Below are 139,414 nucleotides of genomic sequence, written 5' to 3' on the forward strand. Positions count from 1 at the left end.
GTGTCTGTCCTGCTCTAGGACAGGAGAGGAGTCTCAGCTTCTTAAACGTGCGCTGTTCACTTGTACAGTGGTGCCTGCCACCTTGGGACATTCTGCAGCAGCTGTGGACACCCCCGGCTCTGCCTGCTGACCCTCCATTGGTGTTTCTGGCAGGCAGGGACTCGCTTCCTCACTTGGCACAGTGCCATTTTTCTACCCAGCTAAGATGTCATTCACACCTGATGTCACCTGGGCAGGTGGTGAACCCCAAGCTTTGCAGTGGAGGCTGTGGGACCAGGCTTGGGCCATGGGATCTGCGAACATGAGTCGACGGCACACACACCACTTTCTGCCTGAGCACAGGAGGAGAAAGGCCTCCTTCCCTGTCCCTCTGCCAGGGAAGTGGCCTTGATGCAGGGTTGGGACAACCGCAGGCCACTTCCCTGTGGGTCCCTGGAGAGCAAGGATGGGTTCCAGGGGCCAAGCCACAGAGAACAAGGGCTGGATCCCTGGCTGGGGCCCGCCAGGCCAGCTCCTGCACAGCAGCCTCTGTCCAAGAGAAACGAGCTTCCAGGTGAGCTAGGCCGTGGTCACTCTGGCCTGCGGAACAGCGTCGGAGCCTGGTCCTGGTTCCTCACACAGTGCAATGAGTGTTTTCATGTAAATCTCATTTTCCTGGAACGAGCTGCTGATCCTTCAGGTGCTCAGTGCACATGCCCCTGCTGAACTCTCCCACTGTCACAAGGGGGCACCTGGGGCAGCAGGGCCGCTGGCTTCGGGTCCTTCCTAAAGATGCCCTGATGCCCGCTGCTCCCACATGCTGGCCGAGACAGAGCAGCTGCCAGGGCGCCCAGCAGCGCTGGCCCTCCTGCTCCTGGCTCCCCCTTCCTCCACCTCCACTCTCGGCACAGCGGTGCTCGTCCCGAGGAGGCTCCCTGCCTGTCCCCGGGCCTCTCCCTGCCCTCTGATGGACAGCACGGCTGGCTTCAGGCTCCAGGTGGGACGTTCTCCCCCTGAAACACGGGCATTGCCCACCTCCTTGCCTCGTCCTTCCTGCTCCCTGGAGGCGCTGGCTCTGGGCTGGCCTTGGTCTCTGCCCTCCACGGCGTGGGGGTCTGAGCCCCTCGGCCGAGTCCTCCTGGCCGACTCTGCGCTGTCCCCCGCGCCTGCTTTCTGTTCTCCCTGATGCCAACGGTCTTCAGCTTTCCCCTGGCTTCTCGTTTGGACTGCCATTGCTCAGTGTCCAGGACTCCGACCTCTGCAGTCCTCGCACGGCTTCTCTTCCTGTGGCCACAGCCTCTTTGTGATCTTTCTAAACACCTGAGAGTCTTTCCTGTGTCCTTCACCCCCAGTCCCTCTCCCCTGTTCTGGGTCCTTCTGGCTCGTCTTATGGAGGGTGGGAACTGTGACCTGAGCCGTTGCCCGGCTTGCAGGGCCTCAGCCCCCTGAGTGTGCACTGTCTTTCCTCAGGACGTTCAGGATGGTTCGGCCCACCCACTTTCACAGACAGGAAACTGAGTGGCTTGTGCAAGGTCACAGAGGTCACATCCCAGGTCACCTAGTTCCAGAGCCTATGATGTAAAGGCTGTAGTGCCACTAAGGTGTGGCTGGGCTCACGGCACTGGGCTCCAGGGGGGGAACTTTTACATACGTGCTCACCCTCAAGCCACCTCCAGGAACAAGGTGACAATCGCCTTCAGCCCAGAAGTGCCTTTGGCCCGCCAGGCTCTTCCAAAGGCCAGCATCACTCTGGCTTCCGTCGCTAAGCCAGCTCTGCTGCTCCTACCAGAGGGGCTGGAGTCGTGTGTTTGCAGTGGTAATGTCCTCACTCACCGTCACCTGTGACACTCGCCGCTGCGTGTGTCGACAAGGTTTTGTTCTGTGCTGTGTAGACTTCCACATGTGGATGCGCCCGCTTGCTCACCTGCTCTGCTGCTGATTGCCACCTGGCCTGCCGTCAGATCTCACCACGGAGCTCATGTCTCGTGTGACCTAACCTCACTGTCACTAGGTGGGAGCCCAGGAGTGCATACGGGGTGTGCAGGCGCTCAGCTTTAGCAGATAACACCAAACAGCTTTCCAAAGAGGCCCAGGCTCCCTTCGCAGCGTCGGGACCTCTGTAGGCCCCATGACCCGCAATCTTGGGGTGGGGGTGGTGTCATGGTCTCTGGTTGTGGGAGTCTTCCCCATGTGTAACGACACTGAGCTTTTCAGATTCTGACTGGTCATTTGGAACCCTCTTTGAGGAAAAACAGTTCAAGTGTTCGGCCTGCTCGAAAACCTGAGTCATTAGCATTTTTCTTATTGCTTTGCAAGTGCTCTTTATATATGCTGGACATTGTTGCTACATGGAACAGAAATCTGTGAGTCTCTGGACCCCAGCCAGCGGCTAGGTGTGCAGGACTGGTGGGTGGGGCATGCTGGGTACAGGGCAGCCTGGCTGAGCCACCGAGCTGTGTGGGGTGGGAGAGAGCAGAGCCATCCTGGAAGGGGCAGCTAGCATGCACAGGTGTCAGGTTCCGCGAGAGAGAAGGCAGGCAGGGCAAGAACAAGCCTGGGCCTGGGTGGGCCCCATGAAACCTCCTAAGCCTCAGCTTCCAGGCTCCAGGGGAGGGTTGTGACAGAGCCTGTGGCAGGTGCCCCCTGGCTCTGTGTGGCAGCTGGCTGTGCCGCGCTTCTCATGGGCGCTTGCTTCTCTTCCGTGTGCTCCCCACAGCGCTGGCTCCACGCGCAGGGGAGAAGCGCCTTGGGTGGAATCTTCTCGGAGTCTCATCTGAAAATAGATCCTCAATTTCACAGACAATTAGGGGCTTTCCCTGGAACCCATGAAGCCTCACCCAGCGCCAAACCCAGGGGTGGTCTTTCTAAGTGTCTGATGCCAGTGTCCCAGTGTCACGGCTGCACCTGAGAGGCCAGGACTCCTCCATGGGGCGGGAGCCCAGGACCACAGGGCAGCGGCCGCGCCAGGGGACCAGACCACCTGTGCACGAATCTGTCCTCACTGCCAGTGGCTTCCCACGGGTGAGAGGGCCAGTGCCCTGGGCGAGCTTGCCATGGTGCCACTGTGGCCTGCCTGGCCCACACCCAGCTCCGGTGCCATCGGCCAGGACCTGCTGTCAGCAGCCTGTTTCCAATGCCACCACCTGGGAACTGTGGGGACGAGCCACAGCCAAGCCTCAGAGTCGCACCAGCATGCTGCCTACGTGTGCTGGCTCTGCTCTGCCAGCTGCCCATGTGCCTCCACCTTCTCTGGTGCCTCCGCCGGGCACCATGGGGCTGCGGCAGCCTGTTCCCGCCTGTGGCACCCGCGGCTCTGCTGCCTCACACTCCCTCCAGGGTCCTCTCAGGATGCTGGGCAGGGCGTGGGACCTCCCCCAGGAGTCCAGCCACAGCCAGCCCCAGCTCTGCAGACCTGGGCCAGGGCTCTCCTCTGCAGGGTGCTCCAGGGCCAGGGCAGCAACACAGGGCAGGACGGCCTGGAGGACGCCTGAGGGCCCCTCCCGGTTGCAGTCCTGCCCGAGGGGCCGGACTCCAGGCTCCGAGGACACAGCAGTCTGCCCTGGGCTGCCATGAGAAGCTGCAGCCGGTGGCCGGCGTCATGGCCAGGGACTGCCAAGGCCAGGGAGTGAGGCCGGAGGCCAGGAAACACAGCCCCTAGGTGGAGCCATGCACAGCCTGTGGGTTCCCCTGCCTCAGACGGAGACAGGCAGGCCCTGCGCTGTGTGCCCTCCCCCCCCATCCACTCAGAGCCACACCCCACGCTGCGGCCTGCTGGCCCTGGCCACGGGCCTGCTCACCTGGGACTCGGAGGAGGGAGGCTGGTGCTGTTGTCCACGTATGAGACGGACCACAGAGGTGACTTCAGAAGACTCTTCTCCACAAGATTTAGAAGGAAAGGTTCCCAGTAAATCATGAGTTAACCAGAAAATCCAAGACTCACGTGCTTATCTACTGCACTTTTGATATCCCCAAATAATTTTAGTTAGCTTCATTGTGGGATCTGGCACGTGTGGACATCATTTTCCATGTAAAGACCCCAGATGGCAGGTGCAGGTGAGGACCGGCTCCCGCGTGGTCTGGGCTCATGGTATCAGAAGGCAGCATCTGGGCCATTGCAGAGGGGCCCACCCTGACCCTCACCCAGGGAGAACCATGGCTGGGAAGTGCGGTCAGCAGCAAAGCATGGTTCTAGCTCCCCACGTCACCCCCACCCCATGCCCGGCGACCCCACGGACTGGCTTCTGCTGCAACAACCTTCCGACCTCCTTTCCTGTCACCTCGCCTGCCCTGCCTTGGGGACCAGGCACCAGGTGACACCCTCTCACGGCTAGCTCTCTGTTGTCACTAGCCCCTCAATCATTCCTCTGCGGCCCTTGGAGGTTGCCTGGTCGACCCTGGGTGCAGGCCTCCTGGACTACCTCTCTGGGCTCTATGCCAGCCTGGGAAAGGGGGCCCTGCCGGCCAGGCCAGTGCTGCTGCCAGCAGGCCCGGGGGAGGCCACTGAGTGGCTCCTACAGAGGTGAAGCCCCTCTGTGGACCTGTTCCACCAGGTGCCTGCTGTCTTGGCCTGGGGCAGCGGGCCAGGCCCCCGGAATCCCGCTGGGACCCACCCCAGGAAGGAGTGCCCCTCCCTGCTCACACTCTGCACCCCTGGCCTGGGGCCCCGCCGGAGCCGTGCCAAGCCTGGACCAAGAAGGAGCACGCTGCCCTCCCCTGCCCTGAGCTTTGGCAGCAAAGACAAAAAGGAAGGGCAGGGAGGGCTCAAGGTCACCAGCCTCACGGTGACCTGCTGGGTCTGAGGTGGCTGAGTGGCCAGTGTGGCGCCTCTCAGCTGGTCCAGGGAAACCTGGCTCGGGAGGCTGAGCTGGGCTTGCGTGGACACAGTCTGCTCTGACCCGCACTCTCCACTGTCCCAGCAGTTAGGAAGGGGAGCAGGGAGGGCTCCCACACGCGGGCACCTCCAAGGACTGCCCCAGGATTGAGCTAGAGGCCACGAGGAGCCACGAGGAGCCACGAGGAGCAGGCGGTACGGGCTCCACCAGGCAGGAGCCCTTCAGTGCAGAGGCGGTGACCCGCCAAGGCCAGCCCGCCTCCACGGGAGCCCCGAGAGCATCAGCATGCGCCAGCCACCGGAATCCAGAAGTCAGAGCGCCACGCAGGGCTTCTGCCCAGGTCTCTCCTTCCTCGGCCTCGCAGCCACGTGGTGCAGACACACGCAGCCCCCTGACCTCGGCTGGGAAGAAATGGCCTCGGCTGGTGTGGAACGACATCTGGGGCCGAGGAGGCCCACCTGCAGATCCGTCTCTTTGTTTCCTGTGCTGGGCACCACAAGCAGGGGGTCACGCCCCGGGGGGCCCACAGCTTCGCCTGGCTGTGCTGGCCTCCAAGGGCACATGGGCAGGGCTGGCCTCCACGGGGAGGAGGTGCATCCAGGAGAGCTGGGGAGGCCTGTGTCACTCTCTCCATGTCCCACGCAGAACTCAAACCCTGAGCCTCGGGCAGCATAGCCCAGGGCCTTGCTTCCGTGACCTGGTGGGGCTGACCAGCTGGTTGCTGAGGGACTGTGCTCAGGAGTGCCTGCCCTGAGAAAACGCTGCGGCCAGGCGGCCAGGGCCTCACAGGCCTGGCCCTGGGCACGGCTTCTCCCCAGCACTTAAGGTGTGCATGCTCTTGAGACCCGTGGTCCTTGTCAGCAGCAGCACTGGACGTCCACTGCCAGAGGTCAAAACACGGGTGGGCAGACTGTGCAGCCACGGATGGACCCAAGGAGGGCAAAGGAGAGGGGTGGCCCCGGGTACCGGCCCTAGTCTCCCCTTCCCAGACTGGACTCCACAGAGGCGAGGGCGTCAGACACGCATCGAGCCCCTCGCCAGCTGAGAGGAGACGCGTGCACCGTCCGCTCCCCACGGCTGGCTTGCTGCATGGAGGACAGGGCTTCGGACGGCCTTCCTTCCCAGGACAGCGCTTGCTCCCACTCAGTAATGCTCGGCCGACGGTCTAGGAGACACCGCCCTCCACCCGGAAGGCCAGAACTGGTGTGGTCTGCTGGGATTCGGGTCTCCCTGGGAAGACCGGTCAGGCTGGGCCGGCCCCGAGGATGACCCTGTTCTCCTGGCTGGGCAGGTGCAGGGAGAGATGAGTCAGGAGGTGGCCACGCATGAGTCAGCCAGGCCACACCCAGTATGGCGCTGCCTTGGGGGCTGAAGCGCCTCCCTGCAGCCCTCTGTGGATGCTCGGCCCCAAACAGCACGAGGCTGACACTCGGTTCACCCCGTTCCTTGGCCTCTGGCCAGCCTCGCCACCGCTCCTGCGCCCCTTCCCAGTCTGCAGCCTCTCCCTCCGTCCAGGCCAGGGGCCCTCTCAGAGCGGCACCTCCCGGCTCGGGGAGGGCGGGGCTCCCAGACGGGGCGCCAGCACCGCTCAGGTACCGCGAGTGGGAGCCACGGCCCACCTCCCCCTGGGTCAGTCACCGCACTGCTTCTCGAGGCCTGCTGTCCGCGGGGAGGTGCCTGGCGCGGCCTGACCACTCACACTGGAGGCGGAGGTGCAGGCCAGGGGTGCTGGGGGAGGACGCAACCTGGTGGACCTGAGCTTACTGCCCAGCCCAGGGAACGGGGCCCTGGGAAGATGGGTCAGTCTGGGCCAGCCCCAAGGATGACCCTGTTCGCATGGTGCGTGAGCACAGCCCCATCCTCCCTGGGCCTTCTCTGGGTCCTGTGTGGCCCAGAGGTAGGCAGGACAGGTCTGCCCAGGTCTGGGCACGCGGTGGGCCACATCCTACAGGCAAAGCGCACCAGAGGGTCACAGCCACCCACAGAGCCTGTGGAGCCACTCTGCCGTCCTGTGGCTGTCCGGCCCTCAGGCAGTTGCTGACAAGCCTCACAGGTCCTCCCTCCTGCTGAGAGCCCACCACTCGGTCCACTCAGCTGACCACAAGTAGACCCCTCAGCCTGGGCACCGTGTCCTCACACGCCTGAGGCTGGCCACCCTCTGGCTGTCCTTGTTCTGCAGCCCCTCCCCCTGCACCGGCACCATCCAGATGCTCCGACGACGATGGCTCCCTGGGCCCTTCTGCAGCAGCCACCCTCCGTGGCCTCCAAGGTGATCTGTGTGAGTCCCCAGGTGTCCAACTCAGCAGGCCGTCCACAGACACGGGGCCTGGGCGGCTGAGTCCTAAATGACAGGAGAGCTCTCAACCCTGCAGACAGAGATGTCTCCGGTGGCATTTAGGAAAGCTGCCCTTGGACGATTTCTGTGAGAGCCACTCTGAGTGGCCAGCTTGATTGGATTAAGAGAGGCCCAGGATTGACGGGATCATGGGTGTTGATGAGGTGTGTCTAGGAATGAAGGCTCTCCCTAAGCACGGACAGCACCGTCCACTAGGCCAGTCCATTTGCTAGACTCCTCCATGGGACTCTGAAGGGTGTCAGCAGCACAGGCCGGCAGAGCCTGCGGGGCAGCGGGACAGGGCCTCCAGCACTGGCTGGGCCTCGCCTTGCAGACGGGCTGTTGGGATGCAAGGCCGGGCAGCATGGCTCAGGCCTCTTAGATCTGACTGAGAGCAGAGGATGAAGAGGGGACCATCCCCCTGCCAGACGCCAGGAAAAGGGTCCCACTGGGGGCTTCAGGGGGATATTTGTTAGCCCTTAAGCTCTTTCCTGAGTTTTCCTGACGGGGTCCTCAGTGAGACCAAGTTCCCATCAAGTTATTCAGAAGGGCCTCCCTTCCGAGATGCGAAGCAGGCTGGGTGCTGGGACAAGGACCTGGCCCCACCGGCACCTCGAGGACCGAGGGCTGCCGGGGACAGGGAGCCAACTTCTCCTGGAGGGGTGGTTTCAGCCGCAGCAGCCAGGGACCTGCAGGACAAACCCAGCCTCACGTGGGCCCACACAAAGGGTGACAGGCGAGTCACGGTCTGAGAGGCCCCAAGACGTGTATTAGGCGCTGAGGGGGACAAGGGTGACCTCGGCGCGGCCTTGCTCTGCCTTTGCAGGGGTTTGGAATGTGGCTGCAGACGTCCTGATTGTGTGGAGAGCCCCGCTGTCTCAGGCCGACCTTGCGCAGCCCCAGCTGCATTTCCAGAAGGTGTCCCTGCTGTCCCAGCGTGCCCAGGCCTGAGGGCTCCTGACAAGCCTTCCCCAGAGCTCAGTACAGGCCTAGCAACGGCAACAGGGCCTTTCTGAACAACCTGTGCCCTCGCTCCCGGGGCTGGGTGGGCAGAGGGCATGTGGCTGAGGTGGGCCACCAGCCAGGCCCAGGGTGCCCAGAAGCCCACGGCTTGGCCCTAGCTACACCTTGGGTACCACCAGGAGGGATAGAGACAGCTGGTCCGACCCACAGCCAGGTGGCAAGAGGAATGTTCCGAGGACAGCAAATGGCTCTGAAGCGCAAGGTGGTGTCCTCCGCCCTCCCACCAGTTCTGCAGGGAGCAGGGTCAGCAAGGCCCTGTCCAGCCAACTGGAGGCCAGCAGGGGAGATGTGTTTGGCATGACACCTGGGCGATGCCCTGTGAGCCCCCAGGGAAGTCTCCTCTCCTCAGAAAAGGGAGTGTCCTGGGATCCCACCGCAGTCCCCTCGAGGGACAGTGGACAGAGCTGCAGGGCGGACGGTCCCTGCAGCTGAGCGAGCTGCGTGCTGCAGAGACGCCACCTCAGTGTCCACCCAGTGGCTCCACTTTCCACCCTCACCCACGGTCAGCCCCAGAGGAGGTGGGCCTGCAGCTCTGAGGCAGGACTTCAGCCCTTTTTATTCCATGAAAACAACCCTGGACGCGGGCTTGCAGGCTCAGTGAAGTTCTTTCCTCATCTGTGAACCTCCGTGAAACCACAGGGTGGCTGTGGTGACAGAGCCCAGCGTCCCCACCCTCCCCAGAAAGGGTCCCAGAAGAGGGGCTGCTCAGGTTGGACCCTGGTGCTAGGCAGGGCCCAGGGCCTTGCCCAACTCGAGTGCCTGGGCTCCACCTCCACTCTGTGCGGTGGGTCCTGCCCTGGACGTCCACTGGGAAGGGGCTGTGGCTGGACACCAGGCCCTGCCCCTCGGGCTTGCTCCACACCCCGCCTTCTGCATCTCTGTCCCGTAAAGCTGCAGTGGTCCTTCTCTCACTTTGGATGTCCACAGCACGAGGTGAAGGATGTTCCCCTGGGCTCTGTTGGTGCAGCCTGGAGGCCGGTTTCCACGCTGGGCAGAGGCCAGCAGGCGGTGCTTGGAGAGAGGAGAGCGCACGCTTTCTCAGAGGGAGAGGAGCCGTATGGGGCCACCACTGGGAGCCACAGGAAGTGCCGAGTCTGACCGTGGCACAACGGTGGTGTGGCTGGAGTCTGGAACAGCAGAACGGCCCTGCTCTGTGCTGAGGTCACCAGAGCCCGGGAGGGCCGCACCAGCGGGGTGTCCGGAGCTGCAGCCCTCTTCCTTGAGGCCAGCAGGCCCCTGCTCTGCTTCCCAGGCTCCAGGGACCCTGAGTGCCAGCGACCTGGGAGCTGGAGTCACCTGGGAAAGACACTCCTGGCCTGAGTGGGCCTGTCCAGCATGAAGCACAGCAGAGGCAGGAGGGTGGACACAGAGGGTGTGGGAAGCCATCTCTGCTTAGGGTGGCTGGATGGAAAGGCTTGGGCCTGACAGCCTCCTGTGAGGCAGCTGCTGCTGTGCTGCTCACTACAGCCCTCACGGGGCCTTGGGGCGGCGGCAGCAGGGCGAGGAGAGGGTCTCCCAGGGCCTGGAGCTAGCGAGGGACTGCCTGCCTCACATCCAGCATCAGTATCCTGGCCTCAGGGCGAGGCCCACAGGGAGGTGAGACGCAGCTGAGTCCGGACGTGAGGCCCGTTCAGACGCCCAGCCCCCTGTGCGCCGGCTCACCAGCACCGCGCTGTCGATGGGCTGCGCCACTGTGGAGTCACATTCCAGACCCTTCCCAGCCACTGTAGGTACCAGTGTGTAACCCAGAAAGCTTGGAGCACTGAAGGGGCTCTAGCTGGAAGGACACCCCAACACCTGAAGGGCTACGTGACCTTCAGTTTGATCTCTCCAGTCCTTCCCTCCTGCTGCTGAACCCTTAGCCTGGTCTCATGTCCCATGTCCACAGTGACCAAGTTGCCCAGAGACACACCCCTGTTACCAGTCCCCCGACCCTCAACCTGCTGTCCTTGCCCCAGTGCCTGCCTCTCAGGAGGCCGCCAGAGCCATCCCAATTAGACCCCAGGGCAGAGGCAGGTGCAGGCAGAGGTGGCCACACTGTGGGGACACAGGGCTCTGCTCTGACTCCCAGACCACCTGTCACCAACAGCTAGGATGGGGAAGAGGTGCCAGGAGGCCTGACAGAATGGGGGGGTTCGGGGCGGCAAGGGACACAGATGGCCTGAACCCGCAACTGCCCATGAGGATCCCTGTACAGACAGCCACCAATGGTGGGTGGATGGATGGGTGGGTGAATGGATGGATGGAGGATGAGGGGGTCATGGATGGATACATGGATGGTGGGTAGGTTGACAGATGGATGGATGGACAGATGGATGGATGGATGGAGGGATGAGGGGGTCATGGATGGATACATGGATGGTGGGTAGGTTGACGGATGGGTGGACAGATGGATGGATGGAGGGATGAGGGGGTCATGGATGGATACATGGATGGTGGGTAGATTGACGGATGGATGGATGGATGGAGGGATGAGGGGGTCATGGATGGATACATGGATGGTGGGTAGGTTGACGGATGGGTGGACAGATGGATGGATGGATGGATGGAGGGATGAGGGGGTCATGGATGGATACATGGATGGTGGGTAGGTTGACGGATGGATGGATGGACAGATGGATGGATGGAGGGATGAGGGGGTCATGGATGAGCAAGTGGGTGGTTGGATAGATGAAGGGATGATAGATGATAGGTGGTAGATAAAGGGACAGCAGGTTCAGTCTCAAGGTATCAGACAACAAGAAAGTCCTAGAGTCTGCATATTTTTTAATATTTATTTTTAGTTGGACACAATACCTTCATTTTATTTATTTATTTTTATGTGGTGCTGAGGATCAAACCCAGGGCTTCACACATGCTAGGCAAGCGCTCTACTGCTGAGCCACAGCCCCTGCCCAAGTCTGCATGTTAACACGGTCCCCCTAGACCTCAGTAACTTCATCTGCAGGTGGGGCTTGACCTGCCTTGTGTCCTCACAGGGCAGCTTTGAGGGTCACGTGGAATAGAGCACATTTGAACAGCACTTGGAAAGCTGCAGTTGAAGTCCACGCATGAACTGTTATCATCCAGGTGAAGTGGGGTCCAATTCAGTAAAGAGCCTGGATTAGAGACTATTTTTAATTTTTTTATTCCTTTGAGCATGTTGTGGTAAGAGCTAATTGCTAATAGCATATTTTCATGTTGAAGTCCTGCTGGGCCTACTCCAATGAATAGGAAAAAAATCCCATAAGTAGCAGCGTTATTTGCATCCAGACAATGAGTGTTCCTAAAGTCTTCAACCCCATTCCCATAGAGTGGCTCTGGCACTCCTGCTTTAAGTGATTAAATTGCTTGGCAAACCCTTTTCCTGCTGGGAAGCCTCAGGTAAGCTTGAACCCCGCCAACCATCACTAGTGTCCGGTCATTACAGATCCCAAATTGAGGTATCTAGTCAGTCAGCTCCAGGCACACAGAAAAGCAAACGTCCGTGAAGTCAATGGTCTTCATTTGGGCTGTAGAGACATGCAGAAGCTCGCGGGTGGCCCCGGGGTCCGGGCAGCAGGGCTGTGATGGAGCCCTCTCTTCTGGAGCAGTGGCCTGACCTTGGAGAGGCAGCGGCCAGCGGCCAGGCCTGCGTTGTGGTGTTCTGAGGGCGTGGGCCGGACGCTGGAGCAGCTGAGCGGTTGGACCAGGGTGGAGAGCGCCTCTTCATCTTGGGCCACGTGACAGAGGACACCTGGGCCACGTGGGCGGCTCCCACAGCGCCTGGACAGACATTCGCGTCACTCTTCTTGCCTTTTCAGAAACGGTGGAAACCCTTGGCTCTTCCCCAGCCCTCCTTTGTTTCTCCTCCAGGTAAAGAGCCTGTTTGGCAGCGAGAGCTATTTCTCAGCCTCTGTTTGATGCTCCCCTTCCGATTAAAGCTATATGAGGCCCCGAGGCACATCAGTGATCACGCCACTCTCTTGGCCAGACCTGAGGTGGTTATGTGAATAGCTTTATTGTTACAGGACCTGAAATGCAGGGCGGAGGAGACTGACGGCTGCACTGACGAGTGGCCTCCCAAGGAAGCCTTGGATAGCAAACGTCAGAATCCCTGTTTCCAGCCAAGATGAACTAACAGGGGCCAGAGCTACTCTCCACTAAAACAACTAAGAAGTTTAAAACGTACGAGACACATGTTAGACATTAGACTGCAGGCACCTAAAGACAGCAGGCCCTGGGGGAGGCTCAGTTTACGGCCTGCAGCAGGTTCTGGGCCCTGGTGAGGGAGGAGGCACAGGCGGAGCCCAGAGTCCGCAGAGGTGGAGATGGGGCCAAGGCTCTAGGGCAGACTGCTAGAGAGCAGGGGCTGCACAGAGGGAGCACTGAAGTCTGCAGAGGGCTTCCCTCCAATGTGCAGCTGAGGCTGGGTGGACAAAATCAGGAGAGGGAGCCTGGGTCCAGGGAGGTGCCACCTGAGAGCACAGGGAGGAGCAGCCCTTGACCTCACCGGGGCCCAGGAATAGTGCCCAGCCCAGCACCAGGCCAGGAGGCCCACACAGCATCAGGTAGTCTGCTGCAATAGTGGGAAGCCCAGCCCAAGAGTGGGAGCTGCTCCGGGCCGACCCAACAAAGCCTGGAAGACTTTGGAAGGCACGGAAGGGCCAACCATTTCCCAAGTGGCTTACCATGCCCCGAAAAGAGCTCATGCACATTTATGAGGGGATCCAGGGAAGTAAAACCCACCTAATGACACCTACTCAGAATTCAGCGGGTGTTCAGAGAAGCAAACCAGTGTGGAGAAAGAGCAACCCTGCAAGACCTGATGGGAGTGAGACGGCAGTAGAACCAGCAAGTGTGGCCCGTGAACCATCAGAAGCAACGCCGTGCCAGGTAGGTAGAAACCCAGACCCACCTTGTAAAGGTGCAGCAGGGGGATCACGCGGAAAAAGACACATGTGCCCCGAGACTGCACTGGGGACCACCCCAAATGACAACAGGGAGTCCGGGAAGCAGAACAGCAGTGAGCTGTGGGCGCCACGGAAACGCTGCTGCATTGCAGTCTTAAATGTGACAGCTAAAATATCTCCAGTTTATGGGAACGAGAGACCCCCAGATCCGCCAGGCTCCATGAACTTCCAGGCAGCTGGAGAAAACACGCTGTCTATAGAGAACACAGTCTGACAGCAGCCTGCTCACAAGACCAGAGCACAGAGCACAGAGCACAAGACCCCGGAGCAGCGGCCTCAAGCACCCAGAGAGAGCAAGGGAACAGAGAATTCTGAGGCCAGAAAGGAGCGCCTTCCCAGAACCAGGGTGAGGAAGTGCTGGGGAAGGGTGTTGGCCAGATCATATCGGTCCGTGGCATACACGCTACACGAACAGAAGCACAGAAGCGCAAGCCCCATCAGCACGCGCAGTGGTGGGTTGCTGAGAGCCGGAATGACGCATGGCATTTTGCCAGAAGGGAGTGGTTGAGAGGTGAGCCACTGAGCCACTGAGATGATGATGGTCATGTTAAGCTGCGTATTCAACTGTATATTAGACTCCTGCTGTCCGCCTGGGGGGGGCGCTACTTTGGAGTTCTCGCGTTGGTTGGGGAAGTTCCGGAGGGATTTCCGGAAGAGGGATTTCCGGTTGGTGGTTCCTGGAAGGGCCGCATGGGTGGCGTTCGCAGTGGGTGGCCGCGCTCATAAGAGGCAGAGTCGGGGAGTATCCCTCGCTTCAATCCCCAGTGCCAATGTAAATAAGTAAATGAATAAATAAAAAAATCCTATTTGGGAGGCAGAGAAGATGTGACTGTATTAAAAAAGTAAGACGAGACTACATGCCCAGAAAAGCCTACTTGTACATGAAGATGTAAAAAGATTCACAGTTTAAACAGGAATAGACATACATGCAAACACCAATCAAAAGACGATTTAACGGCTTTCCTTGTAACTCAGCGGTAGAACGCTTGCCTAGCACGTGTGAGGCCCTGGCTTCCATCCTCGGCACCACATAAAAATAAATAAATAAAATAAAGATATTTTATTTATCCATCTACAAAAACAAACAAAAAAAAAATTAAAAAGATGAATTAGTAGTACATTGGGTAGATCTTAGAGCCCAAGCATTACCAGGAGGGTAACTGACGGTAATGAAGGCCAACAAGGGTGGAGTGCCATCACAGGAAGTAAGCTGATGAACTGCAAGAAGACATGAATCCACAGTAACAGGGAGCAGCGCCTCTCAGCTGTGATGTGACCGGCAGAGCGGCAGCCCACCTGGGGCACGGACACGGGCTTCCCAGCACGCCCACAGAAGGTGCTCAGGAGCATTTGCAGGACAGCCCACGTTCTGCACCATAAAACAACACTCAGGAACCGTGTTCTGGCTGAGATGTTCTGGCTTAGATGAGGTGTCCCCAGAGGCTCCTGTGTGGGACAGTGCAGGAAGGTTCCGAGGACAAACGATCCGTTGTAGAGTCTTGACCCCATGTGAATCAACCCCTGATGGTGGAGCTGCGTGGTCACTGAGGAGGTGGGGTGTGGCTGGAGGGGGTGGCTGCTGGGGGCCAGGCTGTTAGAATAGGTATATACTGTGTATCTGGAGAGTGGAGACTCCCTGTGTGCTCCCTGGTCACCATGTGGGCTGCTTCCCTGCACCACACTCTTCTGCATGGCCTCCTGCCTCACCTGGGGCCCTGAGGCATGGAGCCTGCGGAAACCTGAGCCCCTGACTAAACCTGTCTCCTCCCCAGTGGTTCTGTCGGGCCTTTAGTCACAGCAGGGAACAGCTGATGAAGACGCAGGGAGTCAGTCAAGACCCCCAGGCACTGGGAAACCTACACACTTCCAGTGGCTGAAGAACCAAGTGGACCTTAGCAGGACTTTGAATTTCATGAGGTGAAAACCTGACAGCGTCAGTGGGACACCGGGTAAAGCAATGTCACCAGAAGCCACAGGACCAGGCCTGGTGGGAAGAAGCTTCAGGCTGAGGGCTCAACTGCCAACTAGTTCTTTGTTTTGTTTTGCTCTGTCCTGGGGATCGAATGCAGGGTGCTTGGCCACTGAGCCACACCCCAGCCCTTTTCTGTATTTTATTGACAGACAGGGTCTCCCTGAGTTCTTAGCGCCTGGCTAAATGACTGAGCCTGGCTTGGAACTCACCATCCTCCTGCCTCAGCCTGCCACGCCACTGGGATTACAGGCCTGTGCCACCACGCCCGTCCCCCAGCCCTTTATATACTTCATTTTGAGGCAGGGTCACTTAGGTGCCCAGGCTGGCCTGGAACTTGTGGTTCTCCTGCCTCAGCCTCCCGGACGGGCCCTTGACACATGAGCACCAGGGTGCCTGGCTTGGCCTCCATCTCAAGCATTAGGGAACCCAGGAATGAAGAAAGGGTACCCGTGAGCCAGGGACTGTCCATGGGGTCAGAAGGTGAGCCACAAAGGTGGTGAAGCTTCCCCAGGTCGGTCTGTGGAGCCCGTGAGCCCGAGTGAAAGGAGGCCACTGCTCCGGATTCCACCCACCAGACAGCAAAAGGGCCTCAGACTCTCGGCCTCAGGTGACGTGAACAGGTTCCTTAGAGTCAGGATGACAGACAAGCCACCCGTGACGTGGAACGACCCGCTGAAGAACTGGAATCTCCCCATGGCCTGGCCCAGTGGCCCACGCCTGTCGTCCCAGCAGCTCGGGAGGCTGAGGCCGGAGGATCTGAGTTCACAGCCAGCTCAGCAACTTAGTGAGACCCTGCCTCTAATAAAATATTTTAAAAAGGGCTGCGTGTGGCCCAGTGGTAAAGTGCCCTGGGTTCAAAACACAGAGTGAGACCCCAGGTGAGGCCCAGCCAGCACCAGGCAGGCCCTTCTTGGGGTCCTCTGGCTCCACCCTGTCCCTCTTCTCCACGCAGCTATCCCAGTGCCCTGCTTTGAAGCAGACCATCCTAGCTCCTCACCCTGCACTGGTTCGTGGGATTCAGCTCACCACCACCACTACCCTGTTCCTAACTGTCATCCACGTGAGCGACTGATTCTCTCGACAGCTTTCCCTGCTCCCTGGCAGCTATTTACAGACATGCCCCCTGGTCATTTAAATCATATTAAAAATTTAAAATTATCATTATTATTTGGTGGGGATGAACCCAGGGGACTTCTGCCACTGAGCTACATCCCAGCCTTTTTTATTTTTTCTTTCGAGACCACGTTTTCCTAAGTTGGCCTCAAACGTGCCATCCTTCCTGCTCCAGCCTCCCGAGTGCTGGGGTTGAGGGCGTGCCACACCGTGCCTGGTTTCCTGTGGCCAGCGCATGGCCCTGCTCTGCCTCTAGCCCCATCCTTTCCACAGCCCTCAGGCCCACAGGGCCCAGCCTGTTGCCTTTCAGTCACCTCCTGCCACACGACACACACCACAGAAGTTATTAAAACAAGAGCACTTTTTCTGCAGTTGGGGTAGAGCTTGGCAGGCACAGCTGGTCCCTGCTGTCCTCGGTGTCAGCTGGGGATGACTGTAGGCTGAGGTAGAAACCCGGATTTCACCGACTGCGGTGCAGTCCCTCCCTCCCTCTCTCCTGCCTGTGCTCGTGGGGCTGGTGCAGCCTGGGCCCTCAGCAGGCCCTCGCCAGCACCTCCGCACGAGCCTCCGCACATGGCCTTGGCTTCCTCACAGCATGGCCTCCAGGTTCCAAGGGACCGCCCTCCAGAGCATGTGGAAGCTGTCCTGCATTTCCAACCTTGTTCCAGCCCTGTCACTTCCACCCCCTGTCTTCAGTGGCACCAAGTCTACCCAAGTGGAGAGCAAAGATGTGGACCTGCAGGAACCAGAGAGAAAGAAAAACCCGCTGAGACCAGAAAGGAAAATTGGCAGGAGACTAGAGGAAGACCCAGTGGGGACCAGAGAGGAGGTCCTGCTGGGGACCAGAAAGATTTACCCAGAAAACAGAGAGAAGACAAACTGGGAGACCAGAGAGGAGAGCCTGCTGAGAGACTGCAGAGGAGAACAAGCCAAAAGACAAAAGATGAAGGCCTGGGACCAGGGGGAAATATGTGCCAGGAGGTGAGAGAGGAGCCCCATCCTGGGGCTCCCTGCTGGCCTAGAGGGTGGGAAAGCTCAGCTGGCCCCTGACGCTCCATTCCGGACGGGGCTGTGAGGTTCCTGCAGTGCTTACTTCCAGCAGTGTCGGGGGGCCTGGCAGCGGGTGCCTCTGCCTGCTCTGGGTGCTGGGGACCTCTCTAGCATGATCAGTCTGCAGACCCCTCAGCAGGGCGGCGGAGCTTCTGCGCCTGGTAAAGCTCTGAAGGCCACACGTTCTTTCAGAAGATGTGCTGGGGAGGCCCTGGCGCCCACCCGCTCGGTGGATGGCTGGACGCTCTGCATGGGCACGGGTGAGAGTGCAGCTGGCAGGTGGCTCGCCAGGCACCAGGGAGCCACCTCAGCTCCAGGGGAGTGTGTGTGGCCCAAGCCTCGCCCAGGATGTTTCTCTGAACACAAATACTTGGCATCAGCACGAGTCCCTTCTCCACCTGGCCGGGGCAAGCACTGCGCATCTCTGTTGAGGGCTCCTGCAAACTCTACCCTGCCTTGCCGCCGACTTCCAGCAGGCTTCCTTCACAAGCATTAGGAAGAAGGGGAACAACCCGACGGCAAGGCGTGCTTCCTTCTGCTTCAGTGAGCACACAGCAGCTGCTTCCCCAGCAAAGCCCATCTCAGGAAACTTCCCACGAGTGCCACAGAGAACCAAGTAGAATTTTCCATGAGCAATGAATCACTCTCAGACTGAGATTGTCCAGCAAAAAATACCACTTTATTGGATCCGTTTTCTAACTACAAGGAGAGCAGACACAGATCTCAAACGTTTCCTTTCACATGACAGCCTACTACGAAACAGCTCATGCAACTGCGGTGCGCCAGATACAGGGTCAGCAGCGGGCTGCGGGGGGCGAGTGCCGTGCTCCAGGCTGCGGTCAGCTCCTCACGGCCTCCCAGGGCAGACATGGCTTCCGAAGCTGTTTCTCTGCGGGTTGGAAGAGGCAGGACGGCCTTGAAGATGGACATAGAGATGGTGCCTGGCGAGCCTGCACCCTGATCTCCACCCCTGGTCAGTTCGGGTCTACTCCACAAGGGGGCGACGACTGCTAAGGCACAGGGACGGATGGCCCTGCTTCCGTCAACGTGCTCTTTGGTTGAGAGGAGGTCACTGCCAGGACCTGCTAACTGTAGTGATGCAGCAGGGGGGCCCCAGGCAGCCGACTGCAGCTGCGACTGATCTGAAGACAGCCTGCATGTGGCCGCTTTGAAAACGCTGCTGTGGGTAACTTTTCCTAGAAGCAGAGACTATAAGGCTTCTGTGAATGACAAGTCTGTAATTGACAAATATGTTACACTCCCTTCGTAATGGTATTTACAACGACTTTCTGACTTTGCCACGTGGTAACCTGCCGGTGTCTGAATGCACCTCTCTGGGGCTCTAAGGTGCTCTAACTGTGTGAGACGAGAAAATGCCACGTGTGCTGGGCGGCAGACCCAATGGAAGGTGCTGGAAGGTGGGTCTGGACTCTCGGGTGCATTCTCCAAAACAGACGCTGCTTATTCCAATGTGGAGGCCCTGCCAGCCCACACTGGCCACCCTGTCTGTCACTTACCAAGAACACATAAGCATATGGCGGTCTATGTACAGGCATGCAGACGCAGACCCGCCCCGGACAGACGGTGTCTTTTTTGTCCAATACTCTACCTTGAGCCATTCAGCCTCTTTGTGCTTTCTTCAAAACCATATTAGAAATTACGACCCCAGCATGCTCCTATTAAAATCCTACGAGTTAGTCACACAGAGCAGAGACGTGCAGGGCTGAGGCAGCAGGGGGGACACAGCCCAGGAGACGCTGGAGGAAGCGGGGAGCCGTGGGGGGCTGGGTTTCCCTCACAGCCCAGCTGGCCAGACCCCTAACACACAAAGGATGAAGCCTCATAGCAAGTGTTTTCGCTCCTACAAATACTCGTGGGAGCAAATCCAACGCTCAACTCCACGACACCACGTGGTCTGATTAGACAAGGCACTTCCAGTGCTGAGGTCCGGGGCTGGCCTCCTGCCGCCCACAGTTCTCCTGGAGGGCTTTCCCCGCAGGAGGCCCGCAGCCCCTGATAGAGCTCGTTGTTGAGCACGCAGCGCAGTCAGTCGTCAGCCCCTTGTGTCAGAAGTCAGAGTCTGAGTGGCACCAGCCGCGTCAGGCCCCTGCTCAGGAGCCTGCGCGGGAGCTCGGCTGTCGGGGTGGCGCCGACCCCACTGCTGCTGCCAGCTCCCCGCAGTCTAGGAGTGAGGCTCCGTGCCGGAGAGGTCGTTGCGTATGATTTCATTTACTGAAAGAAACAGAGAGAAGAAGGGTAAGGGAAGGAGATGCCACAGTTGGCCCACACAGGGGGACTCCAGATGCTCTCTGCCTCTCACCGCACGTGCACTGGAGAGAGGCCTCTCCCTCCCCTTCCCTGCCTGGCCCTGGGTCCTGAGGTTGTCCTGCCTGGCCCTGGGGTCCTGAGGTTGACCTGCCTGGCCCTGGGGTCCTGAGGTTGTCCTGCCTGGCCCTGGGGTCCTGAGGTTGACCTGCCGGGTCCTGGGGTCCTGAGGTTGACCTGCCTGGCCCTGGGGTCCTGAGGTTGACCTGCCTGGCCCTGGGGTCCTGAGGTTGTCCTGCCTGGCCCTGGGGTCCTGAGGTTGACCTGCCTGGCCCTGGGGTCCTGAGGTTGACCTGCCTGGCCCTGGGGTCCTGAGGTTGTCCTGCCTGGCCCTGGGGTCCTGAGGTTGTCCTGCCTGGCCCTGGGGTCCTGAGGTTGTCCTGCCTGGCCCTGGGGTCCTGAGGTTGACCTGCCGGGTCCTGGGGTCCTGAGGTTGACCTGCCTGGCCCTGGGGTCCTGAGGTTGACCTGCCTGGCCCTGGGGTCCTGAGGTTGTCCTGCCTGGCCCTGGGGTCCTGAGGTTGACCTGCCTGGCCCTGGGGTCCTGAGGTTGTCCTGCCTGGCCCTGGGGTCCTGAGGTTGACCTGCCGGGTCCTGGGGTCCTGAGGTTGACCTGCCTGGCCCTGGGGTCCTGAGGTTGTCCTGCCTGGTCCTGAGGTTGTCCTGCCTGGCCCTGGGGTCCTGAGGTTGTCCTGCCTGGCCCTGGGGTCCTGAGGTTGTCCTGCCTGGCCTGGTGGGTGGCTCTCAGCCTTGTCCTGACACCTGCACAGTGCTTTGGAAAGGCTCTGAGTGGCAGTGCTGCCTCAGGGCCCTGGCACAGGGGCCAACCTGCCTAGGTGCAGAGCGACTCCTCTGTCCAGGAGCCAACACAAGAGTCCCCCCAGAGCGCGCCCTTGGCCAAGAGAGCAGGGTTGTCTTTGAAGCCAGGCTGCTCCTTCATGTCTGTTTCCTATAGATGGTCAGCTACAGTGTCCCCGAAGGCCAGCAATGGCCACGGTCAGTGTGTGATTTTTGGCAAATGGGCAGGAAATGAGAGAAGCTGGCAAGGCCGTGGCCAGGGGGCTGCACAACCCCCCTCTCTCCCCCACCTCCCTTGCTGGCCACCTGATCTGCACTGAGATAGGGACCGTCCTCTGGCAGGCTGTCACCAGCCTTTCCTGGCGGCGTTTGGAGGTGGGGGGCCTGCACTGACGTCACGGAACTGCCCGGGTTTCCCTTCGCCACAGGCTGGAGGCCTGCACCCAGATAAACCCTCGCGCTGTCAGGGGCCCCGGCCTGTCTGAGGGCAGCTTCCTGGAGCCACCAGCGGGCGAGAATTTCATCACCTCCCTTCCCCAAGCTCCCTTTCAACACCCCACTGCTCCTAAGAACAACAATAACAGAAGGCAGTTGGGAACCAGGAACTGTGTCATGGGAACTGATAAGAGGGGGGACCTGGCTGCACACACCACGGCTCCGAGGCCTGTCTCCCTGCTCCTTCCATGGCCCTGTCCCGGAGCTTGCTGGAGCGGGCAGGCCTGGCCCTGCCTGGAGGTGCAGGAGGGGCCCTGGGGCACAGGACGCCTGCCGTACTCTGGAGAGCTCGGCCCGACGAGGCAGAGCTCAGGAGCAGGGCCAGGGCTCACAAGCTGGGCACAGAGCAGCCTTCAGGACCCGGGCAGCTCCTTAGCCACTGGCGCTTTCCCTGACACTCGGGTGTGTGGGTGTAGGTCCTGTGGCCCTGTGGGTACCGGCAGAGGCTCCTGGCAGGCAGGACGCGGTCTCTTGGGTACAGTGGGCCGCAGGTCTGTTGGAGCCCAAGGTTTTACTTTTGGTCATCCTTGGCCCGTTGGCTGTGCTGGGCACCAAGCCGGGCTGGGGCAGCTGGACATGTGGCAGGGCTGTGGAGCGGGAGAGCTTAGCGCCCCTCCTCGCTCACCCGGTCACCTTTATGGAAAGAGCCGCACGTCTGACTTGTGCTCTGCCCCGGCGCGGCAACACCAGGGGCCAGCTGCCGGGGAAGAGCACAGCCCCAGGGCCTTCGGGGTCCTTTCTAGGGAGGTGTGCCAGCACCACACAAGGCAGCACCCCACTCAGTACAGGTGCACGCTCCTGGGCGAGGTAGGGTATGCGCTGGGGAGAAGGGGGGGACTGTGGGGCGTGGCATCCAGGACTGGACGACGGGCCCACCCCGTGCACCCGGCTCTGGCCCAAGGACTCCAGGCAGGGTAGAGGCCGGACAGACACCTTGCCCCTGGGCTCCTGCACCGGGGACCCTCCCAGGGTTGCAAGTGGGACAGTGTCACAGAGATGTAAAATGCCATGATGGGGAGATGAGCTGCCCACCGCGAGGCCGAAGACCATGGGGTTGAGGTACCTGCAGCTAGACCCCATGGAAGGAGAAGTGAGACCATCCAGGTGCCCACACAGGGACAGCCTCAAGGAGAAGGAGGAGTGGGCCAGGGACCCACTACCAGGGGCACGGGCTAGAGGAGCTCTGAGGACAGGAGGGAGGACCGAGGAGTCCCAGACGGGGAGGAGGGAGGTGAGAGGAGGAACACGGAGGGTGCTGTTGGGGTCTTAAAGGTGACCCTGGCCCAGCAGGGGTGGGAGTGTGGGGCAGCGAGGCATGGCAGGAGTGTGAGGAAGGACCACGGAGTACCCCTGGAGGTCCCAGGGGGTCTCGGGGGCGCCGGGGGCCGCAGGAGGCGTGACAGGACCTGAGGAATCCAGGGCAAGGAGTGGAGGGGTGTGAAACTCCAGGGGGCGTCTTGGCATGGCGGAGGGAGACCATGGGCCAGCAGCTGGGAGTCTCCTGCTTGTCAGGAGAAAGGGGAAGAGCCAGGGAGTGCGCTTTCCCTGCTGCCCTCGGAGGCACCTGGGCCACAGAGGGAGACCCAGGGTGGGCTGGGGAGACGCTGGGCTTCTCCAGCCACCAGGGGCCCTGGCTGGAGGCCAAGGTGGGCCGGGGGGCCTCTGCTTTGTAGTGGTGGGTGCCCTCACAGAGCGCCGGAGGGCTCGAGGCCGTTGGCGGGTTCAGCAGTGTGACCAGCGCCCCAGCAGCTGCGGGCAGTACCACTCTCCAGCAGCACCAGCAGACGTCCTGGGCGTGCACACAGGGAGTCCGCAGCCCCCAGCTGTGCAAGACCTCCCCAGGTCCCCCAGGGCCTGGTGGGCGGCCGGCGGGGAGCGTGCTGCGCTGGAGCAGGGTGGCAGTACCTCTGCCACGGTCCAGAGAGGGTGTCAGGGCCGTGCCCACTCTGGGACGGGCACCCCAGGCTGCCAGGCTGGGCACAGGACCCCAGCCGGCTCCCCTTCCCGCCGGCTCTCCATGAGGTCATGGTTTCACCCTGGGGCCCGCATTGCCCGGGGCTGCCACTGGGCCCTGGTGGCTTCCTCTCCAGGCGTCCGCCCACGGTTCCCACAGCGCTCTCTCCACTGATAATTTCCACCCTCTTATTCAGCTTTTCCACCGACACGAAGGCTGCTCTTTATAGAGGTGTTTTGAACTGCAGGTGACATGTGACCCTCACGACCCGCCTGAAAGAGGAACTCTGCTCGCTCACTTAGACGTCCTCCACAGGATGTGGCCAACTGTTAGACCACAGCACAGCTTATTAAGAAGGGTTTTTTCCCTTAGATTCAATTTTTTCTCTAAATTGCTCCCGAGGTGGAAAGTATTGCTTTTCTCTAACGTGTGTGTGGCAGTGAGAATCCCTGTCACAGCCAGGCCGCACACGGCTGCGTGTGTCCTGTCTCCTCCCTGCACACGCCCACACCCCCAGCACACACCTGGACGGGGGCTGGGAAGTCAGTGCTGGGTTCGGGGCCTGCAGGGACGGGTGTCCACGCACAGCCAGGGGGCATGGAGGTGGGGTCGTCCTAGGTGCAGTACCCAGGCTTTCGCCCAGTCTCCCCTTCTAGTGCCTGGAGGAAAAGCTGAGAGAGAAGCCGGGGCAGCGGACACCCCCGGCGCCCCCCAGGTTCCGCTCGCGGCTTGCACATGACCACACCGAGAACCTCACCCATGAAAGGAACCCGTGGTCTGGAGACTGGCGCACGTCCTGCCCCCGCCCCTCGCGCTCAGCAAGGCTCACACACATTCCCAACCTTTGGTTTCTGAAGGTGACTGAGGATATCAAGCCAAATTTTACGGAATGAGCAAACTTCTTACTTGCCCAGCGTCTGGGCTGAGCCTCTTGAGGGCTCCCAGTCGGGCACTGGGAGGGCAGACGCGGCCCTGCATGCAAAGCAGCAGACCCCTCGCCCTCTCCAACCTGCGCTGGCCAGGCGGACAGCCTGCTGTTGCTGAGCAGCAAGAAGCAGGCCACCCAGGGAGGATGGGAAGAGGGACCACCACAAGACGGGGAGCACGTCCGAGTGGGCATCGGCAGAGAAGGCCCCGGGCCTTCAGCGCCAGAGCTACCCAGTGCTGCTGGGGTTTTGTTCTGTTTTGTTTTTCTGTTTTTGTCCTGGGGACGGAACCCACTGGTTCTGAACCACTGAGCCACATTGGAGAAGGGTCTTCTTACTGGAGAAGCGTCTCCCTAAGTTGCCCAGCTGGCCTGGAGCTGGGACCCTCCTGGACTTTCGCCCAGCTGGGCCAGGCGCCCAAGGCTCGAGAGGGACGGATCCTGAGGGCTCAGGGGCTCTTGCCACACAGAGGCATGGACAGGCCTCGGGTCCCCAGGAGGCCCACACTCCAGCTGAGACCCACTGAGACCCAGTGCCCAGGACAGTGCCAGACCAGGGCTGCTCCTGTGACCTTTGCCTCTCCACACCACTGGCCGGCCTGACCACTCGGACCCAGTCTTCAAGTAAGAGTAGCAGCAGCCCCACCTCCTGGGCACTGACAGGGCTGGTGCCGCTCCTGCCGCTGCAGCTGACCGAGTGGGCTGTGGGCAGTGCTCAGGCTAAGGCAGAGGCTCCTGCCTGGACCTGCAGCTCCCATCCAGGAGAGGCCGCTCTCCATTCGAGGTCACTGAGGAGGTCCCCATGCATGGAGCAGAGAGGGCAGCCTGGGGAGGGGCCCACGAGGAGGTGAGGGCCTGTGGGTTTTCTAAATATAGCTTATAGGCCGCCAGGCCGGGAGGGTCCTCTGTGGCCTCCCATTAGTGCTTGGGACTGGGGACAGTGGGACTCCGCGGAAGCCTGCGGCCCGCAGGAGCTGCTCTTCCTGTGGGTGCCTGGCCCACTGCGCGAAAGTCCCGGCCCGAGCACTTTTGGGCGAGCGTTCAGTTCACCTGTTGTCGTAAAAGAAAGGGGAGCCCAGGTAGCTGGCAGAAGCCACAGGGTTCGAAGGGAAAGGGAAGCATAGCTGAGCCGCACGGCCAAGGTCCCCAGGGGCCAAGGTCCCCATGGCTGAGGTCCCTCATGGCCAAGGCCCCACATGGCTGAAGTCTCCCGTGGCCGAGGCCCCACCTGATGAGGCCCCCGACATCCAAGGTCCCATATGGCCAAGGCCACCCCCATCCAAGCCAAGGCCCTGCACAGCCAAGACTCCCCACGCCTCGGTCCCACACGGCCAAGGCCCTGCCTGTGGCCCACACTGGCCACAGGGCAGCTCTGTGGCCCCTGCCTACGGCAGTCTGCAGATGTCCCCGGTGCAGAGGAGAACCCCCTGTGGGGAGAGCGTGCAGAGAGTGATTCGGGTCAACAGCAGCCTCCTCTCTGCCGGTCATCAGATACAGCCCATGGTGTCCACAGCCAACAGCGGAAAAAGGTGGTTTGACGCAGCAGAGCCGCCTCTGCCTGGCCCCCCACGTGCCTGTGGAGTCCACCTGCCCCTGCCCCTCAGTGGGACCTCCGAGGGTAGGCGGTGCCTTGCGAGGTCAGAGGTCAGCTGAGCGGTACCTATGCTGCCGGTAGGGCCAGCCTCAGGCTTGGAGAGCCGCCGCCAGGAGAGGCCGCAATCTTCCTGGTGGCTTTCCCTGCTTCTTAGAAACCGGATTTGGGCTTAAAGAATAAGAAATCTGGTCCAGCAATGCCACCCTGGACACCTGGCTCAAGCCCACATTAAAAAAGTGTAATTAACACGGATAAGGACCTTCTTTGCAAAAAAAAAAAAAAAAAAAAAAAGCTGTGTTAGTTCTCAAATAAACATCCTGACGCAGAGGAAGGTCCCCCTCCCTCAGTGACACTGGCTCCAGCTTGGAGCTCAGACGACTGTATGTGTCCCTGCTCGGGGCAGGCCGGGCCCAGAGGACACAGCTGCGCCCGGTGGACACAGCCACACCTGTGCTTCTCCCAGGACGTCCTCGCCACTATCCTGTCCTCCACGAAGCTGACTGCAAAGGACAAGACTGTGCGTGTCACCTCCGACAGGGACACCGGTGCTCGGCCACACTCTGCCCAGGCAGACGGGCAGCAGCAGGGCACACCTGCCAGCTCTTCACCATGGACAGGAAGACGAACATCCCCACAGACCTCAAGTTGTCAAGGACAGTTTTATTTTTAAGAGAAACCAAAATAACTTTTCAGAGAGCAAAACAAAACAGGAAGAGCATGCTTTTCCATTCCTATAAAATATAATTACAAACACTGAAACTACCTGCTCGCCTTCCCAGCTCAAGTCAGAATTGAGCCCTGAGTGGCAGCCCTCGGGGACGAGCAGACCCAGATGCTGCAGGCTGGCCCCTGTTCTGAGATCCTGCTCCAGGGCAGCGTCCAGGTCCGTCTGCTGAGCAAAGCTGCCCAGTGTCCAGAACCCTGGAACAGGGCCTTTGGTGGTCTCCTCGGGCAGCGATGCCCTGTGGAGCGGCGGGCGGGACCTCCGCCCCTCCCAGGGCACCTGTGTGACACAGGCCTTTCAGCTCCCATTGCTCTGCACTGAGACTTGGGTCACTCTTAGTTAAGGTCCAATAGTGGATCTGAGTTAAGAACATAGAAACATCGTGATCAAAGCCAAAGATTAGAGATCAGAAGACAGGAAGAGGAGGAGAAGCTGTGCCCGCCACGGGCCTGTCTGGCCTGAGGCAGGGAGGGTGCAGGGCCTCCTGTTCCCGGAGAAGAGACAGCCCTTAGGAGGAGGGTGCTCTGTCCTGCCCCTGGCCCCCGGCAGTGCGCGTGCTGATCCTGCACACCTGGGAGTGGCCCCTGCTCCCGAGGGCGCGCCCGGCCCCTGAGGCAGGCCGGGGCCCAGGGTGCTCACGAGGGCCCAAAGCCTCGTGGACCTGAAGATGCAGACTTGAGGTCCCCGGGACTTTTCAGAAGCTGTGGAGGCCTCGGAAACAGCACGGCCCCTCAGCCTTCGTGGGGCGGCTCGTCCAGGCTAGAGTCCCCGCCTGTCCAGCCTTTGCCTATTCTTAATCTTTCAATCATCACCGGCCAGCGCCAGGGGCCTGCTATTTTTAGAAGGAGAGAAGGGGACAGTAAGGGACTTAGTGACAGCAAGTCACAGCTTTAAGAAAGCGCGCCCCTCCTCAGGTAGGCTGGCCCTGAGGAGCGAGACGCAGAAGCTTCCCATTTTGAGAGCTGCTTCCCTATTTAGCCCCAAAACTCCAGGGCGTACAAACCCCGTGTGGAAACCTGAGCGAGGCAGGGTGCGGCGGCCACGTGGCCCTGTCCTGTGACGCAGGCCGTGCTCATCCTCCAGATGCCCTTGAGCAAGTGCTGGCCCAGGCCATCGCCTCCATCAGCACGGTTCCAGGGCGCTCTCCCACGTTAGGAAACTGACGGGACCAACACAAGTAAAACATAAAGATATTAAAAGCCCTTTTTAGCTGCCCTAAAATCCAGGGACCTGGAGAAGAGGAGGGGACGGGCGGGTACTTTGGCCTCCTCCTGCTGCTCAGCTAGGGGCACGCAGAGTCCTCTGCCTGCCCAGCAAGTGGTGCAGCACTAGCTGTAGAAGCACCAACAAAGCCAGGTGGAGTGGCCACGCCTGTCGGGAGGCTGAGGCCCGAGGATGGCAAGTTTCAGGGCAGCCTCAGCTACTCAGCAAGACCCTGTCTCAAACCATGAAAGGGACTGGGCTGTGGCTCAGTGGTGGGCATCCTGGGTGGGCTCCCCACTACTGTAAGAAGAAAGGGAAGGAGCAGAAACGTCACCAACAGGTTACCGCCCCATTGAAGGGTGGATCGCAGAGGCCATGGGCCAGGGTCCTGCAGGGCCCCTGCTGTGCCCAGGCTACCCCTGGTGGGCAGTGCCAGCCCCCTTAGAAGATGCGGCCGTGAGGAGGCAAGGGAGGCCGTCCCTGCTGCACGTCCACGGGCCTGGCCAAGTTGTGCTGAGCTCACGAGAGGGAAGGGCCTGGGGTGTGCACCTCCGAGGTGCCGAGGGGGACGTGGGGCTTGGCGCTCGAACACCTCAGCCACCAGCCCCAGAGGTGGCTGCGAGGCGGGGTGCCTGTGAGCACGGGGGCCACCCCCACTCCACCAATGCATGGCAGGAATGCACCCTTAGAGGCCAAGGTCACTTCAGAGCAGGCGCCCGGACCCAGGGACAGAGAGGCTGCTGGCTGGCACACGGCGCATCCAGGACACCACACCCCGACCATGCTCAGCCTTCACAGCGCCCGTGCCCCATGGCCCAGGGACCAGGCTACGTGTCTCTGGGGCTTGGTGGCTGAGGTGTTCGAGCACCTGTTCAGATGCCTGGATCCCACCGGACCTGCTGCCTAAGAACACTCCAACATGTTCCCAGCTGCTCGGTAGCCACCCGGGGTCTGAGGAGCCCAGGAATGGGAGGAGGAGGCAGCAGAACACGGGCCTCAGCGTCCCTGAAGACCCCTCCAGGTCCCCTCTATGTGCGTATCTCAGACACCCGTCAATCTTCAGTAAGAAGTGGTGCCCTTGCTCTGTACCTAGGGGTAGAGTCACGTGGTTGTCAGGGAACAGGTCACACACCCAGGAAAGGGGAGCACCCCAGGGAGGTCCTGAGGGAGGGAGCACCATAGGGAGGTCCTGAGGGAGGGAGCACCATAGGGAGGTCCTGAGGGAGGGGAGCACCACAGGGAGGTCCTGAGGGAGGGAGCACTATAGGGAGGTCCTGAGGGAGGGAGCACCACAGGGAGGTCCTGAGGGAGGGGGAGCACTCACAGGCAGTCCTGAGGAACAGGGATCACCATAGGGAGGTCCTGAGGGAGGGGAGCACCATAGGGAGGTCCTGAGGGAGGGGGAGCACCATAGGGAGGTCCTGAGGGAGGGAGCACCATAGGGAGGTCCTGAGGGAGGGAGCACCATAGGGAGGTCCTGAGGGAGGGAGCACCATAGGGAGGTCCTGAGGGAGAGGGAGCACCCACGGTAAGGTCCTGAGGGGGGAGCACCATAGGGAGGTCCTGAGGGAGGGAGCACCATAGGGAGGTCCTGAGGGAGGGAGCACCACAGGGAGGTCCTGAGGGAGGGGGAGCACTCACAGGCAGTCCTGAGGAACAGGGATCACCATAGGGAGGTCCTGAGGGAGGGGAGCACCATAGGGAGGTCCTGAGGGAGGGGGAGCACCATAGGGAGGTCCTGAGAAAGGGGAGCACCATAGGGATGTCCTGGGGGAGGGGGAGCATCATAGGGAGGTCCTGAGGGAGGGGGGGCACCATAGGGAGGTCCTGAGGCACGGGGAGCACCCACGGTAAGGTCCTGAGGGGGGAGCACCATAGGGAGGTCCTGAGGGAGGGGAGCACCATAGTGAGGTCCTGAGGGAGGGGGAGCACCATAGGGAGGTCCTGGGGGAGGGGGAGCACCATAGGGAGGGCCTGAGAAAGGGGAGCACCATAGGGAGGTCCTGAGGAATGGGGAGCACCTATGGGGCATGTCCTGAGGGACAGGGAGCACCATAGGGAGGTCCTGAGGGAGGGGGAGCACCATAGGGAGGTCCTGAGGGAAGGGGAGCACCATAGGGAGGTCCTGAGGCACAGGGGAGCACCCATGGTAAGGTCCTGGGGGAGGGGGAGCACCATAGGGAGGGCCTGAGAAAGGGGAGCACCACAGGGAGGTCCTGAGAGGGGAGCACCATAGGGAGGTCCTGAGGCACAGGGGAGCACCCATGGTAAGGTCCTGAGGGAGAGGGGAGCACCATAGTGAGGTCCTGAGGGAGGGGGAGCACCACAGGGAGGTCCTGAGGGAGGGGGAGCACCATAGGGAGGTCCTGAGGGAGGGGGGAGCACCACAGGGAGGTCCTGAGGGAAGGGGAGCACCATAGGGAGGTCCTGAGGCACAGGGGAGCACCCACGGTAAGGTCCTGAGGGAGGGGGAGCACCATAGGGAGGTCCTGGGAGAGGGGGAGCATCACAGGGAGGTCCTGAGGGAGGGGGAGCACCATAGGGAGGTCCTGAGGGAGGGGGAGCACCATAGGGAGGTCCTGAGGCACAGGGGAGCACCCACGGTAAGGTCCTGAGGGAGGGGGAGCACCATAGGGAGGTCCTGGGAGAGGGGGAGCATCACAGGGAGGGCCTGAGGGAGGGGGAGCACCATAGGGAGGTCCTGAGGGGGGAGCACCACAGGGAGGTCCTGAGGGAGAGGGGCGCACCACAGGGAGGTCCTGAGGGATGGGGAGCACCTATGGGGCAAGTCCTGAGGGACAGGGACACCATGGGCAGGTCCTGAGGAACTCACTAGTGTGGGCACTGAGATGCCCTCCACAGGCCGAGCTGCCCTCGGGAGGAGCGAGCTGTGACCTCCATGCGGGACCCACAGCAGGGCCTGGGAACCAGCATCATGCCGCGGTCCCCAGCCTGGGCCACTAGCAGCGCCCGGCTCACCTGTGGGCAAAGGCAGCTCAGAGGCCAGCAGCCCCTCACTGCTCAGCCCGTGGGTGCTGAGGGGGCTGTGAGGCCCGTGCAGAGTCGCAGCAGGTGTGGACGCTCGCGGCCCGCCGTCTGTACCTGGGTGTCGGTAAGGGTGCAGTGTCGACAGCACCCTCGGAAGTGCTACGACCGCGACTCCATGCCTCTCAGGCTGAGTTCCTGAGCCACGGCACAGAGACAAGGCGCGGAAGGCCAGGCCGGTGGCTGCCAGCGCAGGGTCTGGGCACTGCCTTGCGGGGGCGGAGAGCCACCCTGCCCCCGCGGGGAGCAGACCCGCGACAGCCCAGGCCCTCTGTCCTCTCAGGGACACAGAAGTGAGGCCCAAGCCTGAGGTCTGCAAGCTTGGCCTCCACAGGCACAGACCAGGGCCAGCACGCTTGCAGTCTTTCCTGCCCAGCAAGGGCCTGCCTTGCCCAGGTCCGCCCAGCTCTGAGTTTCCTCCACCCGTGGTGCACTCGAGGATGAGGGCGGAGGGCACCTCCATCGTCCCTCGTCGTCACTCCTGGCCGCGGCGTGTGCTCTGCCGCCTCCTCCTGCTGCCCACTGCTGGCTCCAGGGTCTCCACACTCAGACCAGGACGCCTCACTTCTCCACTGACTGCTGGTCAGACTCCCACCTGCGCCCAGAGCAGGACTTCCAGGACAGCTCCACAGCCCTCGCCAAGGCCCCGCCCACTCAGCAGGCCACCCTTCACCCTGGTGCGCACCAGGTGGTCCCCAGAGCCCCCAAGGGAGGGAGGCCCACGCCACCCTGCCTGCTGGCCATCTGTGAAAGGCCACCTTCCTGTCCCCGTGCCAGTGGCACCTGGTGTGAGACTCTTACTGCCGGGTCCCTGCTGGAGGAGGCCCCCAGTCATGCCCACCCGAGTGCACAAGCCCTGCTCCTGTCTTCCAGAGAGGTCTGCCCAGGAAAGCACAAAGTGTGGGGGACACAGGAGACCCCCGGCAGGAGGCTGCCAGGGGAAGGAGGAGGAGGACAGAGGAAGAGAAGGAGGGGAAGAGGTGGGATGTGCAGGCAGCCCAGAGCCGCCATCTCCCGCACACACTGACCGGAGCGGAAAACCCCAAGATTGGATTTTCGTATTGATTAGCCAATTATTAATCTTTATGGAGGCTATTCCAACACTGCACCTAAGGAGTGATTCATCAAAGCACACGAGGTGCATGGAAGTTGCATTCAAGATAAAGGGCCATTAAGCCCTCGGTAATTGCCCATTACTGGAGCGCTCCTCGGGCCTAAATCAGATCAGCAGCGCCGGCACACAGGCGCTCTAATTGACTTTGGGTGCCAACGCACGCCCCCGGTGACTGGAGGCCAGGCCTTGCTGAAGCTCAGCTCCTAGGACCCCTCCTGCCAGGTCTGGGCTCAAAGGGCCATACAGCCCGCTCAGGCCCCCTTCCCAGGAGCTGGGGCTCTGAGCCCAGATCAGGAGATGGCCTCAGGCCCATCAGGAAGCAGAGGCTGGAGTTCAGGGCCTCACTGCAGAGCCTTCTCCTCTCCTGTGACCAGCACAGCCCGTGCTGCCTGGTGGGCAGCTGGACATGCCCACCGACAGGCCGGATCTGGATGCTCTGAACACCCTAAAGGCATCCAGTCCTGTGGAATGGAGACCACATCAGCGACACAGTTGAGGGCTCAGGTCACAGGACAAGAACACAGACACTACACAGACCCCTAGGGAATGAGGGCCGGTTCCAAGAGGGGCCTCTGCTGACCAGTGGGGAGGACTTCTGCAGAAGTAGCCCCCAGGACAGCCTCTCCACAGGACTCTCCTTGGCTCCTGGGGAGCATGCTTGGCCGGGCACCACCCATAGCTGGTGCCCCCTGCACCCAACAACTTGCATGAGAGGCTGTAGACCCTGCCCGTCTCTGCCCACCCCACATGCTCAGGTCAGAAAAGTGGCAAGGCCAGCCCTGGGCACATGTGCCCACTGAGGTAGACAGCCAGTCCACTAGAGTGCCAGGTGACATCAGCACATGTGACCAGAGGCCACAAGATTCACTGCCTGGGGCCTGGAGAGAAACAGGAAGTAGAAGGAGGGGACAGGAAGTGTCCTGGCCAGGAAGGGACTACACAGGCCTCACTGGGAGGCCACAGCCGCTGGCTCGGAGCCCAGGTAAACCCACCACACCTCCGAAGAGAAGCCTGACTCCACCCACACGCTGCTGCACACTTGGTTCCACACCAGCACGGCAGGAAGAGGGAAGCTGCAGCTGCTCCAGTGGAAACCACCGTCCCATCCTAGCCAGAGGAAAAGACGGTCAAGAATTACACATACAGTCCACGTGGTGCTGAAATGTAGGTGGACATGAGAGACAGCGAGACAGGGGGAGAGAGAGGTGGCCAGAGGCAGAAAGAGAGAGACAGAGAGGGAAAGAGGGAAAGACAGAGGGGAAGAGTCAGGGAGAGAAAGAGGGACAGAAAGGCAGAGATGGACACGGGGGTCCACCCGAATGCCCCTGCTTGGTTTGGACGCGATTTCAACTCTTTCAATCCAGCACAAACTCCTGATCAGCAGACAGAAACTGACCCGTGCTTTGAGCTCCTTCCCGAAGTGCGTGAAAAGCTGCCCGGTGCCCACCCTCCCAACGCCCACCTCCCACGGCGGGCTTGGCCTGGCCCAGCAGTGCTCCGGGTCCGCCACCTCTCCGGCCTGCTCTCCTGCCAGCTAGCTGCCCAGAGGAAACCATTCCTGCAGGGGTCTGGGAAGCCCAGAAAGGGCTCCAAAATCACAGAAACCATGGAGTTCTCCTTCACGGAGCTATTCAGTCCCTTCTGATTTTATTACAACGTCAACGAGAGTCTAATTTGTTTCAAAGCTTAGGTTCCCACGGAAGTGACACGCGAGCCTGTCAGCTTGCTGGCAGCACACAGCTGAGCGGAGACACTGAGTGTGTTCCAGGCAGAACCCCAGGAAGGTAGACAGGTCCTCCCCGAGGCAGAGCTGCCTGCCCCGTGGCCCGCCCAGCCCACGGGCAGCTCTGGGCCCCGCAGGCCTCCGTGTCAGCTGAACTTTCCCTGTGTCCTGCAGCTACCTGCCCAGAGGGCCCAGGGACTAGATCCAGGCTCCTGGAGCCGGAGCGCCTGCTGCCCAGGCCAACTTCCTGCCATATCTGAAGACGCGCAGCTGGGAGGCCTGATAGGCGCCTCTGGGAAGACCTCACCAGGGTGGATGGCGGGGGGCCTGATAGCCCCGCTCCTCCAGGGACCTGGCTCTAGGAGCGATAACCAGGGGCCTGCCACCCAGGGGCCTGCAGTTGGGCTTGGGGGCAGGGCCTGGGCTGTGAGGCCGCTGTGGCCCTCCACAACCCTCGGTGTGCACACGAGCTCGCGTTCTTGCTTCAGAAGGGAACCTGAGAGTGGTCATGGGGTTCTCAGGACAGGGCCGACCCCAGCCGGCCTGGGGCAGCACACGGACACCTCACCAGCCTCAGAAAGCAGGAGGCCGCAGGCGCCGACTGGCAGCAGGCCTCTCAGAAACGGAGACTGAGAGTCCCCCCGACGTAAGTCCCCGAAGAGGGTCCTTGTCCATCCTGACAGTGCTGGAGGCAGGTCCTCGCTCCCTGTGAGGGCAGGGGGGCTTCTCCCGACTCTGAAGGAGGCTGTCCATGGACTCCCCCCGCCAGCCCTGAGCTCAGAAGCTGCCACCCTTTGGGCCTGAGCACCTGGGGTCAGTGCCGGCGTGTGGCATGAGGCCAGGAGAGGGGCATTCCGCAGGCAGGCCTCCCAGAGCTGGCTAGGCAGAAGGCAGACACAGGCCGCACGCAGGACGGGGGCGAGACCCCCCAGAGAGCAGTCTAGGAGAGGCTGAGTCACCAGAGTACCAGAAAAGGCCTGTCACTCTGGGAGCAGGCTTGGCTCTTCCTGGATGCTGTCCCAAAGGGTCCAGTGTCCTTAGACCAGGACTTCATGCATGGTGCTGGGGGCAGGCTGGTCTTGCGCTGGCCACACCTGCAAGCCTACAGCAGCCGCCGTGGCAAGAGCGCTGAGAGATCGCTGCGAGCCCTGCCCACCCCGAGCCTGGGCCTGCCCGACGCTGCCTCACACACGGGGTGGCGCCCGCCTCCGGGTGGGTCCCAGTGGGCCACGTGTTCAGTGAGCCCACTGAGCTTCCCAGCCGTTGGATGAGGCCACTGCAGGGCATCTGCACGGTGCGGGAGGTGTCTCGTTGCCAGGCAGCTCGCAGACCCACGTGGAGCAGTGGCCTGTGTGCAGCTCTCAGCCCAGTTCCTGCCGCGGCTCTGGCTGCACGGGGGGTGCACCCTGCTTCTCCCATCTGCTCGCCAGCCTTTTGAAAGTGAGACTCGCACAGAGCCCTGTCGACCCTGGAGGGCTGGTTGCTGTGGATGGATGTGTCCAGGTCCCACATGGACACGGAGCAGAACCTGCTGTACTGCCCAGGGTCCCATTTTTCCATGTCCTCCCCCAAGTCCCCTGCACAGCCACCCTGGTGAAGGGAAACCTCTCCTCACCACGGTTTTCACTTTGCATTCATGAGCCACGGCACACGGCGGGGTGCCTTCTGAGATGCGTGGCAGGTGGCTTTGTCGGCGTGCCACGGCTCGGGCCTCACAGGGATGAAAATGCCCTGTCATGCATGGCCCGCACGTCCCGCCTAGCCAGGTGCTCCCGACTGTGCCCGCTGGCCACATGAGCACCATGCTGGCGTGGGGTCCCCTGTGCACCGGGGCCAGGCTGGCCTCCTGCTCTCGTCACTGGGGCCAGTGGTCCTGGAAGGCCCTGGGCGTGAGCCTCACCAGACAGTTCTTCTGCAGAGGGCTCCTCCAGGCTGTTCTTGCCGCTGCGCTGTCCCCGGGTGTCTTTGGAAGCACAAAAGTTTTGAATCTTGATGAGCTTCAGTTTATTATGTTTGCCGGAGCCAAGGTCTTGAGCCTGTCTCCTGAGTCATCTCCTGAGAAGTCTTGTTAGTGCAGCTCAGTCCTGACCAATGCTGAGCTGGGGGGGCGGGGAGGGTGGGTTTTGCATACAATTGTCCAGCTGCCCCAGCACCACTTGTTCAAAAGGCTACCCTTGACCCCAACTAAGTGGCCTGACACCTTGGTTGGAACTCGGCTTCCCTGGCCACCGTGGGGCCAGCCAGCGCATGCTCTCCTGAGGGCTGTGCCTTCAGGCGGCTGTGAAGTCAGGCTGAGTCCTCCACCTGCCTTCTTTGGTTTCAAAATCATTTGGGCCCTTCTGGGTCTTTGAAAGTTTGATGGGAGCTTCCCAAACAAAGGACATTGGATGTGGTCAGTATCCCATCTCACATCTACTGAGGGGACTGCTGCTCTGTCCTTCATGCCACGAACCCAGCCCGTGTTAGGTGCTGACCCGCCCCGCACTGATGAATGCACCCCTCTGGGACGGGGTGTGCCCCATTTTTGTTAGATTCAATTTGCCGCTCCACGGGGGCTTATGGCTCTGGGTTCCTGGTCATTTGTCTGGAGGCTGTCTGTGACCTCTTGTTCTGACTTTGGCATAAGAGTCAGTTAATTGAGAAGTGCCTCTTCGTGCCCTGTTTTCCGGAAGCGATTTTAGAGTATTAGAATTGATTTTTTCTGGTAATGTTTGATGGAATTACCAGAGAAGTTTTCTGGGCCTGGGACTGTCTTTGGGGAAGATTTTAAATCGTCATTTAATTTCCGTTGCTTGGTCAGATCCACTGGGGCCTTTCTATCTCTTCTTGAGTCAGTTCTATTTTACCTAGGCTGTCACTTCTGTCAGTGACCCTTCAATACACAAGGAGTCACTGGCCATCCCCTTCATTCCCAACTTTTCTTGCTCAAGCCAGCTAAAGGTTTGTCAATTTTGTTTTTCATTTAAAAGAATCGACTTTTGGTTTCCTTGGTTTCTCCTGTTCCTCAACTTCGCTGCCTTCTGCTACTTTCCTTACGGCTTTTCTTTCTGCTTCCTTTGGGTTCAGTGTGCCACATTTTTAAGGAAAAAGTTTAGATTGCTGATTTGAAAACTTTCTTGTTTCTAACGCAGACATTTAGAGCTACAAATCCCCTTCTAAGTACTGCTTTCCTTGCATCCAATAAGTCTTGATGTGTTGTGTTTCATTTTCATTCAGTTCAAAGTATTTTCCAATTCTCTAAGGTTTCTTATTTAACCCATGGTTTATATAAAAAGCATTAATTTCTAGGCTGAATCACTAGGTAAAGTTCCCTGATTCCTGTTGTGGATTCCTCATTTAATTTCATTAGGATCAGAATCAACATTAAATTGATTAAGGCTTGTTTCATGGCCTAGTGGGAAGTCTACACTGGAGAAGGTCCCCTGTGTGGGGTGACCTGGTTGTGGTCTTGTTCAGGGTTTTACGTCCTGTGGATCTGTCTGATTGTTCTGCCTTTGGTAAGAGGAGCTGTTGAGGGTTCCAGTGGTCCTTCTTGAGCTGTCTGTCTGTCTCCTCACTGCCATCAGCTTGGTTTCATGGCTGTGGAACTCTCTTGTCCGTCTGTGACGTCCCATCTTCCTGTTCAATGGGGAATGACGAAGGAGCAGCACCACCGATCTCTGTTGCAGTGACACCTTCTGTCTTAGAGTCTGCTTTGTCTGACACGGCTATAGTTTAAATGGTTTAATTCTGTCTCCAAAGGGTCCACTGTAGCTAAAGGGTTGGTTCCCAGGGGGTAGTATTGGAAAAGGGAGCCATTAAAAGGTGGGCCTCATGGGAGGTCCTTGCTGACACTGGGCAGGTGCCTCAGAAGGGACTGTGGGGCCCAGCCCCCCTTCGTCTTCCAGTTTGGCACTGTGAGCTCTGGCACACACACTCCCATCTGCTGGGGTTCAAAGTGGCCCAGAGAGGGCCCCCATCAGAGGTGGTGGTGCAGTGCGGTGCCCTGCACTGTACCACGCTGAGCTAACCACGGCTCTTCTTCTCCATGAGCAGCATGTGCAAGGTGTTTTGTTACAGCATTGGAAGCTGACCAAAGCATCAGGGCAACTGTTGGTTTCTTTGCAAAAAAATATCCCATTTCCACACTTTTACCTACCACTTATTTGTATCTTCAAATCTAAAGGATATCTTTTATAGCCAACATACAGGTGGATCCCATTTTGTTTTATTTTTTTAAACCTTGTCTGACAGTCGGTATCTTTTTATTGGAGTGTTTCCTTTACATTTAGGGTGATTATTGACATGGTAGGACTTACGCTTGCCATTTTGATATTTTTCCACCTCTTGTGGAATTTTCGGAGGTGTGTTCCCATGTGCCTTCATTACTTTCTTCCATGTTACATATATACTTTCTAGTGTACCATGCATTTTCCTCAAGATGAGCCATTTCATATTAATACTAACCTAGTTCTAATCATACAGAACAATTTGTGTTGTGTCATGCAACATGACCAGTCAGGGTCTTCCAAGTGAACTGAAGCTAAATAAAGACACAGACACAGAAAGTACCTTCTCTTTGGATTCAGTAACCATGCCTTAGCCTCAGCTCCCAAAAGGGTGCAAGCATGCAAAAAGAGGATGAGGAGCACACGACGGACCTTTTTATTGGGGAGAAACTATTCAAATGAGGCAAGGGTTTACAAAGGACGAGGTGAGTGTAAGCTAACCCCTCTGGGTGCTGTCTACTCCTAGGGACACACCTTGTGATCTGAGCAAGGGAAGAGCCCGAGTCATGAGTCACGGCACTACCGAGTCACGAGTCAGATCCCAGTGGTGCATCAGGACTTACAGGTGCGTGTACTTGGAGTGGCTCTCCACAAGTTTGCTCTGATACAACTCCCTTCCCTGCCCCCTTTCTGCTGTTGCTGTTATACAAATGACACCTTTTACAGTATAAGACCATCAGCATAGTTTTAATAGCTACTGTCTTATCCAATTATCCTTTAAATCAGGTAGGAGAATAAGAGAGTTTTAAAATGTGTTTACACTGTCATTCTATTTGCCTATATGATTGCTTTGCCAGTGCTTTGTCCGTCTTAGTGTGGGTCTCAGTTACCCACAACCTGAAGGACTCCCTTAGTGTTTCTTGGATGTCAAGATTACTAGAAACGCACTCCGGGCATCTTTGTTTGTCTAAAAATACCTTTACTTTGCTTTTCATTTTGAAGCTGTTTTGCCAGATACAGAATTCCTGGAGCTATCTTCTCAGCATTTTTGAGACACGTGCCACTGTCTCTGGCCTCCACAGTCCCGAGGAGAAGTCGTGGATCTTTCTCAGGAGGCTATGTTCCTGAGGACCCTCCTCGCCCGCTCCAGGATGGTCTCTGGGTGTCCGTCTCTTATTTCATTCTGCTTGGGGTTTGCTGACCTATGTTGGATGTGCACAGTAATGTTCCCATCGAGTCTGTGCCCTTTCAGCCATTATTCCTCCACATGTCCCCACTGGTCTCCCGCCCTGCTCCAGGGCTCGAACCGTGTGTGCCAGACGCCCGGCTGCCTTCCCCATGTCGGGCTCCTTCAGCGGCTTGGAATGGACCGTCTGTCGATCTACCTTCACAGTGTTGCTTCTTCTCCTCTGCTAGCTTGAACATGTCATCTACTCTCTTAATAAATTCTACATTTCAGGCATTGGACTTTTGTGGGGGGACCAGGGATGGAACTCAGAGGCACTCAACCACGGAGCCAGTCCTGTGTTGTATTTTATCTAGAGACAGGGGTCTCACTGAGTTGCTTAGCGCCTCACTGTTGCTGAGGTTGGCTTCGAACTCGCAATCCTCCCCCCTCAGCCTCCTGAGCTGCAGGGATTACAGGTGTGCACCACCTCGCCCTGGCTAGCCAATGTACTTTTTAAAAATATGTCCTTTTTTTAGTTATAGTTGGACACATTACCTTTATTTTATCCATGTCTTTATTTTTTTATGTGGTGCTGAGGATCAAACCCAGGGCCCTTGCACGTGCTAGGTGAGTGCTCTACCGCTGAGCCCCACCCCAGCCCGCCAATGTACTTTCTGACTCTAAAATTTCTATTTCACGCTTTAAAAATCCTTTCTATCTACCTCATTATTGCTGATCTTTATCTGACAGGCAGGTTTGTGACACTTCCTGTAGTTCTGTAAATACAGTTCTCTTTAGTTCTTTGAGCATATTTATAATAGGTGACTTAATGTCTCCGCTGCTCTCCACAACTCAGTCTGACACTTGAGACCTCTTGAGGCATCTTCTGTGGCTATGGACGAATGTGTTTCCAGGCGTCTCTGCACATCTCCAGTGCCGCAGTTTAGAACTGGACGTGGCAGGTGATGGGCACAGCTGCCCTGGACTAGGACTCCCTGTTAGGACCGACAGCTGCTGCTAGGTGCCCCTTCCCATTGCTGTGGCCCGATGACTGCCTCCTGGCTACTCCTGCCAGTCGGTGTCCTCGCAGAGCATGGACAGTGTGTTTTCTGTCCCTCTCTGGTGTCCCAGCACTCTCCTGGGGCAAACGGAGCTTGATCTGCAACTGTGAGGAGGAGGTCCCCCATTCTGGAGCCACCGAGTCCCGCACTTCCCTGAGAACATCCATGTGCTCAGCCCTCCCTTCCAAGTGCAGGTCCTTCATGGCCAGCTCAGCTTCCACTTCTGCTGTGGCTTGCGGGCAGCAGAGGCAGTCAGCAGAGGTGGCCAGCAGGTGACCAGCAGAGGCGAGTAGCTGGGCCTCTCTTCCCGAGCCTGCAGCATCCATTCACGCACGCACCGCCATCCAGGTCCTCAAAAGCATGCCGGACATTTCCACCCCCGTGGTCATGTGGGTTGGTCAGGCTCTCCCTCCCCGCACTGAGAGCCCAGCCTGGCCGCCTCCCACCCTCACGACTGCCCTGCAGCTGACCCTGCCAGGCCTGGAATGGGCATCTCCAGGAGCCCTGGGACCAGTCAAGGGCTTACTGCGCATCGGGGAAGGGCTTTCAGGGGTCAGCTCCCCCCGTGGGGAGCCACTGGCTCAGCGCAGCTGCCCCGAGGGCTGGGAGTGGGCAAGGCCCAGTGCTTCCTGAATGATTCTGTTCACTTTGTTAATTTCCAGATTTTGACAGTTTTGTGGGTATTATTGCTGTTTTGGGGGAACAGCTGAGTGACCAGGATCCTTTGTGCAGCTTCCTAGTGGTCAAGAGCCCCTCCTGTTGACGAACAGATATTCCTTGATGAGGAAAAATACTGCCTCTCTGTGGCCCCCGAGGCCCAATCCCCCTGGACGAGCAGGGGCCTTTGGTCCTGTCTGCAGTGGGGCACGTCCACCTCGGAGCCAAGGTCGGTGCAGGCGTTTGGGGCGGTGTTCCCGTCACACTCCTGACCACAGCTCTGAGCAGTGCAGTCACGTTCCCGTCTCAGTCGAGGCTTCCCGCTGTGCACGGTGGGGTCGGCACTGGCAGCTCTGCCTGCAAGGGCCGTGCGAGGGGGACCCGCAGCTGTGAGGTCAGGGCCCCTGAGCCGTGGCGCCTGTCACAGCCTCACAGCTTTCTGTCATGGCAGCCGCATGTCCTGTGGCATCGGCCAGGCCGCTTTAGCTGACGGTCACCCTGTCCTGTACACGGGGCAGCCACCTCTGAGTCGGTGATTCCTGGCTCCCCCAGAAGCCCAGGGGAAGAAGCACTTTCCTATTGGGAGGAGCACTTATGAGGCCCTGTGCCCCAGCTGCAGCAGGAGGCCCAGTGCCCAGGGAGCCTCGGAACCTGGATGCTCCGCAGAAGAGCTGTGATGGCCCTCCCGCCTGGCCGGCTCTGGAGAGGGCCACCAACAGCTGGACACTCTGAATGCGACCTCGTGCTTGACGGCTGTGTGCTCCGGCACCAGCATAGCGTTGTGCCACTGGTCGGCTCGGAGCTGAACAAGGTGCTCCTCCATGGGAGCTTGGAGAGGAAGGCCAGGGGGGCTCCTCGGTGGGCACAGAGCTGAGGAGCACGGGCAGAAGGTCCCGGAAAAGGTCTGGCCTATCTGCACAAGGTCAGCACTGGGTCTGTGGGGCCAGAAGGAGCACTGGCCTGCGAGCACTCACGCCACAGCCCCGCCTCGGGCCGCCTACGAGGGGCGACACTGCCAGGCCCCTGGCCAGACCTCTGTGGTGCAGCCCCCGGGCCCCCAGGAGCTTCCTCACCTCTCCTTTGTCTTTCCTACCCCATTTCCTTCCCCAGATCAATGGTTGTCACCACCTCTTCACTGACAGAAGGGACCAGCTCCGTGCCGTTCCCCAGGAGCACAGGAGCATGGTCAGTGACAGCTGGAAGCAATACTGCTGACCTCCCTCCCAAGCACAGAGAGGGCAGACGGCAGAGGGACTTCAACAGAGCGTCGAGCGATGCTGCACCAGGAAACTGCAGGAAATGACGCGGTACCGCATCACAGCTAGCCGCTCGCAGAAAGACAGCCTGCAGCGGCAGCCACACGTGTCCACAGTGGCCAGACACACACTATTTACAGGGAGACTTGCTTAGTGGGCAGCTGAGCTTTCCCTGGAGGGCCCGGTCCTGCCTGCAGCTGCCCTGGAGCCCAGCAGCAGCCCTTATCACGTGAGCCGGACCAAGCTCTGGGCAGTCAGCAGGACACACGGCCTGTCCCTTCCCAGCAGCAGCCCCTCAGCTGGCTACAGTGGAACACAGGTCGGATCTATAGGGTGGCAGACACCCAGACAGAACCTCAGGGTCTCTGCCAACGTCTGATGCACTGTGGCTCACACGCACGGGTTTGAAAGTGCCCTTCGTGTCCCTCCTCGCCCAGGAGTGAGCAGTGGACGCCTCTCAGCAGCAGGCAGCCGCTTCAGGCCTGGGCTTGATGGATGGCCTCTCTCATGTCAGGAGATCCTCCTCAGGGTCTCTGAGAAGGGCCAGTGCAGCCTGCTGGTCTACTCCACCCACAGCAGCCTCCACCCCGGGGAGGCGTGTGGTGTGGTTTTTTGTGCCAGTGACCCCCGTGCAGACTTCCCACCCAGCACGAAGGACTGAGCCTCATGACTGATGTGCACGGCTGAGTCCACCCTTCTGCCCACCAGGCAGTAGCTGTGTCCCTAATATTCACGGCTCGGCGTGTTTGATCACTGCTGCACAGACTTGCGATCGTCGTTAGCAATGGGGAAGGCTCAGCCCCGGGCGCCCTGCCAGGTTAGTAAAACTTTCCATGAGGAGAGCTTTGTGTCCTCTCCCAGAGCAGCTTAAACTCAGGAAAGCAGGGGAGGGTGAGGGGAGAAGAGCCCAGACAGCAGACGCGCTCGGGCCGCCTGGTCTACCTGCTCGTTGTTGTAACGACACGTAGCGTCCTGGACACCCAAGAGCCCCAGAGAGGACTGAAGGGCCCGATTGTGGCAGAGGCTGCAGGGCAGTTGCATGAGAAGGGGCAGCAATAGAGAGGAAGTGCCTCGGGACCCCTCACTTTAGTCCACAGTGGGGGGAGAGTGCTCTGTGGCTCTTCTAGGACTTCTGACCTGGGGGCGTCCACACGAGGAGGGGCTGGTGTGAGGAGCCACCCAGCTCAGCGCCCTCCAGAGGGCCTGCCTCTAGAGCAGGAGCAAGGCCACACATGCCTCTCCACGACGGGCAGCTTAGGAAAGAGTCCCAGGAAAGAGCTCTTACAGAGCTCTGGCCTGATCTCAGGACCCTAACCTAAAATCACGTTCAGAACCATGTGAGGTCCACGGTGCTAACAGTTTTAACATGTGCCTTTGTGGTGCCGCTGTGCTTGAGAAGGCTAAACTGGAAGCTCACATCTTATGCAGATTGTTGGAACAAAAAAGAAATCGTCACTGGAATGTATTTATGGGTCAAGGACTTTTGCAGTAAAACTTGAGCCTAGAAAGAGCTGGAAACCTAAGAATACTTTAAAAAAAAAAAAGTGGGATTCATTTTTTTATTCTGAGCCTCCATTATTCCTGGGGCTACTGGAAAGCAGGCCCAGTGCAGTGTCCTGCAAGTCCCAGGGCACCCAGGCCCTCTGGGGCCAGTGAGCAGACTGACCCTCTGGACCGGGACATGCGTCTCATCACGGCCTTTTCTTTTCTTGGTACCAGGGAGCATCGACCACTGGGCCACATCCCCAGCCCTATTTGGTATTTTATTTAGAGACAGGGTCTCACTGAGTTGCTTAGCGCCCCGCTGTTGCTGAGGCTGGCTTTGAACTCGTGATTCCCCTGTCTCGGCCTCCTGAGCCGCTGGGAGGTGTGCACCACCATGGCCATCTTTGTCACCACGGCCTTGTCACCCGGCATGCCCAAGAGACAAAACCTGAAACCAGCACAGGCCAGGAACATTCCTCCCCACACCTCCCAGCCTGGTGGCCCCAGGGTCACCAAGAGACAGGAGCCAGACACCCTGCTGGCCTGAGCGCTGAGCAGGACGGCAGGAGTGGCCAGGGGAAGGTGGAGTGTGCCGAGGACCTTCACTGCACCCTGGCCGGGAAGCGAGGCCCTCAGGGTCCCTGTGCTCCTCAGTCCCCAGCCCAGCCCTCCTGGCCAGAGGCTCCTGTTGCTGGCTGCCCCTGTGTCCCTTCCTACAGGCGGCTGTGTGGTTGCAGGAGACTAGGTCTGTACTCGGACGAGGACCACGCAGAGGAATATTCCAGAAGAGAGCCACTCAGAATCCTGGAGCACAGCCCGGCCTGCTCAGCCTGGCCATGCCCAGCACAGCCCTGGGGCTGTCAGAAGGAGCCCCTCGACCCGAGGCCAGACGCCCACCTATAACCCAGCGTGTCTGCCCCCCAAGTCTGACCTCCCCCTGTTGTGTGGACGGGAATGTTGGTTTGCTCTCCGCTCTGAAGTCACTGGAAAGGTTGTTTCCAACTCTGATGATGCTCCTCCCCTGGGTGGCCGCAAATCAAATGGAAAAGACGCCAAATGCAGGACAGGCCTCTGCCTGGCGGGGCCCCTTCTCCCCCCAGAGAGTTGGGGCGTCTATCTCCTTCGTCCGCGTCAGCAATGCTGCACCTCAGGGTAGAGGTCGGAAACGCCTCTGGTCCTCTCGGGAGTTAGGGTGAAACTCAACAAAACACATGCCAAAGCGACGGCGCTCCCGGCCCGCTCCCGGCCCCCTCCCGGCGGCGGCGCTCCCTGTGCACAGCCCAGCGCTGCGTCCTGCCCTGCTGACTTCCCGGAAAGAGCACCTGCTCCTCCCAGCGCGGCTCACCTGCCCCACATCTCACACTCACAACAGCCGCATCTGACGTGGGCAGCTGTGACCTCTAGCACTGCAGGAAACCTGGCCAAGGCCCGCTTCCTGTCTCTGGGCCAAAGGGCACTGCCCAGATGTGGAGCCCAGGGTTGGCCAGCTGCACTGCCCCTGCCGGCCACAGAGCTCAGCAGGCAACACCCGCGCGGCCTGGGCAGTGTACAGTGAGGGGCAGAGTCAGAAGCCCACTTGGGCCAGGCCGCCCACCTAGGCAGACAGGCTGCTGCGCCACCGTGACAGGCCCAAGGGGGAATGGGGAAGGAGCGATGCACACACTAGCGGAAACCTTCCTGACACCGGCACAGCAGTGTCCACTCTCCAGAGCCCTGGCCCTAAGACACAGACGTGAAAAGAAGCAGAGACCAGGGAGGAATGCCTCTAACCAGCTGTCATGGACAGAGAAGGTGGACAGAGAGGGCCCTGCTGCACACAGACACAACCACCACATACACCATAGACCAGGGCTAAAACCCCGCGAGCCCATGATTTGCATGCATTGTCCTCAAGAAGCTCACGGCCATGAGTCAGGAGCCTGCAGGAGTTCTCAGCAGAGGCCTTTGAGACCCTGGCACAAGGGCCTTGCCCACCAGATCACAGAGGCTGCCACGGACCCTGGATGCTCCCAGACCTGAGAGTAGGGGGCTGTGCCCATGCAGAATGGCCACTGCCGTGTAGAAGCCAGCTGGACCCAGCTCTGAGCTGCATGGGAGGTGGCCAGGCCCTGGCCTGGCCTGGGAGGAACACATCCTGGCTGTCACGGCCCTGCCTGAGTGGTGGAGGAAGGAGGAGGCCCGGCCCTGCTCCAGGTGGGTGGCTTTGCGTGCTGATCTAGAAGACGATCCACACCTGGGAAAACTGACCGTGCCTCAGTCAGAGCTCAGATGCCTTCAGGGACAACACCAGGAACTACCAACCAGCAGGTCCCCGGCTCCGTTCACCAGACCAGCTGCCACAGCAGTTATGTGACCTGGAGCTCCTTGTGACTCGCCAAAGACAGTCCACAGAAGAGCAAGAGATCTCCTCATCACCACGGAAAGACGTCAGAACCCGAGATCTCTGCCAGCAGTCCTGCTCTGCAGACAGCCTAGACACACCGTGTCCAGAGCAGTCACCTGTAGCTCACTCCTGTGCCCATCCACTACACCATGTCATCTAGCTTGTTCCATGTGGCTGCCCAGAGTACAACCGCAATCACGGAGCTGGTGGGCGCCCTGGCTAGAAGGTGCACTGCTAGGCGGTATTTAAAGACTGTCCTTTAAGGAACCTCCCAGACACCGGAGCCAGGAGGACCTGAGTGGACGTGGTCCCAAGGGAGGCCTTACAAGCTGGGACTTCCTGAGTGTGGGCCGGTGACTCTTTTCTCAGTTTTTGTCATGAATCTGGTGGTCCCCAGTTAATTGGCCCTGGTAGGGGTAGGGCCCCCGAGATGACTGGAGCAGACACCCCCGCCAGCACTGCCCAGGCCACTGTCTCCAGGCCACACCGTCCAAGGGCGCTCCTCTGCGACAGCCTGGTGGCACAGCCCGCCTTCCTGCACAAACTCAGGCTGGGGCACCGGGTGGAGCGCACACCTGCACCGGCACGGGCACTTACCGTCGTCCAGGTACAACTGGTCCAATTCTTCAGGTTCTCGCTTGACCATTACAGGAATAGGGGCCAAATTACGAGCACTGTCCTCCCGCACCTCTGGCAGTGACTGTGGTCTCGCGGTGGGAGCCTCGCTCCTTCGACCCTTTGGCAGTTGGTGCTGCTGGTGGCCCATGGTGGGAGGGTGGGCTGAGGGCTGCAAACAGGGTGGCCCGTGGGCAGCGGACGGAGGTGGAGAAGAGGGGCTGCTGGGACACAGAGCTTGCTGGCGACCGAGAGGACAGCTACTGCTCAGAAGTGGACTCACCTGCGGCTGCAGCAGGGCAGGAGGGGGCTGCTCAGGCGAGCCGGGCTGCATGGCCAGGGGTCTCGGCACTTCCCGAAGGGTGGGGTCCTCTGCAGCCAGTGGCTGGAGTCCAAGGTGGCTGTGGCCTGGGCTGGCAAGACCCTTGGAGTAGGCAGCAGAGGAAAGGTCATGGAGCTTCGGGCTTGCGCTGGGAGGCGTGGGCATCAGGTTGCTCCTCTGGGCACAGGGGGCAAAGCCCCCCACAGGGCAGGAGCCAGGGTCGGGTGGCACTGTGAGCTGCTGGCTGTAGCATGGCCGTGGGAGGGGACCTAGCCCCTGGCCCACTGCTCCACAGGTCAGGGTGGGCTCGTAGTCATCCGTGGGCTCTGTTTTTATAACTGGAACTGTGAGGAGGAAGAAAAAGTCAGATGAACACAGGCTGCAGATGGGTACGGCCAGGAGGGCTGCGGCCAGGACACCCGTGAAAACAAACAGCGTCTTGACTGAGCCCCGTGTCCGACAGCTTCTCCCACCCAATTAAAGAGCCCAGTGAGTCAGCGGCTGGGAGAGTCGCAGCTGGTTCCAATACTGAGGACCGGGACTGTTTTCCTTGGAATCTGCCCCAGCTCTAACGTGCTATAAAAACCCATTTGCAAACTGCAGTAGAAGTTTGGGGCCCAAAGGCCAGAGGATTTGGAGCAATCAAAGTGAAAACTTCAACTCGAGGCACTACTGCACTGCCCCTGCCGGATGGACGCCAAGACGCGTCCCCTGAAGGAGCGGGAGCCTGGCCTTGGACGCAGCCGTTACTGGTGGGGAGGCACCACATCCATCTGCTGCAGGAGTGGCTATGAGTCACTTTTAAAAACAACGCAGTCAGCGTGAGCGGGAAAGCTGCCTCCCATCTCCGCTCCTGTGCGGGAAGTGCAGACGGCTGGCTAGCAGGAGACAGGCCGCTCTGCCCCAGATCCAGAGCTGCGGGCTCTCTAGGCCCACAGAGGCTGTGGTGCAGGAAAGACGTGGCCTCTGGGGCTGGGCCCCAGTCCCGGCCACGGCCAGTGCGGGAGCCAGGTCTTCCCTGGTGCTGTGTGCCTCCACTTCCGCAGCACAGTCGGGTGGGATGCGGGTGGCACGCGGGCAGAGAAGGGCACCAGGCAGACCCAGCAGGGCCTGCTCTGCCCTCCCCTCTTGTCACGGCTGCAGTCTACTGGCCTCCCCTCTTCTGCCATTCAGAAGAGCTGTCTAGATGGCCAGCTTACTCTGCCAGCGACCAGCAGGAGTGCGCTTCAGTGAGTAGGGCCATGGCTCCCGAGGCACAGTCCTGGGGCGCCCGCCACCTCTCGCCTCTTCACAGGCTGCGCACGTGGCTCTGGCAGAGGGTCGGCAACTGAGGCTCCCCGCCCCCGCCACCTGCAGGCCTGGGTGCCAGCCCTTGAGACAGGCTCCGGGCACCAAGCAGAGCACACGTGCCCCGCAGGCGGACCGGCTTCCTCCACAAATGGAAGCACACCTGCATTTTGAGAGAAAACTTGTGACCACGGTTTTGAGCCAGCGAGAACATGCACCTGCTCTGCACCATGGCGGGCAGTCTGCACCACAGCTATGAGCCACGCAGACGGACTTCCCGGCAGGAGCATCTTGCTGAGGGTGGCCCTGCCACAGGCCCCGTGGCTCTGCACGAGGCTCCCGGGTGCCGTGGCTCTGCCTCCAGCCCTGGAGGTGGTGGCTAGCTTCCTCGTGCCCATCCTCATTCCTTCAGGTCTTTTTTAAATATTTTTATTTTTCAGTGGTTGATAGACCTTTATTTATTTTAATGTGGTGCTGAGACTCGAACCCCGTGCCTCACACATGCCAGGCGGGGGTGCTACCCTGAGCCCCCAGCCCCAGGGCTTCAGATCCTTAAAGCACCCTCTTGTGCTCCGAGGGCAGGTGTGGGCTCTGCGGCCCTGGACTCAGGCAGGGCTGAGTGCAGAAGGCAACGCAGCGGGGGCGACCTCCTCGGCCTTCCTGGACCCTGCTGCAGCCCTGGTGCTATCCTCCCGCATGGCAGGCCTCGCCCCACTGAGGCTGCAGATGTCCCTCAGGGCCTCCGCTCTCCACCCGAGCCCAGGGATTCCAGACCTGCGCCCAGGGTGCTCCTGGGCCTAACCTGGGAGTGGGCCGAGGGCAGCCTCTGAGAGGGCAGGGAGGGCCGGACTTGTCCATTGGCCCAGTGGACACCCCAGTGGACCACGACCTTCCAGGAGAGGCCGTGGCTCACCTGCCCCAGGCAGCCCGCTGCCTGTGCCACCCAGCAGCAGGGGTTCTCTTTCCTTTCCTAAGGACATGGCCCACGAGGCCCTGGAAGTCAGGTGGCACCACACTGGAGTCCCTCAGAGAGCTGCCACCAGCCGCACTGTGACAGGGTGACGGGCCATATGCAGAGCAGTGGGTCAGTCAGAGGACGACAGCAGGAGCCAGCCCCTAGCCATGCCCCCGGGAGTCAGGGGGCTGTTGGTGCCTCCCTGCAGGGCCCACGTCGCCTGTGGCGAGGCTGTTCCGTGGCCGTGACCTGGAATCCCGAGCTGACGGCCAAGATGGCCCTGGACAGCAAGGCCCGGTAGTGCCTGGGCTGGGGAGCGGGCCTGGCCGCCCTGGAAGGAGCCCTCTCAGTCTCAGCCTGAGGCCGGGCGTGGTGCAGCCCTGCTCCGTGGCTCCCCAGGGTGGGAGGCGGACGAACCTCCTCAGGGATCCATCAGCTTCTCACATGGACGTCGGGAGCCATGCTCCCAGCCCCGACGGCGGGCGGACACTGGCTGCTCCTAGAGCCACAGCTGAGGGAGGCACTGGGTGTGGGGTGCTGTGTGACACCGCGGGCCAGGAGCTTTCCCTGGGAGGGTCTGAGGCCACGGCCACGGCCCTCTCCCCAGGCCTGCTCCTGTGCAGGTCCCAGGACGGCTGTGTGTGAGGGAGGGCCTGCGGCACCTGCCCTGAGGACACGTCCCTGTGCTTGGGAGAACAGCACTGGGCACTGGGAAGTCACACTCGTGATCCCAGCCGTGGCCTGAGGAGCTGCGAGGGTCCTAGCCGTCTGGAACCCCGAAGCCCATGCGAGGCAGGTGGACACAGGGCACAACCTCATCTCAGAGCCCACCTCCCTCCCCGCGGTTCCGCAGGGGAGGCTGCCTCTCAGGAACTGCCCCAGCCAGAATCGCTCCAGTGGTTAAAGATGTTGTGAATCCAGCCCCGGCGTGCGGTGGGAGGAAGTCAGGCCCAGAGAGGCACCTGGGAGGCAGAGTGCGGCCCAGCCAGCTCTGAGAACAGACGCTGGCCTGGAAGGGACATGCTGTCACTTGAAAGGCCAGGTGAACGAGCAGCCAGCCGTTTAAGACGCCCCTGAGAAAGGCCAGCGTCCACGGCCAAGGTCCAATTCTACACTGGCGACTCCCAGAGCTCAGGATCCTAAAATGGTGTGTCTGGAAGGCTACGTTAGTGCCCTTCTGGGTCCTGTCCGCTGCACTGTGCTCTGAGCCAGGTGCCCCCAGCCCTCCTTGCCTGGGAAAGCTCTGCCGACTGCCCTGGAGGACACGATGGTGGAGCCCAACACAGCTGCCCCGTGAAAGCTGGCAGACGTGATTCATCTGCCACACAGGGACAGGGACAGCAAGCAGAGGCTGGACCTGGGCCAGCCACCAGGGGCCAGAGAGGCCAGGCGGGGAGTAGGCAGGGTGCCGCCCCCAGGCCCTTCGAGCTGTTGTTCATGCCTGTTTAGGAGGCCTGCGGCCGGGCGCTAACTCCTGCCTCTCTCCAAGTGCCTGGGTTCTTGCTGGAGAAGCCTCGTGGTGACTGGGCCGTCTGGGCACCCGGCGGTGGTGCAGGGACTCCAGGCCTCTGGCTCTGAGGCTGCAGAGTGCACAGGGAAGGAGGTCTTGGGCTGGGCCCATGTTGCCTTCCTCCCTCCTAAGCACAGGGCTGGAAGCCACAGGCTCCCCCCTCCAGCCCTGCACTTACCCAGTGGTCCCTGCTGCTCTCTGGGGCTGTGGCGTGCCCTCACGCTGAGGAGAGATGGGCAGAGGCTTGGAACCATGTCACGAGAGGTGCCTTCCAGCCGAGCTTTGAGTGGGTGCCGCCAGACGGGCTGCCCGCGGGCCCAGCATGCCTGCCCCCTGTAGCTGGTGAGGCCCCGCCCTGGCTGGGAGCCACGTGCCCTCCACCTCTCTCAGCCTGGCTGCGTCGTGGTGCCCACTGGGCACTGCAGCTGGAGCAGTTTCCCAGCATCTGGGGCAATGCCTACAGGGGAGCCTCATCTTGGAAAGTTCTGGTGCCTGGGCCTTTGCTCTTTGGGCTGCTACCGGCGTCTCCCCCAGGCTACCCTTCTGAGGTCCCACGTTCCCAAGGGAAGCAGTGGGGTGGTGCCGGAGGAGGGCCATCAGTCCCTTGCACCCAGGGGAGGCGGCTTGGGTGGACAGCCACGAGGTCAGGTCTTCCCAGCAGAACTGAAGAGGCCTGCAGGCTAAGTGTCCTTGCAAGGTGCTGCTGTCCACAGGTGGGCTTCTGAGAAGGCCAGAGCCACATAGGAAGGTGCCTCCTGTTTCCCATTGGAAAGAACATGTCTTGCGCGGAAGCCCCGGAGTCTGGTCCTGCCCGTCCTCTGCTGATCCACGTGGAGGGAGTATCCTCACTGACCAGTGCTGTGCTCCTGCAGGCTCCGGCCCACTGGGCTGTGGGGTTGTGGTCCTGGGATCCAGTGTGGCCTGACTCAGCAGGCGAGACCAGCCACCCCGAGGAATACCACATTGCCTGGTGGCGAGTTTGTGACCTGGATTCATCACAGAGAGTGGAGGCGTGAAAGAGGGATGCGGGTCCTGAAGTGGCCATTGCTCACTAGGCGTGCTCACGGAGAAGCCGGGCTCTTGGTGTCTGCGGCCACAAAGCCCTTGGACTCCACACAGCCAAGTGCCATGGGCACAGCTGAGCACTGTGCGAGGAATCTCTCAGCTTGGGTCCCCAGCCTGCCTGTCATGGCTCTCGTGTGGCACTCAAGTCCTGCCTCTGGCCAGTGTTCTGCAGCTACAGGGCTCTCCCAGGGAAGCTCAGAGCTGGAGCCCTGATCCCTCCCACCCTAGCCTGGGATGGCTTCAGTGGCAGGTGACAGTGTCATGAGAGGTGCCCTTCCTGGCCCCCTGGCAGCCCCTATGGGCCAAAGGGCATTCTGAAACATTCCTGAGCCCGTGGGCAGGGTGCCCCCCAGTGAGTCCACCTCCTAGTCCTGTTGTCAGTGGCTGGGCCCTCGGGCCAGGCAGAGCCGGGGCTGGCACCGAGCAGCTGTGTTCCCCAGGCCCAGCAAGCATCCCCGTGTGGTCTCCCTTGGCTGCCCTGCTGGGTCCATGTGCCCTTGGGGCTCTCAGACTGAGCCCTGCCATACCACCCTGGAGCAAGTGCGAACATGTTCCTGGTGGCCGGGCTGGGCCTGGGGTGGACAGAGCTCCTGCCCGCCCGCTTGGCCATAGGCCCTCCTGCAGTCACCCAGAAAGTACCCTGGAAGCAGCTAGACCTGCCCAGCCCAGCCCAGGTCTCCTCCTGCCTGGCCTGGGGTGGGGGTGACGGTCCACAAACACCCATTTTAACAGGTGACAGAATGGGGGGCTGGAGGACCCCTAATGGGACCCAGGAGCAGAAATGAAGGCTCAGACTCCCAGTTTGGCTTTGAACCCCAAGAGTCCTGTCTACGAAAGAGTCAGTGGCCAGGGCCCCTGCAGCGGGCCACTGGCAAGGGTGGGTGACTTCCCAGGGAAGTTCAGGTGCCACCTGAACCCCAGGCTGTCTTCCCTGAGCTCCTCCCCCGGGCAGGGGCTTGGGGCTGGGCCTCTTGCAGGGTTGTGCACGTGACTTTGGGCCCCTTTCCTGCTGTCCCCTCATGTCCGGATGGTGCACAGCCTCCCTCTGTGTGCACGGAGCTGTACCATCCCTTGGTTCCCGCTGCAGGGCAGTTCAGGGAGGCGCTTCAGAGGGCTCTGCCCCTCAGCCCCCCAGGACACATTGGGGGCTCTGTGCAGGCAAATCCACCTTCCCCTTGGAAACACCAGTTTGGGGTTGGCTCCACTGAGTGCCAGCACCTAGCAAATCCTAGTGTTTTATTTGGAAAATTAAGCTATCTCTAAATAAATGTGAGAGGCTGGACTCTAGTGAGCAACGCTTCGTGGACAATTGTTCCACCTCCTTACCACCCACCCGGGAGGCCCGGCATCTGACCCTGGCAGACAGCCCGGATGCAGAGAGGCCGCCCTGCAGATGCCATGGGGGACAGCGCTCTCACCAGCCTGCCCTCGGGCCCGCTATGCTGAAGCACGCGTGGTGCTGTGTGGGGCTGCCTGCAGAGCCAGGGCCCCAGGCCCCCGGGCACCACCAGGCCACCTCTCGGCTTGTTCCGTCCCGCCCTCAGTTTCCCAGACCTGCCAAGGCAGTGGGAGTGAAGAGGAACGTGCCCCTCCCCTAGAGACTGGTTGGCGTCAGCACCCACTCCCAGACCCCCCTGGAGAAGGCGGACAAACGCAGGACCCTGGGAGCTAGAGGGGGCTTCCCATGGGCATTAAAGCCCACCCCACAGAGACTGTATTAGAGACAGGGCTGTTCGTTGGTGGAGTGCCGATGGCTGTCCTGCAGGTGGCCCTTGTCTCCCAGGCCAGCAGCACAGAGAGGACACACTGCTGTCCTCAGGAATCTGCCCTGCGAGGGCGCAGTGGCGTCCTGTCTAGGACCCCATAGCTCCAGGGCTGAGTGTCACATGCCCTGTTTAAGCCCCAGGCTTGGAATGAGTGACAAGGTGGCTGAGGCCTGCCTGGGTGTGCTGTGCACAGGAAGGCACTGTCCCCTCGAGTCCCCCTTAGTCCCCTTGCTGTACGCCCACATTCCAAGTGGCCATGAGTGTCTCAGCTGGGTCTCCCACCACAGAGGTTCTGTGGTGCAGAACCCACAGGGCCATTCAAAGGCCAAGCCCCAGAAGACAAGACCAGACTGCTCCGGTTGGCTGCAGGACATCGAGCCCAAACACCCATGAACAGCGAGCGAGGCCCAGCCTTGACTGACACACCAGGTCACACTCCCTGCAGCCGAGGTGTCGGCGCTCCCAGGCAGGCTGCCTGCACAGGGAGCTGGGTTCTGCGGTGCCGAGTTCGTCTCTCCTCCGCGGGGAACATGGCTGCTCTTCCCGGCGGAGGCGGCTCCCAGGGTGTTGAGGAAGGTCCAGCTCTGGGGTCATGGGGAAGTTCATGTCCCAACTGTGCACACACAAGCCTATGGCTGAACTCCCTGGTCTCCCCGATCCTGCCCAGGCCCAGCAGCAGAGAGGGCTCAGAGACTCGCCACATCACCAAGCGTCAGTCGAGGTGAGGGAGCCAGGCCCAGCCCAGGCCCAGAATGAGGGGCAGTGTTCTGTGGTGTGTGGGTGCCAGCCCACGGTCACAGGTGTGGAGGAGCTGCTGCCAAACAGCGATCTGACAATCCTAGTTAGACCCACGGCAGAGGACGGTCGGAGCAGACCACACCAGCCAAAATACACAGGCTCGGCCTCGCCCAGGAGTTGGAGAGCTGCACCCTGCTCCCGGACGTGAGGCGCCCCCCCCCGGGGGCTGGCTTCCAGGCAGCGTGGGCCCAGAGCCTGAGACGGGGCCCGAGGATAAGGATCGGCAGGCGGCCTGGCTCTGCTGGCCACCTGGGACCTGTCTGGGAGGCAGGCTGCCGTCTGGGCGTGGGGTGGCAGGTGGAGACCCCTGCCCACCCTCCCTCCCTGGGAGTCCACCCTGCTCGGGAGTCTGGTCGGCAGTGGCTCACCCTGCTTGTATTTGGTGGTCCACATCCCCACCCTTCACTCGCTGGCCTGCTCCGCAAGGGCCCTAGCCTCCCTGTCCCAGCTGTCCCCACTCAGTGCACTCCATGGCTCCTGCCAGCAACCTCCCTCGGGTCCTCAGTTTCTCCGGGCAGTTCTCCGCCCTCAGGCATCTCCCCAGTCTAGAATGCAAGGTGCTAGCCAGGTGTGCGAGCAGTCATCTGCACTTCCGAGGTGGTCACCATGTCCATGCCTGTGCTGCTGGGCAGGCCTGACCTCCTTCTAACACCGGGGCCTCCTGGGAGAGCCCTCCATAGGCGAGAAGGGGCCAGAGCCCTGGGAGTGTGGGGAGGGAGGCAGGGACCCTCTTCCCCTGGGGCATGGAAAGCTGGGTCAGGCTGCGCAGGCCATGGAGGCTCAGCTCCCACAGGGCCGAGCTGGCTCAGCAAGAATGTTCCGGAGTGTCCACAGGACCAGCCCACTCCTGAGCATGGTGGCCCCAGAGCACACGGCTGACCCCAAGGCCTTTGGGAGTCGAGGGCATCATCACCCACAGGGCCTGGGGATGCCTCCTGGGGAAGGTTTTCTGCTTTCAGAGGACAAGGCTGGGACACCTGGGTTCCCAGAATCAACACTCCTGGGCACGTGGTCACACACTGCCCAGGAGACGGGGAATGTGGGCAGAGGGCCCGTGTCACTTATCAAGTGGGTTCAGCAATGAAGGGGAGGCCCGGGCCTGGTGGCATGTCCTCTACAACCTCTGGTCCCTCACAGAGGAGGTGGCCATGCTGACACCAGAATGGCCACGGGTTCTGGTGCTGCAGTTCACATGGGCTGCATGGGCCCTAGGCGGATGGGAGGGCATCCCAGGGCTGCCTGGATAACCCCTGCCCCGAGGCGTCCTGGGAGCAGCCAGGTCAGCACAGAGGGGCCTCGACGCTCTGGGCAGATAGGTCTGTCTCCAAAGCTTGACAAGTGGGCTCCAGGCCTGGAGGCCATGGGGCTGGCTGTCGAGCAAAGAGGCAGCTGTCACCCGGGAGTCACAGAGCACATGGCTTTGTCTCAGAGAAGAGGCTGGGTAACAAGGGTCTGGAGGCCCAGTCCAGCAGGTCTGAGGAGGGCCTGGCTTGATCCCCACATGCATGACCCAACTCGTGCCCAGTGGCTGCCCAGCTGTGAAAGGTTTTGATGCCAGGAAGGCATTTGTGTGGAGGTTGGAGTATCTGCAGGCCAGCCACCGTCAAGGCCGGAGGTCACTCACTCCAGGCCCAGGTGAGGGCGAGGAGCCAGGGGCTGTGTCTGGCACCAAGGGTCCAAGGTGCCTGGCAGTGCACAGACCGAGAGGCGGCCAAGGGCAGTGAAGACCTCACCTCCTCCCAGGGGAGCTGGACGCGTAGTGGAAGTCACAAGCGTCAATCCTGATTTCATGGGGGGACTTGTCTGGGTCGGACTGACTTGCAGTGGACTTGGGAGACACATGGGAAAGCTCAGTGGAAAGGTGAGACCAGACGGCTCTGAAGGGACCTGGGGCCGAGAGGGTGTGTGGTGGGCCCGTCTGCCTGCTAGGCACTGCCGAGCCAGCTTTGCCCTCACCCCGATCCCTCCCCACAGTGGCCAGGGCCCCAGCACGTCCCAGGCTGAGCCCCAGGCAGGCGCAGGCGGCTCCTCCCAGCCCGGTCTTCATCACCACATGAAGCAGGTGGCCTCAGCCAGCCCCCTGACTCGGCCAACTGCCGTCTGGGTGGCACTGGCAAAGACAAGCCCCGGAACTGGCGCTGGGCAGCTGGTGGGCAGCAGCCTGGTGTCCGTGACAGCTCGCAGCCCCAGTGGCCCTCACTGGGAGAGCAGAAAGGGTGTAGCACCTGGCTGCGTAGCCCACCCCAGCCACCCTGCCGACTCCCCCTGGCACCACTGTCATTTCTGATTGAAGAAGGCAGACAGGAAACCCAGGAAACGGATTTCTTCTCCCCCAAGGCAGAACCAGCTCTAGCCTCAGGTCCCCTCCAGGACCAGAGGCTTGTTAGTGACCACGCAGGTCAGGAATGGGGCTCAATCCTCCAGTGCGCTCAGGTCCAGCCTCCACAGGGAGCGCTGGAGCCCGGGGGTGAGGAGCCTGAGGTCCAGAGCCTGTCTTCCCTGGTGGCTGCACCGACTGGGCTCCTCTGTCGCGGTTGTTTCTCCGCCCCACAGTCACACGCGTGCCCGGTCACCAGGAGACCCTCTGCAGGGCTGCCTGTTTCCTTGGAGTTCTGGCCACACAGAGGGCCCCCGACAAAGGCAGAGGACAGGGGCCCAGAGGCAGGCGCTCCTGGGGGCGGAGGTGGGTGCCTAGCTGCACGTGGGAGCCCAGGTGGAGGGGCTGTCCCTCGCGGCACTTTCCAGCAAACGAGTACCACGCTTTCAGGTGGGAGGAACAGTCTCAAAGATCCACGATGCTGCTATTTATTTCTCATTTTAAACAAGTACTCTGCCCCTGGACCATGGCAGGACACTCCAGCTGGAGCCAGGCCCATGTGGATGCCCGTGTGGGAGCCACCAGAGATGTCCCTCTGCCTTGAGATTGCAGCTCTGGTGTCCTCTCTGCTTCCGACTGGAGAGTTGGAACAGCAGCACAGACCCATGGCCACACCTGCCCGTCCATCCTGTGGGTCATCCCGGCAATCACCACTGGACAGAAGGAGCGCACTTTCCTTTCAGCCACACAGAAGCAGTGACGTTGGAGGACTCGGGAAGCCGCTTCGTGCCCACGCGAGCTCGCAGCCCTCTCCGGCTGCGCCCGTGTTTTGCCACCTGCGCTCGATGGCCATCCCAGGGAGGCCTGGGCTGAGGGCAGGGACTCCAGCCGGCTGGGCACATTCCCCTCCTGGCGTCTCACATTGGCGTGGAACTCCTCCGCTACACGCTGGCCCCACAGAGGGCGAGGGGGCCGGCTGTCCTTCCGGGCCCACCTCGATGGCAGTGGGCAGCGGCTCAGTCAAGAGACCAGCAAGGCCAGCAGCTGTGCAGGCGGGCAAAGAGCTGCTGGGCTTTCCTCTGCGGCCGAGTCTCCAGAGAAGACGTCGGCTCGAACTGAGCAGAAGCTGGTGGCCCCGGGCTGCCCCGTCCTCCCCAAAGGACACAGCTCCCTTTACCATCCTCCCCACAGGGACACAGCTCTCCATCAGGGCTCATGGAGAGTGGGAGAGACAGGCGGTGTCTGACGCAGCCCCGAGGGCACACTCTCGTGTCCTGACCTTAAAAGGGAAACTGGAGATGCCCTCCACACACTGCGTGGGGACGAACCTCACGGGGTGTGAAGGGACGTGTGTCCGTGCCTCACACCCCTCCACAGCACGTTCTGTGGCTGGAGGAAGAACTGCCTGTTAGCAGAGACTAGGAGAGCAGTGGACGGGAGGCCCGTGGGGACCAGACAGCATCGGCAGCAGAGGGTCAGGGCCAAGCGCCTCCGGGTCAGTGGGCACCTCCCAGCCAAAGCCTCGACTGCCTGCGGCAGAGCCTCGTCCTGCGCAGGATGAGCCTCGAGTTTGCAGCTGCCAGCGGGGCAGAGCGCGAGCAGCCCTAGCCTAAGGCCCGGGTGGGACCCCAGCACCAGTGCCAGGGCAAGGCCACCCTCCAAGGCCCCCGCCCAGCCCCACAGCGGCTGGAGGCCTGAGACGGTAGACAGGACGCTGGACACAGGGGCTCCAGTTCTCCATCTGCTCGTTTATTAGTTCAAGAAGCACAGATGACAGCCAGCCACACCAGGCACTGGGCGCTGCTGGGGACCGAGGCTCTCTAAAGTGGCTGACAGTCTGACGGTGCGGGAACCCTGTCAGAGCCCCTGAGACCAGGCTGGGGCCAAAGGCTACCTGGGGGCTCCACAGTATGGGAGGCAAATGTCCAGGAGAGTAGGGCGGAGGAGGCTGAAGAGGGGCCAGGAGCCAGTGGTGGAGGAATTTGCTGCAGAGGGGCCTTGGGACAGGCCGTGGGCAGGGCAGGCCATGGCAGGAGGCCTGTGGGATGTCAGCGTGGAGCGTGAGAGGCGGAGCAGGGGGCACATGGGTGGGGCCTCGGCCGGCTGAGCTGGGGCAGCCCACCCTGTGAGGTTCGGCTGTGGAGCTCCTGGGCCTCCGTGGGGGGCTCGCACTGTGCCCCAGGCCTGTGCTGTGGGAGGGCCTCTCTGTGCTCCAACAGCTCCTGCAGCACCCGCACGCAGGAGGGGAACAGGCTTGTTCTACGCTGCCACCGTTGTCTATTCTCCTGGAGAGGCCCATATTTTCCTTAAAATATTCAATTTTTGGTCAACCATGCCTGAAGTTTAATTAGGACACAATCACTACACTTTCACAAACAGACTGCTTTCTGTTGTGTGCTCTATCACGCGTTGCCCAAGATGGGTCCAGATGTGTGAAGTGGGGCGGAGGAGCCGCCGCCATGGTGGAGATCAGCACAGACCTGCAGCACCGTGCTCCTGCCTGGCAACGCAACCACACGTCACCAAGCCCAAGCGGCACTTCTGGGACTGGCACTATGAATGCCACCAGATTAGTACCAACTGGGACATTCTGGGCCTCTCACATTTAGAGGGAACTGAAACCTTCAAAGTAATCTGGATCTTACTAAGATCACAATGTGGCTGCATTTGCAGATAGTTTCTAGCATACAACTTCCCTCTGAAATTATACGAATCTCTAAGGCTTTTCTTTTAAAAAGCAACAATATAAAAGGATGTTTACCCCGAAATACGATACACCTGAGGATGAGTTTGTGCTCTCTGAACACACCCAGGCAGCCCGAGCAGCGACTTGGGCCACACAGAAAGTCCCAGGCTATCCTGGGTCACACCTTTCTTTTCTACTAGTTTAGGGAGTGAGATGACAAACAGTGAGTTTTTTTTTTTTTTTTTTTTTGCTAAGATAGCACCCTAAGATGTCGAGAAGATAAGCTGATTTGATACACATGGCCGAACATGTCCACACAGCCCACGTGCATGAAGGGACAGTCAGACTGGGCAGAGGCACTAACTGGGGAAGCCTCCTGCCACTGGGAGATGCCACTGGGCAGCGGGACGAGCCACGGGGAGCGCCACAGGAGCACAGGACCGCTTAGCTCCTTGCAGCTGCCTCACGTGCTGGCCTCGTGTGGAGCAGAGGGTTTGCTTCTGAAGTCCCCTACCAAGTGGCTGCACCTCTCTGCTGTCCCCCCTTATGGATCTGAGGGTGTGCATCCCCAAGACCACCTCAGCCTCTGAGAGCCGAAGAGCCCTGCCTTCCCGTCGTGTGTTCCAAGAGATATGCAAAATGAGCAGCATTGTCCCAGAATGCGCCAGTGACCAAGGAGCCCCACCGCAGCTCTCCTGGCCTCTGCAGGGACAGTGACTTGTCCTGCTCACAGATACACATGGCCGAACATGTCCACACAGCCCACGTCTGCACAGCAACATCCTCTCACAGCGTCTTTTAGACAAAGCACCCCCTCTGCTCATGCTCGGCACTTAAGGTCAGAAAGGCAGCGTTACCGTGGGCAGGAAGGTAGGTGAAGTGCTGGTACTGGCTTCGCTTTCTCTTCCCGTTGCAGACGTAGAAACTGACTTGGACGGGGCTGCTTATTCTCTGGTTGCGGAAAGGTGGGATCTCGACCACCAGCGAGTTCTAGCGAGAACATGGCAAAGAGGAAGCAGATCAATAGACCCTCAAGTAGAAAGGCATCGCCCCAAACCGCCCTGCGGCTCCTCGGCCGGCTGAGACTCCAGCTCGAGTCCCACCAACGGTTTCTAGCATACAACCACCCCTCTGCCCAGAGAGCCTCAGTCACAGCGGCCTCTGCACACGCGGCCTGTGTGTTGGAGCAAACCGGACCCCTCGCTCACCACAGGAGGCTGACTTCCTGGAGGTCTAGAACCTGGGTGATCCTGGTGGAACTGGGCACCTAGCCCAAGAGTGAAACCCGCAGGGTGTGTGGTGAGCACCTGCCAAGGAGAGAGGCTGCTTCTGGGTGGCGAGGGGTCTTCAGCAGACCCTCTGGCTGTGCTGGCCCTGACACTCAGGGTCAGTGACCTTCAGACGAGATCACCACCACCTGTCAACTGGCGGGAGTCACCTTTCCTCCTGGTGGTACAGCCCCTGCCATGTGACAAGTGAAGCAGGGAAGGGGGCATGCTGGCTGGGGCCACCATCTTGGGGACAGCTCACCCAAGCTAAAGGGCACAGAGTGGCATGCAGCCCAGGGACAGGTCAGAGCACAGGCAGGAGTACAGGGCAGTTTGGTGATTTGGGCTTTATTTTTTGTTCTTAAATAAACATCCACCACCTTTTCACAGAAATGGTGCTCCTCCAAGGGCAGGTCTAGGAAGCCGGCCGTGGGTGGGGCACTGGGTGGGGCTCTGGGTGGGGCACTGGGTGGGGCGAGCAGCCGGCCCAGTCCCAGCCTGAGGGGCTGCAGCAGCTCGAGGTGCCGAGGAGGCCGGGTCTGCAGGGCCAGGCCAGGCCTCCTTCTGAGTCTCATCATGTGGTTTAGGTTAACAGTCGGGGACAGGTCAAGGAAGCCCAGTGCGTCACTTCTCGTGGGAAAGTAATCGTAGAAAATCAGTCGTCACAAGATTGATTGAGTCGTGTTCATAAGTCGTGAGCGTCAGGACGAGCTGCTGGTCCAGCTCTCCTGTTACAGAGGAACAACTGAAGCAGCCGTGCCGGCCTGGACCCTCGGACGGCAGGATGTCCCCGCCTGGCCTCAGCCCCGGGGCCCACACTGGCTCCAAGCGGACTGTGGTGGCTGTTTTATGAACTTCATCCATTGGGGGGAAGCAAGAGGCGTGTGTTCTGCTCTGCCTGGGCACTCTGTCCCCTCATCAAGGACCACCTGGGAGAGACAGAGCCACCTGAAGGGGGGGGCAGCCGGGGCATGTGCTTGGGCCCAGCAGGACGCCCTCTTGCACCACGCGGCCTGGCCTGCCTGGTCCGGCCTCCTGGCTGAGGAGGTGCTGCTCTAGGTCTCATTTGCACAAGGAGGACTTGGAGAAGAGAGGGCCTGTGGCGCTGCTGCCCGCACACAGCTGGTGCTCGACCGCAGTGGCCTCCTGTCCGTGGTGGAAGAAGCACACCCTCAGAGGACAAGAACGACAAGAAGAGACCAGAAGGAAACTTCCTACCCAGGCCACGGCGGGGAGGAGGCAGGGCTGGGCCGTCCTGGGTGGCACAGCTGCAGCTCACGCCTCCGACAGACAGGTGACCCGGGAAAGAACCAGCTACGCAGGGCACAGCACCCCCGGGGGTCTGCTTTGGAAAGACGGGCTCTGTTGAGAGTGGTGCTCAGCAGTGGACAGGAAGCAGCTCCAGCTGGGTACACAGCACACACAGGTGTGCGCACCCTGCCCCCTTGGCTCCTCCGCAGGGGCTCCTCGGGTGGCCCATGAGTGGACACTGGCTCCAAAGGGGCCTGCATCACCAGGACAAGGCTCCCCTGTGCCAGGGAGGACCTTCCCTTTGCAACCCAGGAAAGGTTCCCAGGAGTGATCAGCACCAGGAAGGGGTTCATGCTGTGCAGTGGAAGACCATCATTCTGACACAGTGACCTGTAAGCTGGGCCCACGCACATGGGCAGCCAGGGCACCTCGCCAGGACGAGGTCTGCCAGGCACACCACCCGAGTGTCCCTGTTCAGTGACATCAGCTGTCCAGTGTCCAGAGACAGCCCACGAGGACAAAGCCCTTCACCTAATGACATTTCTGAATGATCTGATGTCCATTTACACACTCGGGAGGCAGGCCAAGCCCACCCGGCCCCCTGGGCATGGAAAAGCCATCAGGCACTACAGTGGCCAGGGCAGTGAGCTATAGAGCTTGGGAGGCCTTTGGACATCTTCCAACTCTGCTTGCTGGGCCTGATGTGTTTCAAATTCCCCTAGGACTCAGCAGAACACACTGTTCACTGGCAGGTGCTGATGAACTGCATGAAAACTCATTTTCAGCATCAGTGGTCTATACGCCAGCTCAGACCAGACCAGGAAGAGGTGCAGGGTGAAGGCAGAGGGCTGGGGGTGCCACACCAGCATCAAGCTGGAGGGTGGCCTCAACTGCAGACCAAAGCCAGCCCCAAGACGCACCTCGGAGAAGCAGTAACCGCTCACGGGCAACTGCCTTGTGCCTGTGGCCCACAGTGAAGAGGGGGGTGTGGGCAGATGACGCGTGTGGCCGCAGGTTGGAAATGGACTGGTGACATCAGCCACAGACCACACCACACCACGCACTGACCACAGCTGTGTCACGTGCATCTTCACTGGCCTGTCTGCAAATCCACTGAGTAGATCCGGGCAGTCTGCTTAGGGCTGCTCTCCAGGCTGAGTGGAGCTCAACACAAGAGGGTGCTGAGCACCAGGGTGCTCTCTGGAGAGGTGGCAAGTCACTGCCAAGCTCACATGCCAAGGGCTGCCAGCACATATGGGCAGGGCTGGCGCCCCGTGGGAGGCTCGGAACACCCGTCTCCCAGGACAGCACTGGTGTGACAGTGCTGTGGGCACGAGGAGGCGGGACTCGAGTCGCCATTCTCTTGTGAGGTGCCCCTCCTGGGAGCCTCAGAGCCTGTCCACCTGACTCAGGAGCAGGCTCCCACGTGAGGCGCCTCAGGCCGTCCAGCCTAGTGTCTTGTGGTCACTGCTACTGTCCTAACTGTGTCTGGTATTTTGCATGCAGTAGCACTTGTTCTCACCAGTGTTTGCTGTTTTATTACTGCTTCTGTTTATTGTTTGAGTTGCTTTATTTTAATAAACAGGAACCGCAGCCTGTTGGGCCCTGCTGGCGGGGGACTGAGGGGTACTTACTGGTCTGCACAGGTCTCTGTCAGTCTTCGCTTCCATCTCCCAGACATGGTGGCCATCTGGAAGAAAGGACAGGAAGAGTCCTGTCACTTGAGAGTGGAAGCCTGTGCTGAGACCCCAGCAGCAGACGTCCCAGCCTAGGCTGGTCAAGGGCAGCATTCTGGGCACCGGGGGGTGGCTGGCCCTCACAGGGTGTGGCCTGCAGTGGCCTGGCCAAGGAGCTGGGCACCACGACGCTGAGGGAGCCACGCCACTGTGCCTGGGCCCCTTCCACCCTGGCCCCTGCCTGTGGCCCCTCAGCACTCAGCTCCATCAGGAAAGACTTTCTGTGCCCAGTGCTCCTCCAGAGCAGCCAAGCGGGGAAGCAGGTGACACTGCCAGCCTGGGAGCCCGCGTGTCCACTTGCATACGACCCACCAGCCTCCCTAGGTTTTGGGGGCAGAATTTGGAGCCAGCCAGGCTCCATCCTCTGCTCAGAGGACCGACTGCAAATTAAGAAAAGCCTTTCTGTGAGGGCCTCCTGCACAGGGACCCAGAAATGCAAAACACATGGTATTTTTAACCTTACCCAGTGGCCGTTTGCATGTTTTAAAAAAACAAAAGGCTCTGGAGGCTCAGTGAAAGGATGCATTGTTCTCAGCTGGCACGAGGTGTGGGCCCACTCAGGGGACGGTCTGCAGCTGGCAGGTGGTGTGTCTCCAGCCCCTTGACGGGCTCACTACCTGGGCTGGTCACCACGAGCTGACGACGTCCACCCCACAGAGGCCCCTTTTCCTCCCCAAGGCTTTTCTTCTCCAAAATAAAGTCAGTTCCCAAGGTGAACTGTTATGGGCAACCTCCCTCAGCATGGCTTAGGCTCCATTTTCAAAGAAGAAAACGTGTATCTGTTACCAACCCTGCATTATTGATAGGATCTCCTTTTCCCTCAGTGCCAGGCAAAGCAGTGGGCGGAGGGTGGAGGCCAAGGATGGAGATGTGAGTCACCAGCGGCCCTGAGAGCCTCTCAGCTGCACCAGGCCCCCCCAGCCTTGGGGACGCCTGAGGCCCAGTTCAGATCCCCTACCAGACGCATCTGCTCAGGGATCACCACGGACCTGCAGCCGCCTCTCGGGCCGGGAAACCGGTGCTCCCACGGCTGCAGCCCCTGAAGCAGCAGCCCAAGAGCCTGGTGAACAAGCACCAGGGGCCCAGCCGCGTGCGCAGATGCCCCACGCAAGGCGCGTCAGACGGGCTCCTGCCCTTGGCTCCTGTGTGGCCAGATGCCACCCCTTTGCTCATCTCTGCAGACCTCCCCTTCATGGGACCAGGGCGTCACCTCCTTGGCACCTTTAAAGCAACTTGTGAGTCTTCTTGCAACACAGCCAAGTCTGCCCCAGAAGCGTGGGTGTGGCCACCTGTCTGCAGGGCCTGGCCAAAGCCGTGGCACAGTGGAGTTTCACCAGGAACCTTTTGAGGAGGTGCCAGCCTATGCTGGGAATGGGACTGCAGTGTAGGCAGGGATGTCGCACGTCACAAGCCCCAGGGGTAGATGCTGTTGCCTGGTCACCTCTGAGGACATCAGGGACCGCAGCGTGCCACTAGACTCCTGTGGCATGGCCGCCTGCTACAGTGGTGTGCTTTGCAGTTCAAACCTGTGGCAAATATCAGACAAAGTGCAGGTGTGGAGGTGGGTGCTGCAGTGCTGGGCACAAAGGAGAAATGAACACTTCCTGCTGTGCCAGGCGGGCCTGTGGTGCCTGTCGTGTACCCACGGGGAGCTCCGTGGGCCACCATGCTGCCGGGCCCGTAGGACACCACAGGAGCAGGGCTTCCATGACACACCTGGGTCAGGTCACAAAACACGTCACGACAGCTCCTGGGAGCCACTGAGACGTAGCATCTTCAAAGACCCCAGGCTTCCCCTGGCCTTCCTGCCCACCCCAGGAGGCAGGTGGAACGCCACCTGGGCACTGCGCTCTGGGTGCCCGAGGCCCACAAGCGGCAGCACACTGTGAGGGGACCTCGGCTCTCGAGTTTCTGAGGGATCGTGGACGGTCTTTCAAAGGCAAACACGCCTGAGGCTGGAAACGTGGGCATGGCGGAGTGTTTCCAGCACAGACAGAGGCTGAGGCAAGGTGGAGGCCCACACTCGTGTCTGGGACCATGAGGAGCCCCTCCACGTCGCCACCGCACTTCCGTGAAGCAGGCTGCTGCTGGGGGCAGCCGGGTGGGCTTTGTGCGCCAGGCTCCGGGGCAGGCCGGCGGAGGGCCTGGCTGCCTGGGTGGGTTCTGTGCTCCGCCTCATCTGCAGCTCCCTGGAGCCTCAGGAGGAAGCTGTGCCCGACTCCAGAAGCAAAGATGTTCCCCATCATTAGGGAGTTCCCTGCAGCGTGAGTCACTGCCAGGCTTCCCCGCCACACCCGGGCCTGCGGGTTGGAGGCAGCTTCCACAGGCCACCGGACGCCTGCGCAGCCCAGAGGCCAGTCACACGCCAGGACCAGGAGCTGAGCCACTGTTTCCAGGTGTGGAAGCGGCTGTGCGAGGCGCTGTCTCCAGTCCTGCTGGGGGCGGCACGGCTGCCTCATGCTCCAGCTCCCGTCAGCAGCCAGAGGAGAGGCCCCAGTGCCCGGCTCTGGGAGGGCCAGGGCCAACAGGCTGACCAGAGAACAGAACTGAGCCGCAGCACACATCAGGAGCCCGCCACCTGAGGGGCCTGGCCGCCTGGTTGGCCCATCTCCTTAGGTCCATGGTCTGCCTCCTCAGCAGGACTCCAGAGGGGTGGCCCAGCCACTGCAGCAATCAGCCTGGCAGGCGCTTGATGCCAAACTCGGAGTCGGCCTGTGGCCCGGCAGTGCACCCTGTGTGGGCCTGAGGAGGGACACACCTGTCCTCACGGGAACGCGCCACAGAGGTTCATCACCCAGGGTGCCCAGGGCCCTGGTGCCCACACCTGTGGAGCAGACCAGCCACCCCGGCACTCGCCGGCCACGGGGAAGGGTGAAGCTCAGACACCTGCTTCAGCACGGACAGACCTGAAGACACTGCTGTGACAGCAGCCAGACACAGGCCTGCTTCCTGTGCAGAGCCCCGCGGCTGGGTGCCTTGGCACCGCAGCTCTGCCAAGGCCTGTGGTGAAGGCTTGCAGGAGGGCATGGGAAGAGGCGTGAGGCCGGCAGGAAGCCACGGGAGCTGGGGGCCAGGCTGGCTCTGGACTGGGACTGAACCCAGGGTGCTGTATCCATGAGCTAGTCTTTATTTTGAGACAAACCCTCACTGAGTTGCTGAGGCTGGCCTGGAATTTGCCATCCTCCTGCCTCAGCCTCCCACGGAGCAGGGGTTACAGGCCTGGCCACTGTGCCTGGCTCAGGCTCACTCTCCATGACAACACTCACCGCTAACTGAGGTCCTGGAGATCCCTTCCAGATCACCCCCCATCCCAGCACCGCCCACACGGCCTCCCTGGGGACCAGCCTCCAGCATGTGCACCCTGGGGAGACCGTGGCCATGCCCACAGCACAGCAGGCAGCGGTGTGGCTTCTTCCGGGTCAGGCAGACCGCTCAGGGTGCAGAAGCAGGGGCCACTTGATGCAGGGAGCCCAGCTCCTCCTTGCTGGGGACGCTGGGTGATTCCGTCCCGAGAGGGGGCCCGGGGCTATGCAGCCAGGAGAAACAGGGCCCACGCCACGTACTGCGCAGCACAGAGATGCTGGGTCTGTGCCAGCTGGGACCGGGACGCAACTCCACTGGGTGGCAGAGTCCGGGGTCTGAAAGCCACCCTAAGGGAGGCTCAGCTGTGCCCTGTGGTGCTATCCTGCTTGGGGAAGCTCCTCAAGGGAAGCCCCAGGTCCACTCGCCACCCAATGGTCACCATTTCAGGGGGGAGCAGCAGTCTGGGGTGTAGGGGGCAAGCTGAGCTGTCCATTCATGGTCAGCAGTCACAGTCTATACCGCCCACCCTGCTCCCCACAGCTCTCTGCTCTGGGCTCTGACCTCCAAGGTCAGCCACAACGCACAAGAAGGCCAAGGGCCCCTGGAGTTTGGGGGCTCGGCCCCTGGGCGAGGGCTGGGAGGGCTGGCCTTAAGGTAGCTCCTGCTCTGCATAGGCCACGCTGTGGACAGGTTCACACTCCAGACCTCGAGTCCCTTTCTTCCTGAGCCTCTGCAGCACCAGCCACACGGAGGACCACAGGACAGTTCCTTGGCTCTGAGGCCAATGCAAGAAAAAGCCTGGGACGCATCCTCTGGACACAGCCCTTCCTGGAGTCCCGCAGTGCGCAGCAGAGCTGTGGGGCATTGGCACCTGTGCTTAGGTGGCCACAGGCTGCAGGGACTGGGAGCTGCTCCCAGTGAGGCCCACACCAAGGTGAAAAGCAGAGACATAGATGTGCCCTCCCAATCCTGCCTTCCCTCCAACGGGCAGAGAAGCAGGAAGAGGGTGCTTTCCAAAGCCTCGAGGACACAGCAGATGCCTTGTGTCCACGCCTGGCGGCCGGAGACTAGGGAAGGTGGGCAGGGCCACTAGCACGTCCACTGCTGAGCACATGCAGTGTGAGGCCTCTCTTTTGACTTCCCCAGCTGCACGGAGGGCAGGGAGAGGTGGAGAGGTCCCCAAGGCAGAGCGGTCCTCAGGAGCCAAGCAGGTGCTCGGTCCCTCACACACGCACCCACACTCGGCCTCACTTTAACAGGTACCAGCACCCACGCAGGCACACGTCACAACACTCACACTCGCACAGCACGGACACTGCTCGCTTCCCAGGATGGCTTGCGGGCACGCTCTCCTAGGCCTGTGCTTGAGCAGGTGCAGACTAGAGACGCCTGTCAGGGCCACGTGGCGTGGGCTGCTGTTTCCAGCTACTCGGTGACCTTGGGGAGCGGGCGAGACCCCACGGGACAGTCGGTCACAATTAACAAACGTGCTGAGATCTGTGATGAGTGAGAGCATGAGGCCCATCTGGCCCAGGTCCGGCCCTCTTGGGCACTGCCTGTCAGCTGCAGGAAGGTGGTGCCTCTTCCCTGTGTTATGCTCCTGGGCCAGCCAAGGAGCCACACTGGCCAGCCCGGCTCCCGGAGGGCAGTCCTTCCACTCCTTCCTCTGGAGCCGACCGCATGGCCTCTTGCACACACTCGCACGTGCAGGAGGGTGCACTTCCCTTCTTCTCTAGGCTCACCGTGGCACTAGGCACTCGAGGGCCCCGTGAGCCACCCCCTCCAGGGTCCTCCTTGGGTGTCCTGTGCCAGCAGGGGGGTGGGGACAGCTCCTGCAGGCTGCTTCCCACGACACCATGCCAAGCACAGGTGGGTGGACGAGGTCAAGAGTCACATCCTGACTGCAGGTCCCCACCTGTGCACCCACATGGCCTGTAGTCCCGCCTCCGTCCACCCCCACCAAGGCCTTCCATGGGACAGAAGAGGTAGGCCTGGGAAAGGCTGGGGCCCAGTCCTAGGGAGCACACCAGGGTGCCCCTCTCCTGGACACACACTCAGGACACCAAAGAAGAGTGGTGCTGGCAACAACTGTTGGGGAGGACAGGGGTCAGGGCTCTCTGTTGGGTTGGAGTCGGGGCTCTATGTTAGTAAAGGGTCGGCTCTCTGCGGGCTTGGGGTCGGGTCTCTGTTGGCTTGGGGTCGGGGCTCTCTATTGGCTTAGGGTCGGGGCTCTATGTTGGTAAGGGGTCTGGGCTCTCTATTGGCTTGGGGTCTGGGCTCTATGTTGGTAAGGGGTCTGGGCTCTATGTTGGTAAGGGGTCTGGGCTCTATGTTGGTAAGGGGTCTGGGCTCTATGTTGGTAAGGGGTTGGGGCTCTATGTTGGTAAGGGGTTGGGGCTCTATGTTGGTAAGGGGTCTGGGCTCTCTGTTGGGCTGGGGTTGGGGCTCTATGTTGGCTTGGGGTCGGGGCTCTATGTTGGTAAGGGGTTGGGGCTCTCTGTTGGCTTGGGGTCGGGGCTCTCTGTTGGTAAGGGGTCTGGGCTCTATGTTGGGCTGGGGTCTGGGCTCTATGTTGGTAAGGGGTCAGGGCTCTATGTTGGTAAGGGGTCGGGGCTCTATGTTGGGCTGGGGTCTGGGCTCTATGTTGGTAAGGGGTCAGGGCTCTATGTTGGTAAGGGGTTGGGGCTCTCTGTTGGGCTGGGGTCGGGGCTCTCTGTTGGTAAGGGGTCTGGGCTCTATGTTGGGCTGGGGTCTGGGCTCTATGTTGGTAAGGGGTCAGGGCTCTATGTTGGTAAGGGGTCAGGGCTCTATGTTGGTAAGGGGTTGGGGCTCTCTGTTGGGCTGGGGTCGGGGCTCTCTGTTGGTAAGGGGTCTGGGCTCTATGTTGGGCTGGGGTCTGGGCTCTATGTTGGTAAGGGGTCAGGGCTCTATGTTGGTAAGGGGTCGGGGCTCTATGTTGGTAAGGGGTCGGGGCTCTATGTTGGGCTGGGGTCAGGACTCTATGTTGGTGAGGGGTTGGGGCTCTCTGTTGGGCTGGGGTCAGGACTCTATGTTGGTGAGGGGTTGGGGCTCTCTGTTGGGCTGGGGTCGGGGCTCTCTGTTGGCTTGGGGCTGGCACTTGACTCATGAGTTTTGCAGATGGTCAGGCTATATGGGTGTGGGCCTCAGTGGGAGCTCTGGGCAGAGGTCAGTGTGACGGATGTGGCTCCTCTGAGTGTCCACCCCCATGTCTCCCCTGGCCTTGTTGCAGTGAGGCCCTGGCTCTGGGCCTGAGGCCAGGAGGGTGGCGCCTCCTCTGTTGCGAGTCATGTTCTCGCCCTGTCAGATGTCGGCCCATCTGGAGGGCAGGCCCTGGGAGGAAGAGGCCAGTCGTCCTGGTCCCAGCTCACCTGCCCAGGTCATGGTGGCCACAGAGGTGACTGAGGCAGAACCACAGCTGAGCCCCGCCATTGCGGTCACCCGCAGATGAGGGGCTGTGGCAGCCTGCCTGGGGAGGCCTTCACACAGCACAGCAGCCACAGGGGTCTGCGCCTGTCCCCAGAAGACCACGCAGATCAGGGGGCGGCTTTGCCAAGGGAGCAGCTCCTGGAGGTCTTGGGAGTCCTGTGTGCTGCTCCCTCGGCTGGTCTCCCAACAGAGAGCACGCTGCACCTCCTGGGGCGCCCGCATCTCCACTCCTCAGTGAGCTTACTGTGCCGAATGTGACACGGCCACACACACGCCCAGCACAGTGCCTGAGAGGCACGGCCGTCCTCATACGCTCACACACAACACACACACACACACACACACGCCCAGTGCACTGCCCTGAGAGGCACGGCCGTCCTCATACACACACACACACACACACACACACACCCAGTGCACTGCCCTGAGAGGCACGGCCGTCCTCATACACACACACACACACACACACACACACACCCATGCCCAGTGCACTGGCCTGAGAGGCACGGCTGTCCTCATACACACACACACACACACACACCCAGTGCACTGGCCTGAGAGGCACGGCCGTCCTCATACACACACACACACACACACACACACACACACATGCCCAGTGCACTGGCCTGAGAGGCACGGCCATCCTCATACACACACACACACACACACACCCAGTGCACTGCCCTGAGAGGCACGGCCGTCCTCATACACACACACACACACACACACACACACCCAGTGCACTGCCCTGAGAGGCACGGCCGTCCTCATACACACACACACACACACACACACACACACATGCCCAGTGCACTGGCCTGAGAGGCACGGCTGTCCTCATACACACACACACACACACACACCCAGTGCACTGCCCTGAGAGGCACGGCCGTCCTCATACACACACACACACACACACACACACACCCAGTGCACTGCCCTGAGAGGCACGGCCATCCTCATACACACACACACACACACACACACACACACACATACCCAGCACAGTGGCCTGAGAGGCACGGCCGTCCTCATACACACACACACACACACACACACACACACACACACATGCCCAGTGCACTGTCCTGAGAGGCACGGCCGTTCTCATACACACACACACACACACACACATGCCCAGTGCACTGTCCTGAGAGGCACGGCCGTCCTCATACACACACACACACACACACACATGCCCAGTGCACTGGCCTGAGAGGCACGGCCGTCCTCATACACACACACACACACACACACCCAGTGCACTGGCCTGAGAGGCACGGCCATCCTCATACACACACACACACACACACACACACACATACCCAGCACAGTGGCCTGAGAGGCACGGCCGTCCTCATACACACACACACACACACACACACACACACACATGCCCAGTGCACTGTCCTGAGAGGCACGGCCGTTCTCATACACACACACACACACACACACACACGCCCAGTGCACTGTCCTGAGAGGCACGGCCGTCCTCAGGGGCAGCGGCTGGACCCTCATTTGCACTGTGCACGGGCAGCATCTGTTGCTGGTGGCCTCGGCATCAGCAGGCTTTCTGACCTGACCGGGGGCTTACAGGTGACTGCCCAGGCTGCACCCCACCTCTCGGCTTCTTGGAGCATTCTCCACTGACTTTTGTCACCAGAAAACACCCTCTGGTGCAGAGGCACAAGCCCTTGGCCTAAACCCTGAAGACAGGCTTATTCAAACCCAAGCCTTTTGCACGACACAGACAGAGACCTAGGAGAGCCACAGCTATGTGCCCCAGCTTTGCCATGGGCAGCCAGAGCCACTCCGTGCCCCACTGACCACACTGTCCGTAGGAAGGGCCCATGTCCGGGTGTGAGGGCCCTTCCCAGGCAGCAAGAGGGTGAAGGACAGGTGGAGCTTGCTCTCGCATGCCACCCTGCCTGCAGCCCCCACTGAGCCCTGGGGGCCGCAGCGCCCAGCCCGCTGGCCAAGGGCAGGGAGCCACTCTGTTAAACACGTAAAAGCTCTGGGCTGTGGCACTGTGGGCCAGCCTGGTCAGAACACAGGGGCTGCTGGCAAGGCGGGCCACAGTGGCCTGTCTTGCCCGGAGAGGCTGTGCTCCGTCCCAACCCTGACCAAGGCCAAGACCTAGATGAGGCAGTGTTCACGACACCACAACCAGCTGTGCTCTGGGAACGCGGAGAGCAGGGCAGACGGGACGGCCTCTGGGGATGCCAGCGGCACCTGCCCACTCGCAGCTCCCTGGTCTCGTTCTGCCACTAGCAACAGTTTAAAATCAGAACTTTGAAATGGACCTGATGCCTCATCAGAAGACAGGTGAGAACTGTGTTTCTGAGTTTAGTGGTTTCTCAAAAAATCAAAAAAACCCCCAAAAAACTAGGAAATCTCATCACCAGGGTACAGAGAGGAGTCACAGTGACTCATAGGTGCCCTGGGAAGAGCTGGGGTGACAGCTGCTGTCTGGGAAGCTGAATGCTGGGGAGACTGCATGGATGAAAACAACTGTGGGCGCTGACTAGCTGCAGCATGCTCGCGGCCATAAGCTCACAGTGCCGTGTGCATTGATGTGGCAACTATGCATTTACTGCATGCCTTCTGTATACCAGACACTGGACACTGCTGCAGAGAGTGGGCAGCTGCAGAGCCAGCTGCTCTAGGCAGGGAGGGCAGATGGTGCCTGTCAGCTGGCCTTGAGCCTGAGGTGTCACGAGCGGCTTTCCTGAGGTGGCCACTGTGCTGAGCTGTGAGGACAGGAAGAGCCAGCGAAGGTGGGAAGGGCTGCCAATGGGGGAGGCTGACGGGGGACACTCATGACCCTAAGCTCTGCACACCACGTGGCAGGTGACCACACCTCACCACCACCCTGTACAATGGGCTCTGAGTAACTGGAGAATGCTGGCTGCCGACGGCGGACCTCACGGCACCGACCCCCTTTGCAGCTCCAGTCAGAGGGTCTGCACAGAGACACCCCCGCCCCCCGCCCCGCCAGGCCTCTCCTGGCCTGAAGAGCTGTCAACGAGGAAGACGCCCCCGGAGCACAGGAGCCCGGCCTCACGACTGCGCAGGCACCCAGGTTTCCTTGAGGTATCCTTGCACAAACCTCAGTGCAGAGAGCAGAGCGTTGGCTCTCACGCTCCTGCCAGAGAGGCCCGAAGCACACCACGGCTGGCCTCCTGCGGGGAGGGCCGGGCAGTGCGGTCCTCGTCGCCACACCTAGTTGGCTGTTCTCTATAATTTCAGAAGTATTTTTCAATTACGTGCATGATTGCAGAGGCAAGCCAGGTTGGAGGCGGGAGCTCTCCAAGCCCGTGTTGATTGAAGTGCTTAAGTTTCCTGCAAACTGTACAAAATCAAGACCCCATTGTGGAGACCAAAAGCTTCAGTGGCTGTCAGTGATTAGCCTAAGTGCAGGACTGGCCACCCTCGTGAAAATTCCAGTTGGTAAATGTGAAAAGGGCAAAGCCACCAAGCTACTGGCCTGGTGTGGGTGCCTGGGTGGGGCGGTGTCCTAAGGAAAAGTCCTGGGGAGAGGGAGAAGGTGCCCAGGAGGGACTGATCTTAGCCCAGGACCCAGTTCCAAAACAACACTCAGAACTGTCTGTTAGACAGTGGGGTCCACAGGCCTCTGCCCGGGGCCTCTCCCTGTGACAGTGGGGTCCACAGGCTTCTGCCCGTGGCCCTGGTGGAAGCCAGGCCCTGTGGCCATGCACCCTTGTCCTCATCTGTCAGAGACACGCCCATGAGGCTTATCAATCCTTCTTTGAGACCAATGTCAATGAACACAGGCTCTTCATCTTTGGCCAGCAGCAGCCCCTGCCCAGCCTCTCTGGTCAACACAGTGCCTCAGAGCGCAGGCCCTTCCCACAGCCAGCCGAGTTCCTGACCCCGGGACAGCAGCCATGGCAGGCCACACAGCATGTTGGCCCCAGGAAAAGGCGACTCTCGGGACACCTCACTCCTGCCTTAAGGCTGCACCAGAGGCCAGCAGTGCTGAGCCGGGGCCGGCGTGAGCACAAAGCCGCCGAGGTGATGGTACCACACTTCGCTTGGGGTGGCCTAGGCCTCTGGAACTGTGGGCCTGGGGATCTCACACACACCACACACACACGTGGCCACGGCACAGAAGGTCCCCAGCAACAGAGAAGAAGCCGCAGTTCTAGTCTGTAGCATCCACACGATGGCCACCAAGGTCAGCAAGCCGGCCTACTCATGACCACCCTGCTGCCAGCTCCAAGGAGGCCTCAGGAGCTCTCCCAGGCAGCAGGGAGAGGGGTTCCATGGCACGTGGCCAATGGGGGGAGGATGGGGAAGTGCTGGCCAGCAGTCACGGAGGCCCCGGCCCCGGGAACCCCCTCCAGAGGACCCACAGCGCAGCAAGCAGCCGAGAGGAGATGTGCCCCAGGCCTGCGTTGGTCCTGGCAGCAGGATCAGTAAGGACAGCTGGAGGACTCCAGACGTCCACTGGTACCTCCTCCAGCAGACAGCGCCCTGAGACCCTGTGGACACGCAGGGCTGTCCCACACGCACACGGAGCACACGTGGCGGGCCTGTGCCTGCCGAGCAGGAGCCCACGCCCAACAGTGCCCCAGGCGGGAAACCCTGGTGGCTGTCCCAAGGACCCACCTGGCGCCTTCTCCACGAAGACAACCTTGGAGTCCTGCAGGAAGTTGTGGCCTGACAGGACCATCTTCTTCCCCCCGCCGACCGGGCAGCTGTCCATGCTCTGCTTCTCCACGAGGGGCAGCTCCTGGGCCGAGCGCTGGGCTGCATGGGTGAGAGGACAGTGAGAATGGCCCCCAGGGAAACTGCCATCCGACCGCCCCAGGGCTGCCCGACCCTGCTCTGAGATGGGTCTCCCACCACATGACATGGAGGACAGAGGGTGCCCGGCTCTAACTGCAGCCTTCCACGATCACTGCCAAGTCTCAGAATTCTACATCGTGTGTAAAAATAGGGCACTGCCCTCAGCACCTGGACGCTGTTCACCTGACCCCAGTGCTGGCCCTGGCCCTGTGAGCTGGCCTCGGCCTGAGCTGGAGGACCCCCGCGGTGGGTGGGAGAAAGGGCAGGCAGCCAGGAGGCTTCGCTCTGTGACGGAGGCGAGGGGCGGGGGCCGAGAGCAGGGCTGGTTGGCTGGAGGTCCAGGTGGGTGGCCAGGAGTGGACCCCAGGAGGCCTCGTGCAGAGGAGCTAGAGAGTTTCTGTGTCAGCCACACGGAGGGGGAGTGCCTTCCTGGTGGGGAGGCTGCCTTTTAGGTGACACGGGCAGAGAGGTAGAGAAGGCAGCAGATGACATGGGGACCAAGGGTGACAAAGCCTGGCTGCCCCCCGTGAGCCCAGACCCGCCCAGGACGCCACGGGGCTCCAGGAAGCAGGGCATGGTGGGAAGACAGGCTGGTGCAGAGGGTTCTGCGCAGAGCTGACCAGGACCTCACTGCTGACCCAGAGTCAGCCCGGCAGACAGAGGGGAAGGCTGCAGAGTGCCACTGCCCTCCCTAGCCGCCTCTGGCTGGCTGCCAGCCACTGTGCCCAAGATCAGGCAGCACACAGGCCACACAGGGACCAGAGGCACAGAAGCCTGTGGCACCAGAAAGATGAATGTCTACATGGTTTCTACCCTTTACGCCTGGGGCTGGGGTGAGCACGCACCTAATGTGTGTGAAGTCCTGGGTTGTAACCCAGCACTGCACGCATACACACACACGCACACTCACATGCACACACACTCACACGTGCTCATACACCCACACATGCACACTTGTTTGCACTCTCACACTTGTGCACACACACATTTACACCCTCCCACACACTCTCACACATGCACACTCACACTCACACATTCACACACACTAACACATGTGCACACACACACACTCACACATAAAAACTTACACATGCTCATACTCTCACACATGCACGCTCACACACATACACACTCACATGCACACACACTCACACATACACACTCACATATGCTCATACACTCACACGCACACACTCATTTGCACTCTCACACTTATGCACACACATATTTACACCCCCCCACACACTCTCACACATGCACACTCACACACACTCACTCACACATTCACACACACTCACACATTTACACTCACACACACATTCAGGTTTGCTCAGTCGGATGGACTGCAGTGCCAAAACCTTTGCTCAAGTTTCCAGATCGGGAAGTGGAGTATACTCGGGGGCCAGTGCTCCTCGCAGCGTGCCAGGCTGACTTTCTGCTCTACTCTGCCCTGCAGGACGGGGTCAGAAAAGCCAGGGTCCCAGGTGGCTCTGCATCCCCCAGCGGCCCAGGGGCGTGCAGCCCAGAGGGACCGCCCCCGGTGCACAGAGAGCTGGTCTGGGCGGCAGGGAGCAGGTATTCCCTGGAGCACGTGCTAACCCAGACACAGCAACGGGGCTGCGCTCCAGGTCCACACCAGGTGAGGGAGACAGGCAGAGGCCAGCGCCTGGGCCAGACTCTCTTGACCTGTGCCTGAGGGACATGCCCTGCAGTCTACTCACAGCACTCAATGGGGTTCGAGGCGACCTGCAGGGACAGCGTCCGGCCGCTGGGCTGTGGCACGTGCACTCGGAAGACCAGCCGCACTCTGGTGTTCTTCCTGCCTATGTCTGTCTCCCCTTTCCGCAGCTCGATGTCTGAGTTTCTGAGCTTCAGAATCCCAGCGCAGTCAATGCTGCCCAAACAAAAGGTCACTTGACACCTGAACTTGAACCGCCCAGCCTCCCATGCCCAGCCCACCCACTGGGGCCTGGCGAGCTCTGCCCCTCCTTGTGAGTGGCCCTGCCCCACCTCCCCAGGACAGGCAGCAAACGAAGGCCCTCTCCCAGAGCAGGACGGGATCGGGTAGTGAGGCAGCCACACGGATGTGCCTGCCACCCCGGCCCAGGCCGGCCAGGACCTTCCCAGACGCCCTGGGCTCCCGTTCTGCCACAGCAGATATCCAGGAGCAGCCCTGGAAAGAGCCCCATGACCTGCCACCTTCCCCTCGTGTCCCCAGCTGTCCTGGAAGCTGCAAGGAACACGTGAGGCCTGTCCCAAACACCCTGTTTCTCTGGAAACCTTCTCCTGGAGGCTGTCCCCTTGGTGATTCCACGCGTGTCTGGGCCCCAGTACTGAGCGCCACGTTCAGATTCTCCAACAACAAAAGCCAAGACTTCTTCCTCCACCAGCTAAGAGAGCAGGCACTCAAGCCTGGGTGGCGGGCCACGGAACCCACGCATCAGCACCAGCAGCGCAAGTGTACTGCGGGCCGTGTCGGGGAAGAGGGCAGCAGGTCCAGCCGCACATACCTTGGCAGCACGAACCTCTCCCCACCGTCTGGCCCTGACCATCCCTGGGAAACAGACTCAGGATGAAGCCACCTGTGAATCCCCGCAGATACAGGCAAAGCCACGGTGGTGGGAAGGCTCTCCCTCGGTTTTGACTTGAGGGTTTATAAGTCATAAATAGCATAACAAGACCCTCACAAAGCCTTGCGCCAGCAGCCCCCGCCTCACTCTCTACTCCCCACTCAGCCCCTTTGCTCACCACACAAGCCTCCTCACGGCCCAAGGGATGCCCAAGCACTCCTGTCCTTGACCTTTGCGTGTGCCCCAGAGGGCCCTGGATGGCCCACCCCTTCTGTGTGTCAGCTCTCTGCTAGACTCACGTGGCCAGAGGTGCTGCCCCTGAGCTGCAGCAAGGGCACCGGGTCCCCACTCCTGCCCCATCCCCTATCCCTGCACATCTCATCACCACCCGGCCTGTGCGCGTCCATCTGTGTCCACTGCTCCCGAGTGGGCGCACTCAGCCCTCCCAGCAGGAGCTGTGCGCCTGCATCTCCCTCCGACATCTGCTTCCCGCAGCGCAGCCGGGTCTGACTGCACCTCAGAGTGGCCACAGCAGCAGGTTAGTCCCTCACTGTCAGACATGGGCCCTCTTCACTCCTCAAATGTTTGCATTTCAACTTTCCTTTAATTTGCCCTGCTATACTCAGAAATAAATAGGCGTCATGTTTAGGAGCTAACTGGAGACCCTGGGGAGTTCTCACAGCTGTGCAGTGGAGACTTATTCTAGGTGCCAACATGCACAGGGGCCGAAACCCTAGAAAGACACAAACCCCGGCCATGACTGTTTGTGAGGCTTGCTGGGCCCCGAGCGCCAGGCCACGTACATGGCTCTCATGTTGTTTTCCGGCAGCAGCGGGATCTCCAGGACCTTGGTGTTGCACAGGAGGGCCTCGTGGCTGGTGGTGGAGACGGTCTTCCCCGTGATGCGGTGGACCTGGTAGAAGGCGTGGGGCCGTAGCAGGCGGTCGTCCGCCGTCCCGATGAACAGCTGCAGCGTGAGCGGCTCGTTCTCCAGGTAGCCGTGCAGCTGGCAAGAAAACAGAGTCCTCCTGAGACTGGGCGCGGAGCCGCGGGAGGCTCCAAGGAGGAAGGAGGCGGGGGGCTCAGGTCTAGCCGCCACCCTCCGTTCCTGTGACCCACACAGGTGCCTTCTAAGGTTGTGCTCGGAAAGCATCCCATTGTCCTGGACACAGGTCAGGCTGCGAGCACGCCCACCCCCATTTTCACACACACAACACATGTGCACACGTGTGTTCACACACAGCTGCACACACGTACACCACTCAGGCCGCATGCTCATGTGCTTCTGAGTCGACCACCGCAATGCTCCTGTGGGCATCCTCTGCCCAGGCAACACCGGTGGCCTGCAGGGGCCGCTTGTCTTCTCAGCCCCACGGCCTTCCCACAGGGTCGCAGAGGTTCTGAGGAGGCAGAGGCTGTGTGAGGGAGGCAGGCTCGCTCGGCTCCCCCGGGGACCAGGCCTGTCCTGCCTTCAGCTAACTGGAGCTGGGCACACACACATCCTGCTTTTGCAGCAAACAGTGCATGGAACCAGGCCAGGCTGGGCATCCCTCTTCCAACCAGCATGCTGCGCCTCACCTCCCCCTCAGGCAGCTGCGGCCACATGGCCGGGACACAGGCCAGCTGTGGTCAGATCAGCAGGCCATTGGCAGCCAGGGGCAGACCCCACATGGCAGAATGCCTACGACATTCCCATCATCCCTGCACTCAGCAGAGCCACTGGTACCGCGAGGCCTCAAGAGCACCGGACCCGGGACCCACGTGCCTGGAGGGAGACGTGGCCCTGAGCAGGCCCAGGGCAGCCAGATGCACCTGCCAGGGTGGCAACAAGTCCAGGTCACACTGCAGCAGGAGCCCACGTCTGGGTCTGTGTGCTGAATACCAGTTCCCTTCGGGGTAAGTGACCAGAGCTTGGGAGGCAGGGGTGGGCTGCTGGACCCATGTCACAGGCTCATCCAGGCCTCCCTGGGCTCCGCATGGCTCCCCGACAGCTAGTCAGCCATCGTGGAACCACCTGCTCTGCTCTAGCACCACCGCTCCACCCCCAGCAAGGCCACCCCTCCACCTCAGCAAGGCCACCCCTCCACCTCAGCAAGGCCACCCCTCCACCAGCCCGGCCACCCCTCCACCAGCCCGGCCACCCTCCACCAGCCCGGCCACCCTCCACCACCAGCCCGGCCACCCCTCCACCACCAGCGGCCACCCCTCCACCACCAGCGGCCACCCCTCCACCACCAGCCCGGCCACCCCTCCACCACCAGCCCGGCCACCCTCCACCTCAGCAAGGCCACCCCTCCACCTCAGCAAGGCCACCCCTCCACCAGCCCGGCCACCCTCCACCACCAGCCCGGCCACCCTCCACCACCAGCGGCCACCCCTCCACCACCAGCCCGGCCACCCCTCCACCACCAGCGTGACTGTTCAGAGGAGGTCCACCAGGAAGAGGACCTCCCGTCTACAAGGCAAGCGCCAGAAGACAGGTGGCCATGCCAAGTTCCTCCGCCAGGCAGCCCCACGCGGAGCATCCTTCTGAACCCACACACGGGGCCAGGTATTAGGGAGACACAACAGGAGGTCCTATGGGCTCAGCTGCCCGGCACTGGGCTGCTCCATCCATGAGCTCATCTTGCTCCTCACACTGTCTCAAGTTCCCCGCACATGGTCACTGAGACGCGAGGCCAGCAGCAGAGTCACGCTGTGTTGCCCAGGTGAATCGGGGTCGTGTGGAAACCCTGTGCGTGCTCCTGAGTGGGGCAGAAGACCCAGTCTGCCCTGGGGGGTGGCCCAGACTGGAGCCAGCAACCTTGGGCAGGCCCCTGCAGGGCTCGGTGTGGCTGCCCCCAGGCAGGTCAGTGCCCTAGAGGACGCAGGTGATGATCCCAGCCCCCAACCACACAGGATCTCGGACGTAAGCAGCAGTGGGGTCGGGTGCCCTTGGCAGGCGCCTCTGCCTGGCCCCCAGCAGTCCGCAGCCACTCCGCCCAGAGTCCCCCAGAGCTGCATACCCACAGCCATGCTGGCCACACGCCACAGAGGCCAAGGGGAGACCTCACGCACGTAGGAGTGGGGCCCTGGGCCTGGGGTGAGCCGTGAGCTCCCTCTCCCTGCTGGCCCCAGCCTCCTCCGGGTCACTGGTCCGTGGCTAGTTAGCCGTGGGCGGCTGAGCCAGGAGAGGACAGGAAGGACAACTGAAAAGTGGCAGCCTGCTCTGACAGTCGAGCCCGCAGGCCTGGAAGACAGGCCCGGTGTGTGGACACCCCAGCCACATACACCCCCCGGGGAAGCCACGGGTCACATCACACCCCCAGAGGAAGCCCGGACCTCCCTCACCACCTGGACCCACAGCGCCCCCTCACCCAGGGCCAACATCAAGACCCTCGCAGGGAAAGCTTCCCAGGGCTGGTCAAAGGGGCAGGAAACTGAGGCCAGAACGAGAGCCCAGACCTCCTTAGAGCCCTGATTCGGGGGGCCCCACAGCCCCTCTCCTGGAGGAGGCCCACACTTCCCTGAGACCCTAGTGCGACTGGAGGGCCGGAGGACGCCAACCCTCGCCTCTCTGAGAGGACCCACTCTCCCTTGAGAGGGTCCCCTTTCTCCTTTCCTGTCCTTCCTAATAAAGCCATGTCTGCCACCCTGAGCAACTGACCTGAAGCCTTCCTGGCCTGACCCAGGGTGGTGGGGAGGGGCTTGTGCTGCCGCAGCTCTGGGGCAGACCGGAGCCTTGGAGCAGTCACCACGGTCACCACGGTCACCACGGGCCATCCTGCCCTGGCTCAGCCCCGAGCGAGCCTGCCTCTGAGACAGGGGGCTGTTGTGGTCAGCGTGAGGCCTGGGGGCAGGCGGCAGAGTGGCCAGGAGGCTGGATGGGGGAACAGAGGTGAAGGATGGAGACGCACAGGTGAGCTGGGGAGCCACCAGGAGTCTGCACCTGTCTGGAAGCACCACCAGGGCTTGGGAGGGCAAAGCGCCACGAGTGAGTGGGCTTGGGGGAAGAAGCGAAGCCCAGCCCAGATGAGCCGCTGCAGGGCCACTCAGCCCGCCCCCGGCCGCTGGACTTCAGCAGAACTCACCCTCCGGGCTGGTCGAGTTTCATGCCAACCTGGGGACCACAGTGAGCTTTAGAAATGGAGGCAGAGAATCAGGCCCGGCGGTCAGCTGCTGCTGCAGTGGATGCCGGCCTTTCATGAGGCGCTAGCCCCTCAGGTGTCCTTCACACAGACATCAGAGCCGCAGCTCTGGCTGGACGCTTGCCAGGCCAGGCCTCCGGGGGGGCCAAGGCATCGTGACTGTTGTTAACCCCTCTGAACTGTCAGCACATGGCACGGGGCCAGCTCTGACACTGCACAAGATAAAAGGAGCCCGGGCTGAGATCACAGTTCAGACAGGTCCAGCCGCATCCTCTCCTTCAACCATGGGTCCCTGGGCCACCACCGCAGCAGGAAACGTGCGCTCTGTGAAACCAAAGGCTGAAAGGGCACAGGCAGAGCCGCTCCTCAGGCACAGAGGTGCTCCAGGAGGCTGCTGCTGGGCTTCCACAGGGGGCACGCTTCCCGCAGGGTCTGCCCTCCACGCCGCCCCAGTGCAGGCTCAGGAGAGCTTGGTCCTCTGTCCCTGGAGTCACACCTAGGGATGACAGTCACCAGTGACTCTGAAGTGGAAGCCAAAGCAGGCAGTGGCTGGCTGAGGGCTAGCCCTAAGTTCGACCATCTTGCCAAGGAGTTTATTTACACAAGTTCCTATTTCCGTAACATCCAGCCCAGTGAGTGCCCTGGGAGGCCTCAGCCCAAGACCATCTTCCTCCCCAACCCAATTGAGACCATCACGAGCCCTCAGGGAGTCATGTTTAAGAGTGCAAAGTGGCTGCAAGACCCCTCCTGATCTCATTCCATCTACCCCATGTCCACTGCATAGCTTGGACCAGCAGGAACTGACCCTGGAAACCTGATAGCCAGACTCCATCACTGTCCTGAGTTCCTCAAGTGGGAGTCCAGACATTTATAAACCCAAGGGCTCAGGAAGGAGTCCTCAGCTGCTACCCACTGCCCAGCACTCAGGATCCAGATTCACCGTCAGTGAGCAGTACGGGAATCAGCCATGCCTGGTTCATCCTGCAGGCCGACATGGAGACCTGGGACCCAGGACAGAAGCCCTTGTGGGTGGCTGCTCATGTGCCAGGGCCAGGACAGGAAAGAGTTGTCCGCAGCCCTCTGCTGTGGGGTTGGTGGGCAATCGCCCACTCTTTCAGCCTGCACCAGTCTCCCTGATGACATGCCTGCAGGACGCCACGGCTCTGGGCACGAGAGCTGGGCTGCACAGATGCGCACTAGCCGTGTGGCTGGGGTGACCAGCTCCCTGGCCACAGTTCCACTGTTTCTGGGCGGCACTCCTGTGTGCTCGGCTCGTGGCTGGAAGGGAACCTGGCTGGGGAGCCTTGTTCCCTGGTTCAACAGGCGATGCGGGCTGGCATCGTCTCTCATCTCTGTGATGTGTCACAGTGTCCGTGGGCCCATCACTTCCCAGCGATGCTTTCTGTACAAAAAGCTGTGTGCAGGGTGCTGACACGAGGCCCCAGGCCCCTGTGAGAGCTGTGGTTGCTGCCAGTGGGGCCAAAGCACAGGGTGTTCTCTCCCCATCTGCTCTGTCCACTGAGTACCCAACCTGCTGAGCACACGAACGGCAGGCAGATCAGAGGGGCCTGACCCACAGGGACAAGATGCCCCACCTGACCCCCAGGCCTTCTCCTGCATGAAAGTAGGAGTCTCTACAACAGTATCCAGTGGGGCCGGAGGACCTGTCACCCAGGCTGCAGGACTCTCAGGCAGCCATGCTAGCTGTGTCCACTTAGAAACCTGCTAGGAAACCCTTCCTCTGTTGGACTCAGCTGTTTTACAGTGCAGGGAGGAAAAAGGAAAGCAAAGACTCAGAGACAAATGTGCCTCTTAGTATTCCATTTTGAGAAATGTATCACAAGAACAAATAAATGAGTCTTAGGCCAAAATCCTCTTGGTGGGCAAGGCTCAGGACAGCCTGCGGCTCCAGCCTGGCCTGGTGGGGACAGATAACTTTAAAATGACAATTCAAGACTCCCCAGGGTCCCTGCCACAGCAGCTCTCTGATGGCGCCTGCAAAGTTGGGGTATGAGTAGATGCTTTAGAAAACGTGCCATTACAGTGGAAATGGGGACGCCCAGGTCTAGCCTGGAAGGTGAGCATCTATTATTCAAAACGTGAGGCTCATTTTAGGAGAGAGACGTGGGCTTCTTCACAGGCCCTGCTGCACGGGTCTCCTGCCTCTGGCACCCAGCGACATCTGTCAGAATCATGTTTGCAGAGCTGCCTGTCACAACAGTGGCCTCTCTGCTTCACCTAAACTAAACAAAACGAGCCATTCTGTCCCCAGGTGTGAGAGCCCTGAGTGTCCTGTGCCCGGGTGTCTGCTTTTAGCTCCCGTGCAAACCTCAGCACTTACACAGCGAGGTGACAGGCAAACAGGACACATTTATTCTGCCAAGCCTGGTGCCATCTGCAGTGAGGGGCGGCATGGAACTAACAAGGCAGTTAACTGATGGAAACTTAGCTGGACACGCTAGTGCGAGTCTTCCTCCAAGACCCCGCACAGTTGTGCTCATTGGTTTAAAGGGAAACTGTGTATTTAAGATCCAGAGGTAATATTTGCACTTCCCAATACCCAGAAGGTGTGCAGGGAGGGAAAATCCCGCTCACTTCCATTTTTTTTTTTTTTTTTGGTGGTACTGGGAACCAAACCTGGGGGCTTGATTCACTATTTTTAACCCCCAACCCCCCACTGAACTAATTTAAGAGCTCCTCTGTGCTGTACCCACACTGTCCCAAATTAGGTTTAAGTGCCGACTCCTCATTATGCACAATGCAGACGGGACGCAGCTCTGCACCTGATGACAGCCTGGTCCTTCCATGGCGCTCTGCTCGCCCTCTTCCAGGAACTGCAGCAACTGGGCTCCCCGAACCCTGGCTGCAGTGCTGGGGCCAGGCCCTCCTGTCCTCGCACTCCATAGCCCACTGTGTGGGTGCTCTGTGGCCAGCTGAACAAGACCACCCAGACAGGTGATGCACCGAGGAACTGATCTCGGTGCTCCAGGTGCACGCAGGGCACACCTTGTGGGACCAAGAGAGAACCAGAGAGGACCACCCAAGACGGGTCTGCCTCCGCAGCACCTTCCAGTACTGTTCCCAGGAGGACTAACGGACAGCTCCACTCCACTGACAGAGACCCAAAGGGTGTCGACAGAGACCTGCACAGTCTGCACTCCTGCCTGAATCATCCAGAGCACCTGCCAGGTGACCCCAGGAATCCTCTGAGTCATCACTGTGAGATGTGGGGACCCAGCTCTGCTGCACAGTGCCAGGTGGGGGCTCAGAGGTGGTAGTAGTGGGCTCTCAGCAGTGAGACGGGTCTCATGCAGGATGGAGAAAGTGCCCTCTGCTTTCAGGGTGTTGCATGTGTATGTGTTTGCCCATGTGCACACATGTGCTAGGCAACTAACTTATGTGGGGGGTGTGCATGTTCATACATGTGTGCACCATGTGTGTCACATGTGCATATGTGTGCAAGAGTGAATGTGCTTGTGCATGTGTGTTTGAGCGTGAGTGTGCTTGTGTGTGGCAGTGCGCATGCGTATGCAAGTGAGTGGCTTGTGTGTCAACGTGTGCGTATGCAAGTGAGTGGCTCGTGTGTCAGCATATGTGTATGCAAATGAGTGGCTTGTGTGCGAGTGTGTGTGCAAGTGTACTGTGTGTGTCAGTGTGTGTGTGTGTTTGGAAATGGGTGCATTTGTTTTTGTGTGTATAAGAACATGTGCGATGAGCCACCAGCAATGCTGAGTTCCCTGCATAAAGTAGTGCTGTTATTTTACCCAGAATTTATATGTGGTATGAACTCATGTGCACAGACAAACCGGGTCTGCTGCAGTCACACGGATCAAGGGCTCGCAGGGGAGCACAAGTGGTGAGCCTGCAGGGATTGGCGGGCTCCACGACACACAGCTGCAGGGAGGACACGCGAGCTCACGGGCCTTCAGAAGGAAGGCTGCTCCGACTCCTGGTCCCTCTGTAGGAAGTCTCTGCCTTTTGGAGGGGGTTGCAGATGGGATGAGCACCACCACAGTTAAAAGCTTGGCCACCCAGAGGGTGCCTGTGCTGGTGATGTCCACCAAGCCACCGGAGGACTTCCTTCCACCAGTCCAGTCCTCCCACCTGTGGGGGCTGAAGCCTTCCAGGGCCTCTAATAATTGACTGTTCAGCTTATTCCGAGAGCTCTGGGGGCTGGGGTGCGGCTCAGTGGTAGAGGGCTTTTCCAGCATGTGTGAGACCCTCAGTTCAGTCCCAGCATCTCACACAAAACTCTGCGTTTCATTTCATTCCATTCCAGGTGGAGCGAGCCTTAGACACACCTGACACACAGATAGCCTCGAGGCCTGCATCACCACTTCTGGGCCAGCCTCCCACCCACCATGTCCCCTCCCCACTGGCCTCCCAGATCTGGTGCAGTTTCTGACCTGAGGGTCATCCTGGTGCTCCTGAAGGAGCCCTGCTGCCCAGCTTCCAAACAGCAGGCCAGTGGCCCAGCCACCCTCCTGGCCTGCAGCTGAGAGGTTTGAAATGCTGCTCCCTGGCCTCTCCAGGGACCTGCAGCTCCCCTCTGGCTCGGCCGCCCACACAGTTGCTTTGAATGCTGGGCCTCTTAGAGTTAAAGACCAGACCTGCTTTGTTCTCGGGTCCTGGCAAAGTCAGTCCCAGCGCCAGCAGGGGACACCTTTCCCAGGGCATTTGTGTTCCGTGAGGCTGGGGGCAGGGAGCTCAAGAGCACAAGATCAGGGTCCTGACACCCACACACCCTTGTCCTGTCGAGACCTCAGACCTCCACCAGATGCCGATCCCATGACATGGCTTGGTGCTGCAAGCAAAGGCAGAACCCGGAGGAACAAAAAAGCTCATGAATAAAGATCAGATAGTGCGAAGGTACGGGTCAGGGCAGGAGCACCGCACCTGGTGATGGCCCCCGAGCTGCAGCCATCACGCCCTCCTCTACAAGGAAGGGCTGCGATCCAAGGAGGTCTAGTCTTGTTCACTGGCTCTGCACCTCGGGTTTCTCCAGAGGCTGCCACTTTCCCAGCCCCTCAACCCTGATCTGTGGAAACATCACTCAGCCAGGGCGCCCCGGGAGGAGCGCTGGTGCCCCTCACCCAGCACTCTGGGGATCTTCCTGAGAATGTACCCATCTGTACCTGTGCATGGAGCACCAAGGGGACCATGGCACAGGGCCGACTCCTGCCAGGGCTGAGGTGGAGAGGCTGAGGAGCGAAGGAAGAGCCACACCCTGGGCAAAGCTCAGCCAGGGCGCGCCCCTCCATGGCTCAGTTCTCAGCCCCTCGCCTTGACCAGGGGACCCTGAGCAAGGCTGGGGAGTTGTGCAGGCCTCAGGGTCCTGGGGCTCCGGGCAGGTGGAACAGTGGCTGGTCCACCCCACCTGGAAGCCTCCCTGGGGGCAGGGATGCAGGTCCCTGGGCCGGCCTACGTGTGGGCAGCCTCTTCCGCCCACACCAAAGGCAACCAAGCTCCAGCTAGGGGCCAGCAGGCGGCCAGGCCTCCCGACCAACACAGACTCCTCTGCCAGCAGCGCCCGGGACCCAGCAGGCACAGAAGCAGGAGGGAGCATCAGGAGGGAGGGACTGCGGGAGCCTTGGACTGAGGAAGGCTCTGCACTGAGGCTCTGCATCCACATCTCTAACTAACAACACGCAGAGAAGCCCCCTTCTGCCTAGCAAAGAGTGATCCAGAGACAGAGCCCTCGGGGCCCACCAGGGAGGTCCACTGCAGGTTCTGGAACCTCCCCATGCCAGGAGCCAGTGGCCCACGGCCTGTGGCGTGAGGACCTACCCTCCCTGGGCAACAGGACCCACTCGGGACTGCACAGCTCTTCTCTGAGGGGCACAGAAAGGAGTCCAGGAGCTGGCAGGGCAGGCCCGACCATGTGGGAAAGGGCACTTGCTCCTCTGCCCCTGAAAGATCCCCAGGCTCCAGAGTGACTCCCCGCCAACTCCCCACACACAGGACAGAGCTGCTGCAGGGCGGCTGGCCCCATGTGCAGCGAGCCGTGAGGGATGCCCAGGCACTCAGGGAGGCCAGCTCCTGACCCCCACGGCCCTGAGCAGGGCCGTCACTGCAGAGCTGGTCTGCGCGCCTGCAGCAGGTATCCTTCTCTTTCTTGGGACTGGACCCTCTGAGGTCCTAATGGGGCACAGTTTGGTGGGTTCACGTGCACAGAGGGAAGGGACTGGCAGCATGACAAGTGTCCACAGTGTGAACAGAGGAAGCCCTCAGAGTCCCCAAGGATGGCGAGGAGGGGCTAGGAACAAGGCGGGGAGGGACTGCAGGCACTTAGGCTCAGAAAGGACTCCCTGTGTTGGCACTGCCATGCCACCCAGGCTCTGTCACATCATGGGGACCTGGGCCCATGGTCTGACTGCCCTCTCCCTGCCCACGAGGTGCTGCTGAGGAAGTCCAACACCACAGCCAGTGAGGCAACTGTCCACCTCGGCAGAGCCAGTTGCCATGTGCACTGACGCAGAGAAAGGGCCTCCGTCCACACACAGGAGTCCAGTGTTCTCCCTTGGGGGGCAGATGCTGATGATGAGCCCATTTGGCCAAGCCTGGCACAGGCCAGAGGGTGCTGGCCACGCCCAGCAACCCCTGGCAGCCCGGAAGGAGCCACAAAACAGGTTCAGAAGAATGCCCCCTGCAGGCCATGCAAGACAGCACTCTCCACAACACAGGACACTCGCGCCCACAGGACAAACTCTTTACGCCTAACAGCTGTCCACGGGCAGACGGTGCCCCTGAGGCTGCCAGAGGTTCTCGGAGGAACCCTTGCAAGAGCCCCTGCAGGGTGGCCCAGGGAGGCCACAGTTCCACATGGAAGAAGCCTGCACATGGCACAAGAGAGGGCCAGCTGGGGACGTCCCTGCTGTGGCCTTCACTCAGATGCTGACTCTCATCTGGGCCCAGAGAAGCTGCCTGTCCCACTGACACCAAGCAGGGTTGCAGGGCGTTGAGGGGTCCCAGTGGGCCTGCACCCACACCTCCACTCAGAAACCACCTGGAGAGGGTTCTGCCCTCAGAGAAGACTCAGGAAAACCACCCACAGTGTGTGAACGTTTCACGGTTAAGGAAAGTCATGAGCAAGGTCTGCACTCAGTCGGGCTCATTCTCAACTCTCTTGGTGCTCCAGAGTTTGGAGGTTTGGCTGGGGACACGGGCTGGGACCCATGCTCGGGACGGGGCTCCGTGCCCAGCTCTGCGTGGACTCTGCTTCGAGGCAGGTTCTGGCAGTGAGGACCTCAGCTCATCTCCACATCCCCCTCTGGGACAAGGTGTGTCTGGAAGCCATGCTGGGAGCCCTCTGGACCACCTGCCTTCCGAGGCCAGCAGAGGGAGTGCGGCAAGGAGCTACCTGCTTTCCCAGGCGTTACTGCTGCCCATGGTGATGGCGTGGACTTGGGGAGAGCTGCCACTGGACCGTCCCTGGCACCTGGTGCACTGCTGTGGGACACTGGGGCTTTGCTCCTGGGAGGAGCAGGACAGGGAACCATGCATTTTGGGGTGACCAGGGTCTTCCTCACAGCACTTTTGGGTATCTGTCCATATTCGTGGGTACGATCCAACACTGGTACTGAGCGGTGTGGGCAGAGGGGACCAAGGCACCTCTACGAACCCTTGACTTTGTGCCCGTGGGGGACGGGAGGGTGCTACACTCACCCTGAACCTCCTGCAAGAGGAGAGGCCGTCCAGGGGCTGAGCCCAGTCCACAGAAGCAACCCACTGTGGGCCGCAGGCTTGCCACAGCAGGGTGAGGCTGCGTCTTCCTGTCCACAGGGCACCTCGGCTGGGGAGCCCCCGGGCTGGGATGGAGCAGACCAAGGCCACTGGCTCCCGGCATGCACTCTCCCTGGGCCCTTGTGAAGCCCTGGTCTGGCGCACAGAGACACCTGAGAAAAGTGGAGCGAGGCTCAGGCAGAGCAGGCCCGTGGCCACTGACCAACAGGGAGTCCTCGGGAGCCTGCTCCTGCGATGCTGGCCTTCTGATCCTCTGGGCCTAGGGAAAGGCGCTGCCTGCAATGCCCAGTGACTGAGAGTCACCCGACTCAGACGCCAAAGTGACCGATCCAAGAACAAGGGCACCTTCTGGGGGGCCTCATCCCTTGATTGTCTGCTGCTGGGTTTCTGGTATGACAGGGAAAGTGTCTGCCATGGCCTTGGGGGCAAAATTGGCCTTAAAACCAAGAAGCCTGAGGAAATTTCCCAGGACCACAAGGGCCTGGTGGCCCACCTATCCCCTACGCTCGGGGCACCAGCAGGACGCCTCTGCCTGGTCCCCGACACCTTGCCCACCGCCAGTGCTCCGCGATCCTCAGCACCCTATCCTGCGGTGCATACCCCGAGTGCACACCTCATACCCACAGATGGGAACTCCCAGGGTCTCTGCCCGCAACCTGCCCTGGCCTTGCCTGCTGCTGATACTTTTGTTTTGTTTTGTTCTGTTGGTGCTGGGGATTGATCCCAGGGTGTTCTACCACTGAGCTGCGCCCAGCCCTTTTTATTTTTTATTTTGAGACAGGGTCTTGCTAAGTTGCCCAGGCTGGTCTGGACCTTGTGGTCCTCCTGCCTCAGCCTCTAGAGGCACTGGCATCACAGGCAGGAACCGCTGTGCCCAGCTCTGTGGCTGATTCAGACCCTCCACGGGCCAGGCAGGAGCTATGGGCCACGGTTAACCGAGGAGTTATAAACTATGAACCTAAAATGCCAGGTCCTGGGTGCTTTTCACTTCAGTGGTTAATTATTCAGGCACAGCAGCCTCCCGTGCAGGCCAGATGCTATCAGCAAGCTATTCTGGTGATTGGTAAACGGAGCTGGATTCTGTGGGTCCAGGTCAGTAGACTCCCTCCGGGCAGAGCTCTACCTGCCTGCAGGGCAGAGCCTTGCAGAGGCCCCAGAGGCCTCCACAGGCCTCTAGGACGTGCTCCCTAGGACGCAACCTCAGGAGAGCTGGGGTTCCTCAGCTCCTCTCACTGCAGCCGGGACAGACAAGGAGAACTGACGACCAGAAGCTAGCCCAAGACAGGAGGTCCCTCAGGTTCCTCCAGAGTCCCAGACAGTCCTTTTGGATGGCCTGAACCAGGCGTCTTCTTTGTGGAGGAAAAGGCCTGTTGAAGGTCCAGGTGAGCCCACAGCCCTCCCTCCTGGGCTTCAACGCCGTGGCAGAAGCAGGACCCACCTGTGCTCTGGAGGCAGCTCTGGAGCCTGCTCACAGCCCTTGCCCAAGGCCAGGCAGACCCAGGGCCTCACCTCCCACAGCCAGTGGCTGCTAGATTGCTACAAGGACAGGTCCATGGGAGGACAGGAGTGATGCAGTCCCTGGCGAAGGGCACAGCCCTGTGAGCATGGCACAGTGCCACAGGAAGGCCCCTAGACTAAGGGCAGGGGTCCTGCACTCGCACCCACCAGGGCTCAGTGGGACTCCGTAGCCTCGAGGAACGTCGGGTGAGGCCAGGTGCAGCGCCCTGCCCTATCTGAAGCACTGCCACCTCTGGCCCCGCCGGGTGGGGCTGAGCATCTGGCCTCCTGCAGTAGGGAGAGGATGCTGGGGTGAGCCACGTCCACACCTGCCCTGGCATCAGAGACAGGGTCCCCTCTGCTCTTCTCCTGTCTTCCTCTCGGGCTCTGCCGGGGGGTTTGCATTCTGCGTATCATGGGCTTTGGTTTTCATGGACAGATTTTTTAAAACATAAAGAAAGTAAGATTGGAGTATACCCAGAAGGGAGCAGAATTTTTAATATGCAAAGGTGCCGATGTGCATGGTGGATCTGAATGGTCACAGCAGCAGAGGTGACCACAGACCACGAGATGGCTTAGGGCTGCTGTGCCCCAACATGGGATCTGTGGCCACAATGCTGCGTACCCAGCTCTGAGAGCAAGAGGAGGCTGAGGGTCAGGGCTGCAGTGCTGAGGGATGTGCCAAAATAACTCAACAGTACAGAAGGAAACTGTGGTTACCGAGCGTTCATGGCAACAGAGAGTTTTCTATTTTAGTATGTTTTGTAATTATGTACAAACTCTATTTTTACCCAATTTGTGGTCCACCGACCAAGAAAGAAAATAAAGCCCCCAACCCCCATCTCTTGCTGCTTGTCCCATGCCTGCACAGATGGGGGTTCACCCTGCACGGGCACACAGAAAGCTCTCCCAGCACTGATTTGTCACCATGAGAAATGCCAACAGAACTGGCATTTCCTTTTCTTCAGGATGCAGGGGCCTGGGGGACCATTGTGCTGAAACACCACCAGCCTGCCCTGATTTGCCGCTCTCCACCAACATGTACAATTAGTTTTAGGTAATTGTGAGGATTCACTTTAAAGACACTTTAAATGACCGTTTCGCTTTCACAGTCCTCCCAAATGTCCCAGTTGCTCAGCATTGTCCGTGATGGTGGCTGGGCCGGTGGACAGCCTGGGAGCCCTGCCTGGGTGCTGGCAGTGGCATGGTGTGCGGTGCAGCCAGGCACCTCTGGAGCCCTGAGCAGACGTGGGAAGGGGTCCGTGAGCTCTCCACCCACCAACATTTCATCCTCCAAAGAACAGCACCACGACCACCACCCATCAACCGCCGTGAACGGCAAGCTCTGACCTGACCCTCTGCCCTCACTCCGAGCTCAGGCTCACGTCCCCCAGCTCCGTGGCCACTGCCCCCTCGCTCTCGGCCAGTGCCCCTCCCTGACATGATTTAGAACAAACGGGGGTGCTCAGCCATTGTTTCTCCACTGCTTGTCTCCATGCCTCCTCCTCTAACAGACTCATTTCCTCTCCTTTTTAATATCTTTTCCATTCAGCAATAATGCACTTCCATTCAGTGGAAACGTAGCCAGACGGGGAGGTAAATGCCTGTCGTTATTTAGCACAACTGAACACGCGCATTATCTGACCTGCTTCCACCTGAGAAGGTGGAGGCTGAAAATGTCAGCCGGCTGCTGTGTGCTGATGTCTCCCGCATTTTCTCACGTCAAGCAGCTAACAGAGTGGGTATTAATTGGCGTCAAGCACACGGGCCACAAATATCACCTTAACACCATCTGTGAGCACGGCTAAAGTGCTTTGCTCCTGCGCCTCGCCCGCTAATTCCAGGCGGTTGATTGCCGCGTTGGCAAACAGCCATTTGTCTCCACGTGCTCCTGCCCTCGCAGGCTTTTTATTTACCTAAATGGAATAAAATAGAAATACAGGGTGCCTACCGAGCTCCCCCTCTGGCTGGCATCATTCCCCAAATCATAGGGAATGTGTGATGCTTTGTGATGTTGGGGCACTGGAGAAAAAGGCTCTCCAAGGCTCTGTGTGGCTGGAGCCCTGTGAGATGTCCTGTACGGCAGCAGCAGCACCCTGAGAGCTGAGCCTCGGAGCACACAGGCACAGCTGGGGGGTGCTGGCCCCTCCACAGCCACCAGGATTCAATCAATGTCCAGCAGAGGAGAGACTAGCTTGGGTCTCACACCGTCCCTCTTGGCCACCACCTGCCTCCCTGGCTGTCACTGCTGGACACTCTAAGTCTGTGGCAACTGGATGCTTCCTTTGCCAAGATGTTAATCAGGCAAGGAAGTGCCACCAGAGCCACACAGGGAGAGCCTGGCCCTGCAGGGACCCTGCTACAGGTTGTCCCCTCGCCAGCTCCCTCAGATGTGGCCCAGCAGGCGGGTGAGAACAGCCTCCCTGGGTCCAGGGCCAGCAGCCCAGCACCTGCATCGCCAGCAAAAGCCAGGTGAGAAGGTGACCAGGCACTTCTGCAGAATCCTGCTGCAGGGCCAAGGCCTTCAGCAAGGAGAGGGCAGAGCCATGAAAGTCACCACCCCATGTGTCCAAGCGCATGCAGAGGTCTGCTGGGCACGCTGTCAAGCAGCCCCCTGTGCGACTGTGCACGCTCGGAGCACGGGGGGCTCGGCACGGGTCTCCCCTCCTAAAGGCAGCACAGCTTCTCCTCCCCAGCCGCAGTGCTGGGCGCCAGCCGCAGGCGTGGCACAGTCAGCCTGCCCTCAGGAGGGCTGGGCCGGGAGGTGGGGGAGGTAAGTGCACTTTGACTTTCAGTATTTCATTTACAAGGGGCTTATTGGGACACAAGGCCACGTAAGTCAAGGGCATCTCCACTGAAGAGACAATGGGACTTCTCCACTTACTTTACGTGAAATTCAGCAGAACTGGGTGGGAGGCAATGATTTTCTAAAACCCGAGGGGGAAAAGCCCGGTTAGCAGCTGTCCCAAGGCTGCCCGCTGGATGCAGGAGCACCAATGTCCGCACCGAGCCATACCTGTACAATGGGGTGTCCTCCGGCCGACGCCTTCACGGCCCCCCGGCTGCCTTCCGTCTCATAGTGAGCTCTGTGGTGGGACTTGGGCTGCACCTCAATCCGCAGCTCATACGGGCCCGAGTGGGATGGCAGCTGCCAGTCAAGGGCAGGCAGAGATGGGCTGAAAAGGAGCAGAGGCAGTTGGTTACCACGCAGGGAACCCAGTCAGTGTCCCTCACCACCACCAGCAAGAGCTGTTTGACACTCCTGATCACAGAGGGTCCTGCTCACCGAGAGCCTTGAGACCAGAGAGGCACGAGCCCGGCACATGAGGACACACAGCCGAGGTGAGCCAGTGCTCTGGAACCTCCGCCCTGTGGGGTAGGAGTGGAGAGCACCGGGGCCACACAGCCCCGCCCTGTACACCTCGGCCACAGCCGGCCCTGGAGGCCACCCTAGCCTCTCTGGGGCCCCAGCCCTGGGGGTGGCTGCCCAGGGCACTTCCTGGGGACCACCACATTACAGACGACTGCCAGCAGACCCAGGATGGGGACAGATTGCACTGCCCGCTGCATCCTCCCTGCTCCTGCCTGATGCTGCCCTGTGGTCAGAGTCTAAGGTGCTCTGAGAAGTCCTGGAAGCTCAGGAAGGAACACTGTGTTTGTCACCGTGTGGGCACAGCCTGGGCCACCACGACAGGAATGTGACCCTGAAATGCAGGGCCACAGGCACACTGAGAATCTGTAGCCCAGACAGAAACACCCCCCACCACCTGAGCCAGGGCTGCGATGGCCTCTGTGGCTTCAGGGGACCTCGACAGCAGTCAGGGCACTGCCCTGACGAGGGAAGCACTGTGATGCCTTCAGCAGCTTGTGGCCAGGCTGGCGGCTGTTTCCTGTGTTGGGTGATCACGTCATGTGCCCCGTTTCCGCCGTTTCCAGCAGGCTGCTGGGCGGAAGGAAGAGTGGCTCAGCAGAGCTCGGCCAGGAGCGGAGAAGGCCTCTGCGCAAGGTCGCTCCACGGTCCGTGGGGAGTTCGGGGCAGAGCACCTGCTGCTGGGGAGGGGGGCGGCTCTGGCCAGCGGAGAGGCCCACAGATTCTTAGTGCAGGAGGATTCGCTGGCCATCACCCCTGCCCCCTGAGCAGCAAACGGCACAGGTGTTGGGCACCGAGCATGCAAAGGGTGCACTTCCCACAGGGTACCCCTCAGCCCCGTGTCCAGGGCACCAGCTCTACTTGTGTCATATACACAGGCACGAGCAAGCTTTGATCTAGACAGAAAGACTGCCTTTGGCTACAGAAAGCAAAGATATTCTCAGGGAAAAGAAATGGGCTACACCCACCTCCCAGGAAACTAAAACAAGAGAGAGAGGGTGACAGACACAGAGGAAGGACAGACAGACAGACACACACACACGGGGGGGGGGGGGCAGGCAGGAGGGAGAGGGGTGCGCCAGGCTGCCCTGGGAAAGGCAGGGGCTTCCTGAAGGTGAAGGCTTCTGGACCCTCCCCGACTCCTACGTGAGAAGGACTCTGTGAGCAGATTTACACGGCAGTGTGCCAACAGCTTACAGTCAGGGGCTTACAAAATAAAGACTGTAACATAGACAGTTAAGGTTGTTGGTTCTGGTTGGAAACTTTCAGCATGAATCTGGCAGCTCACCAAAAACAAAACAAAACAAAACAAAAACAAAAAAAATGCAAACCTGCGCTCCCGAGACTGGAGAGAAGAGAGGTGGGCAGCCACCGTCTGCGGCCCTCTTGGGGTCTACCGCGCCCAGCTCTGTACCACCAGAACACTGACCAGCATGGTCAGCACTGCTGAAGGCCTGCGCTCAGGACGGACCATAACAGCGAACTTCAAACTCGCCTTAGACTTAATTTGTCTTTTAAAAAGTCTCAGGGAACACTGAGCAGGTGCCGAGGCCCACTTGGTCCATGCTGAGGGAAACATCTGAGGCCACCACCCACAGGCACATAAGGCCACTGGTCACACTGTCATCTGAGCCACTACTGCAGTTGGGGGAGATCCGTATCTCTACAAGAGAGATGCCTCTAGTTTCACTAAGCAGCACATGCCACGGCGTAACTGGCTTTTCTTTTAAAAGATCACTTTGTGAGCATTTTGGCATTTTGATGAAAAACAGAATCATTACGTGAATGTGATTTACAAGTTCTCAGTAACACTCATTATTTACAATAATGGTCAGTGCTCTATTGTTGAACCTTGGGTTGTTCCCAGAGCTTTGCTCTTATGAACACCAGTGATATGAATATCTGCATAATTAAATCAGGGAGCCCCTCTGAGCCCAAGGCTCCTGACGCAGCCCCTGCCCTGCCCGCACCATGAAGCCCCGCCCCCCTGCAAGTGGGCACCACAGGGGTCCCAGTGGGCTTGACTCTCTGCCAACACTACGCCCCAGAAGGGGCCCCCTGTGCTGCTGTCCACCTCTTCTTACTACACTTAAACACTTGCAAAACTGAAAACCACATGCGGTGCATGAATAACAGATATAAGTAAGATAAATATGTCTGATTCACAGGTGGTAAAAGCCCTGGAAATACCTGGACCTACTCAAGATGCCACTTCCCACAGGCTGAAGGCTGGTCTCCCCCCCCAACAGAGGGGCTGACTGTCCAGAGGCAGTGGACAGGCCATTTGAGGTAGCAGCCACTGTCACCAGGTGTGACAAGTATCTGTTACCCTTCTCTGGCCTCCTCAGAAGGTCACTTATAAAGCACGATCTCGTGACTGCATAGACTGGATGTGGGCCTCATAAACTCATGCAATCGTCGGACCTCATGAGACACTACACGTAGATCTGAAAGCGAACATTCTTTGCAAGCAATTTTTCCTCAATTCTGTGAGTTCTGAAGGCCTCGGGCTGGCAAAACAGTGTGGCTCCCAGCTTTCCTGTTCCCAGGGACAAGAAGGGCGGGCTGCCGAGCCAGCTCCTGAGAACGGAGTCACGCCTTCCAGGGCACTGCTGCAAGTGCAGTGCAGGCAGCAGCAGTCTGACCACTGCCCTGCTGAGACCCCCTCTCTGAGAAAGTCAGCCTCCTGGTGCGAGGCCTGGGGGAGGGATGTCTGAACCCGGGGTGCACAGGGCAGGGCCATGCCCTCGGGGTCCACACCAGAGAGCACAGCGGCCTCACACCCCTTTCCCACCCACTCTGGGCGCACTGCTGGCTGCCCCGAGCTCCTGGCACCGTGGCCAGGAGGCCCCCCTCGGGCCTCCGCAAGCCCCGCCAGCACCAGCCTCCGAGAGGCACAGGGAGTCACTGTGGGTGGGGTCCCAGCTCTCCCCTGCCCCCAGGCCAAGCTCATGCCAGCACAGAAGGGCTCTCGTGCCTAGTCTTGTGGAGGAAGCCCCACTGTGTCCCTGCTCTCTGCGCGTTACTCTTGTCCTTCCACCGGCACGGAAGGGCTGGGACCCGGAGCAAGTCAAGGCAGGGGGAAGCAGGGACCATAGGCACTGCTGCCCCAGAACGCAAGGTCATCTCCAGGACGACGGGCCACTACCCAGGGCGTCCGAGTCCACACGCTCCTTGCCCACTCGGGCCTAGCCGCCAAGCCTCTGGGGAGGGGCCCCTCCCCTTCCCGAGTGGGGTGGCCCACCGCCGGCCACACAGCCCAGGGCTCAGGTTTCTGCACCAGTGCCATGGCCCACCACCTCCTGGTTCAAAACGAGGCCGTTCAGACCTTCCATCAGGACAGACTGTGAAGCTAGAATCACTCAGGCAGTCAGGGTAGGGAGGTAAATCAAGTCAGGTGACCTCGGAGGCCGATTGGAGTGAGTCTGGGAAGTTGGAGACTGTCCCCTGAGGGATCTTATCAAGAGCCTGCCCCTGCTCCAACCTGTTGCCAAGGTGACCTGTCCCGGGAATTTCCCCTCCCTCCAGGGAGCTGTAAGGCGGTTACTGTGTCCCTGCCTACTCCACCTGCCCGTCCCCCTTCAGCCCACCAGTCCCCACCTTTGGCCACACCGATCATTCCCGGCCTTGTCACGTGAGCAGGAAGGAGAAAGATTGGGGGGAGGCAGGAGAACAAAGGAATCCTGGACAGAACACCTCACCTAAAAAGGCCAGAACACCTCGTTTCTGGGGACACCAGGACACCAGCTACGGCCCCTTCTCGCTCGCTGGAGAGATCTATGTGACCCCTTTTTAAATAAGCCCTGCTTCATATGCTCACCTCTGAGCGCTTCTCTGATGTTCCAGCTTCAACATGCAGAGAAGCAGTATCAACGGAACCACAAAGACATGTTCATGCCGCTCTGCCAAACACAGACCAACCCAGAACCCGAGCGAGCTCCCAGGCAGCACCGATTTAAAGGAGAAGCAGGGAATACAGGGACCAAAGAGCCAACCCAGACAGAGGCCATCGGCCAAGTCCAGCGGGGCAGAACGCGTCTCCTGCAACTTCTGCAGGGAGAAGAGCAGTGGAGAGCAGAGCGCACAGCAAGCAACCCTGAAGACTGTGCCAAGTGGCCCCTCGCCCCAATCCCAGTGACTGCTGGCCAGATGGGGAGACCCCAGCTCTGCCCAATGAAACGAAGACTCGTTGCTCTAGCAGTCGCTCTGAGGGGTCAAGAGGTGTGTTAGCTTCCAAGATGAGTTCCTGCCTTTGAGGGAGACTCACTGCCAAGGCTGCCGAGAGCCGCAGGATGCCTTGGAGCAGCCAGGCTGGGCAGCGACTGGCCTTGGAATGCGTTCAGAGCGTCCACTGGGAAGTGGCAGCCCGAGAGTCTTCAGGAAGGACTTGGAGGACAGGGCTCAGTGACCTGGGTGGTAGTCCTCAGGGCAGGAGGAGGCTCTGCCTTCCTTTACGATTGTGTTTCTAGAACACTCCACAGCAAAGGGTCTGATCTGTGTGGTCAAGAAGACTTTACAAGTCCCAAGCTCTAAGCTCTAGGGCATGCGGCCCTGTGTCTGTGGCCTGAGCTCCTAGCAGCTGTCCTCCCTACCCAGAGCTGCAGCTCTGCACCCAGCAGGGGAGACAAGACTCCAGAGAGACACCAGTGGGGACATGGAGAAGCAGGGCCAGCCTGGCCCTCCTGCCATCAGGGTGGGCTCGTCGCAGAGGGGCTCGTCCACCTGCCTCCGCCTCTTGCCTCCCATCATGGCAGCTGTGCAGGCTGACCCTCACCCACTGCTCCCAGAACCCGGGGCCCCAGGATGATGACCAGGACACCAGGGGCTCTGTTAGGTCCCTGGTTTCCACCCTGCATTGGGAGTGGCAGTGAGGCCAGAGGCCGGCACAGAGACTAGCAGGGGGCAGTCTCTGTCCCCGAGAGGGGGTGTTCCCCTGACTCAGGAGTGTAAATGAAGTCAAAGCCACAAATCAGAACTTTCAGAACACAGGCAGCAGGCGTCTGTGGAGAAACTTTTGTTCTAAATGACAGATTCAGGGTTTCAGGGAATTGGCTGCATTCTGTGGTCCCACCAAATGGGGCCTGCAGAACTTCCAAGAGGCAGATTCTTTAGCACTTTGGAAAATTCATGTTCTTCTTGCTCTGTGCCCCCGCCTCTCCTGAACGCACTAGGGTGCCCCAGGGGCTCCACTCTGCAGCGGTGGACAGTCGAGGAGCCCCATCTCACCTGCTGCCCTGCACCTGGGCCAGATGGAGAGCAGGGCAGAGGCCAGGCTGAGCCCCAGGGCCCCAGGCATACCTGGGCCCCTTGTGGACAGCTCCTGGGGTGGGGTGGGGGTTCCCTCCACTGCACAGCCAGAGCCCACCAACATCAGTCCACCTGCTGCCAAAGCCGCGGGAGACAGGGCGCCTCCGGCTCCCAAGCCTTGCTCTACTCCAGGGAAGGAAGGTGGGACTCAGGAAGGAACTCATCTTAGGCCTTCACAGTTCCAAAGAATGGATACCACACTCATATGCTCAGTCCCCTCCACCTACTAAAGGAACCAGGCTCTCAGACCAAGGAGGCCCTGCCTGTCTCAGTGCCAGTCCTCGGGCTGCAGATCACCCGCAGAGAAAAGGACATTTGGACAGATGAGTGAATGAGTGGACAGAGAGAGGAGCAACTCCCATGGGAATTGGAGCGCTGATGCCCCCCACACCTCCTCCATGGAGTCTCCTCTCAGCCGTTTCAGGGAATATGTTGTTAAAACCACAGGCCTCTGCAGAGGGTTGCTTATGGAAAACAAAAAATAAAGCAAATGAAAACAGGAACAAGAAATTTAGCATCGTAGGAGCAAATGCAGGAGGGGCACAGGCAGGCACGCCAGCGCCTGGACCTCTGGCTGATGGCTGCCGGTCAAGCTCCCAAAGGCCACTCACTTGTTCAGAGGGCACAGGCCTCCAGAGGAACTGGGTGTCTGCTAACAGTGAAGGCCAGGTTTGGAACAGCATCTCTGCTTAAGATGTGACCCTGAGCAGCAGCAGAGGCAGTGCCCCAGCCACTGTGGGAACACATTGCCACCCAGATGGACAGCCTGGAGACGGCTGCTGTTCCGGCTGCCGACACAGAGGACTGACAGCTGGATTCAGAGCCGCCTTCCCCGCTCTGGCAAAAGAGGCTCCAGGAGCCGGCAGAGGCAGCTCCTCCAGGAGCCGGCACGGACCCCCAGGCAGAGGGGTCCGTGCAGAGCCCATTGCAGGGGACAGCTCCTGCGTGGTGACATTGCCAAGAGAAGCCATCGGCCCAACTCCTTTTCATGGTTCTGGCTAAAAATAAGAATGGTGTCACTTCCTATCCCTCTCATTCTGGCCTCTGTGTGCCACCATGCCAGCACCCCCGGCACCCCAGGTGTCAGCAGGACCCTACCTCCCAGGTGGCAAGCCCCAAGAGTAGCCGGGTGCCAAGCCTCGAGCCGGGCATTGCCCACAAGACCATACCATGCCCAACCAGAGCGCTTCTGGGGGCCTCAGAGCTTCGCTTCTCCCCTGTGACTTGTTCAGGGCTGCAGTCCCCTCCCTTGCAGAGGGCACTGGCCTTGCACACGGCCCCACGGTGGGCTCCTGCACCATGGACCAGGGCCTCCTGGGCCTTCGATGCTACTGGCTGCCTGGGGCTCCTGGGCCCTCAGAGCTCGGCTCCAGGGTCATCACTATAGCCACTGCCCACTGACGGCCCCGGGGCTCTGGAAACAACCGCACTTCCTGGGTGGAAATGACATAGGTAACATAGGCATTTCCACGTGACTCAAGGTCTGCCCCAACCTTATCCTGGTGATTGGGGTGAGTCGTCTTGCTCTGGAAGCAGCAGAGGAGTAGAGGTGGACATCCACCTCTGAAACGCCTTGAACAAGCAGTGGAAAGGAGACCGGCCACTCCTAAAGTCTCCAGGCCCACACTGTGACACCACTGCCTCCCAGGAATGCATGTGTGATGTCACGTCCCAGGGAGGGACAAACAGGCCCCTCCAACAGGACTGGAACCCCACACCTGCAGAGCCAAACTGGGTCGGACCAGCACGTCCCTGTGGTATCTTAGATGGGCAAAAATCAGAGACGGGGCGGGGTCCAGGGCCTTCCTCTCTCTCCCCACACATGTGGATGGGAATCCCAAAGGCAAGGCAGGGCAAGCAGCTATGCTCTGGAGTCTAGAGGAAGCACCTACATCCAAAGGCAGCTGCAGCCACTCTATCAACACCAACAAGACTGTGTGTCCAACCACAGCATCCAGGAGATGTTTTAGAAGGGATCACCAAAAGGAAGATCCACTATGGTAGATAAGACCCCTTTTGCTCCAGACCCGAAGAAACACTAGAGATAGCTCCACTACTTTGTCTCTGAGAGTCTAGCTTTAGAGGTCACAACATTTGGTCCATGTGTCCACCCACATTAACTGGGCTGCAGGTCCCCGATTCCCACCGACTGCCTCTCTCCTCAGCTGGAGACCTGAGCAGGAGCCCAGGGTCTGTCTGTGGTCACTGGCACACACAGTGTGCACATTTCCTCCCAGCTGGGGGCTCTGAGTTTGGGAAATCACGCCTGGGCATGAGCCGGACCAGCATGGCCACCAGCCCTCCTGAGCACAGCATGGCTCCTGGATCCTTATGAGACTAGTAACTCCAGGCGTTCATGGGTGGACTTCGGGATGAATGCAAAGACATCATGTAATTGCCTGCCCTCTCTGGCCCTCTTTTGGAGTCCCCTTTCTCCTCTGAGACGCTGGAAGAACGGGGTTCATCAGGCACAGCCTCTTAGCTGAACCGTCAGCTGACCCTTCAGCCAAGAGTCAGCACTTCACACACAGCCCACACCCAGGGAGCCCAGCAGGAAGGAGGCTGTGCCCCCGCAGGTCAGGAAGCAGGAGTGGGCTCAGTGCCTCCCTGTGGCCACAGGAACACGCCTGGGGCTCCACATGCAGCCCCTGTGCTCCACGCCTGCCCTGCCCGTCGGAGGCCCTGAAAGGCCCCTTCTTCAGGGGTGCTGTCCCTGCTGGGCCCCCACAGACCTTGCTGTGCTGCCTCACAGTGCAGGTCAGTCCCATCCCTCTGCTGCCCACAGCCTCCCAGGGCTGGTGGTGAAGCCATCCCCACTGGCCCCCAACGAGTCAGGGACCCCCAGAGATGGTGTCGGGGCACACGTTCAACTCTAGGGGTTATTAACTGGGGGCCCTTACGGAGCCCTGATTCTGGCCTTGCTGCCCTTGGTGGTCAGTGGCTGTGCAGAGACCTGATGCCATCTGACACGCAGAGTGCCAGGAGGGGTGGATGTGTCGGCGAGGGCATCTTCCCACAGCCAGGGAAGAGCCCCTGCGCTCCCTGCTGTGCCCAGGAACACCAGGTTCCACGGGCTGCCAGGAAGGAAGGGTGAAGCTGCATCCCAGAGACTGCCCCCCACCCCCACCCTGAGCTGCAGTGTAGCCCCAACCTCAGGAGGATGGTGGCACCCTCACCAACACTGGGCAGGGACAGCAGAGGCCACACTGAGCATGTGCAGGGTGAGCCTGACACCCAAGCCTGCAGAGCTCCCGTCCCTCCCAGCAGGACTCCTCCTGGGCATCATGGAGCAGCCCACCTACCAAGAGAGGCGGCCCCAGCCTCACACGGGGGGGTCCAGCAATAGGACCATCTTCCCAGGCACTCGATCAGGACTTCTGTTAGCACTGAGCTCAGTGACTACGAAGAGCTAAGGGGGAGGCCCAGAGAGCCCCTGAGACAAGAGGACAGGGTGCCACGGCCAGGCTTCTGCAAGGAAGACCAGCTAGCAGCAATGCAGGCTTTGAGCTGGGCATCAGGTTCCCTCCCAGGACAGGGCAGGGCTCATACACACAGGTCCTGGGGATGGCAGTGAGTAGGCTTACATGATGGCCATGCCCTGGCCTGAAAGTGGGCTGCAAACCACAGGGCAGGCTCACGTCCCCAACTTCAGTGCTAGCCATCACTAAAGAGGTGATGCCCGCATCCCTTGGCCCACAGTGGAGGCGCCGAGGTGGCCTTGCTGGCCAGTACTTCCTGAGAACCTACGTGCTCTGGAGAAGCCCCCTATGCTGCAGCCTCCCAAGGGGCCACCAACGCCTGGGGATGTGCTACATTCTCCTCAGACATCAGAGCTGGACAGTCCAGCTGGACACCAAGGCCAGAAGCTGGGCCGCTCATCCCAGGGTCTGGGAGCCCACAGGAGCCTTGCCTCTTTCCAACACCTGCCTGCCCCAGGCCTGCATGAACACCAGGGCCACAAGCACAGCAGGTATTCTGTTTCTGCAGAAATCCCTGAGTGTAAGGGGCTTATGTTTGGAAAAAGTTATCCACCTGCAGGCTGATCTTTTTACCACTGAGAAGCCAGGGTCTTATCAGACCTGAAACTCACCCTGTGCACAGCCTCAAAGCTACCAAACTCACAGAGACCTCCAACACGACAGCCCAAACCCAGGGAAGGACAAACAGGCACTCACCGAGCAGAGGTGCACCTGCGTCTGGCCCTCTGAACCTGGCAAACGGAGAGAAGGCTGCTCACCCACCTGCCCTGCCCCTCAGAAGCCCCCTGCCTTTAACAGAGCAAGGCTCATGCCCAAGAATCCAGCTCAACAGGTGGGTTGCTGGCTGCAAAGACACAAGATTGAAACACTTCTGCTTTTCCAGAGTCAGCGCCTTTCCATCTGAACTCCCCCAGCAACTCTCCTCTTCCCAGGCCAGCTGAGGGCGGGAGACGCTGGGGCACCAGAGGCTGGGACATGCACTGTGAGGTGACAGGATGGCCTGGATGGACAGACGGTTGTGAGATTTAGTTCCTTTAGGTAAGTGCAGATATTCCTGAGAGTGACCATCTGAAAATTATATTTGGAAATACCCAGAATGTAAGCTGGCATCTCTGTCACAGGTGTTTAGACACAGGCCCTTCCTGGCCAGGGACAAGCGCCTGATGTCCCCTCCCAGTGCTGCTGCCCAGGAGATCCCACCTGCACTCCGTGCCTCGCGAAAGCCCTCTGGCTCGGGTGAAGCTCACTGTTGTGCTGTCTTCCCCGTGGAAGGCGCAGGGTGGAGGGAGCCCTGCTCCCCTGGGGCTGCCTGGCCTGAGTCTGACGATGGGAGAGAGACGAGAACTCTCAGAATTCACGGGAAGAGGAGGCTGCCTCAAGTCCCACAGCTTTCTGTGATGGTTTCTCAAGTTTCAGCGACTTTCAGCTAAACTGTAAAAAACCATTTAAATTCTTGACCAATATTCTTGCTAGTTTCACAGATCATTTCTTTGGCTGTCATAAGAATTGAATGCTGAGGGACCTCTGGGGTGCTCTGCATGGAAGAGAGGGTGCCATAAAAAGACCCCAAAAGGTGAATGTCTGCAGAACACCTAGCTCCTTGGAGAACATGAACATGGCACTTTCCACCCTAACCCTTAAACATGGGACAGACCAAAGAGCTGAGACCCGGCACCCCAGGAAGGGCCCGTGGGGGAGGATTTTCTCCCCACGCCTGCAGAGGAGAGAGCACACAGTACCCCAGGGCCACTCAGCCACGCTCACTGCCTGGTCGTGCCCATGCGCCCAGCACTTCAGGGCAGGAGTTTGGCGGCTCCCTGTCGCTGATGGAGCATATGCACATCTCATCTCCCCCGTGGCCTCCAGCTGCCCTAGAACAGCGACTGACAAGGTCTAGGGAGATGCACTGTAGGGGACCAGGAAACATATTCTGGGGTGGAACCAAAAGGGTGGGAAGAGGTGAAACTCAACCCCTTGAGAGTCTGGTACCTTCCGCATTGTGTGTGCTTGCACGGATCCCCAGAAACGTTATGAGCATCACACCTCGTCAGGCGAGCCCTGTGGCCAAGAGGACAGGTAGGAGTCACATGGCCGCAGAGCACTGCTGGTGTGCCAAGCCGAGCTCAGGCAAGGACACCCAACACTGCGCCCAGGCCAGTCTGGGACAGGCAGAGGGTGGACTGCCAGCCACTAGAAATGCCAAGGCTCCTGAGGATGCTGCTGCTGAGGACCCACGTGGTCTGGCACCGCTGTTTCCCTGGGATAGTGAGCCAGGCACCCAGGGGCTGCACTGTGTCCCCCAAACGCCTACATGAGAGTCCTAACCCCCAGCACTCAGAATGTGGCTGGATTTGGAGATGAGCCTTTAAAGAGGTGACCAAGTTAAAAGGAGGTCACCAGGGTGGGTTTGGGTCCAACAGACTGGTGTCATAAGAAGGGGGGACATCTGGACACCAGGAGACAGTGGCATCTGCAAGCCAGGGAGAGGACTCTGCTGAGGAGCTGGCCCTGTGACACCCTGGCCTCTCTCTCCAGCACAGTGCTCTGGGGAGGAGGGTCCTTTCTAGAGCCACCTGGTCCCCAGCCTGGGTGCCTGGCCATGGCAGCCCAGCATGCTGGCAAGCAGGTTCGCCTGAACTGAATTTCATGGCTTCTTAAGGCTGCCTGTGCCCAGGGAGGTAGTCACATTCCTCCTCCCTTGGTCCTCGGCGATCACCGAGTCCACGGTGAGGGACAGTGCCCCTCGCAGTCTGAGATGCAGACCATAACCTGCAGAGACCACTTGGGTTGAAATAGTCTTATTTTGAGTCCAGCACAAACTGTAAGAGTGCAGCAAGCACTGATAGTTCTCGGAGTTTTTAGAAACAATCTCTTAGTTGTAGTTGGACACAACACCTTCATTTTATTTATCTTTATGTGGTGCTGAGGATGGAACCCAGCACCTTGCACATGCTGGGTGAGTACTCCACCACTGAGCCACAATCCCAGGTACAGTTCTTATGTTGTTTAAATGCTTCCACTTGGAGTTTTTAGATTCCCCATATTAAGAATTAACCCTTGGTCCCAAGATACTCATTTTTATGAAAATGCTGGATCACTAGCCATTTAAAGCTCCCAAGACTGAAGAGAGATGCGGAGAAGGTGGCAAGGAGCTGGTGCCGGTCAGGAAGCGCGGGAGTGCGCTTCTCTCCCCAGGCCCCCAGCCAGCCTGCAGCCCCTGGTGGGGAGACGGGGCCCATCTGGGTGCTCAGCGGTCATCAGCTCTTACACTCTTCCTTTGCCACAGATTCTCAGGGGTCTCAGCAGCACCGACCCCTGCAGCTCTCTCTGGTCATGGCCTGTGGCTGCACTGTGGAGGAGAGGGCCCTGGAGATGAGGACTTCTGTGCCCAGTGGCCTCCCTGGGCACCTACCAAGGGGGCAAGCACCGCTGAAGATGGGTGGGGGTGGGTCCCAGGTGGGTCCCACCCCAGGCCTGCCTCAGGATCCCCTGATGGAAAGGCATCAAGAAACAGACAGAAGGGCAGGGCCTGGACAGCCCTGGGCTGCAGGCAGGACCCCTGGGAGTCACAACCCCCCCTGCCTGGGGACGAGGCTCCAGTCCTGACGTCAGACACCTGGCCCTCCCTGGCCTGGGCAACGTTTTCACGCCTTAGATAAAGCTGCTGGAGCCCAAAGCACCCTGCCAGGGACGCGAGCAGCCCACCTGTCGGGAAAGCTGTTCAGTCAGAAGTAAGAGCTCGGGGCTGCTGAAGTGGGCCCCAGGGAGCCCGTACCCCGTTAAAGAGAAAAGACAGCAACTCAAGACCGGAGCTTGGCACACACTTGAGCTCCCTGTTGCCAGCCCGCCAGCGAGCAGAGCCGTCTCCTGGGAGGAGGCGGCTGTGTTGTTCACCAATGCTGGCGAGGTGGCTGCTCTGGGGGATTGTTGAGCTGAGGTCCCATCTGCCCCCGAGGAGGTGACGGCAATTAAGGCGGAGAGAGGAAGTGGGTGAGCAGCAGGCGTGCACACGGGCGGGGCCTGCTGAGGTGCTTCACGGGAAACACGCTGTGCCCATGAGCTCACCACCGTGTGTCCCCAGAACTCGTAGGTTGACGTCTCCCCCTGCCCTGGACCTGTGAATCTGACCCCAACCCAATCAGGGCCTTTGCAAATGACCGAGTCACATGAGGCCGTCAGGGCAGGCCCCATGCCACAGACATCCTGTGGAAAGGGGAACCTGATGGGCTCTCGGGAAGCACCCTAAGTGCACAGAGCAGGCAGGTGGAGGTCCAGGGAGGCAGCAGGGGCCGGGAGCACCCCAAGTCAGCACCACCCTTCCTGCCCTGTGAGGAGGAGGAGCCCACCCTGTCTCCACTGCCACTCACCTCACATAGGTCGCAGGGGTCAGCGACTTGGGCTTGGCCCACTGGTAGGGGGGCTGTGGCACCGACAGGTACTGCTCACAGAAGGGGCCCTTCCGCAGGGGCTGGAAGGTGAACTCCTCGGGCGGCAGGTCGGACGTGGGCGGGGTCACACCCAGCTCCTCCCCAGTGGGCTCCGCCTTGAGTGCCACGGAGGGTACATGCTCCAGGGTGGTCTTTCGGGACTTGATGGGGACCCCCTCGCCCAGATCCAGGCTGTCAGTGGTCAGGGCGTTGATGGCCGCCACGATGGCCGAGCTGGTGTACTGGGTGGAGTTGCCAAGCCAGGTGTCCTCAGTCACGCTGACCCGGGGGGAGCCGTGTGGGGACGGCGTGGGCGAGGGGTGCGGGGAGCAGGAGGGCTGCCGGCCATTGAGGCTGTACTTGCGCTTGTTGCAGGGAGACGTGGGCCGGGAGCTGCGGGCACCCAACCAGCTTTCCTCGGTGATGCTTGTGCGGGGAGAAGTGGACGGGGAGTGTCGGGGGGAGCCCAGCAGGTGGCAGGCACCCAGGCCTCGGGGAAAGCCTTCCTCGGGGTCTGTTGTCTTAGGGGACACGCAGGGCGACTGCCACGGGGACGTCTGGGGGGACGCATACGGGTACGAGTAGTTGGACTCGTAGGACGAGGCCTCGGAGTTGCAGCTCCTGGAGGACAGGCTGCTAGCCGGGCTCAGGCAGGAGGGGTCTCTGTAGGCCTCCAGGCTGGGCAGGGTCAGGGTGGCAGTGGACGGCGACCGCTTGCAGCTGGGAAGCACGTCCTCCACCTCCACATCGTGGAAGAACTGGCTGCTGCTGTGGTGCAGGCCCAGGTACGAGGTGATCTCGATCCGGGGGCTCTCCAGAGCTGGGGCCCCGTTGGGCCGGGTGTTGCCAGAAGACAGAAAGTACCCTGCGGGCCCACTGTCCACAGCCCCTCCATACCCCGAGGGGTGCCCAGCTGCAGGGACGGCTGAAATGCCGGGAGTGGCTGTCTGGAGGTCATGGCATGGGGCTGCCAAGGAGGTGTGTGCCGCGGGCAGTGGCAGGGCAGAGCTGCTGCTGGAGGGTGCGTAACCGTAGTGCTCTGGAGGAAAGAGACAAGAAGGGTGAGTGGCCGGTCAGCAGGAGCCTGGCCCCACACGCTCTGCAGCCCAGCTTCCCAGTCCCTGGAGGCCTGGATGGGTGGGTGGTACCTTGACCCCCGGGAAGTGGGCCTCTAAGGTGTGGTGGAGGCTGTGTGGGCCAGGCCTCCCACCCGACTCCGTCCAAGCCTATCGGGGCAGCAGGGCGCTGTGAGCCAACTCTAGTGCCCTTGGCTCTTCCCACGAGACCCGCATCCCCAGCCATTCTACCTGAGTCCAAGCCCAGCCCCACTCCGGGGCACCCTCTCGGGCCCAGTTCTCTCCTCCACACACACCACAGCCCAGCACTGTGTGTCCTTGATCACTCTTCTCTCCCGTCCCGTCCTTGACCAGTAGGAAAGAAGTTTTGTGGGGCAGAACTTTTACCTGCCCTGGTCTCTGGTGCTCGCTGTCTTCAGAGTCTAGTGTACCTGACACACAAAGAGAAGGTGTTCGCTTTGCTTCATGGTGAACGGATGTGTGGACGGGATACGACGGAGGGAAGGGCGGCGTGCAGGTGCATGGGGGTGAAGGCTGCTGGGTGGACGGTTGGGGATGAATGGATGGACAGAGGGATGGATGGGCAGGTGGACAGACGGGTGAGTGAGTGCACAAGTGGGTGAATGGGGTGCATGGATAATGGATCGATAGTGGACGGGAGGGTGGGTGGGTGGGTAGATGGTGGGTCCAAGGATGGGCAGGTATGATGGACGGCAGGGGACGGAGGGCTGATGTAGAGGGGAAGGTGGAAAGAGGTATGTATTTTAGATACAGGGACCTAGACATTCAAACAGATCTAAACAGGATGATCACTGTGAAGGTACGTGATCACCAGCTCAAGGACTAGATGAAAACATGGATTCTGAAGTCCCTCTCATAGATGTCTGAGGCTAGCTTGTGTCCTAAGAATCCATTTTTTTAAAACAAAACAAACAGACGATTCTGCTGCACAGCTAGATCTAAGAATCATTGTGTATGATCATACGTCAAAATATTTTCTAGACATCAGCATTGTCCCCATTAGTAGTTTCAACAGGAAAGCTTTCCGACTGGCGAGCCCTCCCACAGCACGAGCGGCTGGGGATGAGATCCCAAGTCCGTAAGGAACAGAAGCCGTACAGGGAAACTCTCGCCCTGCCTCCTGACTCAAACGCCCGGGGGAGGCAGTGCTGTATTCAAGGCGGCTGCACTCTGTCCCTGTTCAGAAACAAGCGGGGATGAGCCCCAGGACCAGGGGGCTCAGAGCACCCATCCAAACCAATTTTATCTTCTAACACAACGGGCCTGGCTCTCAACATGGGTGGAGTTCTGTTCCTATTCCTGCTTACTTCCCCAAACAGCCACCCACCACCCTGTCTCTAAACCCATCTTCTATAACCCTCACCATCAGTTCTTTCCTGCGGACAGAACCGCCGCTCCCTCTTCCCAAGGTGACTTCTGGCAACTCCAGAGCCATGACAAGGAAAGGCAGCACAGCAGGCCGGAGGCGACCGCAGCTCTGCAGGCGGCCCCGAGTCAGCGCTGGGCTGGCCCTGCAGCCAGGCGGAAGGGCTGCGCCAGTCCTTGCCATGTGCCAGCCCCACTTCCCAATCGTCACGCCGACCCCTCAAGACAGGAAGCCAGAGTCTACTGTTAAAAGTTAGATTTCAGCCTCTGAAACGATCACCCAGAAAGCCACTTCCTGGAGAAGAAAGTAGAACGCTGAGGAAGAGGTGGCATCAGCCAGCCGGTGGCACCTGGGGTCCTACAGGGCCAAGCACTGTGCAGGCCTGGGCTTAGGGCAGTAGACGGGCTGACCCCCCGACCACCAAGCACAGCCCCGGGGAAGAACCCCGTGGACGGCAGGGACTGAGCCGCTAGGCAAGGACGCTGGCCCAAAGGAACCAAGCTGCAGCAGGCCCAGCCAGGCTCCGGTGGGAGGCTGAGGCCGGGAGGAGCAGTCCGCTTGGGCAGTCGGTGGCCCGGCTCTGTCAAAGGTCCTGCCAATGGCACCCACAGCTCTGCGGCAAGGCAGCACCCCAGGCACACACCACTGGGCTCCCTGTCCTCTCTCTCTACTGTTTTACCAAAAGATGTCAAAAGAGACACGTCAAGGGGGGAGAAGGGTGGTTCTTTATGGTCACCAACATGTCACTCTGGTGTTGAACACAGGTGACAGACACAGAGGCAAGGTGCTCCTCAGAGCCTTCCTGACGGGTCCCACATCCCAAACTGAACTTGCACTTGGGCAGCACACTCAGCACAGAGCCCTGGGATGGACAGGGCAGTGTCTCCAGGTAAGAGACTGGGCACCATCTCCTTGACCAAAGATGGACGGAGGGTTCAGGCTGTGTGCAGCACTGGCTTGAATCACCAGGCAGAGTACTGATGGTGGAAGGGAGCATGTATCTGTGAGGTAAGACTCTAGTAGGTTCCAACACATCATTTTACCATGGTGGGCCTGTCCCGGGTGGGCTCTGAGGTAAAGCGGCGCCGGCCCCTCCTCCTGGCGCAGCCCTGGGCTCGCCCTTGGCACGGAGCTTCTGCTCGCAGGCCTCCCACGGACAGGGCTTCCTCTGAAACACACCTCTCCTGGGGCTTCGCCTACTCACGGTCACCGCGCCATACCCTGCAGGCCCTTTGGGCATCTCCCAGGGTCTCCACACACAAACGAATGCCCGCCCACCCGGGAGCCTGCCCACGGGCTCCTGAGGTCCCCAAGGAAGAGCCAGGAGCCACAGGTCCCCTGTGGTCCTCTCCTCAGCATCCAGGGCCCTGGCCACCACCTGGAGCCCCATCAACTCTACAGCAGGCTGAGAGGCGCCTGTCTGGCAGGTGAGAGGGACGCAGGAAGCTTCCTCCCCAGAAGTCCCAGCGCAACATCTGCCTCTAGACACACAGCCTCAGGCAGCACATCCTGGGACTGTGGAACCAGGCCCCACCCAGGAGGAAGAGGCTGTGTCGCCCGCCGTGGCAGAGGAGAGGTGCCTAGGAACTGACACCAGAACCCCAGTGACCCTGTCCGCTCAAGGCCCTCTGCTCTGAGGCCTGAGGACACTCACATTCAAGGAAGGATGGATTTTCATTTCCAGCAAATCCAACTCCAGAGGACCAGGGATTGGGAGGCAGAGGCTGGTGGGAGATGCTGAATGTGCTTTGCAGAGGCCCCTGCCAAGGCCCACAGCAGGTGGCTTTGCAGGCTGCCAGGCCCGAAGGAGGCCAGGTGTGGCCCATCAGAGCACACCTCCCAAGACAAGACCACTCACCGCCTCAGCGACAGCGGCCCTGGGTTGAGCTGTACCTGACAGGGAAGGCCATCTGGAAGACTTCTCAGAAACGCCCAGCAATGAGCAGAGCAAACCCTGGGCTGCCCTCCCACACGACTCTCCACTCCAGCACCCTCCACCAACAGGACCGGCTTGGGCTGCCCAGGGTCTGGGAGATGGCAAGAGGATCTCAAAAAGGTTCCAGAGGAAATGGCAGGGCAGGGCAGGCAGAGGGCATGGCCCTGGGGCTGCTCTGGCCCTCCTGGGCTGCAGGAGGAGGGGTGTCTGAGAGAAGGGCGGGCAGTGTGGGGGAAATGAGGCAGGGCCTGGCTGTGCAGCACAACCCAGACCCAGGACATCCAAAGGGAGTCTTTATTCAGACCAAAGTGCTCCGACGACATCTGGTTTAATGGGGGAAGTAAAAACATTAAGGCTTTATTAAAAAACAAGAAAGATTCGCCTTGTGTGAGTTTTCCTTAAAGAAGCCACAGGTGAAGCTCAAGTGCCCGTGCCTCTGCTGATCTGCCGTCAATCAAGGAGCCCTCAGGTGCTGGCCCTCCGTGGACCAGGGAGGCCCCCTCAAGCAGAGGGCTGCCCTGCCAAGCCCACCTGCAGCTGCAGAGCTGACCGTCCCCACCGACTTCCCACCTGTCCTGTCCAAAGCGGAACTCGTTCACATGCAAGGTCAGTCTGCAGGGGATGACAGAATTCCAGCAACTTTCTTAAAAATTCTGAACAATCTCACCAACTTCTGTCAAGCCAGACAGGACTGAAGAACTTGGCTGCCACACCCAGGAATGCGCCAGCAGCCAAAGGGGCCCTCTGGCCTGCAGCGCAGGTGACTGCAGAAGAGAGTCCTGTCCTGGGCACATTCCAACTGGCACATCCTAAGATGCATCACAAAATGTGAAGCCAGCGGGCCTCCCTCTGTGGCCACTCTGCTCTCCCACTCCTCTCGGCCGCCCTCCTGTGCACACAATGCCACACTGGGTGCCGATGCCACAAAAGTGTGCAGGCTGGGAGCAGGGAGTGCAGGACACTGTGCACTGGGCTCCTGAGCTGACCAGCTTCCCTGGTCTTGCCCACCTCAGCAAGCCAGCCTGTCTGAAGGCAGGTGCACCCTTCTGTGGCGTCAGTTCTTTCAGCACCATGAAACGCAATGGCCTCTGAGCAGCCCCAGACGTAAGCGTGTGCTGTGCTTTCTATCAGGACACCTCAGCCGAGCGGCAGCCCACTCGGCAGTCTCCTGTGACCTCCAGGCACGGCCCCGAGTCAGCAGGGAAGTGCGGTCATGGAGCCCTCGCTCTGCAGAGGCCAGGATGAGCAGTACATCCACGGTGCTGCACCAGGCAGGTGCTTTCTGACAAGAAACACCCTCTCAGGCCACGGGCAGGTCCCCTCCGCTCACACCAGCTCGCTCCATCACAGAGGACTTAGTTTTCATTGTGAGGAACATCCCCTTTAGCCTTTGCTGGGGTTGAACTGCAGGACACAAGGCTAGAAATAGAACTGGAAAAAGCCTGCCAGCCAGGCCCTGTCCTCCAAACGCTGGCAGACACAGCTCTCTGCACACATACGCAGTGGGGCTGGGGTCCAGGCGAAGATGGGGCAGCACACCCGGGCATCAAACAGAAGAGACGACCCCCAATCCCTGGCAACCTTGCAGGGTGAAGCGTTACTCAGCACACCATGGCACTACCTGAGGGGATGGTGTGAGAACAGGTCAGGCTGGTGGTGTGACAGACAGCAACAGGTTCTGAGGTACTGTTGCGCTGGAGAGACTTACAGGGCAGCAGTCGGGCTCACCGCAGCAGCAGGAAGCGGCAGCCAGCGTCCCAGGACAGCTCAGCACAGCCCACGTAAGGGCCTGGGTCCTGCCCGGGCCCACCCCAGCACACACCCCTCCAGCACCACTGCGTGTTGCCCAGTTGTACAAAGAATGAAAAAGCATCCACACTGTCCCTTACTAGCTATGGTCTTCCCTGGGAAACCTGAGGTAGGACTAAAATGTCCTGCTCACACAGACAAGCCTGTCCTGGATGGAAACATCTGAGAAGGCAGCACGGCCTTGGTAGGAGAGATTGGAATGCTTTCCAGAAATGTTGACCCTCGGCAAGTCCAGGCGGGAGCCTGGGGCTCTCCTGAGCGCAAGACTTTCTTCCAGGTCTCCTGCCACAGTGGCTGGCCCTTCGACGTCTTCCTGGGGGAATGAAAACCATCCCATTGTTGAAACTGGACTTGAGAACAGAAACCTCTTCCAGATCCTGACTCTGCACTGTGCCCTTCCCACACAGGATCCTCTGAAGGCCACCAGCGGAGCTTGAGGCAGGCAGGCAGAACTGCCCATGTAGAGGTCCCGGCTCCTGCCAGGCCCAGGCTGTGGCCAGTTTCCTCCCAAGTCACCAGGGCGACGGTGCTGGCAGTGTTTAGGCAGGCCAAAATAACTTAGAAAACAGGAGCCCTGGGGCGGGAAGCTCAGCCACCTCCCAGATGACAGGCACAGCCCATTTCCTGAGCCCCAGAGGGGAGCCCAGGCCCTGCCTTCTCCCCAGGGGGGACCTGCGGCCTAGCAGGCTGGGTGGAGAAAGGAAGACGCAGGTGCTGGGAATGAACATCACTCCTGTCCTGCCCAGGACAGGATTTTAAAGACCCTCTTTTCATTCTCCCGTGAACATCTAACACTTGCACTGCTGAGCACGCTGGAAATGCACAACCACAAAACCAGGTCCTTCCCTCCAAAGAGACTCCATGAGGCCCAAGACTGTGGGTGTAGAGGTGTGAGGGGAAAGGAGGGGAAGGGCAGCGGCCCCACAGTCCACCACAGGGCAGTCCACCTACCCTCACTCCTGTAGCATTTGCCCAGGAGTGTGCTCAGCGCTGCCCACTTTTTTTTTTGACAAAGTGAATCTTTGGAATCAGTGTAACCTGCAAAACTCAGAGCTACTTTTTTTTGCAATTGATCACAGGATTGTGCGTTCTTTATTTATATCCAGGCTCAGAAACAACGTGGAGCACTTTCTCCCACCTGGTCTGGGAAGGACAGGACTATGGCTGTAATGTGATGACTTGTCATAACTTGTGGTGCATAACGCATACTGCCTAAGTGTAGAATGGTTTCCAGCAACTTATCTCTGACACTGTGAAAAGGGGAAGGCCTCCCTGCCCAGAGCTCTCTCCAGGGCCTGAACCCCCCCTCCCCATTATGTGCAGGGCCCTCACAGAAGTGGCCCATGGCACTGAGACCCACTTAAGATCCGCCTGGGCTGGGCCTGGGTCCTGCGCTGCACAGCCCTGGAGGTCTGCAGGGTCACGACAGGCACCTCCTGCCAGGCCGCAGCTGCTGTGCTCCTCCCTGAGCAGCCGTGGGCCACAGCTTCCTTCACTACGCACACAGCCCATCCTGTGGGCGAGGCCCTGGCTCCTGGTCCCTGCTCCTCTGGCTGGGCTTCCAGTCAGAAGCTGCTGGGCAAACCAGCAAGCGGAGGCAGTGGGGCCTCGCCCCAACCCTGCTGGCCACCCCACCCAGAAGACACAGGCCTGGGAGGCCACGGAAGACAGCCAGGGCCCCAGCAGCGTCTCCTCTGGACCAACTCTGACACGGGAAGAAGAGGTCTGAAGTGGGGTCCACACTTCTGTGCAGCCAGTCTTAAGTGCAAATGAAATGAACACTGAGGTAGAGAGCACCTTTGATGGGACCACCAATTCAAGAATGAGAGCTGCAGGAGGAAGGAAGGGTGGGGATGCTCACTGCCACCCACAGCCAAATCTCAGTCTGGAAAGCTCAAACCTCCTGCCCCAACTCTCCTCCCCAAAGCTGTCTCTCTCCCCCATCCACACCTGTCTTGGTTCCTACTGACCCCAGAGCCCTGGAACCTTCAGCAACAGACACAGATGAAAGGAACCTCAGAGGGAAGATAGTGGGGAGGGTCAGGAAGCGCAGCAGTTGGCAGCCTGGTAGGACATTTACTTTCAAAGATGAACCAGAAGCAAAATAAGCCCATCCCCCAAATCCACAGGCTGAATGTTTTCTCTAATATGCGAATGCCGATTCACTATCAGGCTCACAATAAGGCAAGGCTGCTAAGGGAAGAAGAGAGGTACTTTGGACTAGGCAGAGGGGAGTGAAGGGGGGAGAGGCAACCTGGCGTAGGAAGGACAGAAGAATGAATCCAACATTATTACTCTATGGGCACATATGAATGCACGACCAGCCTGTTTCCACCTCTCGTACAACCAGAAGAGAAGTTATACTCCATTTATGTGCGATGCGTCAAAAAGCATTCTACTGTCATGTATAACTAAGAACAAATAAAAAATTTAAAAAGATAAACAAGATATTCAGATTTTTAAAAGCAGGTGGTGAATGCTCTGGAAAATCTTATACATCACCAAAGAGATGGACGAACTTTCCTCCCCAAGGGTCCTATTTGTTCCATCACATTTCTGCAACTGGGCTGGGACAGGGACAGGATAAGGGGGAGACCCACCCAGTTGTTGAATTGGGAAAAGAAGACAGGTGGAGCGCGGTCCAAGTGCTGGGCCAGGGCCCTGGGCGCGCTGCTCTCGCTAGTCTGCCCTGCGACAGGCTGTCATTATTCGCACTCTTGATATTATTCAAGAATGTCGGCGTGGGGGAGGGGCCACAGGTCTTTTGTTAACTGGAACCTTGATTTTTGACAGAGAACAGAAAATGAAAGGAAGCAAAGGCTCTCGTTAGTGGCAGCGCGGCGTGAGAGGGGAACCAAAGCCTGGAGCCTTCCTGGAGGGAGCGCAGCGGGGGGCTCCCGGCCCGGCTCCCGGCTCGGCCTCTGCCCAGGCCCCGGCGGAGCAGCTCTCCGAGGACTGCCCTCTGGCAGCGCCGCTGACCATCTGTCCCGGGACGACCAGGTCCAAGTCCCTCGCCTCGGACATTCGCGTCCCCGGGGAAGGGCCGGTGGGAAGGGCCTCGGCGAACTCTCGGGCGCCCGCCGCCGTCCACGCCCGCGAGGGCCCGGGGCTCAGGTAGCCACCTGCGCGCGGGCGGCCGGCCCCCAGGTGGCCTCCCGCGGTCAGCGCGTCTCGGGCCGGGCGCGGGGAGCGCGGCGAGGGCGGCCCGGGTCCCCAGGGCCCGGCGAGGACGGCGTCTCCCACCGGCCCCGCCGCCCACCCACCTGCGGCGGCCTCGCCGCCCTGGTCGAACTCGAAGAGGAACTCGAAGTCGAACTCCGGGTCGTGCTCCAGCCGCGTCATGTCGGGGTCGCGCGGCGGCCGGTGAGCCCGGCGCTCGCAGCGCGTCCTCGGCGTGACGCGCCCCCGCCCTCCCGCCGGCCTGTCCCCTCCCTTGTCCCCTCCCCGCCCGGTCCCGCCCCGGTCCCCCCGGGTGTTTCCGGGTTTACATAAACAAGCCGCTAGCGGCCGCCGGCTTCCGAGTTTTAAATAAACTCCGCGCGCGAGTCCGGGCGCGGCCCCCGCAGGCCCGGGGTCCCCGACCGAGTGCGGGGACGTGCCGGGCTGGAGCTTCGACGGGGACCGCCCTCCCCGCAGCCGTCCCTCTGCTCGGCGTGGAACGCAGTGTCCAGCGGGAGGAGGCGCGGCAGGTCTGGCCGGTCCCCTCCACGAGGACCAAGGCCAGTCTGCTGGGTGGGTCCAAAAGTTTAAAAAGAAACAAACTTTCAGGCCGCGAGCCTCTCGGGCCCACGGACTTCCTCTCGGTGGCTGCCCCCGCCTGCCCGCCCGGTGGGTGGACCCTGGGCCTTAAGCCCCGGCGGGGGGGGGGGGGGGGCTCGCCTCCCGGAGCACTTCCCCAACCTGCCGCCGACTCTGCCACTTCAAGCAGGAAATTCCGGGAATAGCATTTTCCAGGCCCCGTCGCTGCAGAAAGTGCCGGGAAGACAGGAGGCATTCTGTGGGATCCCCGGTGCTGGCCTTTGGGATACCTCCCGCAGCACAGGTGCGTGCTGTTCCCGGGCGCCCTCCCTCAGTCCGGCCTGGTTCATAGCACCCGCCCCTTCCCGCAGACGGCCTCCTCGTCCCCTGGCCCCTTCTGCACTGCACACTCAGGAGTCCCCAGGACCCGCGGTCATTCACGGGCGATTTCCTCGCCCTCTAAGCTGAGCTGATGTTCACCGGGCGCGCCGGCGTGGCTCGGGTACACTCCGTCAGTAGGAAAGGCTGGGCTGGGAGCCGGTCCGTCCTCTTCCTGTCTCTTCCAGCTTTTTGTTCTGACTTTCCCCACCTCTTGGCACCACCTAAAACCCACATCTGGAATACCAGCAAAATGGTGGCCAGGCTGGAGTGGGAGGCTGAGCATCACCAGATGGGAGGGAGCCAGGAAGGAAAGGGAGGGAGGTCAGCACCACCCTGCCACTGCTAGTCCCCAGAGTCCTCCTCCTGCCCTGGGCCCTGGGGACGGCTTTTTCCAGAGGCCGTCAACCTGGGCCTCACGTGTGCGGCTGCCTCTCTCCCAGGACACTTTCCCAATGGCTGGTTTTCTCTGTGATAAACTATGGTTCGGCTTGGCCTGATTTAGTTTCTAATAATAGTTCTCACTTTGAGATGCATGTTGGAGGGTTGTTTTGTTTTAGTTTGCTTTTCTGCTGACCTTTGAGTAAATGGAAGTTCTGTTTTCTGTAGAGAAGCATCAACATTTCATTTTCTCTTTCCATTTTTATTTATTTATTTTACTTCAACTACCTTTTCACCACTACCAAAAGTTACACACAAATATCAGGCCTACTCATGTTTAGACTAAAGGGTTTTGCTAAACTGTTGCTGAGAACAAGCTCACACACGTGCACATGTGCCCCAGATCCCAGGCCCTGTTGGGAAGTCACAGGGTTCTTCCCAGAGACTAGACTGGTTCCCTCCTCATTCAAGTCCCCAACTCAGGCCATCAGACTGGGCAGCTGGGTATTAAACCAGCCCCTGCTGTGGAGCGCTGGTTCTGCATCCCCATTCTCCAGTTCAGCAAACACTCAGGTCTCCACTGAAGTGTTTAGCTTGGAGCCTCCTCCACAGGCTGCAGGGACGTTAACGGGATGCAGATCTCCAGTGCTGGGTGTGATAAGGCAGGGTGCAAGCTCTGCGGCATTTTCTAATGTGGACTAGGAAACAATGCCATGAAGCTGAGTGGCGGAGAACAGGGAAAGCTTTGTTTGGCTCTGGAGAGCGTGTGGAGGGAGCATCCTCTGACTGGGTGGCTACCTACAGGCCTACATTTCTTGGCATTCTTCAGGGGAGAAGAGCATAGGGCCTTCAAAAACACCAGTGCCTAATGAGCTTCCACCAGATGCTCATTAAAATGGGGACATCCTGGTAATCACCCAGGCCCCGAAGAGGGCAGCTGATGCCTTGGTCACACCCACTCAGGAAGGGCAGGAGCCAGTTTCCCTGCAGGCCTCAGCCGCAGCAGGCAGACACTGTCCCGGGCCCAGCCACCTTCCCTTCCATATTTGGCTGGTCCATACACAAGATTGGGTCCCACTTTCTGGATAGCCCAATACACATCCCATAACTGTGTAATCAATGGCATCACTGCCCCTAGTCCACTGCCTTTTAGCAGAGCATTTTCAAACTTATTTTCCTAAGCAAAATGTGAAAAATAACCACTATCCCCCACAAAAGTGTTTTCCTCTTGTAAGTGGAAAAAAAACCTTTTTACTATGGAATGAAACACTGACTCTTCAAAGAAATCTAAACTTAGACAGATCTCTCTTTTTTTTTAAGCAGTGACAAATATGTGCAGAAGTAAGTGTCCAGGGGCTCAAAATTCAAACCCCACACTTCATAGCAAGAGCTCATTGTGTAAGCATTAAAACACTGCCTGATAGTTCAACATTCAAGCTAGAAATGAAATTTTAAGAAACATAAGCAGTGTCTTATCCAATTTCACAAGATGCTTCCTACTTGGGACATCAGGGCACTGGAAATAATGATCCTCTTGTGTTGAATGTAAGTTCTTGAGCTCATCTTTGGTTAAGATAAGCAAGGTCTCCAAAGCTGGAAGTCTATGGGAGCTGCAGTTCCAGTGTGAGGGCCTGAAACATTTATTAGAACCATGCAGGAAACTAGCATTTCCTTTCAGGTGCTCGACAGGAGGACGTCTGCCCTTAAAAAACGTGAGAACGCACCAGCGTCGGCAGGTTTGCCAGCTTTCTTCCAGTGATTTTAAGTAACATACTAAAGAGCTGATAAGAAATTTGGAGAGGTGTTTCCCAGTTTCCATGTTATGGGGCCATCCTAATCCCTCCTAGCAGCCAATCATCCCTCTCCAGGTTGTTTTTAAAAACACCTGCAGGAGCCCACCGGGGGATTTTGTTATTGTGATGGTTCTTTCAAGGGGACAAGGGGCTTGAAGGTAAACCAGGGGGCCCCACAGGAGAGTCTGGAGCCCTATCATCTGCACTGGCCATCTACAGGTCAGGTCCGGCACTGAGGCACCTTTACCAGGAAGCAGCAGCTTGAACCCTGTCTGCCCCTTTTCAACCTTTCCCAAAGCTTTTTCTAGTCCAAATTATCTTGTCTAAACGATGCAGAATGGCTTGAGTTAGAGCTGGACATTTGGCCACAACCCTGACCACGCCTCGGCCACCTGGGGCCAGTTGACCCAGCAGGGCGTTCAGGAAGAGGTGCCTACGAGCCTGGGCGGAAAAGGCGCAGAACCCCAAACCTCATGTTGTGGGGCTCCTCTTCACCTCCAAAGGCGGCCTTGCCGCCCTCGAGAATAAACCGGGCCATCCCTCAGCGCCACAGAAACCTCACTCATCACAAAGTGTCCTTTGTGGTTCTGACAGCCCTACCTCGCCTGGTCCCCAAATCGCTCGCATCTGAACTGTTTCCACAGCCCGGATCGTGGCGAGGCTGGCCCAGCCAGCGCCAAGTTCGCATTCTCCGCGCTAGAAAAGAGGAGACACCTATTGGCAAGAAAGCGAGCTGGAAATCAGGGCTGCGCCGGGGAAACACCAGGGGGACACCCTGCCCCATCTGTGCGGCTCCGGCCGCCCGCGCCTTCCCTGGGCGCTCAGATCCCGCTTGAGCGCAGGGTCCCGAGTGGATCCACCGTGAGGTTCGGCGGCTAGTGGTGGGCAGGGGGCTCAGAGGGGGCGCGGGCTTACCTTCCTCCGCCGCCTTCATGGTACTGACGGCGGGCAACACGGGCCCCAAAGTTTCTCCGCTCCCGCAGAATGCGGCCGGAGGGCCGAGTGGAAACTTGGAAGGGACAGGGAAGCTGGTACTTGGCATCCACGCGGCGGCGGCGGCGGCGAGCGGCGGGAGGAGGAGCGGGAGCCGGCGGCGAGCACCGGGGCCGGGCTCTGGGAGTCGGACCTCTCCCCTGCGGACACGCGCTGGGCCCGCTCAGCGCCGCGCGCCGCGGAGAGCTGTCATGGGGGGTGTGCGCGCGTGGCAGACCCGGGTTGGAGGTGTGCACCTCGCGCCGGAGCTCGAGCCGGGTCGCTGGGATCCCGCGCGGCGACTCCGCCGCTGAGTCCGGAGCCTCCAAGTCTCGCTCTGACGCAGGGCCGCGCTCTGCCTCCTGCCTTTTTAAAGCTGGAAAACACCTCCCCCGCCTCCCCGCCGGCCCAGCCGCTCCCGCGCCCCCTCCCTGCCGTGACATCACGCCCCTGCCCGCCCGAGCCGGCGCGGGGCCCGGGGGACTAGTCTCCGAGCGCCGCCCTCCCAGCCGCTGCGCCGGGCCGGAGGGGCGCCTGGGGGTGGGCAGAAGTGCCCGGAGGCCGGCGGGGGCGCACTGGGAGCTAGGAGCTCGCTCACCAGCGGGCAACAGGGACACAGGAGCTAGCCTGGGTGCCCGAAGGCCAGCAGAACAGCAGGGAGTGGGTCGGGGAACCCGGGGGGAAAGCAGAGGCGCCCAAGACGTGGGGATGGGGACAAAAAGGGCGGGCAGGGGCGCTCTAGTAGGAAATTGGTTCAAGGCGCGCATGAGGGACAAGGGGGCTGGTGGAGACGAAATGGGAGAGAAGGGGCGCAGGAAGGGGAGACGGATGAACAGGCAAGACCTGGGTCCACGCGGTACCCCGGGAGAAAAACACTCTGCTTAATGAGGGGCTGGGGGCGTAGGAGGCGGGGGAGGGGTGCAGAGAAAGCCCTGCATGCTGAAGTCATTATGTAAAATCGCAGGCTTCCCCTGCTGTGGAAATTTGGAAAAGCGCTTCCACTGGCAGGCCCGAGAAAGGAAATTCCCATCCCGTTAAATTACTAACAGATTGTTGGCCGTCCCGGGAAGTCCAGATACCGTCCTCCTTATTCTGTAAATATCTGTGCGACCCAGATCGCCTGTTGCATGAGCTGAGGAAGGGGATGTCTAGGAGAGCGCGCAAACCTGCGCAGACCCTTCTCTGGACCCTGGAGAGTTCCGCGCTGCCCCCGTGGGGGGAGGGTTAAAGACGTTTTGTAGGCGCAACTGTGGGATCTCGGATCCGCGGTGGAGCGGGGAGGGCTGGTGCGGGCAGCCTCTGAGGATCCGTCCCGTGTCACTGTGAACTTTTCTCTTTCAAATCTCCCCGCACCCCCTAGGGCGCCCCTCAACTGCCAAAACCGGACCGTATTTTCTTGTTGGCTTTGGACGGAAAGGATTGGGAATGCTGGGGTGGGGGTGTGGAGAAGGGTAAGAGAAATCGTGAATCTATTCACACTTTATGTAGTTTAAAAGAAGCCCCAAAGCAAAAAGCGTGTTCTCGGCGGGTGCCAAGAAGGTGCGGGGCTCCTGGGCATATTACTGTGCCAGTGGGTACCCCGAAGGATCCCAGGACTCCGGGAAGTGGGGGCGGGGAGGAGGACTTGGGTCAACCTTTGATCTAGCCAGTGAGTGGCGCTGGCCAAGAGGATTCGACGTTAAACTTTCGGAAGGTGCAAGAACTCCACCCCTGCCGTCTTCGGGATCCTTCCAGCGGCTTCCACCAACAAGAACTAAAGTCCCTTTTTCCCCGCCAAAGAGAGAGGTGCCCAGAGGGATCGGAGGAATAGGGACAGCCTTGCCACTGCCAGTGCCAGTGCCCCTCGAGTGTGGCTACCTGCGAGCCCGTTTCCAGGGGGAAACCGGGGCTGGCACTCGCCTGGGTGTCCTGGATACCCAGAGCAGAGGGGCCTGCAGGGGTGGGGGTGGGGCAAGAGTATACTGAGCGGGAGCGAGGACACTGGGGGACCCCGCGAGCAGGTCGGTGGTAGGTGACCCAGCCGGGATGAAGCAGGGGAGGGAGAGCACGCGAAGATCTCTGTGTTGGGGAGTAACCGCGCGAGGACGGCGAAGCCTGGGGTGCTTCAAGACAGAAAGAGGCCGCCGCTAGAGGGGGCCAGGGCTGCGCTACCCGCGGCCTGTCGTTAAAAAAAAAAAAAATCCTTCCATAAATCCCGGTATCCCCAGACCGGGAAGCCAGAATTTTTCCCGGAGAGTTCCTGTTCTTGCCCTCGTCTGCCCCACAGCGCCTCGCGGGGACAAAAGCACGGTCGTCCGTGGCGCGGCGGGAGGGCAGAGTCCGGGCGCGTCCTTGAAGGCGTCCGCGAGGCCGGGGAGGCCTGGCAAGTCGTGACTGCGCCCCCCGCGCCCCGCACCCCGCACCCCCACCCGCGCGGCGGCGCTCGGCCGGGGCCGTGCTCTCCCTCCGCCCTCCCTCTCCTCCTCTTCTTCCTCCCTCCCGCGCCCCGTCTTCCTCTTCCTTCCCTCTTCCTCCTCCTCTTCCTCTCGCCTCCCCGGCACCTCCCCCAGTGAGAGGCTCTCGCCGTCTAGCGCAGCTCTTTCCTGTCTCTCAATGCCCTCCTTATCCCCGCGGTGACGGAATCCCGGGCCTGTTTCCCTCTGTTTAATGCCGTTGCCGGGACCACGGTGGCGGCGCGCCAGGGCGCTGGAGTTCCGAGGGGCGGCGCGCGGCGCGCGGCCAGCTCACTGCTGTGCGCTGGCCCTGCGGCCACCACCGACACCGGCCTGGGTCCTGCGCTCCCGGCGCGGCCCTTCCGCCTCCTTTCCTCTTCCTCCGGCCTGCTCTCGGGGGTTTGTTTATAGCTGCTACTAGGAGAGACGTTACACGGATTTTATTTTAAGAATTGGTGATGACTAACAAGGTTAAAAGAAGCTTAGGACAGAAAACAAGACTATTTTTAGGTTACTGTTGTTTCTGTGGATTATTGGGGAGAATCACCCCTAGACACTTACCAGTTTGGAAATCTTTGGAAGCCAGATCCTTTCCCCTGGAGCGCACTTGGATCTGCCTCCAGCGGCCCAACGTTTTCTAGAGACTCGCCGCTGCTCGGGTTCCTAAACCCGCGGGGGAAAGGCTGCAGTTACCGGACCCCATCCGCGTGGGGGCGTTGCCAGCCCAGGCCTGGGGATCTGAGCCCGGCCCGGCCGCGCCACCGCGGCCCTACAGAGCTGGCGCTCCTGCCCTGGGAGCTGCTGGGGACCCTGCAGCCGCCGGGGCCTCCACGCAGGGCTTGGCGGATGGGTGCGCAGGGCCAGCGGCTCCTTGCCCCTGAACCGCTGATCCACAGGCTGGTGAAGGTCACATGGAGCTTTACTGTATCTTGTCTCTCGGAGCGACATTCTGAGCCACAGGGTCTCTTTAAAATTCCACCCCAATGCCCTTGGAGCCTCTGGCTGGAGTTCTAAGATAGATAGCAAGGGTGGGTTCACTTCTTTTCTTCCTGATAGCACCAGAGGCCTAAAGTCTGTCATGTCCAGAAGTCAACGTGGAACATGGGCTATTAGCCAGAACCTGGAGTAGAATGAAATATCAAACCAAATTCTTAGGAAGTTAATTTTTTTTTTTTTCTTTTAATGCTGCTGAAGTCTGAATCCAGGGCCTGCTGCAGGCTAACTTCTGTATCGTTGAGCCACACCTCAGGCAGCTTACTTTTAAGTAAAGTGCTGACATTTTAAAAAGCCAATGCAAGTCTTACAGCTGTGGTTGAGCTGAGAAAGAAGGGCCCCTTTGGTGATCCACCTGTGTCAGCACCTTCAGATAATAGGGTGTTCTCACTGAGCCATAAATTTGGGATTCAGAGATCCTTCACTCTGCTTCAACTTGGGGAACATCTCTTCAATTGTCCGTCTTCCTGGATTGGTGCTGAAGCCTTCTTCATTGGTCTCTGCCTATGTCAGCCCACTACTCATGTCATGTACTGTCCCCGGGTCTGCTGTGGTTGGACCTTGAATGTCTTCAGAGGCAGTCTGTTGGAGGTGTGGCCCCAGCCCATAGTACTATTGGGAAATGGGGAAACATTTGGAGGTGGGCCTAGAGGGAGATTTTAGGTCACCGGGGGTGGGTCCTTGGAGAGAATGGGGACCCAAAGCCTCCTCCTCTGCGTCCCAGACAGCATGAGAGGAGCAGCTCTGTGTGCATACCCACCATGACATGCTTCATCACCAGAGGCTCAGAAGCAGCAGAGCCCGGGCCATGGACTGAAGTCTCTGATACCACGGAAACATGTGATTTAACTTGATGTGCATCAGGTATTCTGTCTCGGTGATGGACAGATGGCTAACAGAAGGTCTGACGTGTCCTGCAGCAGTCAGTGAATCCATTCCCCCCGCTCTGGCTTTTGTCCAGGACCTCAGGATCAAGACGGAGCTGCTCAGCTTGGCACCTGATGTCCTTCACCCTCCACATGCATGGCCGGCCTGGAGTGGTGTGCAGCAGCTCTTCACCATGCTCCTGGTTACCCTGCCCACCCCTTACCCCTCCACAGAGTCCACAGCTGGCACTTGCTAGACACACCCTGGCTTTCCTGCAGCCGTCTCCCCAGGTCCTCACCACCTCTTCCACAAGCCTTTGTGTGCCTTCCCCTTGCCTTTGTGCTGGTCAAGAGCCTTTCCCTCAGACAACTGGCACCTGTTTGTAGCCTAGCATGAGGCCCGTCCTGAAGAGTGTCTTGTGCCCCTGAGTAAGGTGTGCCTTTGGCTTTGCTGGGTGGGAGCTCTAGGGTGTCTGCTATGAGCCTCGCCAGTTTATTCTGCTGCTCAAGAAATAACTTATAAAGATAAAAGGTTTATTTTGGCTTACAGTTTTGGAGGCTCTTGTTCATGATCAAGCAGCCCAATTGCTTTGAGGCTGTGACAAGGCAGTACTTCATGGCAGGAGCATGTGGTGGAGTGAGTTGCTCACCTTGGCAGTGAAGCAAAAGAAAAAGAGAGAGAGGCTAGGGCCCCACTATTCCCTCCAAGGGCACAGCCTCAATGACCTAAAGACCCCTCAACTCTCAAAGGCTCCACTGCCTCCCATAGAATCACCGTAGGGCAAAGCCTTCCACTCCAGGGCTTTTAGGGGACATTCGGCTCCATAGCATTCTCTAGTGATGCCTCTGTTTCCATCTGTGTGACATGAGTGTCGCACCCCAGCTCCTCTGCTGGCACTGTTTGCAGGGCATGTCTTTCCCAGCCTCTCAGTGTGCCTAACGTGTGCCCGGAGGCAGCATGAAGCTGCATGTTCTAACCCAGTCTCACAGCTGCTGGCCTGGCCTGGATCTCACGTTGTACAGCTGGATTCTCTTTTTGTTTCCTAGTGTCTTCACATCTTTCCCCTCCAGTCCTCCTTATTGCTTTCTTTGCATTAAGTGAATGTTTCATAATGTAGCTTTTTATTTATTTTTTCCATATGTTTTCACCATCTCTTCAGTGGTTGCTCTTGTGTTGACCATATGTACTTAGCTCTACCATCAGCCTTAGATTCATTTGCACGAGCTCAGTTCCAGTGACGTAAAGGAACAGTATTTCTATGGGGCTCTACTTCCTTGTCCCCCTTACAGAGCTCTGTTCCTCAGCATCATGAGCACAGTGTCACCAGCCCAACAATGCCTGCGGCCATTATCATTTCACCGTCTGCAGCAGTCCCCTTTGTCCAGGTGCTGTGTGTGCCTCCCACCTCCCTGGTGGTGTTATTGGAAAATGTATTACACATCTACTAGGTTTTTGTAAGTGACAGGCCCACACTACGTTCTATACACATTTTATACAATTGCTTTTTAAGTGAGTTTTGAGGAGAAAAGAGAAAATATGCACTTAAGCCATTTTACAAAATCACACAATTGCCTTTAGTGGCCCTGCTTCCTGTGGTTTAGATCACCAAACAGGCTTTCCTGGCCTAGCCTCTAGAACTTCTTGGATTTTTTGCAAGGTGGGTCTGCTAGCAACAGATTCTCAGTTTTTGTTTCTCTGGATACTCTTTACTTCACCTTAGCTTCAGGAAGAAAGCTCGAGGGTAGGATTCTTGGTGCACATATTTTTTTCTTGGAGCACTTTGGTATGTTATCTCCGTGGCTTCTAACCTCAGTAGTTTCTGCTTAGAAGTCAGATGTTAGCCTTATTTGAGTTCTCTTGGGAGCGACAAGCCATTTTCTCTTCTCTGCTTTTGAGACTTTTCTCCTTGTCCTTGACCTGCAGCGTTTTTACTATGTGTTGGTTGTGGGTCTGAGTTTACCTGGGGATCACCGAGCTTCCTGGACAGGTAGGTTGTTTTTCAACGTGTTTGTGTCATTTTCAGCCATTGCTGCCTCCAGCATTTTTTCTCCTTCTCTACTCTCTTTCTGTCTGGTGCGGTCACGATGGGCAGGCAGGCAGGCCCGGGAGCACACCTCACTTCTCCGAGGTGCTCTTGGATTTTCGAGATCTCTGGAGACATGCTTCAGGTTGACTCCTTCTTCCTCCGTGGCCGACTCCTCCCGGAAAGGCCCTCGCTGACTTATAACCCTTCCCTCCTTTCAACTCCAGGTCCACTTGGTTCTTTTGTGTGTTTTCATCTCTTTCCTGATGGTCTTTAGTGTGATACCATCATCACACTTTTTCACTTGTCAGTGAGGCCTCACTTTAGAGCTGCATGTGTTTTCTGTGGATGGTTTAAGTCTTTTCTTGTAAATCCAGCATCTGGTCATTCGCGCTGGCATTTCTGCTGTGTTTAAACCGATGCTTCAGTCGGGCTGACAGCCCTACACCCCTGAGCACTGTGGGAGCAGCCTCCTGAGACCCTCTCGGCTTGCCTTCCCCGACCTGGAGACGTTGCCTCCTGAGCTGGGCCAGCCATCAGACCATCTTCTCGGTGCCCCACACCCTCGGCCCAGGCTGCCTTGGGGTGGAGACTGGGAGACCAGAGCAGAGGGACAGGAGGGGCCCCTCGCGGGGGAGCTGTGCAGGGGACTGTTGTGTCTGCCCATGGCTGACCAAGGGAGTGGAGTCTGCACTCACTGGGCTGGGACATGATGTGGTTCCGATGTCACAGGCTCGCGTGGGTTCTCAGCAGCAGTGTCTTTGTTTACTGCTTGCATCTGGGTCCATTTCCAGAGGCTATGGGGGCTTGTGTTTTTAAGCGACTCCACCAGTTCTCCTTCATGGGCTGGTCCCCTGCAGCTGTGTTGGATTCAGTTTCCTACACCAACAGGCACCAGGGACCGCCCTCCCCTCGGGCTGCTGTGAGGCTGGGTGGTGTGGTGCTCACCGACAGCTGCCTCAGAGCCAAGCCGTGTGTGGAACCCTGTCCTCTGGAAACACACTGAGGGCCTGGCCGCGTCACCTGCGACATGGCCTTGTCTGCAAGTAGGGTCTTGCAGGTGTGGTAGTTAAGGGAGGTCACTGGGTCCCCCAAATGACAGGTGTCCTTATAAGGGGAGAGGCAGGGGCACAAAGGCGATGCCCTGTGCGGACAGAGGCACCCTGGAGCTATGTCCTGTCGGGCAAGGGCCACCAAGAGAGCCAAGAGCTGGAGAGGCAGGAAGACACTCCTCTACAGGACCCTCAGGGCGAGTGGCCCTGCTGGCCCCTGGTTTTGAACTCCTGACCTCCAGATCTATAAGATGGTGACTTTCTTTTGGCTTAAGCCACCCACTGTGGAATTCCCACACATGGACTGGCTTCATTCCCTTCCCAGTTACCATGCACTACAGCATGGACGTGGTCTGAGCATCCCCCACAGGTACTTGAGGGAGGAACTGCGTCCTCCACCTGGTGCAAAGGTGGCCGTTGGGAGGGCTGGGATGGGATGAGGCCCTCAGCCCAGGCTCTGGTGGCTCTGGGAGCAGAGGATCAGTCTCAGCCTTGTGATGCCCTATGCCAACTTGGGCCTCTGAACAGCAAGAAGGCACTAGATGAGGCCCCTCCACCTTGAACCTCCAGAACCATGAGCAAAACAAACTTCTTTCCTTTTTAAAGTTAGCTTTCCTCAGGTATTTCATGACAGTTATGAAAAATAGATCACCACTCCATGACGCATCACAGGGTACTCTGTCCTTTCCTACATGCCTTCCTCATGGGGCCTGGACACATCCTACTTAGTGCTCCTTCAGAGTTCCAGCTACAAGGACCACGGGGGACATGCCCTTCTGTGTCAGACCCCTGTGTGGACACAAATCCAGGTCACTCCTTCTCGGCACAGCAGCGCATTGTCAGAGATGACCTTTGCTCAAGGACCCCTGTTTGCCTGGCTCAAACTCCAAATGGAGTCAGAGGACTGCCCCACTGCCTACTGCAGCCTGGGGTGGTGCCCGACTGAGACCAGGCACTCGGGCCTGGTGTTTTCCTGGAGCTCCTGCCCAGGAGGTCTTGGGGACAGGACCTGAGGCTCCCGGGCCTGTCCTAGGGAAGCTGTCTGATGTGGAGGCTGAGAAAGAGAGCAGCACCAGGGCAGAACCCAGCAAGGCTGGGAGGCGCCTCTGAGCCGTTCACCTGGTGTAGAACGAATTCCCCCCAAGGGTGGGGAGAGGGCAGCTCTACAGGCCCAAGGAGTGAGCGGCTCTCTGACCAGTTATGAGGAGAAAGGTGGGCAGAAAGACAGACCTCGGGTCCAGTTGTGTTCCCCTGGGCCCCATGACATGCAGAGCAGGAAACGGTCCTATTTTACTTTGATTTCTCACAGAAAACACAGATAGGCTAAGCTGACACTCTTGGGGCATGCATGGGCTGGCTAATGGGGTTACGACAGAGAGCTTCCACACCAGGGTGCAAACGGAGCCGTCTGAGACCCAGCCCCCAGGCCCTGCGGCCCTGCCGTCCCAGCCACAGAGCTCTGCCCTTGTGCCCAGGTTTACTTAGGACTTAGGAATCCACACAAAGGCCAAGGCCAAAGACCTCTGCTCTTGGGGACAGCCTCGTCTTCTCTGCACAGTGCTGCCCAAACAAGAACTGGCAGTTACCAAACACCATCTATAATGTGCCTGGAGCACTGGGCTCCCGGGTCACTTCCTGGCCTGCAGGATGCTCCTTACAACAGCCCAGCAGGATTTCAGACATGTCCCAGTCCCTGCTAACTTGCAACTGTTTTCCATAACCAAAATAATAGAAGGAGTAGCAAAGAGTTTTCTGATGGCAACATTGTAACTTTCTTTAAAACACTGTTTACCTAAATCTCTTAATTAAGTAACAACCCAAAGTAAGCCATTTCTGCCCCCAGCCTTAGGTAATGAGGCTGTTCTTTCCATTTTTTTTTTTTTCCTTTCAGATACCAAACGACTTCATTTTTCATGCGTGCCATGGGATTTTCTCTGCTGGAGAGCCATGTGCCATTCGTGGGGCACTGGCTGCCCCAGGAGCACCCCCAGCCTGGCGAGACACGGCAGAATCTGTCCTGGTGAAGGGCCCAGCCACAACTTGGGTTTGCCCAACTTCCCAAACTATTTTTAAAGTGTTTTGGTTCAATAAAGCTCTAAACAAGTTTTGCCAGGCACTTTTTCCATTAATTTTTAAACTGGAGTGAATTTCAAGGGAAATTTAATCCATGTGTTTCTGATTCATTTACACTGAACCCATCAAGATGCTGTGTTGGGGCTGTTTGATGTCCAGGAAGATGGGGAGCTTTTTATAATCCTGCTCAGGACTTTCTTTCTTCTTAGAAACAGGAAGTGGCATCTGGCCAAAGTGTAGATGAACATAAACCTCTCCACAGCGATGCGTCCATCCCAGACCCAGCAAGCCCAGGGCTGCCCTGCAGCCCCGCCTGGGCTCAGGCAGAGGCAGAGCCTACCCCTGGCCTCCACCTGCTCTCCTCCCCTACTCAAACAGCCCCTTTTTAAAAAGGGTTTTCTTTTCTAAAGTTCTGGTAAGATGTCCCTAGCATACAATGTGTCATTTTAGCCATTTCCTAAGTGCATGATGCACCAGGTGCACTCACACTTCTGTGCAGCCATCACCATATCTGTTTCCAGGACTCTCTCATCTTCCCAAACTGAAACTGCCCCCTCTGTGCACCGACGGCTGCGCTGCCCCAGCTCTGCTCCGCTTTGCTGTCTCTTGGACCTCCTGGGAGTGAGCTGTGCAGCACTTATCCATCTGCAGAGTCCCCAGGGTTCTCACGTGCTGTACCTGTGTGTCCGATTTCCCTCCTGAGGCGCAGTGACAGTCCAGTGGGCCGGCACCCTGTTTTGTTCATCCATCTGTTTTCCTGTTTTTCCTTCTTATGTATTTTGAGACAGGGTCTTGCTATGTGGCCCAGGCTGGCCTTGACCTCCTGGGCTCACTTGACCCTGCCTCCTGAACAGCTGGAACCACAGGTGTGCCCAGCATGCCCAGCTGTCCATTCACCTGATGTGGAGAAATGGCCATCTCCACTCACTTTATCTGAACGATGCCACTGAGAACTTGGGTGCAAGTCCTTGGGCCCTTGGGCTCCCAGTTCTGCTGTGCGGGAGGGGCTCCTGCTGGGCTTCCGCCTGGAGCTCCATTGCAGGCAGAGGCAGTTTCTACCAGGCTCTGGGAGAAGCCTCTGCTGCCTACAGGTGACCCCCGTGGGGTTCCTCCACCACTGACCCAGGTGCCAAGGGAGAGAGAAACCATCCAGCTGGCCAATAGCCCTCGTGTCTCTGTAGTTGACTGTCTCCCTGTCTCTGTCCCTCTCCCATGTAGACCACTGATGCCCAGTGCCCTGTCTACTTCCTGTGGACCTGGGATTTCAGTTCTCATTCACCTTATTGAGCCCTAACCTTCAAGTGTCCCAAGAGGCTGGAGGACAAGTAATGTGTCTTTCCACACTTGCAGCAGGTCAGGCCCAGCAGATCACCTGTTGGTGGGACAGGAGAAGGTCTTGGCGGCCACTATTGCTGGTGCTGGGGTGCTGAGCTCAGTGACCACTGGGCCTAGAGGACATGGCTACTCACAGTCACAGTTCCACTGAGGACATATCACCTTCCCCTCATGGTTGTGGCCCTTGTGCTCTTCCTGTGTGGATTCCCTGAGCTGCAGGCTCTGGAGGGAGCGTGCAGGAGATAGCCTGGCCTGGGAGTCCATGGTCCCCGAGCCAAGGATATTTAGGCTGGGTATCTGAGGGGTGAGGGGTGTCCTGGAGCCCCTGTGTGGTCCGTGATGGGGGTTGGGGACTGGAAGGGCCTAGAAGGGGCAGAAGTAGATGCCTGGTCCTTGAAGGAAACCGAGGTGGACCTGAGAGGAGTGACAGCAGTCACTTTGGTGAGGGGTGAGAGTCAGCCTAGGGGCAGGGGCAGCAGGGGCATCTTGACACTGGCCATGCCTGGGTTCTGGCACTTCAGGGTCCTTTGCCCCCACTTAGATATCTTGCATCCCCCAATTCCACCACACCTCTTCCCACATCTCCTGGCTCCCCGTGGTGCCAGCCCATTAAGTCTGAGTTTCAGAGCACTGTGAGATTTCCCGGAGCTACAGCTCCTAGCTGGAGGCCCCCTCTTCAGTCACTCTGTGCCCATTTCCCTGGTGTCTTCCTCCTGTCCTCTTTGGCTTGTGTCTGACACTCCATTTGTCCCCATGTGGCATCTCTGTGCCTAGGCCTTAGAGCCACCAAGTACAGACAGCCCTTGGAAGGGCAGAGGAAGCTAGCCCAGGCTAGGGCTCTCACGCAGCCCAGCCTGCATCCTCTCAGTGCCTGTGCTCCTCCTTCTTTCCCACAGACTGACGGACGGGTGACCAAGGAGGCCCAGGGTAGAGCCCCACCCTCGTGAGGGTGAACTGGGGTGGACACAGTGAGAACTGCCGGGGTCCCAGGGGTGGGGTGGACACAGCGAGAACTGCCGGGGTCCCAGGGGTGGGGTGGACACAGCGAGAACTGCCGGGGTCCCAGGGGTGGGGTGGAGACAGATGCCAGAGCCCCTGAGAAGGCACTATCCCTCCCACTCCTGTCCCCTAAAGTCTGTTTCCGGTCACAGACTCACTCACATCCGCCCGGGTGGCCTACTTGGAGCACCCCACCTGTAGAAACCCGCCTGCAGGCTCCCACCTGAAGGACACAGCCAGCCAAGGACAAGCCTGCAGCCTGCCCAAGCCCACGTGTCCAGGCTGTAGCCACTGTGCTCTCCACACACATCAGGACACCGTCAGCTGGGGTGGCAGGAAGTTTGGTCCACAGGCCCCCCGCACACCTTGATGGGGCATCCACTCAGCCCTGTGCAGGCGCCCAGGGTCCACAGCAGAACAATGTGGGCCGAAAGCCCCGCAGCCTGCACCCACCCACGGAGTGCCCCATGGTGGGTGCCAGTACCCACTGTGGAACCTGGAGCTGGAGCTCTTGGTGCTGTGGGACCTGCTGTGTGTGTGACACCGACTCCCACAGCCACTGGCTGTGCTTCCTCTCGAGGACCTGCATGCAGAACACGGTCCACAACTCTGGGGACTACAGAAGCACTCCTCAGAGGAAGAAATGCGGACAACCGACAGCATCCTCAAGGGAGGTGGGAGGCAGCTGCACAACTGAGAGGAAATGGTCCTCGCCCACTGTGACCCGATTCCACTCTGACCTACAGGCAGAGCCCAAGCAGAGCAGCAAGGAGGGCAGGGCCTGGTCAGGCCCCTCAGGACTTGCTGACATTTTCCTCCTTGGGGTGTTTGGCCTCCCACTTCCAGGGGCTTGTGGGCTGACACTGAAAGTCCCCACCCTGTGAGAACCTTGATCAGCTGGATGACCCCAAAGCTAGTTTTGATTGGCTAGGTGACCTTGTGGGAGGCTGCCAGTGTCACCTCTGGCTTGGGAAAATCAGTGAGGATCATGGCATCCCCTTCCTGAGTCTGAGTCCCTGGACGCTCTTGCAAGAGAGGCTTGCACGTGCTCACAGAGCCCTGCTCATGTGGCATGTCTGCAAACACAGACCACGCTCACCAGGAAAACCTGAGTCACAGCCGTGCAGAATGCTCTGGACAGGTGGACAGTGCTTCTGTGAGCCAAGAGGGCTCCTGGGCTTCCCAGACTACAAACACAGCAAGAGTCAACACCTCTACACTCCAATTTCACATAAAAACCCAGACTTCTGACTTTGATCTACACTTGATTTTATAGCCTCACTTTCTTTATTAGCAAAAGAGAAGCAAGCAAGATGCAGCTCCTGCATGAGACTGAGTCCACCTCCCTCAGGGTATGACTTTTACAAGAACTTGGGATCCTGATGCTGAACTCGCATTTCTAGATCTGCACAGGAGGTCTCTGCATCCAGGCCAGTGCAGGAACTGCAGCTCACCAGTTGTGCTGGCCACCAGTGCCCTCGGGGTCCAGGGGTGGGGAAGGAGCTGAAAGTACAAGAGTTCTTGGAAACACTGTAAATGGGACAGGAGGACTTCCATTTTCCTTCCAGATCTAAAGTCACGATGACAAGGTCTGGAAAGGTCTGTTATTACTACTGCGTTCATGATGCTGCAAAATGAATACAAACACATCTTTCTGGGACCCCTTGGCCTTTGCCAGTGTCTCCTGGGCCACCAACCCCAGAGGCACACAGGACCTTGTGGCCAAGTTTGAGTTTGGTGCAGCCCCTGCAGCCTGCCCAAGCCCATCTATCCAGGCTGCAGCCACTGTGCTCTCTGGACACACCGGGCACCAGCACCCTGGACACTGGGGGCTCTACTGATGAGGGGATCAGGCTCCCCATTCAGGCAAAACAGCGGCACTGTGTACACTAGTGCCTGTGGGTAGGTATGTTCTCAGCCAGAGCAAACCCTGCCCAGGAACCCTGCATCCAGGACTCCCTTGGTGGAGCCTGTGCCACCTCTCTAGGGCTGCCTGGTGGACCTGTTTCTTGTCTTCTAGCACCCCCTCCTGGAGATGTTGGGAATCACACCTGTGCTCAGTACAAAGGTGGACTGCAGAGGACCCCAGGGACACTAGTGGACGCTAAAATTGGGCACAATGGATTGGAAAGAGGGAATTTGTTCAGCCTCAAGGTAGCTCCAAATCTGGGTTATGGACATGGCCCGACAAGGACACAAGTCTGTGTGTGTCATGTGCCCGCCCAGAAGCTAGAACTAGGTACCTTTCCTCCAATGGCCCTTCCAGTCCTGTCCTCAAGGCAGTGCCCACAGGAACCTCCCAGATGGGGCTTGGCCACAGGGCTGAGTGGACAGCAGGCCTAAGGAGGTCTGCTGCACTGGACAAGGTCCGCCTGTTTGCAGGAGCTGAGGGGAATATGGGGGTCTCAATATATTTCTGAAAGCCTGAACTTTTCCCCAAACGAGCAGTTTTCACAGAGACACAGGCTAGTTTCTGCTCAGAGGAGAAGAGAGGCTGGGTGAGAGCCCTGCTGTCTAGGGCGTTTGGTGGTGGTGGCTGGGCTGGTCCCTGCCAGGGGAACTAAGTGGCTGTCTCTTGTGGGGCTCTTGGAGCATCAGGTCTTTTCCAAGTGACTGGAGACCTGTGCAGAGGGAGCTGGGTGACCTGCAGGGACATAACCTCATGACTTGGGAAACAGGGTGATGGGCTCAGCCAGGTCCACACAGCCAAACACAGAGTGTCCTGGAATCCAGGTTGGCTGTTTCCTTGCTCTGGGGAATCTTCTCCATGCCTCAGTTTCCCCACTGCCACTGATCCAGTGCCTCTGAGCGTATCCAGGGCACCACACTGTCCTCTAGAAGAGGCAGGAAGGTTGAAAAGGCCAGTCCCACCCTTAAGGATGTCCAAGGGTGCTCTGAGGAGAGGCAGGCTCCAGCAGACTCTAAATTCAGGGCAGGGCTGCAGGGATGGTAGGGAAACCCTTCTTCTTTCTCAGGGTGGCCCCAGGAACACAAGGTGACTTTTCTGGCATGCCACCTTACAATGTGGCTTGCATGGTCCCTGGTGGCCAACGTGCCTAAAACCTCAGGAAGGTTGGATAGTGAGAAGTGATTTTCCAGGTGAGTGAGGGGCAGCAGATCTTAGCCAGTGGTGGCAGCTGGGCCAGTCGGGCACAAGACCTGACAGGAGACAGGGAGAGCAGGTCCTGCCTTGCCAGGGCACTAGGAGTGGTCTCTCAGTGTATGCGCAGGCTACCAAAAGCTGACTCCCAGCTGAGCCCTAGAGGCAGCACAGCACAGTACAGACTTCTTGTCCTCTATAAGCTGTACTCTCGGTCCCCATCCTCAGGTCTCTGTCATCCCTGTGCCTCAACTGTCACTAAGACCCAGGAGCTGTGGAAACAAGAGAGCCAGGTCCAGTTTCTGTGCTGCTGTCCCCTGGGTTGCAGGCCACGTGGGTACCCCAACACCCAAGCTATCCCAGTGGTACCTCCTTTACCCTTGGGGACCCTGGAGAGACCCTTTGTCCTTAACCATATGGAGGCTAGGTGCAGGGCCTTTCTGCCTGGGGGATGGCTTGGCCACAAGCCCAACCCACAGTGAGGGCCATGTGCAGACTGCATGGTACCACCAAAACTCACTGTGATACCACGCTGGGTTCAGAGGACAGGCCACAACTCCAGGCAGCTTGCCCCAGGACAGACCCACCCTCAAGGTGAAGAGACTGCTGTCAGCTGGTCTCCTCCCAGAAGAAGCTGAGGGCTTGATCTGAGCAGTCGCAGCCCCTGGCCTAGCCTGCTCTCGGTGCCAGGCCTTTCCCCATCTGGTCCTCAACCCACAGACAGCCACGGCACTCTGAAAACTTCTGTGAATACAGGTTCACAGCAAGTTTCAAAACACATGTGAGCTGCGGGGAGGGTCCCTACTCTGGCCCACGTGTGAAGTCGCGAGTGGGAGCCTGCAGGTGCAGGAGCTGTTGCCCTTGCAGCACCCAGACACAGCCCCTCCTGCTGTCCCTTGTAGTCACACCACCCCAAAGGCCCCCAAGACACTGACCGTTCTGGGTGAACCTTAAATGTCCCCCAAAGGCGCAGGTGTCCAAGGCTGGGTCTCCAGCAGGTGGCATTACGGGGAGAGGTGGAAGCTGCCGAAGGGGGTCTAGTGGAAGGCAGTGAGGGAGGTCACTGGGGACAGGACAGGAAGGACACAGGGACCCCGACCACTCCTCCCTCCTCGGCTTCACAGCTGCCACAAAGAGAAGAGCTTTGCTCCCCCTCGTGCTGACTGCCGTGATGTTCTGCCTCCCCACAGGCCCAAAGGCAACAGCCAACTGTGAAACCTGGAGCAAACCTGACCTTTCCTCCTCCAGGGCGACTTTCTGTGATGGAAACCTTTGTACCTTTGAACATCAGTACCTTTGTCTTCGTCCATCTGGCAGAGGTTGGGTTTTCACCAAGCTAGCCTTGGATTCCTAGACTCCTGCTGTTCATCTGTGCTCCGTTTTGTTGATACTCACTTTTGTTTATTTATTTTTGCTTCTTGCCTCCTACTTGCTTTGGGCTCACTGTTACCCTTTTTCTAGCTTCCCAAAGTAGAAGTCTACACGTTGATCTTAGGACCTTTCTATTTTTTGACATAAGCATTTAGATCTGTAAGTTTCCTTTAAGAAACTCTCAAATCTTGACATTTTCATTAAGTCGGAATTGGTTAGAATTTCTCCCATCATGTTTTCCTCGACCCACGAGCCCTCCGTAAGTGAGCCATGTGATTCCCGGTTCTCTGGTGCCTGTCGACCCAGTACCTGGCTGCCTTGGTGGGCGCACTGCAGTAGCTGGGCGCAGGGTCCCTCAGTCAGCAAGGTCTGGGGTTTCTGTGCAGCTGTTTCTGACACAGGGCATGGAGGATGCAGCCACACAGGACAGCAACTGGTGTCCCACAGCAGACTGACTCTGCGGCCGCAGCTTTCCTCACTCCATTCCCCTGCAGACCCTGTCCAGTGTGTGCTGCCTGCAGGGACGCCTTCAGCTTGAGGGTCCTCAGAAATGGTGTTGCGGGGCACTGGCTCTGAGCGCCTCCTGTCGGCAGGCTCCACCTGCCCCAGCCTGCTGCTCTTACTGTCTCCCTCCGTATTTATGGCATTTCTCTCTGTACGCAGCACGTGGTTAGTTTTGCTTTTTATGCAGCCTGATAATCTGCCTTTGGCTAAGCATCCACTGCATTTAGGAAAGTGATTTTTCACCCACGACACTGTCCCCATCTTCCCACAGATGCGAATCTGGACTTGCTCAGCTGCTCCATGAAGACAGTGCCCTAGGCCTTAGAGGTGGAGCAGTGAGTGTGTCTTTCCACTGTAGGCTCTTCGTAGGGCCCTTACCGGTACAGGAAGGGTGCATGTGACCCCTTACTCGACCTGTTTTGGCTCCATGGGGGGTGGTACAGGCTTTAGGAACGTGGTGTTGCCCTCTGATTTAGAAACACTGGATAAAAATGCAAGATGGTCGCAAGCCTAAAGGAGGATGAGGTGTGGAGAGCAGCAGCAGAGTCCACCCACCAGCCTGCCCACTCCACCCTGGCCCCTCTCCTGTCACCTACTTGCCCACTTGGCCTTCCTGTCTGCACTCTACCCCACCTGCCCTGCCCCACCTGCATTGAACACAGGTCTCTTCCCTGTCTCTGCACAAGTGGCTACTTTCTTCTCTGGTCTCAGCATCAACCCTACCTCTCTGAGGAGTCTCCTCTAGACTGTCCTGGCAGTCCCTTAACTCTCATCTCCATGTCGGCTTTCCCCTGCAGGGCCACATTTGCCATGTCCCTAAATGCACCTGACACACAGTGGGCACTTGAGACTCCTGTGCTGAGAGCAATCTCCTCTCCTATGAAGCTTCTGATGGAGGAGGGTTGAGGTCAACCCTGAACCATCTAGATGGCCTTCCTGTGCTCCAAGACAAGAGTGGGGTCCTCCAGAGGCCTTGAGGGGGCTGGGCAGCATCTTACAAGCAGGAGGCTCGGCTAGAGAACCTCTGACAGATGCAGCTGAAGAACTCAGGACACAATGAGGTTGTTCCACAAACTAGTCCTCACCCGCCCGAGGGCACCATTGCCCTCTTGAGCTGGTTCCTAAACCTGAGCTGGACGAGATCCAGAGACCCTTTATTAGGCAATTATTTTGTCCCATCTATCAGAACCAATATCACAAACTCCCTCTGAGCAGCTTACCATGTGCCAGGTGTCTGCCGGCTGCTTCCTTCCTGTGAATGGCCTCATTTAGCCCCAGAAGCCGCATTTTGCAGTGATTCTCCTCGCTTCACAGAGGGCTTTGACTTCACACATTCTGATTTCTAGAAACTCATATTTGGCCATTTCTCCTTACTCTCTGTATCTAAGGCTCACAAAAGCCTCATGTTTTATTTAAAGATGTGCAAAAATGCTATTCCAAAGGCTCACAGTATTTAGATTTTCTGTTACAAGTGTTAGTCAACTGTTACAAGTGTTAGTCAACCTCCCACGTGGGTGTTTGTTTTATTTTAAAAACAGCAGAGGCAAGAAATGTCTAATCTGAACTTGGTATTCTGTACCCAGATCCATGAGTGATGCCACGTCAGCACACAGGCCGCGGCATTCCTGTGAACCCAATGCCCTTAACTCAAATTGTGTGAAAGAAAGGGCAGGGGCATGAACTCCCAATCCACCAAGACGGTGGGTGTCTGCAGGCTCCTGCAGCTCAGCACACTCCTCCAGCCTGGCAGCCCCAGACCGGACGCTGCTGGAGAAACTGGCAAAACAGTGACACCTTGTGGGGGATTTGAGAAACAGCATTCTCTGGTCCCAGGTCCACCTGGGAATTCTGAATGCTCAGGCATCCAAAGATAACCTGCCACAGGCATGTGATCCAAAAGGCACATGTGACGATATATGGGAAGGAATACACTTTATTGTGGCACTGAGCCTCTCCTTTGAAAAGCAGCACTGACATAAGCCTAGGAGGAGGTGGCACCACAGACACAGGGCTTGTTGGGGGCCACCCCCACGGTGCTGCCCTCAATGGGTGGGCATTGCACAAGGATGGTGGGGTTACATTCAGTGGGTGCTCAAGGTGAAGAACAGTGTGGTGCATAAGACACCTGGTGCAGAGGACTGCAGACTGTTCTAGAAAACCATCGACTCCTTCCTGTAAGAGGCCA

General features: G+C 59.4%; 2 protein-coding genes and 2 long non-coding RNA genes across 12 annotated transcripts in view; 2 read left to right on the forward strand and 2 right to left on the reverse strand.

Annotated features, from left to right (window-relative positions):
• Positions 1-17,892: 17,892 nt before the first annotated feature.
• Nfatc1 (nuclear factor of activated T cells 1) lies at positions 17,893-120,815 on the reverse strand. 5 transcript variants are annotated; one of them, XM_027935283.3, is made up of 11 exons: positions 120,424-120,815; positions 106,951-108,049; positions 93,444-93,603; positions 77,864-78,066; positions 76,212-76,384; positions 74,311-74,451; positions 62,827-62,882; positions 59,531-59,663; positions 46,251-46,633; positions 45,950-46,139; positions 17,893-19,467 (listed from the first exon to the last, which is right to left on the reverse strand). In XM_027935283.3, exons 1-11 carry the CDS (start codon positions 120,548-120,550, stop codon positions 19,418-19,420), a joined length of 2,715 nt encoding a protein of 904 aa, XP_027791084.2. In that variant the 5' UTR covers positions 120,551-120,815; the 3' UTR covers positions 17,893-19,417. The 5 variants fall into 5 exon arrangements, with proteins under 5 accessions (XP_027791084.2, XP_027791082.2, XP_027791086.2 ...); XM_027935281.2 differs by having other exon boundaries at positions 45,950-46,633; XM_027935285.3 differs by lacking the exon at positions 45,950-46,139 and having other exon boundaries at positions 120,424-120,813.
• On the forward strand, positions 33,398-38,800 carry LOC114092715 (uncharacterized). Its single transcript, XR_003582790.3, has 3 exons — positions 33,398-33,780; positions 37,869-37,967; positions 38,345-38,800. It is a non-coding gene; the product is annotated as an uncharacterized lncRNA (long non-coding RNA).
• Positions 120,816-123,067: 2,252 nt separating the features above from the next.
• LOC117794825 (uncharacterized) lies at positions 123,068-129,955 on the forward strand. The gene is made up of 2 exons (XR_004618700.2): positions 123,068-125,205; positions 129,739-129,955. It is a non-coding gene; the product is annotated as an uncharacterized lncRNA (long non-coding RNA).
• A 9,189-nt stretch (positions 129,956-139,144) lies between these two features.
• Positions 139,145-139,414, reverse strand: part of Atp9b (ATPase phospholipid transporting 9B (putative)) — a 256,120-nt gene continuing 255,850 nt past the window's right edge. For all 5 annotated transcript variants that reach the window (XM_071602592.1, XM_071602594.1, XM_071602593.1 and 2 more), the window contains one exon: positions 139,145-139,414. This exon is cut by the window's right edge and continues 951 nt beyond it. The gene's annotated coding sequence lies outside the window, so the exon portion shown is untranslated.

This window comes from Marmota flaviventris, chromosome 16 (assembly GCF_047511675.1).
Source record: "Marmota flaviventris isolate mMarFla1 chromosome 16, mMarFla1.hap1, whole genome shotgun sequence".
NCBI lineage: Eukaryota > Metazoa > Chordata > Mammalia > Rodentia > Sciuridae > Marmota > Marmota flaviventris.

Coding starts and splice junctions, on each gene's coding strand:
- Nfatc1 (XM_027935281.2), bottom strand. CDS start 120,550: ATGCCAAGTACCAGCTTCCCTGTCCCTTCCAAGTTTCCACTCGGCCCT. Junction 93,604..106,950: donor ACCCCTGCGACCTATGTGAG/GTGAGTGGCAGT, acceptor GCTCCTTTTCAG/CCCATCTCTGCCTGCCCTTG. Junction 46,634..59,530: donor CACCTACCTTCCTGCCCACG/GTAACGCTGCCT, acceptor TCCTCCTCACAG/TTCCAGTTATAAAAACAGAG.